The 138,890-nt window shown below is 37.2% G+C and overlaps 17 protein-coding genes, 1 long non-coding RNA gene and 3 pseudogenes across 22 annotated transcripts; 12 read left to right on the forward strand and 9 right to left on the reverse strand.

Moving 5' to 3' along the window:
• Window positions 1-4,329: 4,329 nt before the first annotated feature.
• On the forward strand, window positions 4,330-5,755 carry LOC149391888 (histone acetyltransferase HAC4-like). Its single transcript, XM_089620069.1, has 4 exons — window positions 4,330-4,416; window positions 4,755-5,189; window positions 5,281-5,411; window positions 5,521-5,755. The coding sequence occupies exons 1-4, from the start codon at window positions 4,330-4,332 to the stop codon at window positions 5,753-5,755; spliced, it is 888 nt and encodes a 295-aa protein (XP_089476195.1).
• A 1,714-nt stretch (window positions 5,756-7,469) lies between these two features.
• Window positions 7,470-8,261, forward strand: LOC149391889 (SKP1-like protein 3 pseudogene; annotated as a pseudogene).
• A 4,138-nt stretch (window positions 8,262-12,399) lies between these two features.
• Window positions 12,400-15,519, reverse strand: LOC149391890 (uncharacterized). The gene is made up of 5 exons (XR_016300253.1): window positions 14,098-15,519; window positions 13,937-14,001; window positions 13,767-13,846; window positions 13,224-13,267; window positions 12,400-12,795 (listed from the first exon to the last, which is right to left on the reverse strand). It is a non-coding gene; the product is annotated as an uncharacterized LOC149391890 (long non-coding RNA).
• Window positions 15,520-18,199: 2,680 nt separating this feature from the next.
• LOC149391891 (putative protein phosphatase 2C 72) lies at window positions 18,200-19,851 on the forward strand. The gene is made up of 5 exons (XM_089618588.1): window positions 18,200-18,561; window positions 18,637-18,900; window positions 19,010-19,124; window positions 19,191-19,414; window positions 19,503-19,851. Exons 1-5 carry the CDS (start codon window positions 18,403-18,405, stop codon window positions 19,728-19,730), a joined length of 990 nt encoding a protein of 329 aa, XP_089474714.1. The 5' UTR covers window positions 18,200-18,402; the 3' UTR covers window positions 19,731-19,851.
• A 1,506-nt stretch (window positions 19,852-21,357) lies between these two features.
• Window positions 21,358-26,236, forward strand: LOC149391892 (vacuolar-processing enzyme-like). The gene is made up of 9 exons (XM_089619530.1): window positions 21,358-21,722; window positions 23,322-23,486; window positions 23,802-23,958; window positions 24,125-24,210; window positions 24,316-24,515; window positions 24,879-24,927; window positions 25,144-25,350; window positions 25,487-25,693; window positions 25,769-26,236. The coding sequence occupies exons 1-9, from the start codon at window positions 21,498-21,500 to the stop codon at window positions 25,949-25,951; spliced, it is 1,479 nt and encodes a 492-aa protein (XP_089475656.1). The 5' UTR covers window positions 21,358-21,497; the 3' UTR covers window positions 25,952-26,236.
• Window positions 21,763-23,322, reverse strand: LOC149391893 (gamma-glutamyl peptidase 5 pseudogene; annotated as a pseudogene).
• Window positions 26,237-29,651: 3,415 nt separating the features above from the next.
• On the forward strand, window positions 29,652-33,173 carry LOC149391894 (vacuolar-processing enzyme-like). Its single transcript, XM_089620714.1, has 9 exons — window positions 29,652-29,960; window positions 30,528-30,692; window positions 30,939-31,095; window positions 31,220-31,305; window positions 31,408-31,607; window positions 31,992-32,040; window positions 32,174-32,383; window positions 32,471-32,677; window positions 32,765-33,173. Exons 1-9 carry the CDS (start codon window positions 29,736-29,738, stop codon window positions 32,945-32,947), a joined length of 1,482 nt encoding a protein of 493 aa, XP_089476840.1. The 5' UTR covers window positions 29,652-29,735; the 3' UTR covers window positions 32,948-33,173.
• Window positions 33,174-39,241: 6,068 nt separating this feature from the next.
• Window positions 39,242-45,843, forward strand: LOC149391895 (uncharacterized). 2 transcript variants are annotated; one of them, XM_089619300.1, is made up of 8 exons: window positions 39,243-39,512; window positions 39,821-40,053; window positions 40,262-40,343; window positions 40,628-40,738; window positions 41,217-41,601; window positions 43,708-44,014; window positions 45,339-45,416; window positions 45,528-45,843. In XM_089619300.1, exons 4-8 carry the CDS (start codon window positions 40,720-40,722, stop codon window positions 45,576-45,578), a joined length of 840 nt encoding a protein of 279 aa, XP_089475426.1. In that variant the 5' UTR covers window positions 39,243-39,512; window positions 39,821-40,053; window positions 40,262-40,343; window positions 40,628-40,719; the 3' UTR covers window positions 45,579-45,843. The 2 variants fall into 2 exon arrangements, with proteins under 2 accessions (XP_089475427.1, XP_089475426.1); XM_089619301.1 differs by lacking the exon at window positions 40,628-40,738 and having other exon boundaries at window positions 39,242-39,512.
• Window positions 45,844-50,860: 5,017 nt separating this feature from the next.
• LOC149391896 (glycosyltransferase BC10-like) lies at window positions 50,861-53,285 on the reverse strand. The gene is made up of 3 exons (XM_089621355.1): window positions 53,022-53,285; window positions 52,363-52,929; window positions 50,861-51,729 (listed from the first exon to the last, which is right to left on the reverse strand). The coding sequence occupies exons 2-3, from the start codon at window positions 52,888-52,890 to the stop codon at window positions 51,085-51,087; spliced, it is 1,173 nt and encodes a 390-aa protein (XP_089477481.1). The 5' UTR covers window positions 52,891-52,929; window positions 53,022-53,285; the 3' UTR covers window positions 50,861-51,084.
• A 2,325-nt stretch (window positions 53,286-55,610) lies between these two features.
• On the reverse strand, window positions 55,611-57,639 carry LOC149391897 (uncharacterized). The gene is made up of 4 exons (XM_089618649.1): window positions 57,439-57,639; window positions 57,246-57,353; window positions 56,508-56,669; window positions 55,611-55,936 (listed from the first exon to the last, which is right to left on the reverse strand). The coding sequence occupies exons 1-4, from the start codon at window positions 57,538-57,540 to the stop codon at window positions 55,811-55,813; spliced, it is 498 nt and encodes a 165-aa protein (XP_089474775.1). The 5' UTR covers window positions 57,541-57,639; the 3' UTR covers window positions 55,611-55,810.
• A 2,137-nt stretch (window positions 57,640-59,776) lies between these two features.
• Window positions 59,777-65,437, forward strand: LOC149391898 (110 kDa U5 small nuclear ribonucleoprotein component CLO). Its single transcript, XM_089619147.1, has 11 exons — window positions 59,777-59,890; window positions 60,792-61,558; window positions 61,744-61,812; window positions 61,942-63,132; window positions 63,251-63,349; window positions 63,432-63,590; window positions 63,876-63,961; window positions 64,035-64,233; window positions 64,340-64,450; window positions 64,553-64,759; window positions 65,044-65,437. Exons 2-11 carry the CDS (start codon window positions 60,809-60,811, stop codon window positions 65,140-65,142), a joined length of 2,970 nt encoding a protein of 989 aa, XP_089475273.1. The 5' UTR covers window positions 59,777-59,890; window positions 60,792-60,808; the 3' UTR covers window positions 65,143-65,437.
• Window positions 65,438-68,856: 3,419 nt separating this feature from the next.
• Window positions 68,857-72,908, forward strand: LOC149391899 (uncharacterized). The gene is made up of 6 exons (XM_089620141.1): window positions 68,857-69,080; window positions 69,182-69,264; window positions 70,252-70,338; window positions 70,472-70,620; window positions 71,988-72,119; window positions 72,234-72,908. Exons 1-6 carry the CDS (start codon window positions 68,927-68,929, stop codon window positions 72,421-72,423), a joined length of 795 nt encoding a protein of 264 aa, XP_089476267.1. The 5' UTR covers window positions 68,857-68,926; the 3' UTR covers window positions 72,424-72,908.
• Window positions 72,816-76,267, forward strand: LOC149391900 (protein neprosin-like; annotated as a pseudogene).
• Window positions 76,268-79,875: 3,608 nt separating this feature from the next.
• On the forward strand, window positions 79,876-84,029 carry LOC149391901 (protein neprosin-like). The gene is made up of 8 exons (XM_089620070.1): window positions 79,876-79,995; window positions 80,936-81,121; window positions 81,543-81,629; window positions 82,059-82,310; window positions 82,977-83,135; window positions 83,219-83,272; window positions 83,392-83,538; window positions 83,646-84,029. Exons 1-8 carry the CDS (start codon window positions 79,876-79,878, stop codon window positions 84,027-84,029), a joined length of 1,389 nt encoding a protein of 462 aa, XP_089476196.1.
• Window positions 84,030-85,293: 1,264 nt separating this feature from the next.
• Window positions 85,294-87,857, forward strand: LOC149391902 (protein neprosin-like). Its single transcript, XM_089620072.1, has 7 exons — window positions 85,294-85,443; window positions 85,719-85,805; window positions 86,174-86,473; window positions 86,829-86,987; window positions 87,072-87,125; window positions 87,242-87,388; window positions 87,477-87,857. The coding sequence occupies exons 1-7, from the start codon at window positions 85,294-85,296 to the stop codon at window positions 87,855-87,857; spliced, it is 1,278 nt and encodes a 425-aa protein (XP_089476198.1).
• On the reverse strand, window positions 86,850-91,973 carry LOC149391903 (protein EARLY FLOWERING 3-like). 2 transcript variants are annotated; one of them, XM_089619074.1, is made up of 5 exons: window positions 91,509-91,973; window positions 90,571-91,274; window positions 89,252-89,303; window positions 88,121-89,125; window positions 86,850-87,845 (listed from the first exon to the last, which is right to left on the reverse strand). In XM_089619074.1, the coding sequence occupies exons 1-4, from the start codon at window positions 91,728-91,730 to the stop codon at window positions 88,145-88,147; spliced, it is 1,959 nt and encodes a 652-aa protein (XP_089475200.1). In that variant the 5' UTR covers window positions 91,731-91,973; the 3' UTR covers window positions 86,850-87,845; window positions 88,121-88,144. The 2 variants fall into 2 exon arrangements, with proteins under 2 accessions (XP_089475200.1, XP_089475199.1); XM_089619073.1 differs by lacking the exon at window positions 86,850-87,845 and having other exon boundaries at window positions 87,956-89,125; window positions 91,509-91,972.
• A 773-nt stretch (window positions 91,974-92,746) lies between these two features.
• LOC149391904 (protein EARLY FLOWERING 3-like) lies at window positions 92,747-95,806 on the reverse strand. The gene is made up of 4 exons (XM_089621466.1): window positions 95,325-95,806; window positions 94,561-95,165; window positions 94,034-94,085; window positions 92,747-93,926 (listed from the first exon to the last, which is right to left on the reverse strand). Exons 1-4 carry the CDS (start codon window positions 95,574-95,576, stop codon window positions 93,075-93,077), a joined length of 1,761 nt encoding a protein of 586 aa, XP_089477592.1. The 5' UTR covers window positions 95,577-95,806; the 3' UTR covers window positions 92,747-93,074.
• Window positions 95,807-102,434: 6,628 nt separating this feature from the next.
• Window positions 102,435-106,288, forward strand: LOC149391905 (3'-5' exonuclease domain-containing protein / K homology domain-containing protein / KH domain-containing protein). The gene is made up of 10 exons (XM_089621422.1): window positions 102,435-102,656; window positions 103,395-103,570; window positions 103,704-103,835; window positions 103,921-103,971; window positions 104,212-104,308; window positions 104,618-104,664; window positions 104,911-105,127; window positions 105,472-105,601; window positions 105,696-105,738; window positions 105,984-106,288. The coding sequence occupies exons 1-10, from the start codon at window positions 102,524-102,526 to the stop codon at window positions 106,059-106,061; spliced, it is 1,104 nt and encodes a 367-aa protein (XP_089477548.1). The 5' UTR covers window positions 102,435-102,523; the 3' UTR covers window positions 106,062-106,288.
• A 2,166-nt stretch (window positions 106,289-108,454) lies between these two features.
• LOC149391906 (ENTH/VHS family protein) lies at window positions 108,455-112,176 on the reverse strand. Of its 3 annotated transcripts, none has more exons than XM_089620467.1 (13): window positions 112,045-112,176; window positions 111,869-111,925; window positions 111,715-111,766; window positions 111,354-111,433; window positions 111,097-111,175; window positions 110,939-111,022; window positions 110,678-110,823; window positions 110,370-110,585; window positions 110,158-110,288; window positions 109,858-110,048; window positions 109,690-109,746; window positions 109,001-109,367; window positions 108,455-108,853 (listed from the first exon to the last, which is right to left on the reverse strand). In XM_089620467.1, the coding sequence occupies exons 2-13, from the start codon at window positions 111,907-111,909 to the stop codon at window positions 108,642-108,644; spliced, it is 1,656 nt and encodes a 551-aa protein (XP_089476593.1). In that variant the 5' UTR covers window positions 111,910-111,925; window positions 112,045-112,176; the 3' UTR covers window positions 108,455-108,641. The 3 variants fall into 3 exon arrangements, with proteins under 3 accessions (XP_089476593.1, XP_089476595.1, XP_089476594.1); XM_089620469.1 differs by having other exon boundaries at window positions 111,869-111,916; window positions 112,045-112,161; XM_089620468.1 differs by having other exon boundaries at window positions 111,869-111,958; window positions 112,045-112,161.
• A 1,088-nt stretch (window positions 112,177-113,264) lies between these two features.
• LOC149391907 (uncharacterized) lies at window positions 113,265-114,509 on the reverse strand. Its single transcript, XM_089620073.1, has 2 exons — window positions 114,482-114,509; window positions 113,265-113,845 (listed from the first exon to the last, which is right to left on the reverse strand). The coding sequence occupies exons 1-2, from the start codon at window positions 114,507-114,509 to the stop codon at window positions 113,265-113,267; spliced, it is 609 nt and encodes a 202-aa protein (XP_089476199.1).
• A 14,768-nt stretch (window positions 114,510-129,277) lies between these two features.
• On the reverse strand, window positions 129,278-131,308 carry LOC149391908 (uncharacterized). The gene is made up of 3 exons (XM_089620655.1): window positions 131,067-131,308; window positions 130,407-130,536; window positions 129,278-130,211 (listed from the first exon to the last, which is right to left on the reverse strand). Exons 1-3 carry the CDS (start codon window positions 131,200-131,202, stop codon window positions 129,650-129,652), a joined length of 828 nt encoding a protein of 275 aa, XP_089476781.1. The 5' UTR covers window positions 131,203-131,308; the 3' UTR covers window positions 129,278-129,649.
• Window positions 131,309-138,890: the final 7,582 nt, after the last annotated feature.

A 138,890-nucleotide genomic window follows, 5' to 3' on the forward strand; every position in this document is an offset into this window, starting at 1 on the left:
TGGTCTACGACAAGGCGAAAATTTGGCTCAAAGGAAGGACCCGGAACCGTGACTAATTTTGGGTCCGGTAAACTGGAATCGGTTGGTTTGGATGTCCTTTTTCATATTTTTTGTTTACATTTTTTCGCTAGTCCAGATTTCTTTAATTCGTTAATTAACATATTTGGAATTGTATGATTTTCAAGTTAATTTTATGCTATTGTTCATTTCAGGGTTCATTAATGTTAATTAAGTATGAATATTTTACTGGTTCATCTGAATATTATGTTTTCGCGGTGGTAATAATTTTCAGTTGTTCATCTTCTTCTTCAATATATTTTTTCTGGTCTATGCATAGTTAATTACAGTAAATTATTGGTAATACGTGACTTGTTCTTTTTTTGATGAAAAATAATTTGGCTGATTTATTGCTTTGTTTAATAGGTAGTTATTATTAACATTTTTTTTTTCAACTAATATATATATATTTTTTTTTGTAAATGGGCGGGATTATTGTTAAGGATAATATTGTCTTTTTTTGTTGGGTAATAATGGTTGGTGGCTAATTAACAAAAATTATCTAAATAATAGTTATTTTAAACTTTTAAGTTTCAGAATGGCCAATTATGTCTATATAAATATCGTCAATAATGAGAAATTTTCAACTAATAAAAAAATGCTCTATCTCCATGACGTTACGTTTGCATCACTTGATATTGACAACTAATCAATGATGCACGTCTCACAAATGCTATACGTATGTTTTTATTTTTTCCACAAATGCTAAATATATATGTTTGATTTTCTCTCTTTGCTACTATGATCTCACATATATATTTTGTTTCTCAATAGGCAAACATCAATATCTAGGTCATAAACTCATGAGTCCTTGATATAAAATACAAATAAAGTACCACACCTTTGAATAAATATTAATACTTCATCATTATTTATAAATTATGTATTTTAATTTTTATGTTCCAAACATACCCTTAAAAAATAAACTCATATTATAATCAACAAGACTTAAAAAGATTAATTTATAAATTGATTTTTTTTTAAAACGTAATTAATTAAGTTGCTGAATGGTTCAGGGATTATAATTACGGATTTATAAAATATTTATGAAAGATCTTAAAAAGGTTTAGTAAAAAAAAAATTCGCATTTTTTTTGTCAAAATCAACAAAAGTCGAATACAAGATGCACACCCAATAAACTTTAAGGAAAAAAAAGAGCAACAAGGAGAAACATATATGAACACAAAGTCGAAGAAAAATATCAAAATCTCATCATTAATTAGTAGCTCGCATCAATGACTCTGTGATGTTGACATTGCTGCTGAGAATTAGGGGATGATGGTACGTATTTTGTTTTGCTTGGGCAGATTGATTATGGATTATGGTTTGAATCTCTGTCGTAAGTCGAGTTGCTGAATCGGTTCGAATCTGAGTTTTCTTATTTATTTAAGCTTTGGATTGATGTCTACATAAGGATTATCGTTGATTGATGATACTGCTAATAGTCAGACTTCGGTTTGGGTCGTGTCTGTTTTGTTTGTGGTGTTTAAGTTTAACTTGTAACGAGGTTTGGTGCCACGGAACAGCAACGACAATTTGGAGATGGCACATCGACGGTGACGAACTTTTGCGTATTAGAGAGTAGTGGCTCTCTCTCCGACCATTCTGCCTTTGGAGATTGTCGTCATGGGCTTCGGCCCGGAGACTCGGCGAGTCTCCGACTAGTCTTGAGCGAGCGAGATTGTCCTGAGTCCCGACTCGAGCTCGCAATGCCTCAACTCTTATTAGCAATTACTCGAGTCGAAGGACCGACGACTTGGCTTGGAAGAATCGACTATGCTCACCTGCAACGGGACTTCACCAAATTCTAACTTTTATGGTCTATAGTATATTATGCTAGCTTGTTTGTGTTTTGGTCTAAAACCGAATGTGAGATATAAGGTCAATTATTTGAATATTAAACAGAAGCTATTTATATTTTCTTATAAATATCTATGCTGGAGGTTTGGTCTCCTTTTTAGGTTTTATAAATGTGATTATTATTATTATTATTTTTGTAAAAAAAAAAAAAAAGGATCTTGATACAAAGCATTATTCGTGGTCTATAGTATCTTTATATTTTCTTATAAATATCTATTTGTTTATAATTTATACGTGTGTGTAAAGAAGGATGGTTTGATTCGTGTGCTTATATTTATATGGAAATATGAGCTCGACTTGTTTTTATAGTATGCAAATGAGCTATTTTGCATATTTGAGTTTAAGTTTTTATTCGAATCAAACCTGATGATTAAGGTGATATTCTATTTTTACTCGTTTGCAATAAATAAATTAAAAAATTTGTTTGCAATGATATGTTCTAACTAACGATTCCTTCATAGAATGAGTTACTTTCTCGCGCATCGACCGTCGGGACTCTATTATAAACGAATAGAAGGTCGAGTTTTTTCCATTTATTTCTCTCGTTCCTTAGCCTTGATTCAAAAAAGATATCTCGGAGCTCTCGATTCCTAGAATTAGTTCTTTGTGCCCTTTATTCCTCGAGTTTAGCTTTTCTACGCTGCTATATGGTTCTTGGGATCGTGAATTTTAGCCGAGTTCGCTAGTGCAGGGGGTCTTGAATATGCTTTAGGTGGTGTTCACTTTATCGAGACTGTGCGTAATTTATTGAGCAAGGTACTAAGTACGCTCGACAATTCACTTCACCTTTTTAGATAGAGCTCAAAGACCGTTGTGCGAGTTGACATCAAGGGAAAGAGCTTACATGTATTAGAGTTCAAGTGAAGTCGAAGGAACACGTCGGCAAGAGTTGAGGTAAGTATGATATAGGCACCTACTTACCAAGGGATTCACATGTTTTACGTGCATTATTACGTGTTAGTAATAAAGAGTAGGTGAAAGCCCATGAACATGACAAGCTAAATCAGAGTAAGGTTCGGCCACTAACGAAAATGAGAATCGGGTGTTCCCATTAGGATTAAACGTAGATGAGGCTAGAACACAGGTATTATATTACTAATGGATCCATAATTCAATGGTATTATATAGGGGAAAAAGAACTTTAATGGTTAAAGGATTAACAAGAACTTTCAAGTCAAATACTAGTAATAGTGTTATAGATTTCATAATGTGTATAAAAATAAAATAAAAATGATAATTAATTCTTTATATTTTATTTACATAAAGGAAACAGAATTTGAAGAATATACATAGAAAAATTGATGAAGCATATATATAAAATTTTAGTAAACTCCTCTTCCAAATTCTTCTATTTTTCCTGGTTATCCATTGTGAACTCTAAAAATATATTCTTCTTTTAATTTAATAACTCTTTAGTGATTAAAAAAAAAAAAAAAAAACTAGTGTGTAAAAAGAAACGGGAGAAAAAACTGTAATGTAAATGTTAAATGTAAATGTAATAATGACTGAGACCATTTTTAATGACTCGTCAAATTGAAAAGGACAAAATGGGCCGAACTCCGAAGACGCAGACCTAAATCCATAAAATAAAGGAAAACTTGAAATGACATAAGTGCACTGCTATTTCTATTGCCCATCATAACATAGTACAGGGTAAATTAGTAATTTAAGTCTGTGAACTCTCTTCTTACATAAACTAATAGTCGTTATATAAGTTATTCCCAGGCGCGTATACGAGTATTCGCGATTTTGATTTCGAATTTAGGTTTTCTGTTTGCACCGATAGAGAGATGAAGAAGCGATCGCGCGGCGACGATTTCCCGCTAGAATTGTTGGAGCAAAGCTGCCGGCAAATTCTCTGCTGCGATTCAGAACAGTTAGCAAGCTATGGAACTCTCCAATCAGCGATCGCAAGACCTCCGATCACATCACGGAGCGGCTCTGCAAGCAAATTTCGGGGCTCCGGCGAGAGGCGGAAGACCGCGACGGAGGCGAGAAGTGCTCGCTGTGTGGGATGGGAAGGCTTTTGTTTGCTCCGATTCCACTCTACTGCTCATGCTGCACCAGAATCATCAAGCCCGGCGTCAATTTCTATAAAACCCACACTTCGGAGACGCAACACAGCTTCTGCAACTCATGCTACAAGCAGCCATCTCCGGCCGGGATCCCCGTCCTCGGCGGAGGACACCGGTTTCAAAAAAAGTCGCTCATCGTCGCAAAAAACATCAAGGAAATCCAAGAATCGGTAAACCATTCAATGATTATAAATTATGTGACCTACAATCGATACTAAATCAATTTTTTTTTTTTATGAAGTGGGTCGAGTGCGTAACGTGCGGCGCAAGAAACCACAAGGTATATATGCGGTTTCCACAACGAGAATCAAGAGAAGAAGCCTTACAAATGCCCTAAATGCCAGCTCGACGATCCCGGCCTCAGACCTGCCCGAGACCGTCCTCGGAAACTTCATTCAGAAGCGTTGCTTATCATGAGATTCTGGTTAGTTTTTTATATAAGGGTTATTAAGTTATATAGCCACACGGATATAGTGGATTGAGATATAGCCCACTTTTGGTTAATTTCTTGTAAATAGTCAAGTAAACTTATTAACAGATTAATAAAAGCCTTATTTAACACAACCAAACATATATTTTAGGTAGTTAATAGGCTGCCACGTATGCAAGTTGACTATTTACAAATTATTTACCAAAGGTTGGTTAATTTACAATTCCTATAGTTTAGGTGGCTTACGTAGCCAATTTTTTGTTTATATAATGGCCTCTTGTGTTTTTTTTTTTAAATGATTTATATGTGGGCGTTTTGGTTTTGCTTGGCAGATAAGCTACATGGACTACGTGAAGCGGAGAGGGTTCGCAAGGCGTTACCTCTGGTCTTGCCCGCCTGTGAAAGGAGACCAGTACATTCTGAATTGCCGTCCGCGGACTCAGAAAACGCCCAATCCCGAGAGACTCAGGCAATGGTATTTGAGGCTGCTGAAGAAGGCAACACAAGAAGTGATCGTAGTGAACCAGACGACACTGTACGACCGATTCTTCGTACCGAGACAAGCGCCGATCACAGCGCGATTTCCGTACTTCGACGGAGACTACTGGCCGGCAATGACAGACAGAATCCTGAAGGAGATCGACGAGCAGGCCAACGAGCGCGTCAGAAAGGGGATTCACAAAATGGTGACCCACAATTCTATGAAGGTGTTGGGAATCGCCAACGCTTCTCGTGCAGCCAACAACAACGTCCTCTTCATGGAAAAGGTCAGCCAAATCATGTTCATATGTTCATCTTCTCTTACGTGCACATAAATTACATGTAAAATACTGATTTATTATCTGTTTTAAATGCCAGCTCGGACAAGCCATGCTTACAATCAGAGAAAATTTCATGGTCATTGACTTACACCACTCTTGCGCCCGATGCCAAGACCCCATTCTCTCTGGGATTCGTTATACCGTCAGAAACTCCTACATGTGCGAAACGTATGTATACAATCATGTTCATTCTCTCTTAATTGATTTTGTAGATGCCATGGTCTAATGAATGACAACGAGGATTCGCTATCTCGGTACGAGATCATCGACAATTCAGCATCAGATACCAAGGACGAAGACGGAACGCTAGAGAACAGAATATGCGACAACAGACAGATATTCTTGAGGTTCTGCGAGGAGAGGCACTACCAGTTCGACACTCTCCGCCAAACAAAATACTCCTCCGTCATGATTATACAACATTTGCTCTCCGAGCTCTCAATCCCCAGCAAAGTCGCATTATGTCAAAACGAGGTATATACTTAATTTCCGCAAATACTCACTTCTACTGATCATTAAATTTGAACTTGTAAACTTATTGAAAAAAAACCATAAGCAATTTTTTTTTTTTTTTTTTTTTTTTTTTGCGACTAAGAAACATTTTGGCCCATATTTGTGTTATAACTGACTAGGATTGTGAACCGGTGATGCAGATCGGAACTGGTGGAGATTCTGCATCATGTGAGCAAGTGTAAAGCCACGTGCAAGATATTTGGCTGCAGAACAATTCATGCCATGCTCACCCTCTTTTTGAGCAGCAAGATTCAAGCCTGCATTGTGTGCCAGAAGGTCTGGTACATTTTCCATTGCCACTCTCAGAGCTGCACCGAACCCAGTTGCCAGATTCCATATTACAAGTACGCCCAAACCAAAAACAAAGTTAAATTGGTTGTTCTTTTTTTTATGTGAGCTCAATTTCTTATATATATAATGTTTTTTTGCAGCCCATCGAAAAAAAGGCGGAAGTGACACAGACATGGACGTGCAATAAGTTGTTGTATGTTGCTTATGCCTCTCCATCGATGTAGATTTATTGAAGTCATGAAAGAGAGAATTTTTTTTGTCACGGGTGAAGTTTTTGTATATAATTTAGGTAGTCAACCTAGTTGGGATGCGATTATATTTATGCGATACTTTAGTGCTAATCGAACTTCCGATGTATCTCATTAACTTTTATTAGCAGCAAAGATCTCTGTTTCTTTTTCAGATTTAATTCGTTACCACTTAAAATTGTTTTTTTCCTGTAAACGTACTGTTTCCATTAACCCGAAAAACAGAACAATGTGCCTACGGGATTGGATATGAATACAACAAATAGATTGCAATTACAACTGCAAGATGATTGTTTTTTGGTGTCATTTTTAATAACTGCAGTAGATGATTCTATGACAATACCAAAAGCAAATCTGACATGATGATATTCAATTGAATTATTCAAGTATACAATTTGATAACATGATGATATGACAAAAGCTTTCACCAAACTCTATTCTGTTATAAAACTTAGTATCTAAACAATGCCAACAAGTTCAACAACTGAACAAAACATTTGCATTATGGCTCATCTCATCACTTTCACCCATTCACCTCCGAAAACCACATGTCACCGTGTAAGTACTTTTCTTAAGCCGGAAGATCGAAATGCCCGGGCCCACACATGGCTGTTAAGATCATCTTCACTTCACCAGTCTCCTTGCATTGAAAATGAGTACTCTAGAGCGGAGTCATCCAGGAGGAGAACTGTATATGCATTGAAAAGATGAATTAAAAAAAAAAAGAAAAAAAGATTAGGCCTAGAACAGTTAATTTACACAATAGCATTGTAACTTTCACAGATTAAGAAAATTCTCTATATTTGAGGACATAGTATCAATTGAAAAAAATATTAACTTACCAAGGTTATGGGTCATTACTCTCTGAGTCAATTGGTTTATACAAATCTACGCCTCTCCTAGCTCTAAACAAGCCAATTGAAACTCATTAGACACTGAAACTTTGATCACAGACAAAGAAAATTAAAAAAATGTGAACTCTGCAGAAGTAAAAATGTTCTAAACAGCAAATTATAAAAAGACACGTGTCTAATGAGTAGTAAGCAAAACAAAAGACTTAAAACAGGAAAAACGACTGCGTTTAGCTCTTCTTATTCGTTTCTACAGCCGAGTCCGACTAGAATTTAAAAAATTCCCTATATATACAATAATACAACCCACCATCAGTAACACAAAACATTCATTGTTCCTTATTCCCAATTCAAGAGAGAGAGAGAGAGAGAGAGAGAATGGATTCGAAAGCAGTTGTGACAGTGAGAACTAATGACGGCGAGAAGTTCGAGGTTGAGATGGAGACGGCGGCGATGTTCGGAACGGTGAAGAGGGTGGTGGAGGACGGCTGCGTCGGCGAGATTCCCCTCCCATCAATATTCGTGACCGGCGACAGCTTCCGGAAAGCCCTAAAGTGGGCGGCAAAGCACGCCGACGCGGCGGCGACGACGGAGGAGGAGCTCCGAAAGTGGGACGCGAAGTTCGCCGGAGAGACGGAGGACATGGACGAGCTTTACAGGGATCTGATGGCGGCGGATTATCTGGACGCGGCGGCGCTGGTCGATCTCTGGGCGGAAAGGGCGGCCAGTGAGATTAGAGGCAAGAATTACAAACAGATCAGGGAACGGTTTAATATCATCAGCGATTTTCCTCCCGGAGTTGAGGAAGATATTATCGGCAAAAATCCTTGGGCTTTTGAGTAGCCTATCTCAAAATATTATTATTTATTATTTTCTTTTTTCAATTTAACTTTTTTCCACAGTCTATGCAATTGTGGGTGCGCGACAGAAAACTTACTATAGTCGAGATTTATGTTTTTGTATTTGATTTTGTTCGGTGAAATCAGTGGGAATTGGTTATACTCAAGATACATGATGATAATCTAATTTACTAAGTTCGTGTTTGACACTTGGAACTTTTCATGATGATTTATTTGTCGCACGTTCTTTGTTTCTGTTTATTTCTTCCTTATTATTTTGTTACAAATCAACTTTACTCATAAGAATACGACGAATTCTTAAAATTCACTTGCATATAAATTGATACACTAAATATATATTATATAATTTTGTGATTGTTGAGACTTGAGAGGACGAATCCAATCCGAATCGATCAACATGATTATGGATAAGTTGATTCTAGAGTATACACATTAACTGTATCAGCTTGATATCAGAATTAAAGCAAACGAGAAAGTGTATTTGTATATCAACAAACAATCAATTCGAAAGACCTAAACCAAGCCGAATCGATCAATATGATTATGGATATTCTAGAAACTGTATTAGATTATATAGGAATTAAAATAAAAAAAATAAAAAAAAATAAAAAATAAAAAAAAAGGCTCGAAAGCAAACGATGGAGCGTATTTGAATATCAACAAACAAACTTCAGATTAATTGTGCCATTGCATAATAAAAATCAAACATAAATCAAAAGCAAAACAAGACAAGTTCAGAACCGTAAAACACAATTAGATATTCAATCGATTAATCTGATCATGAACATACTAGGGATTCCGAAAACTGAATTCATTGCTTGACTTGGAGGAAAGGATGAACAAACAGCTATTGATTTCGGTGATTTTTGCAGAGCGACGAACGATCGATTTCGGTGTTCCAAAGTTTGGATTTTGAACGATTTTTTAAACTGCTGACATCGGACCCTAAACCCGAATCCAAGCCTAGCCAAACTCAAATTTCTCTCTAGTATTTGCGATCGTCCGGTTCATTCACTTGATGGAAAATTTGGCCTTCAATTTAAGAAAAATTACACTGATTGACTAACTTCAAACGTTGAAATTGCATTATAGCCGACGTTTCAATATTCTTTACTAACTAGCCAAATTGATGACGTGACAACTAATCTAGTTTTTGGCTTACCGATTGTATCCTTGTTAATTGTTTATTTGATTTCATTAAAAAAAATAATAACTTTCCAGGTAATAAAAAAATTAAATAGTCTTAAATACACATAAATACACTGACAATCCATTTTGAATTCTCTTTCTCTAACACACATGATTCCTAATTTTCAGATTCATTTCAAGCAAAATAAGATTTTCTGTGGCCGTTCCTCGCTAGAACCAACCATCTTTGTGCTCCTTGTAGCAACGATAGTGCGGGCGTAAACATAATCGCGAAACTCATGCACAAGGACCAGTCGCCGACCGCGCAACGGCCTCCGGCTCGCCGAGCTCGACAAACATGGCGGCGTGGTGATGATGCCGCAGCAGCAGATGATGTACCCTCTGCAGCACTACATGGCGGCGTACGAACACCACAACCCTTATCAGAGCCCGTACGGCAACGGGGGATACTAGAGCCACATGAAGCAACACAAGCGAGACGAGATCCGCATTCTCTAGGCCGGCGACCTATTCCCATGGATGGATGACGCCTACCTCTACTCCTGCTTCGCTCCCACCAGATAGGTTTCTGTTTCTTCTGTGATTCCTCTTTTTTTAGGTTTGTGGATGTTTCGATTTGGATCGTTTTGCAGTGTTTGATTTTTTGCGTTCTTATGTTTGGATGTTGTTTAGTTTCTCTTCCGTATCGGAATCTCTCTGCAGCTCTCGTGATTTCGAGTCTCTGTGTTTTATTTGAGCTCTGATTTATTCAGACCGCATTTCGGTTACCAGCTATGTTTTGTCTATGAATTCTGATTTTGGTGCATCGAAATTGTTTCATTATTAGAGACTCTGAGCTTAGAAAGTTTCACATATGTTCGTTGCGCGTATATGAAAATTGAAATCTTTGGAGGTTTTGTTACTAGAGTCTCTGTGTTTACAAGTTTCACATGAATTCAAAGTTTCGTCGATCGATATGAAATTTACTAGAGGAGATGCGTTTGGAATCTTGTTAATTCTTGTTAATGCAGTGTTAATTCTTGTTAATGCAATGTTATATCAATGTTAATGAATTCAGAGTTTTGTAGATCGAAATGAATTCGATGTTAATTTTCATTAACTCTTGTTAATGCAGTGTTCAATCAATGTTAATTCTTGTTAATTACGTGTTAATTCTTGTTAATTCAGTGTTAACTTATTATTAAAATCACAGACTAGGAACAAACATTACTACTCAAATCAGCCACTAACAGTAGTGTATTTTATTCTTCCAGGTTCGATTTTGTTCATACATGTTCGACGGAGTTCAGACAAGGAAAACATCTTCAAGCTATATGTACTTTGATATGGTCTTTCGTGAAACACAAGTACAGAGATCCGACATTATCACCTTATAGGCCGAGGGACATCATGGCTTACATGCAGAAGAATTATGGAGTGGACTTGACGTATAAAAAAATCTTGGAGAACTAAAGAAAATGCACTAGAGTTGTTATATGGCACCGAGAAAAAGTCTTTCACTAATTTGCCTTCTCTAAAGTACATGATGGAGACGTCGAATCCAAGTTCTTCACTCGACATTGTCACTATCGTTCGGACCCGTTATTTCAAATACTTTTTATGTCTCTGAGCGTCTGGAAACGAGGATAGAAGTATTTTCGTCACATAATTATCATCGAAGGGACGTTTTTGAAGAATTATTTCTAAAGTACTCTGTTCTCGGCGTGTGCGATGAACGCAAACGAGCAGATTTTCGTCCTAGTATTTGGTGTGGGTGATTCAGAGACCACGTTCGGCTGGGTATACTTATTGATAAAATTTAAAAAAGCAATTAGAGATAGGGAACATCAAGTCATTGTGTCAGATAGAAACAAGGGAATCAAACGCGCTGTCGAAAAGGTATTCCCTAATTCTGAACATGAATATTGCATGTTCCATCTACTGAAAAATGTGAGGAATAAGTTCAAAGATTTGACGAAAGAAGTGAAGTGGAAATTCTCTGGTGCTGCAAAGGCGTACACGGTAGTTGAGTGGGAAAAGCTTATGCTTATGATTGATGATGAGAACCCAGCAGTCCGAGCCTATCTTCAGGATGTTGGCCCCGCAAAGTGGGCCTGCTCTCATTTCAGCGAGAAAATGTAGTCAATGTTGACTTCGAACAATGCCGAGTCTCTCATCTTTGTCCTTGTCAAAGCTAGGGAGTTCTCAATTTTGAAGATATTTGATTTCTTTAAGGAGAGAATGACAAAATGGCTTTTGAGAGGAGAGCGACAAGCCTCTAAAACCATGGCAGTCCTTTATGTAGAGGCGAACAACAAGCTTGTTGGTTACGTTGGCGAGGCTTCAGGAATGGAGGTTAGTGACATGTTAGTAATAAATTTAGTGACTAGTTAGTAACTAATTAGAGTAAATAGTGACATGTTAGTGACAAGTAACTACTTTAGTGACAAGTAACTACATTAATGACAAGTAACTACATTAGTGACAAATTAGTAACTAATTATAGGATTTAGATGCATGAATTAGTGATGAATTTAGTTACAGTTTAGTGACATGGCGTGGCTTCGCGCCGAGCTTTTGTGCACGTGGCGTACCGTACGGCTCAATGCTGAGGCTTCGCTCACACAGTGTGCATAGGTTCACACATTACTGACTCAAAAAATACCCCAAGAGAAACTCCCCGCTCGCTGTCCATGGCGTGGCATGAAGCTCAACAAAAAAAAAGGAGAACAGAATAGAAAAATGACATTGAAAACTCACCTTCGCTAAATCAGGAAAGATTGAAGAAAGACTGAAACTCGAAAGAATTCCAAAAGTCAACACCGGAGGCGCACAAGAACAAATTTGAGTTCGTCATGGAATAGCCGAAGAATAAAGAAGTTTGAGAAACTGGGGTTAATGACTCGCCACCTATTTTTCATTGTGAAAAAACGACAACCAATGCAAAGTTGACCCCAGCGGGAATACTCTACAACAAACAATTCATGGAACAATAAAATCTAAACAAAATAGTCGAGGAACTTGTAGAACGTGATGCAATATGAGTTCATGAACCGGTAACCAAATCAATTGGCATTTACCAGTAACCAAAAGGCCAAATCAGCCCTTGCACTTGCATATAATTTGATATTGAACCTCTCACCATGAGACAAAATTAGCAATTAGCATCAGTTCCATACCGGGATACACAGTCAGCATAAGACAGTCTTTGCAGTGGAACTTTCGTTAAGCACAACATCTCCAATAATCTGCAAATGACTCAATGAACGAATCAAACAGCATAAAGAGTGCGGAACACTGAAATTCCATTCTGAGCATCCTATTTTCAGCTTCGGAATTCCATCAAATGCTAAGATTTCAGTTATTATTATGAAAAAAAAAGAAGATTATTACAACTATTTTCCCTTCAGATTGCCTCACTGTCACAGGAGAAGATTACCCTGTAACAGCCTGGCAGAGAACTATCTTTCGACTAAAGCCGTAACACCGATCAATATGAAAAAGAAACGCTTATCATTAGTCTAAGACAATGTCTGCTTATAGGATGGCTTCAGAGAGAACATAGTTAACTTACTTTCGGTTTTACATACCAACCACCATTAACTATTTCTTTTCACAGGAAGATAAAAATGCAAGAGCGGTTAAGATCAACAAGCGCGACCTTTGCAAAAACAGCAACAACAACAACAACAAAAAAATGTCAGCACAAGAAAGAAAAGAGTCTCTAACCTCTATTTTAAGTGCTGAGATAAGCAGATATCGATAAAACCGCCATGAAGCCAGAACAAATTTGTAATTCTAGAAAATATTACGGTGAGTACAAATGAGCATGTTAGTCCTTGTACTAGGTCAAGTCGATTTCATACAGAAACTCCCATCATGGGTACAGATTGGTATGTCCTGCTTGGCAAGTTCAATTTCATTTGGTATAAGTTGGCAGTTTATAGCCTCTGTACTCAAATTAAGTTATATTTCAAATGTATAAAATCTAGGAAGATACGATTTTTTTTCTCAGTGAATAATAAAAGTAGTTAGATATCAAGAAAACAGGTCCTTTGTATTTAGTTATCAACAGTAACAGAATCATACCTCTATAAGATAGCAGAGATCTTGAGTATCCTCTTGAAGCAAGTCTTTGCATTCCATAGCATTGTGCCACCACATGAAGTAGTTAAAATATAAGTTATATAACAACAGACAAAACGGAAATCCTTTCAAAGATAAAATAAGAAAACAAAACCTAGACTAATGATGCGAACTTAAGACCTGCTCAGCCTTTCGAATAAAGTAAACATGACCTAGAATAGCAGTCCACCTCCAATGATGAAAATCAAATGCAGATCAAAATATAATATGCTAATGAATGAATGAAAGACACACAAAAAAAAGTGTGATCTGGGAGAGACTTTTACGCTAAAATAACATGTACCAAGCATCCTCTATGCAACTCTGTGAACATAAAATTATGCTGGAAAGATTTAAGGTACTGATGAATGCACCAACCAAGCAATGAAATGGATGTAAGTCAGACCATTGCATCTGTAATGCCACTAACGATACTCCTTAGAATTTTAAGCACTTGAATGCTTGAACTATATGTGCATAGACAATTTGATACGTAATTATGTTTACCTTATCTCATCTCTCACCACGTTTGTTGCCATTTCCATCATCTTCTTCATTATATGTTCATGCATGTCTCACAAGCCAATCTGCCAAAAAAAAAATATAAACAAAAAAAGTAAGCTTGAAACTGACTCATAGTTCAGTAACCAAACAGCTTAGCAACAAGCCAATCTCACCCCTACTTGTGCACCACGTAGATCACCAAAAAAAAGGTTGCTTTCTTCATGTTTCACCACCGCATCTGACTCGAATCATCAACAAAACAAACACAGAATAAAAGCATTTGTATATAAGAAAAAAAAAATCAGATCAAAATTGACACCACCAAAATCATTACCAAGCGGCACAGGAAAACGCAGAGTCTGCACAGAAATCCCACTATTCAGATAAGAGGTCAAGGCTTCCGTGAAGTCAATGTTGTCGCGGTGGCAGACTTTCATGTGGATCTCCTCCAAAGGTGAATCCCTTCATCTGCATAGATTACCAAGTCCCTCTTGGCCACTTTTAGGACTTTCGTGGCAGAATAGGACTCTTGGCCACCACTGTGAAAGGATGAAAAATCCGTAGGAGTCCCTCTTGTGCGGACTCTTCTTCCTTCCGCTGATTTTCGGGATTTGGTTTGACTCGGCGAGGATGGCATTGTGATGATGACCTGATCGAAGTAGTTGTGAGGCTCCTTTATAAGTGTGTCTGGATTTGTTGAAGGATGCGATTCTTTTGACTTGGCAACCTGGGACCAAATCGTGCATTGTCAGAAACTACGTCAGAGATACGAACTGCAAAAAGAAGATAGGCGAATTTCATAACATCACAAACACAACAGGAGGGATAGATAGAGTTTCCATTAGAGAAACAGAATGAGGAAGGCCGAAGAGACTCCAAGCACGACGCCATATCCACAAACGAGTGAGTTCAGCTGAGGCAGGTTTATTTTAGGTGGGACACACCACAGGGCAGGACTGTCTAGATGGACTCTGATGCCAGAAACGTCGTCGCCGTGGAAGAAGACGCCTCGTCGACGAAGAAGTGCATTTTATGCCTTTCTGCACAATCGCTCGGAGACCGAGGAGGTAAAAAAGAAGATGGCGGTCTGGAAGGACATCAGAGAAGCCGGCAGAGAGATCATGAACGCCGGTGAAGAGGAAGCGGTGACCAGATGTCGAGAGGTTCAGGATTGAGCCGGTGGTGCAGTCGGCGATCGCAGAGGAATAGGGCTTTGTCGGGTATAAAGGGTCTTATCTGAGGCTTCCCCGAAAAATATCAGATTTCTTGAGGACGGAAGCAAGCAAGCGATTTCCCTGAGACGATGGCCAAAAAATGAAATAAAGAATCTCGGACAAACAAAAAACCAATTAAGAAAAATAGAGAGAAAAATACTAGGCAAGCGAAAGAGCACACAAGAGATAGCCACAAACTACGAGCATATCAAATTCACGGAAGCCACTGTACTAACAGAGTCTCCCACGCCAGTTTTCCGCTCTCCACACCCGATCGCCGCCGCGCCGTTCTCATGCATCTCCGTCACCGGAGCCCCGGCCCCGGCAGAATCTCTGGTGCACCAGCCTGACGCCGGATGCGTAACAACCACGCGCTTGACCTGGCCTCTTTGGACATCGCAACAGGTCGCAACGAGGAAGCTCGCTACTCGTACGTGGCGGCGCGTCGAGATTCTGACAGGGTCTACGGTGATGATCAGTGGTACGATTATGGCGATGGCGTCGAGGCTGAGTGGGAAGCCTGTTGGGCGACGGTGGCGTCGGAACCCTAGATCCCAACTTTCACCATAAGAAAAAAGTGCAATGATGACGAACATAACACCCAAACTTGCACATTATAAAAGAAACTTGTTCATCATTGAGTCAAATGTATCTTAGGCTCCGCGGAAAGATCAGATTTGTATATGCAAGTGGTCATCAGAATGTAAAATCACAAGAGGAAACAAAAAATAGAGAAATACTGAATCTGTGGCAAACAAAAACCAAAGAAATGCATGCCATAAAAGCACAAGGGCAAGAGAAAGAGCACCCTAACCTTCGTATACGGGTGGGCTTTGACATTATTCTCGTTGAGCAAGATAACCTATTATTTACCATGTCTTTCGCATAATAGCCGTTCTACACAAGCCCATCAAATACGCCAAAGAAAGATCGGCCTTTCCCTCCAACACTAGATAAAGAAAACCAAAATTAGGTTTTTTTTTTTAAGATCTTAGGCCGAGTTGATTGATAATGAAAACGGTGGAACGAAGCTGGTGGAGGATAGCAGAGTCAAATCAACAAGGGCATCGAAGTCAAGGAAACCACTGCGATAGAGCCACAAAGCTCCACAGCCTCGCTATTTCCCGATCGCCGTCGCGTCTTTCTCAGGCGTCTCCGTCACCATATCTCTGGCAGAAGCTCTGCTCCACCAGCCTGACGCCGGACGCGGGAAAACCGCGCGCTTGATCTGTAGGTAGTACTGGTCGCTGACCTGGCCTCTTGGACATCGCAACAGGTCGACGACCAACTCTACACAGACTTAGCAACGAGGAAATCCGCAACCCGTACGTGGCGGCGCGTCGAGCTTCTGACAGGGTCGGCGCTGACGATCGGCCGTCCAATTCTGGCGACGGCGACGAGGTTGAGCGGCGCGGCGGGGATCAGATCGGCGACAGCGGCGTCGAAACCCTAGATCGCCGTGTTCTTCGAAACCCTAAATCTCACCAATTGGGCACATAATCAGAGAGACTCGAGAAACGAGGAGTTGTGATCTCTCTCTCTATATTGGTTTTAGGAATAGAGTCGTTGTAATTATAATATCGTGAGGTTTAGTTGATTTGGATTTGGCATGCCAGCTGTTGGATTTAATTGGAATGTTTTGATCGAACGGCGTATGATTAAAGTTTTTCACGCGATCTTTTTTCTTTCTTGCCAAGTTATGACACCACGCGCTGATTTGAGCGGGAATTCGGGTTTCCTTTTTTTTTTTAGTAAATTTCAGAATTTTATTTTAAAATAAATAATAACACCATATAAAAAAAAAATTAAAAAAATAATAAAAAAAACTTGAAGAAATTAGGTGGGATACAAAATTTTCAAATTTTATTCCACAAATATCAAAATTTTCAAAATATGGCGGGTATTATCATAAATATTTATGTTTACATATTCATTTAAATTGTTTTTAATTAGTTTATAGTTTCCTATATTACAAGGGTGATTTGTAATTCCAACTTAATAAATAATATATAATACTCAATTTGTGAGTCACCTACTCACACTAACTTGAGATCGTCGGCTCGAGTAGCACCTTAGACAAAATTCCCCTTAAAATAAATTAGTATATAATTACCTTATTTCATTACATTCTAATTAAATGTTAAAATCAATCAACATTTAAAAAATAAATTAAATCAAAGTTGTGTAATCTTATTAAAGGTTAAAATTGAAAATAAAAAGGTCAGACAAGATTAATACGTAGAAAAAAAAATAGCTATTTATTTTATATAAAAAAACGTTGGCTTAAACACAAATGAAGTTATATGCAACTTAATTAGTCATAAATTCTATTGAAAATTGCTACAAAATCAAGAAAGAGAGAAAAAAAAAAAAAAGTATAAAGAGAGGATGGAGGTATCATGTGTATAATATATATCTAGGGTCTAGGTTGTGAGATTTTAGATTTGGGTTTTGATTTATAGAATTAGAATCCAGAAAATTATATGAGAAAATCCACTCTCACAGAAACAATCAAATTAACTAAATTGCTATGAAAACAAAAAAAATTAAAAAAAAACTCAAATTAACTAAAAGTATTAACTGATTCAAAACTTCAAAATTTGAATGTTAATGTAAGCTAATGGGCGTGTTAATTTGGCACATCTTTTTTAAGCCTGTTTTTACTGTTAGCAAAAACCAAACTGCAATCTTACTGTTTGGTAAAACAGTTTTTAGAAAAAATTTCAAAAACGATTTTAAAAATTGTACATGAGTCACAAAAACTACGAATCTTAGCTTTTAGAAAAAGCGTTTTTGTATTTGATATAAAATTACTTTAATATCCTCACGTGATTATCCATAGCACTGTTAAATATTTATTTTATGTCTATTTTAGTCTTTTTACTATAATATATTTATTTTACCAAACGCAAAATCAGCTTTTGTTACCAGCAACAACGGTTTTATAAACAGCTTACCAAACACCTGTCAGTTTTTCCCAAAAACTGAATCTAAAAGCGTTTTTTTTTTTAAACAAAGCTATACCAAACGATGTCAATAAGATAATAGAATCAAAATGCAATTTTGAATTGATTATTCCATCATTAAAATTGGCTGTTTTTGTTTAAAATTAAAATCTTGAGTAGCTTAAGGTTTTTAGTCCATGTAATTTGCTTAAGAAAATAAAACAAAATCAGTGATTAAGATATTTAACACATGAGCTCACAGTCTAAATTTCCTTGATTTATTTTTGAAATATTCATAGGAAAACTCTCATTGAAAAGAATTCAAAACGTCTTTACAAGATCGTATAAAGCTGAATCACCCAGATATCCAACAGCAGTATATTAACCTTCATGCAAAGAACAAAGCGACAACTTGAGGCGTTAATCTGATTAAACCGAAGAAAAAAGCTAAAGCTACATTTTGAAAGAAAGGTCAAGAAAATGAGCACCGACCACAACGCTGAATCCAGCCACGGCCATGGAAATGCCATCATCTTCTTCGACCAGCAATACGATCACAATGACGATCACAGTCTGGGTTCTGTTTACTCCAAAGAAGGAAGCAAAGGAAACAACCAAGACTCAGCTATTCTCTACCAGGTTCGATCAACTCAACCTAAGTATTTCATTTTTTCTTTCGAAATGAAACCTGATTCTTTCTTGACCTGACGACAGGGATTTGGAGCGAAAGGCCGAGTTTTCTGTGGAGTTTTCGACGGCCATGGAAAGGACGGTCGTTTGGCCAGTGAGATGGCGAGGAATCGGTTACCGGCTCTGTTGCTCAGCCAGCTAGGCAAATCGGAGAAGATTACAGAGAGTTGTGAGGAATGGAACGAAGCGATTACGAGTGCGTTTGAAGCTATGGACAGAGAGATAAAGATTCAAGAAAATTTGGACTTCGTTCGTAGCGGAACCACTGCTGTTGTTGCCATCAGAAAGGTAAAACAAAGAAAAATAGCAAGAAAGCTCGATCAGTTTTTCTTTAATAAATAAATCAATAAAATCTGATCGCGCGCGTTTCTTTTTCTGGTGTTTATATCTGAACCAGGAAGACGATCTGATCCTGGCGAATTTAGGAGACTCGAGAGCTGTTTTGGGGACGATCGTGGATAACAGAATCGAATCCGTACAATTGACCACTGATCTGAAGCCTGGCGTGCCTCGTAAGAACAAACCTCTCTCTCTATCTCTCTCTTTCTCTTTCTCATCAACGAATCAAACGGAATCAGGCGAGGCAGAGAGAATCAGAGCTTGCAATGGAAGAGTGTTGGCGGTGAGCGACGAACCGCACAGAAAGCGCGTGTGGCTCCCACACGAGGACAGCCCAGGGCTAGGCATGTCACGCGCTCTCGGAGACTTTCTTCTCAAAGACCACGGCGTAATCGCAGCCCCGGAAATCTCCACTCACCGGATCTCCTCCGGCGACCAGTTCGTCATCCTCGCCACCGACGGGGTGAGAATCCGACAACCACTCAAACCCTAACCAAAACAAAATCTAATTTTTTTTATATTTAATTTAGGATTTGGCTGTTTCGGTGCAGGTTTGGGACGTGATGGCGAACGGGCAAGTGGCGGCGGTGGTGTGGAAAGCGGCGGCGGAGGGGAAGGAGAAGGAGGCGGCGATGGCGGTGGTGGAGGCCGCCGGAAACGCGTGGAAGAGGAAGTTCCCGAGGTCCAAGGTCGATGACTGCACAGTCGCTTGCCTCTTCTTTCACAGCAAGATGAACGGAAACGATGTCGTTTCTGCGGCCATGAGTTTGCCTTCGTAGGCTCTAGCCTCTGTGCCTTCATAGTTCATAGTCATTTTTTTGTTTTTTTTAGCTCATAAGGATATTCCCGATTGTAACAAGTTCCATTGTGAAAGAAATTTAATGAATTAGATTTTAATAGTTGGAGTCAAATGATTGGTTAGTTAAAAATGAAGGATAATAATTCATATAGTGGGTTATTATTCATTTCTTTGAAAAAGCAATGGAGCTAAATTGGAGTATTTTATTGCATCTATTGGTCCTATGACTCCTATCCTATGAAGTGCTCGATAAGAAAAGAGTGATATGATAAAATAATGAATCAATTTTCGAAAAGAAAACTGAGTGATGATTTGACAAGGATAGTTTCGTGAACCGATCGATTGGCGTTACTTAACCAACTTAAATGTTGGTGGGCCCACGTAATGATTCTCATGAATTTACGCAGCATCTTTTCTGGGCCCACAGAATGATTCTCATGAATTTACGCAGCATCTTTTCTGGGCCCGTAGCCACGTACACATTGATTCCATATATTCCTGGCGGAAATTATTAAAAGAAACAAAAATGACGAATTAAGCACATTCCATTCACCTTCCTCCCTGTTATGTGGTTAGTTCTTTTAACTAAAATTAATTAAAATCCGGCTTATGTGACGAAAAGCTGAAGAATAAAAATCAGTTTCATCATAGATGAATTCTTTAATCACTTAACAAGTACACACGCATGGATAATTTTCATTTTAGGCAAGTTTGTTGTGTACATCTCCATAAATTAATCCAACAAGTGACGTCGAGTTAAAATTAACAGACAACCTATTTTCTTTTAAAAAAATATATATTTTAAAAATGATTTTGCTAAGCAACGTTAAATTTTTTGAAGTTAAGACAGTCTTTTCTTTGAAATATGAATTAATATGTAATTGATAAGCCTAATTAAATTACGATTAACTGCAATTTTAAAAATAGATTGATTTACTTTCGATGAATTATGTTGAGATTACATTAAATTTTGACAAGATAAATTCTAACATTTTTTGTTACAATTTGAGTTGATGCTCAATCCACCAAACTTTTAACACAGCTGTTGTGATCTTCTCATATAACTTGGTTTGCATTTTAAACGTTGCACGTTCCCAATTATTTACACATGAACTATGATTTTGGTGAATTGCTAGTGTTCATGAATATATATATATATATATATATATATATGAATTTTAGAAAATCAAGGTCAGTGTGTTTACAAATGGTTCAAGATGACGATTATGCTCGAAATGCTTTGTAATTATGTATAATCTTATCTTGAACGCTTGTACTCTACATGTTGGTCCAACTAATGACATCAACAAATACACTTTCCAACATAATTTCGTTATCTTCGATTAAAGTAAGTTTTAACGTTCCCCTAACGTCAAGAAAAGTCCATAAATAACGAATATCATCTTCTTCTTTTTTCTTTTTTTTTTTTGGGGGCTAGAAACAGAAGTTTCCTACTGGAATTTTCACTACCCGGAATTTCGGTCACACGCAATCACGATAAGGTCACAGTAATCATCGATACACGTGTACGTCTCAGATTCGATAAGGGCGTCCACATCTCTTGGGCCCCCACCAACTAGAAAACAGCAATATAAAATAAATATCCTTCCCGATCATTTTACTTCCGTTCATGTCATCTTAGATTTTTTTTTAATATTTCCTACACAGAGCTCTTTCAACGACAAACCTAAGAAAAGGAAGAAGCGAGAGAGATAAAATTCTTTTCTCAAATCTACCGGAAACCGCCATGTCCAGGTTCGCGACCGGATTGGTCCTCCTCTCCCTGATCGCCCTTTCCGGTGTCTCATCCGGTAGCCGGGATTTAATCGGAGATGTTCTCCGATTACCGTCGGAAGCTTCTAGATTCTTCCGGAAAACCGGTGGTGTCGCCGAAGAAGGCAATGATTCCGTCGGCACGAGATGGGCGGTTCTGATCGCCGGTTCCAACGGATTCTGGAATTACAGACACCAGGTTCATACCTTACCTAATTAAATTTTTCTTTTGCGTTTATTCTTAGATTTTTCAGGGTATTTTTTTTATAGATTTTTGCTAATTTATGTTTTTGACTTCATCTACAACTAGCGAAGCTTTAGCTTGCTTTGAAACCAAGCCTGAATTGTGCTATTAGGTGGTTAATTTTTTTTGACAAAAAGCTCTAGAGTTTTATTAGCATAAATTACGTAGTACACTAGTTCATGAGCGTCAACAAATCTAAATTTTTGTTTTGTTCATAGCCTCCCCTGAGGCTAATACTCCTTGAAAGTTCAAACTTCTTTATAAATACTTTATTTTAGGGGAATATTTACATTTTTCTCACCCCTTTTTCCCATCTGAAAATTAAATCTTCACCATCACAAACTACCCTTAAGAAACCTATTGCAAATCTTCTTCCACGCCTCCCTATCCGGTTCTCTAGCCTCCATCTTGACCTTCAATTCATCCCCTTCCACGTCATCGATGTAATCGAGCTTGACTAAGCGATCGACAAGGTTGAGAAGTGTGTCCTTGGTGTACTCAGGGTGGCCTTGAATTCCCATCATGTGGTCGCCGTACTCGTCTTTCGGACGAAGCTCCCAAATCTCATCGCGATGGATTTCATAGATGGATAGAAGGGACGGCATTTTGAGCGTCGAAAAGAGCTTTGACGATGATGAGAAATGGACGGTTCTGACCCCGATGTCCCATCCTGTGATCGACCGCCCTGTTTTCCCGCCTAGCGCTCGGCTTAGGATCTGGTGACTGAAGCAAATGCCAAGAACTTTCTTCTCGATGGAATCGAGGGTGTTGAGGAAGGCGATGATCACGAACCCGTCGTACGAAGAAACCTTCTCTTTCTCCAGCATTCTCGTGAAAACCCCGAAATACCCCCTCGTACACCTTCTTCGCATACTCTGTGTCGTCTGCGCACAACAGCACCGCGAACTTCTTCCCCAATGAGGCCATTTTCCGTCATTTTTACCTCTTTCGGTCGGGTCAGGCGTCGGAGTCTCTCACTCATGGGAGGATAGATAGAGAGATTAAGATTGAAAGGAACGGAATATAAAGAATATGAAACAGAAACGGCCTTGGTTTATTAGGTTATTACATCTGTGAAGGATCACACTCTTGCCTAGGCTTTTGAGAGTTACGATTTGTTTAATTTGGATCCTCATAGATTGCTTCATGGTGTATGTTTTGATACCAATTGTTGAATTCGAGTTGTATTTCCATCAACCGTCAATTTATAGTTGACATTTATTATATTCTGATTGTAAAAAAAAATGCGCTGCGTTGCTTCTTCTTCTTCTTCTTCTTTTTTTTTTTTTTTTTTTTTGTAATACCTAGATCAGTTATTATAATTTTATAAATGTGTTGTATTGGGCGTGGGATACTAACTTGTATATGTATAACATGAAGGAAAATCATAATAACAATTCATCAATACATTATGTATGTCATGCTTATAAAGAGAGTTTTAGTCGGAGATGTTTATCAACATACAGAACAACTAAGCCTTGTTATGTCACTTCTTTGTATAAAAATTTTATCAGGGGACAAGCTAATGATTTTGATTCCGTTTGTGCTCATCAGTCTGATGTTTGCCATGCCTACCAAGTCCTGAAGAAGGGTGGCCTAAAGGACGAAAACATAATTGTCTTCATGTACGATGATATCGCTACTGATGAAGAGAACCCCAGGCCTGGAGTCATTATTAACAGCCCGAAAGGCCAAGATGTTTATAAAGGAGTTCCAAAGGTACACTTTTCTTCTTCGTTTTAGCACTATAATAAAATGCCTTATTCTGACGTTGTTCTTCTGCTCAGCATGTGATTATATTAGGATCTCAGATGTTAGAGAAATTGAACATTAGATAAATAGTTCAAGGGTACTAGTATATAAATAAGGGAGACTATAAGAAGAAATTCATTGAACATATAGATTGGCATTATAATAGATACCCAGCTTCAACCAAGAGTTCCCGAAATATCCAAATTCTTCTTAATATATCATTCCTTCCGCTGTTTTACGATGTTGATTATCAAAAGTGTTAACATGTTTTTATTTGGACAGGATTACACTGGTGAAGACGTTAACGTCAATAATTTTTTAGCAGTTATTCTTGGAAATAAGACTGCCATCAAAGGGGGTAGTGGGAAGGTTGTAGATAGTGGCCCCGATGACCATATCTTCATTTTCTATAGTGATCATGGTGGAGCCGGTGTTCTTGGTTAGTAGCTATGCAAAAATCTAAATTCACCGCCTGCTTAAGTAGCTTAGCGTTGGTTCTAATAGACCAAGAGATTTGTTTAATATCATGTGGTTCTGGGATATTTTATTCTCAACTCATTTTATAAAGATCCACCTGTAACTTTTCTTTTTGTTTACTCGCACAGGTATGCCTACACTTCCCTATCTTTACAGCTCTGATTTGGTCGATGTCCTAAAAAAGAAACATGCCTTAGGAACCTATAAAAGCATGGTAAGTTACTCCTATAATGTTCATTGCCAATGCAATATGAACTTTTCTTCCAGTCCTGCCTCAAGGTTGATGTTTGGTCATTGAACTAATTTCGGAGCTTTGTAGGTAATCTATATTGAAGCTTGTGAATCTGGAAGTATTTTCGAAGGTCTTCTTCCTCAAGGTTTGAATATCTATGCAACCACAGCGTCAAATGCAGTTGAAAGCAGCTGGGGATATTATTGCCCTGGAGACGATCCTAGTGCACCCGAAGAATTCGAAACATGTTTGGGAGACTTGTACAGTGTTTCGTGGATGGAAGACAGGTATTCAATTTTAAAGTATACTTACTGGGAGATTATCAGTGGAAGGACTTTAGAAGCGTAGTATGTGTTGAGAGTTCGTTGTCTTGTTTTCTTGGATCGATAAGTACAATTCGTTAGAGGTATGCTTAACCAGAACTTGTTGGGTTTTGTACCCTGTATTTAAGCACATGAAAAACACTAGAATAGTTGAGAGTTAGTGAATAAATGCAGGCATGTTTTTGAGATTTTTCTCGTGGAGAATAGTAAGTTCTGCGCAAACCTAACAACGTTTTTGGGGGGATCTGATATAAACATTTTCTAGTTGCCATGTGTGCATGACCAGCAATTTTATTATATTTTTTCACTTTCCATTGTCTTGGACAGTGAATCGCACAATCTACAGACTGAGAGTTTGCATCACCAGTACGAATTGGTAAGAGCTCTTTCCCAAATGTTGTCATAAGTATCGAGTCTTATATAATATATTGAAGCGAGCATTGGTCGAAACTTTAATTTTTTTTTTACAAAGTTTATTATACTCGATTTATAGTTCGCTTTTCGGCTTCATAAAACTGTTGCAATTCTGGTCCCTATCTTTATATTTTGAGAAGATAGCAGGTATATAACTTAATTTTCATGTCGATTACAGGTTAAAGAAAGGACTGCCAATGGTTTTGTTTTTGGCTCCCATGTCTTGCAATTTGGGGATTTAGAGGTTAGCAAGAACAACCTCTTCCTGTATATCGGTACTGATCCCACGAACGAAAACAACACCATTGCACGCGATAACTCTTTGAGGTTGCCCTCTAAAGCCGTTAATCAGCGTGATGCCGATCTTGTCCATTTCTGGGAAAAGGTAATTTCTCCCTTTCTTTTTTCATTTCATCATGATCGACTCAGTCTAATGCTTGGATCGAGGGAAGTATAACTTATAACGTCGGGTTTTATTTTTATCCCCGATCTCCTCATTTTTTTTATCATACCTTTTACAGTACCTCCGAGCTCCGGAGGGGTCGTCTAGGAAGATCAAAGCACAGAAGGAGCTACTGGAAGCAATGTCGCACAGAACTCATTTGGATGAGAGTGTGAAACTCGTCGGTAAGCTCTTATTCGGAATCAAGAAAAGCTCAGAGATCTTGAACTCTGTTCGATCCGCCGGGCTTCCACTCGTCGATGACTGGGATTGCCTGAAGACCATGGTAAACGCTCAAAAAAAACCCAAAACTCATTTCAACACCCTTCAAAACTTGACATATCTGAATATCTGGATGTAGGTGAGGACGTTTGAGACTTACTGTGGATCTCTATCCCAATACGGAATGAAACACATGAGATCGTTTGCAAACATGTGCAACGCCGGAATCGGGAAGGATCACATGGCCGAGGCATCGGCACAAGCTTGTCCAGCCATTCCTTCAAGCCGTTGGAGCTCTCTGCAAAAGGGTTTCACTGCTTGAGTCATTGATGAAGTACTGCATCATCAGAAGGGTGTTTCATTCAACATCTTTAAGATTTCTGTTCATAGTAAATACACTTGTGCAAATCAGTATGGAAATGCTATGCCATGGCAGTGAAACTCAAGAATCTGTATAAACACTTACTGTTGGTGTAAGAAACATAAGATTGCAGCATATTCTTCTCTGCTAAATCTTTGTGCAGATATATATATTAATATATAAGTACTGAGTATTTGGAAAAAGACGATTGAATCAAGGAATATGATTGTAAGCTCAATAATTGAAGCTCAAGTCTTTTAACTGCGTTTTGCACTACCCTTGAGCTCTTGATTACTTTTGGGCCTCAAGGAAACCCAAAAGCATTTAAGTAAGGGGATAATCAATAAGACAGAACTTTATGAAAATGGCAAATATTGCGTGATTTGTTTGCACCGTCTTGAAAGGCACTGCATATGGTCCCTCGTAAATATTTAAAAAAAAAAAAACATTGAATATATTGAAATGGTTGCTCTCCATTGGGTCCGTCTATTGATCTATTAAATCAATACGCATCCAATTATTGGGAAGAGATGTTAAAGAACAATAAAAATAAATATTGCATTAAATAAGTTGGGTGGGTATTGAAGTTGAGAAAGCGTTGACAATTATTGAGCATGCAAATATCTTTTATATGAATTAGAGAGAATGGAGAGAACAGAAGATTGGGAAACTTAGAAAGAAAATTGAACGAGAATGATGTATTATAGTGGGAAAGAACGGAGAGAAAGAGTTTGATGTTGATCGGAAAAAAAAATCTGTAAAGATTACCGTTGATTTTCAAAGTTAATGAGCGTTTATTTTTATCTTATGACCGTCGGAATTTTATTTATTTATTTAGATTTTGGTTAGTTTCAATTAATTGAGTTATATCCGTTAATTCACTGCAGTGTATGTATTATGTATCTCTAATTAATAATTTTTTTACGAGAAACTGCCAACTTCAATCGCTTGGTTGATTAAATTTCAGCACACAACCTCAAATCCTCGTTAGTACAGAGGAAGAAGATGTAAGATGAAATTATATAATGGCTAACATTATTTCATTTTCATATACAAAACATCAATAAGCGCTGAACAGGCAGTTTCATCTATTATTTCTAATTATGTAAATCAATCATTTAAATCGCCCTCAGAGATAAGGCATTTATGATTATCATAACAATTTTTTATGGGTCCAATGGCTATCTAGCCATATGAAACGTTATAAATTTCTAAATAACCAACGTTTCGTTAATTTTTGGTAAATAGCCACATAAATCTATTTACGCTATCAAAATGACCAAAAACGCAGAGTAAATTTGTAGTAAATATGTGTAAATAACGTTGGTTACGTCATATTTTTGGCTATTTACGAAAAATTTACAAAACGTTGGCTAAAATGCAAATGCTTATGTTTTTGTGGCTTATATCGCTAAGTTTCTGATTTTTTATTGAATTTACAACTAATGATATATTAAAAATCTTCTAGGTTGCAGAATATATATATATATATATATATATATATATGAATAATGGTTTGCTCATTAGGATTATACAAAATTTGTAAATAATTATTTACTTCACTATTATTTCCTCTCTATTATTGGTGGTGGACCAATTATTTTAGACTCGGTTGCCCCAAATTTCCCTATGACAAAGTGTAAGAAGTGACACCCATTCCCACTTCTAAAATTTTCATCTCCCACTATCCCTTCCCACTTCATAAAATTCTCTCTCTCTCTCTCTCTCTCTCTCTCTCTCTCTCTCTCTCTCTCCATTTCTTATCTTGAATTATCAGTGCTAAAATTGTTCTTGATTCTCGGTTTTTATAACACGTTATCAGCATGATCACTCTAATTTATCACAATTATCAATAAGATCAACACGGATGTATAATACTCTAAATACTAAAACTTTTACAATAATTATGTGTTGTTGTATAATACCGTATTACAATACACAGGATGCTCTACCACCTTATATTAATATGATGTGATTTACAATATTTAAACTTCATTGTATATAACATCATATTACTATATACACGAAGGTTTTGCCATTTTTATAGTAAAGTGATGTGAACTACATCTAATATTATATATAATGAATGTCAATTTTCTATATACAAGACGCTCTGCCACCTTATAAAAAAAATGTTATTAATTGAAAAATTATTTTAACTACTTTATTGTTAATATTTTACTCTAATTAACTATATCACTTTGATACTCGTAGATTTGCATCTTGTTTATACACATTGTTATAGTTTACTATAATTAATTTTACAGCGAAACTAATAGATATTCAAAAGTAATATAATGTCTATAAATTGGTTATATTTTATCTTATACATACAATCTTTTCAAACTCAATTTTAACGATACAAAAAGTCCCAAATTTTCTTTACCTCGTATATTTTTCCCACTCTATATACTATTTTTTTGTGGTTAGACACAAAATTTCTATTTTGGTACTAGTCTATATTGTTATTCAATGCTTGCATTTTTATCGGTGAAGTTTCGCCATATGATTTTTACTTCGTTATAGTAATGTTTGGATTCATGTATTGTTTACAATCTTTGTAAACTTATAGATCTTTAATCATTAATTAATAATACATCTTCTTTCATAATAATTACCATCATGTCAAACCATATGAAACTTGAATTAAGCCCACTAGATATCACGGGACACAACTACTTGCCTGGACTGATGGATGTAGAAATGCATTTAGAATTCACGAACCTCCTTGATACACTTTTAGAGGATAATACATCATCAAGAATGGACAAGGCAAAATCGTTAATGTACATTCGTCGACATCTTGATGAAGGACTCAAAAGTGAATATCTCAATATTAGATATCTAAGTATATTGTGAAAATAGCTGAGGAAAAGATATGATCACCATAGAGATATAATACTTCCCGTATATCGCGAACAGTGAGATACTTTACGGTTCTAAGATTATAAAAAGGTTAGCGACTATAACTCTATAATATTTAAAATTGTATCTCATCTGAAACTTTGTTAAGACCAAGAGACAAATGATAACATGCTAGAAAAGAAGTTCACAGCTTTTCACACATCAAATGTAACCTCGAAACAACATTATTGCTTATAAGGATTCTCGAAATATCATGAGCCGATCTCTTGTCTACTAATTGCATAGAAGAATAATGAGTTGTCGATGAAGAATAATTTGAACCTGTTAGATGAGATTGCACAAAAAATGGATTTTGAGTTTTAATTGGGTTTTATTCCCCTTCTATTTAATTTTTGAATTCAAACTATAATAATTGTTTTATTATATTTTAAAGCAATAATAAAGCTTATTATGTTTTAAAAACTTCATTCTCTAAAATCTAAATATCAAATTGTGCCACGTATCATTCTGTCCAAACTTAACGATGTAGTTAGTAACGATGCTACTAAAAATAAATAATAAATATTTGACTCGCCAAAAAACATAAAATAAGTAGTGACTGTATCCGGTCGAAAACCTTATCCCTCGTGTTAAACAAGAAAAAAGGCCAAGTTACCTTACCAACCAATCCCGCGCAATCACGATAAGATCATAATAATCAAGGTATACGTGTACGTCTCAGATTCCACAACTCTTGGGACCCACCAAGAAACATAACAGTAATATAAAGTAAACATTTTTCCCGATCATTCCAGTTCTGCTCAGCTTTGACCAAAATCATTCCAATAGAAAGGAGGAAGAGTGAAGTGAAATTCTTTCCTCAAAGCTACCGGAAACCGCCATGTCCTGGTTCGCGACCGGATTACTCGTTCTCTCTCTGATCACCCTGTCCGGTGTCTCATCCGGTAGCCGGGACTTCGTCGGAGACGTTCTCCGATTACCGTCGGAAGCTTCTAGATTCTTCCGAAGAAATGGCGGTGTCGCCGATGAAAACAATGCTTCCGTCGGTACGAGATGGGCGGTTCTGATCGCCGGTTCCAAAGGATACTCGAATTACAGGCATCAGGTTCGTAGCTCACCTAATTGGATTTCGTTTATTTTTTTTGTCAATTTTTTCCTTAAAATCTCCAGTCAAAAATCTAGTGTTGATTTTTTGCATCATATTTGGGATAGATTCTAGCTCAGTTATGATTCTGACTTCATCCGGAACTAGTGAAGCTTGAAGTTGCTTTGAAACCAAGCCTGAACTGAACTTTTTGAGTGCTGTGCTTTAGTTACTTTTTTTCTGTGAAGGATTCAATCTATAATTAGCATTCTTCCAATTCTGCTTGTAAATTACATGCGCAGTGTTGCTTTTTTTTTTTTTTTTGGTAATTTCTGGATCAGTGATTACAAAACGGTTTTAGTAAGAGGTCTTGTATTGTTGGGCGTGTGATTTTTATCCGTTATGCATTTACTTATAATATAGAGGAGAGTCACAATAACAGTTCATCAATATGGCATTTCATGCTAATAAATAGAGTTTTTAGTCTGAGATACAGAACTAAGCCTTTTCTCATCACTCCACCGTTGTGTAATTTTCGTCAGTGACAAAATTAATGATTTTTTTTTAACACGTTTTTTGCTTATCCAGTCTGATGTTTGTCATGCCTACCAAGTCCTGAAGAGGGGCGGGCTAAAGGACGAAAACATCGTTGTCTTCATGTACGATGATATCGCTAACAATGAAGAGAACCCTAGGCCTGGAGTCATTATTAACAGCCCGAACGGTGAAGATGTTTATAAAGGAGTTCCGAAGGTACGATTTTTTTTCCTTACCATTTTAACATTATGAAATGCTTGATCCGATATAGTTCTTCTACTCAGTGTGTGAATCTGTTTGGATCTATATATAATAGAAATTAGACAATAAAGAAATAGTTAAAAGGGTTATTGTAGAATTATTGGTCGTCTCTTGAATTACCTGGGATTATCCTTGGTTGTCCCTCCCATTGTTTTGTAAATTTTATAAGCAAAAAGTCTAAACAGAATCTTTTGTGGACAGGATTACACTGGTGACAATGTTAACGTCAATAATTTCTTCGCAGCTATTCTTGGAAACAAGAACGCCATTAAAGGGGGTAGTGGGAAAGTTGTAAATAGTGGTCCCGATGACCACATATTCATTTTCTACAGTGATCACGGTGGTGCCGGTGCTCTTGGTTAGTATCTCTGCAATCCCGTTGATTCTAAAAGACGAAGATATTGGTTTCTGGATATTTTAAACTAAATTCATTCGACAAAGTTTCAACTCTAACTCGTCTTTTTTCATTTACTCTTACACAGGTATGCCTACCTTTCCCTTTATATTCGGCTCCGATTTGGTTGGTGTTTTAAAAAAGAAACATGCCTTAGGAACCTACAAAAGCATGGTATGTTACTCCTATAATGGTCATATCCAGCGTAACATCATGCTTCTTCCAAATGATTCAATTTTATGGTTGGTCATTTGAACTGATTTTGGAGCTTTGTAGGTTATTTATCTTGAAGCTTGTGAATCTGGAAGCGTCTTCGAAGGTATTCTCCCCGAAGGTTTGAATATCTATGCAACAACAGCATCAAATGCAATAGAAAGCAGCTGGGGATATTATTGCCCCGGAGACGATCCTGGTGCTCCCGAAGAATTCGAAACGTGTTTGGGAGACTTGTACAGTATTTCTTGGATGGAAGACAGGTATTCAATTTTTTTTAGCTATACTTAGTTGGAGATTATCAGTGGAAGGAGTTAAGAAGCCTGGTTTGTGTTTTGAGCTCTTTGTTGTCTTTTTTTGTATTGATGGTTACAATTGATTACTGGTTTATGTTTTACCAGAGTTATTTGGTTTCTTACCCTATATCTAAACCCATGAAAACAACTAGAATAAATGGAGTTAATGAATAAGCGTAGGCATGTTCTCAAGATCATTATTGTGGAGAATATTAACGTTGGCGAGCTTAAACCTGATATTTTTTTTTATTTTTTTTTTGGGGGGGGGGGATCTGATTTAAATATTTTCTAGTTGCCATGTATGCATAAAAAAACAATATGATGATACGAGCGTTCCAATGTGTTGGACAGTGATTCGCACAATCTACAGACTGAGAGTTTGCATCAGCAGTACGAATTGGTTAGAGCTGCTTCCCAATCTTGTCTTGCCTTCCATTAATTTGTAGTTCACTTTTCAGCTTCGTAAAATTCTGGCAATTCTGATTTCTCTATCGATGTTGGATATATCATTTCATTTTTTATATCGGTAACAGGTTAAAAAAAGGACAGCCAATGGCAATTTTGTTTACGGATCCCATGTCTTGCAATTCGGGGATATAGAGGTTAGCAAGAACAACCTCTTCCTGTATATCGGTACCAATCCTGCAAACGAAAACAACACTATTGCTGGCGAAAACTCTTTGAGGCCGCCCACTAAAGCCGTTAATCAGCGCGATGCCGATCTTGTCCATTTCTGGGAAAAGGTAATTTCTTCCTCTCTTTTTACCTACCGAACATACTCTGTTTCCCCCGATCGACTTGTGAATTGTTTGTTCCCGTGCCTTTCACAGTACCGCCGGGCTCCAGAGGGGTCGTCTAGGAAGATCAAAGCACAGAAGGAGCTATTGGAAGTAATGTCGCACAGAACGCATTTGGACGAGAGTGTGAAACTCGTCGGTAAGCTCTTATTCGGAATCGAGAAAGGTCCAGAGATCCTGAGCTCAGTTCGCTCCGCTGGGCTTCCACTCGTCGATGACTGGGATTGCCTCAAGACTATGGTAAAATCACGGAAAAAATATTTCACGATCATTTCAAGAATAGTGTGATTCTTCTGCTAAATCACGTAATTAAATATCTGGATGTAGGTGAGGACGTTTGAGACTTACTGTGGATCTCTATCCCAATATGGAATGAAACACATGAGATCGTTCGCAAACATATGCAACGCTGGAGTCAAGAAAGATCACATGGCCGAGGTATCGGCTCAAGCTTGTCCAGTCATTCCTTCGAGCCCTTGGAGCTCTCTGCAAAAGGGTTTCGCTGCTTGAAGTACCAACCAGGACCGACTTTAAGGTCGTCGTTGTTATTGATGAAAAATAAGTTTCACTTCTGTGTTTTTTTTTTTTTTTTTAAATTGCTGTCCATAGTAAATACTAGCTAAAACTCAAGCAATCTAGTGTGGAATGCTCTGCCATGGCAATGGAAGTCCGAAATTCTGTTTGTTGTAGTACTTAGAAATTTGATGTTAAATTCAAACGTTTGCGTGGTTGAAAATGTTACAACTTTAAAAAGACAATTGGATCAATTGGATATGGTACGGTCAAGAATTGATCGTCGCCAATTTATGATCAATCAAGAACTGACACGTGTAAGATCTCCCATGGAAGTGATGATAAGTGAGGGCATTGTGTCCTGGCGTGACCAACGAAAGACGAACGAGGAATAATTGAAAAGCATGACTATAACGGCGTTTTTGTTCTATTGTAGCCGTGAAACACTACCCGTGACGTGAGCTGTTGGGTAGTCTTGGTCCTCAAGAAAACTTTCAAGGCATTTAATAAAGGGAATTATATAAGCCAAATAATGTGTGCGCTAAAAAAATATATATATATTTTTGACGCGGCGTATAAAGTTTTCTGATGTGAATTGAAATGCGTGATTTGCACCGCCTCTACAGAAATATATATCAAACTGAATGTTTTAAAATTGTTGCTCTCCGATTGGTTCATCTTTTATTCTTTAACATGGATAGTTTCATTGCAAAAATTATTCAAGAGCATCTCCAACTCACTCTATTATGAAATGTAAAGCGACAAAATAGAGTTAAATTTGTTCCCAACTCAACTTTATTTTTCACTTCATTATAGAGTGAGTAACTAAAAAAAATTCAAATATAAAATTTCTTTATTCATTTCATTCCATTCTAAAGTGGAATTTTAATCATATTAAAATAATTTAAATAATTACAAAATGACCATAAAATTTAATGTATCTTAATATTATGCATGTAGTTTTATTAATTTATTACAAAATCATGTTATACTATTCTAATTTGGTATGAACATCGATCAAAAATCATTAAAGCACATAGCATATATATAAATTAAAACTTTCAAAATAAATTTCTAAAATATAATACATTGCAAAGTCAAGTGCAAATTACAAATGATAGACATAAACATCATCTAGTATTTAAGAATGTAGGATTCTTCATCATTGAAAATATTGCTAAATGGATTTTGTGTAGATGAAGTCCCTTGTTGTTGACATGTTGTTGTTGTTGTGGTATACGACGTCATTCCGTCCTTTCTATCAATATTTCAATTTGTTCTATTTCATAACTCTTTTAAGTTTGAGTCACTTATCGAATTCAAATCTTTCATAAAAAAATAGTTTTCTTCTTTTAGATATTCACTACTACAAATATGGGCATCAGGTGCGACAAAAGTCGCACCTGATGCACACAAAGTCGCACCCGATAGTACTATCGGGTGCGACATTAGGTGCGACTAAGTCGCACCTAAAAATCCGCAGCTAATACTATTAGGTGCGACACTATTGGGTGCGACTTATCGCACCTGAAGTCGGACCTATTTTTCCGTGGGAACTTAAGAATAAGGCGGGAATTTGACTTTTGGGTGCGACATGTCGCACCCAATGCTCTTCCCGTCAACTTATTGGGTGCGACTAGTCGCACCCAATATTCTTCCCGCCATAGTATTGGGTGCGGCTAGTCGCACCTAATGGCCAATTTATTTTGAAAAATAAAATAAAATTTACAAATAAATAGAATTATAATTAGAATTAAAAATTAATATTTCATATTAAAATATTTTTAATATACAAACAACTAATACGAGTTTGTTCGCTAATATAAAAATATACAACTCCAACTATTTTCGTTGTTGCCTATAAAACTTATCGATGGAGGAATTTCCTCTTCCAAATAAGTTGCCTCCGCGGCCACTGCTGCTTCCTCCTCGGCCACTGCCGCTATCGCTAGGACGATCTCGAAGAAACTCCGCAGAACCTGGCGTCACATTATCAGCCATTGCCGCTGATGTCGGCGTAGGCTGAGGATGTGGGCTTGTGGGGGAAGCCTGAGTATGCATATGTGTAAACGAGAGCAGCTGTCGCTCGGAGTCGGAACCGCAAAGTCGTCGAAATCCTCGTGGTCCATGATATCATGCAGAACGTCGTGCAATCCTCCTACTCCTCTCTGATCAGTTCCAATGGGGTCTTCACCATGAGTAAGGACAAGGCGCTCGCCGTGATGATACCATTCTGTGTAGCCTAGGGTAAACCCATTGTCCAGGATGTGATGCCTTACGACCCCGATGACGTGCCATTTCACGTTGTTGCAAGACTTGCAAGGACAACGATATTTGCCATTTTCGTTCGGTTGTCTGCTTGCAAGGCGGATAAACTCGTTAACCCCTGTTTTATATTGCAAGCTCAACCTCTCGTTCTCGGTAACCCAATCTCTACTTGGATTAGACATTGATTTCGTTGAACGAGAAAGACAACGAGAATTATTAATTAGCATTGAAAGGTGTCTTACTAAATGACCGAGAGCGAATTTAGAAGGAATGAGAGAGAGACTGTGAAAGGTATCTTATTTTTTTTAAAATGGATTGTAGAAATTGTGGGAAAGATGCGCCTCAAAATCCTGGAAACAATCCTGGAAAATAGATTGTTTTTTAAAATGGACTTTTTCTAGTGGATTTCGATTCTAATTGGTTCAAAACTCTACCGAAATTTTGGCAGAGTTTCCCCTATAATATTGTTAAATCAAAAACCTGCAAACTACTTTAAAAACATTTAAAATCCATCCATAAACTATCATATTAATTAACTAAGCCTTAAACCGAGCCTCCGTGGCTCGGTCACAACATTTTATCAATGAAAACTATATAAAACAATCACTCAGTAATTAATTAATTACAATATCATAAACAACTAATCTAATAAAATAGTTTAAACAATTAACCAATTTCAATCTTAATTAAACTATTTCTTAAAAAAAAAAAATCTTAATTAAACTAACATTTAAAATTTAAAATTAGTTACATAACCAATTTCATTATTAAGTACAAAGTGTTAACAATTAAACTATAAATTAATTAGTTAACTAAACTAACAACTTATTAACCAATTTGATTTCCATTACAATTTCAATTTCAAAATAATATTTAATCTAAACTTTTACAATTACAATTAATTTCAACTAAACATTAACCTAAGCATATTACTAAACTAATTATAAACATTATATATATATTAACAATTATAATTACATTAATTAATACATGTTACTAAACTAATTATAAATACTATATATATTAACAACTATAATTACATTAATTAATACATGTTAACAATCAAAATCAAACTAAACATACTAACAATTTATTTTATTTGAAACGTAAATACTAAACTACTAAACATACTAAACACATATATAGAATTTGAAACTAAACATACTAAATTACTAATTAAAACTAATTAATAATTATTAACACTAATTATATATGCTAATTAAAACATACTAAATTACTAATTAAAACATACTAAACCATTTAATTTTTTTTTCTTCATATATATATATATATATATACACAAAAAAATATTATACCTTAGGCGGAGGAGATCGGACCGACGCGGAGGAGCGAAGGTTGAGGAGAGGACCGACGCGGAGGAGTGGACTAGCGCGGAGGAGCGGCTGCCGAGGAAAGGACCGACGGAGGAGGAGAAGACCGGTCTGAGAAGAGCGGTCGCGCGGACTTGGACGTCGGAGAAGGCTCGGAGAAGAGAGAGGGAGAGAGGGAGGGAGAGTCGCAGAGGGAGGGAGAGAGGGAAGGAGAGTCGCAGAGGGAGGGAGAATCAGAGTTTGAGAGAGAGAGGCTGTGAAGAAGTGAAGAATATGAAGAAGACGAACCTGAGTTTATTAACTAACCCTAGTAATCAGGTGCGACAAGTCGCACCTGATACTCAAATAGGTGCGACTAGTCGCACCTAAAAAAGTTAGTCGCACCTGAAAGTAAAAAAAAAAAAAAATCTAAAAATTAATTCCACGTCAGACAAATGGAAAAAATGAAGGGGAGAAGTTGAGCGTCGAATTTTATTTTGACTTTCATGTGCGACTAGTCGTACCTGAATGTTTTCAAAACTATTGGGTGCAACTAGTCGCATCCAATACCACTTAAAATCAGCGAAATTTTTTTCATTTTTGTAGCCCTTTGGGTGCGACTAGTCGCACCTGATGCCCAATTAGGTGCGACTTTTAGATGCGACAAGTCGCACCTAATGCCATTCCGCACCAGAAAGGCTTATTTGTAGTAGTGATTTATATAAAAAAAAGTATTACTTTTTATTTATTGGAGTCACATAATCATTTTAAATTTATATAATATATATAAAATACAAAATATACAAGTTAAATATATATGAATTATAGTGTAATAATTAATAAGTAAAAGTTGATAAAATATAGATTATGAATTTTTGGTGTAAAAATAGAGATTGGTTGGAGATTCTTGGATTCTGAAAATATACTTGGTGTCCTCCTCTGTGTGTAAGTGTTCTTTTCATTTGATGGATACCAAGGTGGTGTTTTTATTTCAGTTATAAATATTTATTGCAGTTGTAAATACGAGATGTGTATACAAAGCTGCGAACCCTCAATGATCGCCTTGCCTCGATGACCTGCGAGTCAACGACGCCTCTATAAATACCCTCTCAACGATGCGCCTCTAAGGTAAATCCTTGCCCAAATCACATCTCGAGTTGTCTCTATCTCTCTTTTAATTCTAGCGACGAGACTTGTACCATGTCACATTTTTTTTTTATCTGAACTAAAATTGAGCGTCAGAGTGTGCGTCGGGATAAATCTTTCTGCGCCCTCTTAGCTCATTTTTCTTGTCTTGTTAATGTGATAGTAACCGAAAATCGACTTTCCAGCTAAGAGAAGACAAAGAAATGTAACTTGTATACCGAGAAGTTATTACATAAAAAATTTATAATTCATATTTTCTCTTATATTTTAATAATTTTAACTTCCTAGTTATTACATTATAGTCCACATACATATGTAACTTGTATCTTGTGTATCCAATCATACTATACAGTTTTATACATATTATATAAATTTAAAACAATTATGTGACTTTCCAATAAATACAAAGTAATATATTTTTTATATAAATAAATACACATTAAATATAACATTTAAATGCTCGACAAAAAATTATAAAGTGAAGTGCGTACTAAAATTTAATATATATGCCATGTACTTTAATGAATTTGGATAAATGTTTATAACAAATTAGAATAATATAAAATGATTTCGTGATAAATTAACATAATTACATGTAAAATATTAGAATTCATTAATTTTTGGGATTGTTTTGTAATTAGTTAAATTATTTTAGTATGATTAAAATCTCACTCTAAAATGGAGTGGAATAAAAAGAGAAATTCATATTTGAAATTTTCATATTCAATGGAGTAGAAAATAAGATTGGGTTGGAGCAAATCTAACCTTAATTGGAGATGCTCTAAAAATGAATGAAATTTGTTTGACTGAACAAATACTTTTTTTATCTGATGAAAATTTTATGCATGGGATGGGATCATAGGACTAAACGGTTAATTTTTTTCTTTTGTTTACTTTTTTTATTTCCCGGAATCAGTTTATACTTTTTTTTTTTTTTTTTACGTTTTTGTATCGCATAGTGAGACATCTCTGGACTAAGACTTCAAGTTTTACTTTCTGTGACATATCCACATCTTATACATTTGAATCAAGGCGCATAAAACAAATATGCACAAAGCAAACGACAAAAATTATAAAAGAAAAAAAAATGGATATTTTGGAAATGACAATTCGGACGGTCAAGATTCAACAAGGTCGGCTCAGAGAGGAATCGATCTCTGACGTACGGTAGATGATTTACCGAAGCACCAAGACAGAAAGCGCAATCGTCTCACGTGGGTAATCCTACACCAAAGCCCGGTTAATACTTAACCTTAGTTAAATGCTGATCCACTGTTACACCGGTTCGCGAGGGAAAAAAAAAAAGAAATAAATAATAATAACAACATAATATTAAATCCGCTTAATAAACCAAATAAACAAGACATATGTGACGACGTCGGAAACTCCGTTAGAAAGAGTGACGGCGTAATCGCAGGTTTGGATACATAACGGGTTTACGAGATGACGGAGATGACGGAACGAGGGAGAGGGGATTATCAACCGTTGGATTGGTAATCGACGGTGGAGAATGGCTGGTGACGGACGGTTAAAGTGTGACGGAGTGTTGGGTATAAAAATATTGGTTTGAAAGGGTGAGAGGGCATTTCGTTCGTTCTATTTCAGCAGAAGAAGAGAAGAAGCAGAGAGAGAGAGCGAAAGAAAGAAGAAGACGAAAAAGCTTCACAGAGAGCGCTTTTGATTTTGAAAAAAAAAAAACTCTCTCTGTCGAAGAGTTATTCTCTTTTCCTCTTCTGGTTATTCTGAGGGAGTCCAACAGGGCGGTTTCGGAGAGAATTTGAGCCATAGTCGTTCTGTGACTGTGAAATGTTGAGGATCTAAAGAAGAGAAATCAATAGGTCTGTAAACTAGATTACAGAGCTTGTCTCTCTTGCGCTTTCCTGGAGAAAAAAATGTTTCTGAAAATCGATTTCTCGTCGTTTTGATGAATAAACGTTCGAAAGAATTGAACTTCTCTTGATTCTGATGATTTGAGATGTGTCCTTTCGCTTAAGTTCAATTTAACGATATTTTCGAGAAATTTTGAATCTTCAGAAGAACACAAGCAAGTTTGTTTTTGTTTTGTTTGTTTGTTTGTTTGTTTTTTTTTTTTCCGGTCTTGATTCTACGTGCTAACATGTTGCTCTGTTTTGTTTTCTTTGAACAGGTACATTCTGACAGATTCGAGCCATATTTGGAAATAATTCGAACCGTCTTAAGAGATTAATTCGAAGAGGTAAGCGTACCTGAGACATCTGAAGGAATTTCGGCCTTCTGATTTGCAATCGCCTTGTTGAGATTCTTGGCGGAGATTGCATTGGTGTTTGTTCGGAGAACACGAGAAGAAGAGTTCTTCAGTGAATTGAAGATGACGAGAGTGACCGAATCTGGCTGAGATAGGTGAGATATTTTTTTTTGGCTGGTGGATCAGAGAGAAAGAGAGTCGTTATTCACGGATTTCGACCGACGCGAATGTTCGTCGTCTTCGAACAGAGCGTTTCTTTGCAGTTTTCGTTCTCTTTCTTTCTACTGGGTTTGGTTTGGTTTCTCGGATGAAAAGTTCTGATTTTTCTTCTCTTTCTCTTGTTTGGTTGTTTCTTATCTGCAGAAGGTGTCTCAATAATCTGTTTGGCTCGATTCGATTTCGATCTCTGGATATAGGTCCTTGAAGTGAAATTTTGAATTTGAAGGTAATGCTCTGTTTGGATTTCCTCTCACTTCAACGCTCTCTCTCTCTCACTTTCTCTCTCTCGTTTGTGGATTTCGATCCACTTTCATAACTTTCTTCGTCGGTGGTTGGTTCTATGAATTTTATGTTCTTTTCTTTTTCTTCTCCTAGCTTTCCTCAATTTCCTGATACCTTTTTGTCAAAAACAATCGAGGAAAATGAACGGAAGAACAAGCACAGACAAGAAAAAGAAAAAGAAAAAAAAACTGAATCTTCTCTTTGTTTCTGTTTTCTCATTCTCTCCAGAATCCATCGACTGTTCGAGCAAAAGGTCATACATCAATACACAAGCCTGAAATTCCATCGAACGCTTCCGATATCGTCTGCAACAGAAGTAGATGAGAATCGTTGTTCTCGGTACTCATATTTCCCCTATTATTTTCCTTCATTATCTCGTCAAGCAAACCCTAAAACACTCTCTCTCTTTCGTTTTTTTATTTTTTATTTATTTTTTATCTCCACTTTCCAATTCTTATCCAATTCGAGCCTTATCATCAATGGAGTTTCTGATAAACAAGAAAGCCTGAGATATCTGCAATTCCATTGATCAGAAAAAACCTTCGCCGCCAGATTTGCCAGGTCCTGAGAGAGAGAGAGAGAACGAAAGTATTCTCATCTCACGGCTGTAAATAATCCTGTAAATTCTCCGTAAAAATCTGGACCGTTCGTGGCCTTCGATAGTTCTAAGATATATTCAGCCTCACTCAGTCAAAACTCAAAACTCGAAACAATAAAAAGAAGAATAGAAGAATTTTAAAATAAAGCAATGAAAAACCTTGGTTAAATTTATTAAATAAAATAAAGAAATAATTTGTATTTATTTTCATTGGTACAGGTGTACAAAGGCAAATGGAGAAAGACCCAGCAAGGCTCAACAATAATAACAGCAATGTGTGTAGAGGAGAGAGAACAAGCGTGGGAGTTGGAGATGGGTCGCTTCTTGTGAGGTCTAGTAGCGATGGGTTAAGACAAACGACGTCGTCTGATTTCGGATTGCAGTGGGGGAACAGGAAAAGGCTACGCTGCATGAAGGTCCAGGCTAAGGACAAAGGGGACGACTCCTCTGGACCGGTGAACCGGACCACGGTCCGGGTTGACCGACGGGTCGTCAGGGCCGATAAAGACTCGGCTAATTTGCCCAATTCCGGTGGGTTTTTAAATCTCCGTCAAAGGCCTTCCACATCTCCTCAGCCTCCGCCGCCTTCTCACCGTATTCTAAGGTAATTTAATTACTCTTGTTATCATTAATTCATTATTATGCACGACATAAACAAGCCACGCTTTGCTTTGCTTCGTTACCTCTTTTATTTTTATCTTTTTAGTATAACGAGTAATTTTAGGGTGTATTTTTAAAAAAATATATTTATATAGGCTAATTTTGAAAAAAACAAATTGAAAAAAGACTAATACGCAATTTGTGAAATTTGTCCTTTTATCCTTGATTTTGGGAATTTCTTGACATTACGTGATGTCCCACCTACTTTTTTGTTTTTGAAATTATTTTATAAGTTTTTTATTTTATTTTTTTATTTGTTTATGGAAGCTAATGTTTGTGTTGAGTGGATAGATAGATATAGTTAGATTTCTTTTTTTTAAAGATGTGTTCAAGTTGATTGGTGGTGTAGTTTTCTGGCTAGTTGCTTGTGCCTGTGTGACTAGAATATTTTCAACATTGGGCTGAGGTATGAGATACATAAGTATGTGTTTGTTGGATTTTCTTCTTTTAGTTTCCTTTTTCTAATGTGTGTTAATGTGGGATAAATTTTCTTGTTTCCTTTTCTCATATAGAACGGAACCAAAAATAAACCATCTGAAATCTACTACGAATTATGACTGGTGTCACAATCGACGAAGTTAGGCTATAAATAACCACCCGTTGCAGATATTGACCAATTTAGGCTCTCTGATAATTTTACCAGCAATATTATTAACTCTAGTCAAGAAGGAGAATAGAAGTCGTGTAAATAAAAACGTTCACAGTATTTTTTGGCCTAATATCGAGATCTGATCTGAGTCAGGATTGGATAAAGGCTCTCTTCATTGTTGTGCTATATTGACTTTTAGTACCATAAGACTTTACTGGGTTAGTTGCGTATATTAATTAATTATTATCATAAATTCATAATACTGGGCAGTCTAGGACGTAACTATGGGTGAGATTGAGAATATTGGGAGTGTTTGGGCTGAAATTGACTAGTCTGAGGCTTATTTATATATCTCAGCTTGCTCAGGTGGTCGCAGATTTTGGGTCTAAAAAGAGAGAGCGCTTATGGGTATTAGGTGGTTGGGTAACTTGTGTTGTGTCATTGTGATAAGCATCTTTTGAATAAAACTAACTCTTAATAGTTTGATTGATCATTTGATCCTTCTTTGATTACTATGTTAAGTAGTAAATTAGCGTGGAGTCGAAAGCAGTAGATCACAGCCATCCATCACATGATATCCATAAATTGATTGATTAAACTGCCAGCGCAAAACACACACTCTTGACTCTTTTATGAGATTGGATTTTGGGGCAAGTTGAATAGCAAATGATCCATCCTGGTTTGGTTTGAGCCGTTGATTCTGTAAAATCCGGATTAGGAAGAAGAGAGTGTCAATAGTATTATATATTTATAGATGTAGATATATTTATCTTATTCTTTATGGTCCATCATCCACACCACCCACACACACACATGCCCATTCCAGTCCAAACCTCTACACGCAACCCTAACCCCTTTTTATTTCTTTTTCAGTTAAGCCCTTCTCTCTCTCCAAACAAAAAAGTGCTCTCCTTGATCTAGCGGCTCTAAGCAACCCTCCTATACACGCACTTGTCCACGTTGCATACAAAGAATCTCTCTTTCTCTCTCCTCATAGGTATAGTTTTTTTAGTTGGAATTAATACGGGGGGGAAATAGAAAAAATTATTAAACACTCTCCTTTGTTAAAAGCAAAAGGACCTTAAGAGGAAAAGCCAAAAACCACCCTCACTTTCCGCTGAAAAAAACCAGTCTGAGAGACTTCTTTAAGCCCCTCTCTCTTCTCATCGCTCTCCCAGACCCACACCGATTCATTAAGATTACACACCCAAAGGCCATTTCGGTAATTTCAATAGGCTTATCAGGAATCAAGATTCAACATTTTCTTTTTATTATATTATTATTTTTCGATTACTAGAGCCCAACCGCTTTTATTTTATATATTTTACTTGCACATATGTTTTTTTTTTTTTTTAATTTTAAATTGAAATTTCTGGGTTTCGTCCTTTTTTGGCTAATCATGTTGATGTGTGATATAGGGGATTTAATATAGTTGGTTTCATTTTCTTTTCGGTTATATAGAAACTCAGAGACATCGAGTGCTATGAGAGGAATGGGTTCACCGGATAGGGGTGCGCACGATAAGAAAGGCAGTTACGAGAACAACAATAAATCTGCGGCTTCGTCGGAGACGGCTCACGATAGCAAGAAGGGCGGTGGATCCTCCTCCGGCAGCGGCGAACCGGCGGTTCCGGCGGCGATTTGGCCGCCCAAGTTCGTGATTGCGTTGACCAACAAAGAGAAGGAAGAAGATTTCTTCGCCTTCAAAGGCTCTAAACTTCCCCAGAGACCCAAGAAGAGAGCCAAGTTCATTCAACGCACCCTCAATGTAAGACTTGAGACCAACCCTTTTTTTCTAAAATAAATTTCTAGCTACAGTGAATCATTACATAAAAGAAATAGAATGTATTTCTCACGTAATTGTTTTAGTTAAATGTGTCTCTAACCTAATAAAATTTAAATAGTGGTTAACAATAAAATGTGTTTTAATTCAATACTTTAAAAATGAACTGCTAGCGAAATATCATATTGTTCATAACGTGGTTTAGTACAATGAACTGATCAAATCCTCCAAATCGTGTTTTCATGTTTATTATTATTATTGTTATTATTATTATTCACAAGAAAATGATAAAACTGGGAGATACATGGTGAGAAGATATCGTAGCTGGCGTACTTCCCTTGTTTTTCGTTTTCACCAAAAAAAAAAAAGGGTTAAAATTATAATATTGTTTGGATGGAGTAAAGAAGCCAAAAAAGTGCGTAAATTGGACAACAAGTGTTAAAGAAAGCTACACGTGTCGGTTGTGGCGTATTATTCGTACCTAATCCTGACCTAATGTTTGTTACACATCGAATATTCTTTTTTATATAATATTCTAATAATGTAAAAAAAAAAAAAGTGGGTAAATACCCACTACTTTGCGTGAATTTTTTTTCCGTATCATTTGAATTTGACCTCTTCTATCTCTTTAGAATATGAGTAATCGTTAAGTTCAGGTAAAAAAAAAAAAAATTTGTCTTATTGTCACTAATTTCATAACATTTTTCACTTTCCACGAAAGATTAATTTTGTCTAAAATATCACCATCTATGTCAATAATATTGATATCTATTTTTGCCTTTCATGTTAACATAAATGATGTCATTTTGGTTAAATTAATCTTTTTTTTGTCAAAATGTTACGAAATTAAGTGGAAAATGAGGCAATTTCTCGGAAAAAAAAAAAAAACGGGGATAGGGAAAAAAGAAATGTTCCAATGACTTTAAATTTAAATAAAGAGCAAAAAAGAGAAGCTGTATTTGGAATTCGAAGTGATGGAAGTCACATGGATGAATAAGGACTTTTCCTCTTTCTTTTAAAAAAAAAAAAAAAAGCAGATGACCCTTCCTAACTGACAAAAGTGTCAGGAATTGACGTGTCCATTACATTATTTTAACAATTTAATAAGTAAAAAAATATAAAATAAAAATTGAGTGGATCATGGCGGTTGTTGCGCTGCTGCTGCATTATTATTGTAAATGCCTTACAGCTTCGTAGTGGACCACACACTTTTATTTAATTTTTTTTTTTAATTATTATCTCATTTGCTTAAGTCTTAAGCAACTTTGAAATTGAATATTTCTCCGCGTTCTTTTTTGTTTTTTTTCAGCTTGTAAGTCCAGGATCGTGGCTGTGTGATCTGACTTTGGAGAGATACGAGGTCCGTGAGAAGAAAGTCACCAAGAAGGTAAAACTCCTCGAATTTAATTTTCTCGAGCACATAATCATGTTTATTTTTTTCTCGGTTCTTTTTATAACATTTCGGTTGGCGTGTGTTTGCGTAAAATATATGATGCAGAGACCAAGAGGCCTGAAGGCAATGGGAACCATGGAATCGGACTCTGAATAGAAGCGTGTTTCTTGGTGTGTAGTAAAATGAGAGGAACATAATAGGTTAGGACTGGCTTGGCTAGTCTGAGTCTGAGACGTGAGGACCATATAACTCTGTGGTTCACGGACACGACTGTTTGTTAGCGGTTGGGATTTTCATCAACATATCTGCTACTTTATACAAACCGTGTAGTGTACCTTTCAACGTTTTTAACCGCAATAATTTCTACTTGTATAAAATATATCTACATATATCTCAAATATAATTATCATTTTTTTTCTCATATATATATTTATGTATATGTTAATTTCTCTTTTTTTTTCTTTTTTTTTTGAAAATTATGTATTTGTTGTTAATCTCATTGCTCAGTCTCGCTCGTCATAATCGTTTTACCAAAATTCATCAACAAAAGGACATTCTTTGAGCTTTATCATAAACTAAAATATGTGAATTAATCTGCAATAATGAGCAAAATTCAGCTTCAAGCATGTGAATCGTGTGACCGAAAAAGACAGTCATGTAAATTCCAAGGCAAGCAATCGATCCAGCTGTCAGCCAATTGAAATTATTAGGTCAACCAACTTAGTGACTAGTCGCTAGAAATTATGCTTTAATCACATATTTGATTACGGCCAGTTTGACATAGGTTTATGTTTTTAGATTCGTTTTTTGAAAAAAAAACTGTTTTTTTTTTTTTAAAACTGACAGGTGTTTGGTAAACTATTTATAAAATAGTTGTTGATAACAAAAGTTGATTTTAGCGTTTGATAAAATAAATATATTATAGTAAAAAGATTAAAATAGACATGTTCTTCAAAATTAAATAAAAATTATTAATATGTTTATTTATATGCATATATATATGAATAATATTTTTTAAAAAAAAAAATCAAAAAGAAAAAAAGATGACGTAACAAGGCAAAATTCTACTGGACTCCAACGGCATTCCAATAAAATGCACAAATAATTTTTGAACAAGTTTTACTCTTAGATAGAAAAAAAAAGAGGTAGAAAGAAAATAGTTATGTATTATGGTACAAAAATTCTCACGATTTATGAATTGAGATATAATTTAAAATATCATATAGATAACTTAGAAATAATTTGTACGAGGATATTACGGTAATTTGTATAGCAAACACAAAACTACTTTTTCTAAAAACTAAGAATCCTAACTATTCAATCTCATGTACAAAATGTAAAAGAAAAATTAGTCGAATTAAGCCACCTGAAACGTTGAAATTGTAATCTAACCAACGTTTCGTCCAAATTTTCACTCTAGCAAAAAATGATGAAGCGTCTTTATTATGTACGATGTTAATTACTACAGTATCCTCTACTAGAATTTGCTTACAAAACTTGTAGTCCACATTTGATCAACCAAAATTTTCGAAGTTAATACACGTTTATATATTTAGAATTTTTTTAAAAATTATATATTTGGCAAATTTTGTTATTGAGCGTTTTCTTATTTCTTTCTAATTTTTTGTTAATCTCCGCTGCTTTGTTAATTTTTGTTATTCATGGTAAATTTACATATGTGCAGGTAGCGATGGTGTTATCAATTGATATTTATTTCCTTTCATTTAATACGCATTTAATACGGTGTTATTCTCAAGCCGATCAAATTTTCCATACGAATTTTCGAAGTTAATACACGTGTATATATTTAGAATTTTTAAAAAAATCTATATTTGGCAAAGTTGGTTATTGAGCGTTTATTTCTTTCTAATTTTTTGTTAATCTCCGATGCTTTGTTAATTTCAGTTGATTTCCGTTTATTTTACGCACAATAAACTTCGGCTGGCTGAAACGTTGGTTAGTATTTGATTTCTATGATTTATGTTACATAAGGGTATTTTCGATATTTTCTAACCGTTTATTTCTGTAAATGGTTAGATTACAAAATTTACCAAATGTTGGCTATATCCTTAAAACCATGTTTGAAATTGGTTACGTTGCTAGATTACCCAAATCTAAAATCGCTTTTGAAGTTTTTTGTAAAAACAGTTTTGCCAAACACCAGATAAGCAGTTTAGTTTTTTCTAAAAACAAAAAGTTACATTTTAATCCCAACCAAACGCATCCTACACGAGGAAGTTAAATTCGTTTGCTAATTGGTATTTGATGCTATCGGATGAACTGTTATTTATTTACTGAAGAACAAAAATAGTTGAATTGACATTTATGACGCGAGACGAGCCATATTTCGAACCAAATAATGTCAACTGCAATATATATATATATATATATATATATATATATATATATATATATATATATTTATTTTTACAAGTACAAGGGTACAGCTAAGCATGTATATTTATAAAATATTATAAATTAAGCTAAAACTAGCTTAGTATTTCTGGTGGAGAAGAAAGGTCCATGACAAAGAAAGACAACTATACACTAGTAGCATATAATATATTTTTACAAAATATTATATTGGTGGCAAAGATTTTATTCAAGCTTGAATGACAACGGTGGTGTAGGTGTTAGATGAGCCCACGCAATTCCATTTATTTTATTTGGAAACCAATCTTGAGATTCATGAACGTTAGATTTTTGTGTTTAGTTGTATTTTTTTTTTTTTTTCCCGGGAAAATAAAGGTGTGGTGTGATACTCTTTCACATGGGAAAAAACAGAAAAGGAAAATGCAATTCCTTATTTCACAACGAACCCATGTGATGTGGTGGCGATATGGGCATAATATTGTTCCATTTCTATAATTTGTGGGTTACTTACTCGGATTTCCATTGTTCAAATGAAATTTCTATGCAACTGCAAAATTGTTTTAAATTTTTAATGATAAAAAAATGGTTATATATTTAAAAAAAAAAACACCAACACAAGTTTTATAGTTACAGAATTTCGAAAAAACAAAATTGCATCTCAGAAATTCAGAAATCATCTCTTAAGAATCTTTTATAAGCATTTTGAGTCACCTTCTAGATTTTCATTTATGTTGTCCATACACACCAATAAATTTAGAGAGGAATGAATGCTGGTAGTATTATTATGGGATATAATCTCTTATCAGAGACAAAAAAGTTGTTATAACTGTTAGAAAGACGAGAAACTAAATTCCTTTTTCAAGCCCCATAAAGACTTCCATAAAATTTAGCAATTTATATTAGCCAAGAGGTTGTTTACTAGGAAATACAAATACGAGTACAGCATATACTATTATAGTTATATATAATATAATTCTTAATAAGGGATTAATGCTTAGATGACGAATTAACAATAATAGCGAGACAGACACATCTTGGCTACGAATACGTGGTTTATATTTCAATACTGTAATACCCACTTTTTTTCATTTTTAATATACATATTACGGACCCGTTTAGTGAAAACGCCAAACTTTAATATTCGTCAAAGAACGGATAGCGAATGTGATTTGATTTTATTCGATTAATTGATTACTTTTTGCACGATGTTACGTTCAACAACACACAAAAAAAAAAAAACAGAAATACGCTTTTAAGGTTCCCGTATAAACGTCCGAAAATTATAATTACGCTTCTAGATTATTCGATTAAGGCGTTAGTAAATAAAACGATAAACCATGAGCAGAACAATAAAGTACCTCCGAAGGCAGAGCAAACATACGAAATATAAAACGCAGAGCAAATATAATAAATCGAATATTTACTATAATGTAAAAATTATTCTCAGAATATAGAAAGATCCACACCAATTACATATATAAAAAAATAATATCCAAATCACATAACGCAAAGGAACTGAAAAAAAAAAAGAACCCTAAAGATCCACCGCAAACAACTAATATGGAATAGAAGGAAATATAAAAAAATCCCTAAAAAAAACTCTATGAAATCAAAACGAATATCACCGACCCCAAAACCGCTCTACACCACCATCACAATCCAAGAGTCACAATCGGATGAGAGCCACTCAAAACCTGAGCGCAGATCCGAAGGCCAGAGCCACGGCGCCGGCGACAAAGGCGGGGACGAACGACGGCGAGATCGCGGCGGCGGGGGAAGCCGGGCTGGGAGCCGGAGCATCGGCGGCGTAAGCCGATCCGACGACGGAGAGGACAGTGACGATCACAGCCACGAATGCCAAGAGAGAAGCGCTTGAACGAGCCATTGTATGAGTGTGAAACTTGTTTTCGCTTCGTCTAGGGTTTTGAGATTTCTGAGAGAGAGAGATAGACGAAGCAGAGTAATGAGGGTTTGGGTGTTAGTGTGTCCGTATATATATAGAGAGGAAACGAAATGGGAAAGGCCGAGAATTAGAGAGGGTTTGGGCAGTTCGGGCAGAACGGGCAGCTGACCGCATAACAGGCTGGCGAAACAGCTGGTATATTTTTCGTTGTGGGACGCACTGATTTTTTTTTTCTCTGTTAAACTAATATTATAATAATAATAATTTACAAGCGCTGTTTTGAATACAACAGTCACGCTATATGTTTTCTTCTCTCATCATCATATCTCAGGTTGACACGTGGTGGTTTCGCCCCGAGTCGGAAGTTTGGCTTTGACACGACGCTGTTTTTATTCTTTTCTAGTTGAGAATTTTACTCGCAAACCCACCGATAGTTAATTGATGTCGATCATTAATTAAAATCGTATCCGATTCGAAGCGCGTGTAGAACACGCGGTTGCGTAGAAGATGGGCTTTAGGGGTAAGGTAGGAATGAGATTTTTTTTCGTAAAATAAAAACATATTAATAATCCGATGTGAGGGTCACATATCTCAAATGGGAACAACAGCAAGACCAGTTTAGTCGCGCCAGTCATGGCGTTTAGAATTTAGAAACAGCGAGGAAGGCGTGATTTTTTAATTTCGGCTGGTCCCACATTGAGGTCTGTACTCAGCCAACCGAGAGATGACACGTCGCAATTCGGGAATGACTGGCTGTTAGAGTAGGGAAGCGGGAAAAGGGACAGGTGTATGGTAGAAAAGTTGAGGGTTTTCTTTGGTTGCATGTGGTTTTGTTTATTTCCAGAACATTCTCTTGTCATCTTCTTTCTTGTGCTTTGCTTTCCTTTCCCTTATTTTCTATACCATGTGACCCACTTAGATATTTTTGACTGGAAAGTTATTGAGCTAAGGCTGTTACTGAGTTATTTAAAAATTTACTTGATGACCAGTTTAAATCCCATTGATGCTAGTAGTGTAGTACATACATTTTTCTCATAAGGTTGCAATTTGCAAAGACAGTATTTAATTGAAATTAACCAAAAATGTCAATAATTTTTTTTTACAAGTGATATGTCAAAAAAACCGGTTAGTAAATCAAATAATTTGCGTAGAAAATGTTCAAGAGCTGGTGCAAAATTAGAGACCATAAATAAAACAGGAACTTGAATAATACTATCTCAATACAAAAATGATTGATGATACCGTATAGTATTTGTATCTAAAAATAGCTTTTAGATTAGATCATCTGGCTCTCTGTACAACAGTACATCTCTACTATACCACTTATACATAGTCAAAAAGTGTATAAAAAAAAAAAAAAAAAAAAAAAAACTAATCTCCCATGGTTCAGTACCCGAAAACCCGTTTGGAGATCCGCAAAAGAGGCTCGAGGGCGCTCGGGGCGAACTTCCTCGCAAAGAGAAAGCACAGCGTCTCGTCTTTTTTACCGTTGTAACTGCAGTTCCGTCCGGCGAAGACCCTCCGCTGGAAAAAGGCCTCGGAGACATCGTTGCGGCCGAAGGTCCCCGGGTGGGGCCCGCCGCGGGACCAGTCGACCCACGTTAGGCTGCGGTTGGCGAGGGCGGGGCCCGCCTCGATGGTGAGCATGGTGGGGAAGTAGTGCTCGTCGACGTAGCACGCGGGGCGGCAGAAGCGCTCGAACTTGGGCCGGTACGTGGCGTCGGAGACGATGAGTCCCGCGAGGCGGCGGTCCACCTGGAACCACTGCGCGCCCTTGCGCCAGCTCGTGAGGTTGACCTCGGGGGACATCTCGGGCCTGTACCGGCCCCGCCCGAACGGGCCCGGGTCGTCGAACGCCCCCACGAAGCTGTGCTTCGACTCGGAGATGTACCGGTACACCTCTTGGAAGCTCCGGATCGGGACGCACGACTCGGAGACGAGCACGAACCACTCGTTGCCCATGTCCAGCATCGCGTTCGCCACGAGCCGTCTCTCCGCGTCGCACATGCTCATCCGACCCCATTCCGACACCTGTCACCGTGTAATCGACCACGCACATTTGGGATCAATCGGATTGCATTTCATTTATCCAATCCCTGCTAGTTTGTTCATTTAGGAATCGAAGAGAGGACTGTGTGCCTATCAACACATCCCGACACTTATTATAATTTCATACGCGAAAGATCCTATCATTTATTTATTTATTATAACCGTGGTTATACGGGCCCCGCTAAACTAAGTTCACGAGGCCCTAGGAGTTAGACCGGAAAATGAACAGGGTGCCGTGTGCCTATCAAACACATCCCAACAGTTGATATAATTTCATACACGAAAGATGATATCGGAAAGTTAGGAGCGAATAAAGGTTCGTAATATCTCCTAATCATTATTGCCAACTGCGAAAAGCGTTGATATTTTGTCTTACGAGGTGTTTTAACTAAGATTCAGAGACATGTCCAGGTAAAAGGCAACAGAGAGTCATTCAATTTCAACATCCTATCTACCATTCTGGGAGGGGTCATAAAATGGTACATTTATCCTGACAGACAAGATGTTAAATGCATTGCTCGTTACAATCTCTCCTATTCAATAATAGACCTGATTCAGATCCCCAAACGTTGCTACTTCATTAACAAAAAGCTCAAGACAAGGCAAATGGAGTACCTGGCTGGGAATGTGTCTCCCGGCGAAAACCGAGGAAGATCGGAAACTCGGCTTGAAGCTCGGCAGCGAATGAACGTATATTGAATAAAGCCCTTCGTGGCCTTTCAAAAACCTCTCCCAGAGCGGAGCCAGAGGCACGGGTCCTTTGGTCAAGAACATGAACGCGATCTTCGGGACCCGCTCGAACGGATATCTCTTGATCCCCGGAGCGAAAGAAGACCTCCACAGAAGCTCTTCGTCGCTCATCGAGTGCATCAGATTCGCCGGAGCCGCGATCCAGCGCCGCAGACTGTACGCCGGCTCTTCCAGACACGGCTGAAATCCCGACCTGACGGTCGTCATAACGCCGTCGATCCCGAACCGCCGGACGGTGTAGACGCTGAGCACGGCGAACGCCACGCAGAGCGTTAGAAAGACGGCGAGGAGCTGAACGAGCCGTAACGGCAGTGCCTTGTACTGGAATCTTCTGTTTGTTAGGGTTCCTGGGTCTTTGCCTTCCTCTAGAGGCAAAACCCTCTGCTGAGCCATCTTTGTGATCGTATTCAATACAAAGCTTTGGCTTTAGATCTGAACCACCGATTTACAACATCGAACGAAGATAAGATTGCGAAAATTCAAACGGAGCCGAACTTTTACGAGATAGAGTAAAGAGAACGAACCTCGAGTGCTTGAATCGTTGACCGAGCGAGAAGTGAGAGCCGTAAATGATTCGCGCCCTGTCCAGAATTAGAGGCAAAGTAACAGAATTTGATGGAAGATTCGAAGGTAAAGTTGATGAATTGATTCCTGATCAGAGAGGAGACACTTGGGGAAAAAGTGCACTGAATGAGTCCAAAGAGTGTTTTTTTCTATTAAAAAAAAATTAACAAACTAATCATGTGTTATTTCACTTATCTGTGAAAGAGAGAATACTATTTAGGTTATACTCTGAAAACTAAATGAGAACAAAAGGAATATTATAGTGTGTTAATTTGAGTTTGAGAGTTAGGCGTCAAACAAATTATGGGAAAGTGGGAAGAAAGAGCGGTTAGGCATTTGTCGGTTGTGATATTTTTCCTCAACTCCAATGCAATGCGGATCATATACGGCATAGTAGAGATTCTAAATATTTTTTTGTTTGTTTATCGAGTTTTTAAATATCCTCTTTGATTTTTCAATAGGGGCTATTGTGATTTCTCTTCTTCTTGATATCGAAAGTATGCGTACAATTGTGATTTCATTGAATTCTAGTAACGAATTCTTCAAGATTGGAGGGCTTTTTTTCTTTGTTCAAATGTATTCGGAAATTCTAATAAGAATGTGTGATACTTTTTTTTTCAACTATGGAATGTGTTATACTCTTTGTTACAATAGAAAAAGAAAAGTCTTCTCTATGAATTCGATTGCGATGCATTTGCATTTAATGAACCCTTTAATGAAATAGGACTAACGGTTGTTTAATACTATTTAATAAGCCTTGAAAATTTGTTCCCGAGTGATCTAATTTTCTATTAAAAGTTAGGGATATATTGACGTTAATAATAAGCTATAAAAGATAGTCTCTAAACTACTATATTTATTGTAACCAAGTCTGCATTGCTAATGCAAATTGTATTAAAAGAACGCAATACGAATATTATTTCAAAAAATAAAAAAGATGTTTCATTGTTATGTCTGAGAAACAGTTTTTTTTTTTTTTCAACAAAAGACAAAGCTATTAACAAATTATGATGAATTATTGTAAGGATGCATATTTTATAGAATTTATAATCTCCCAAATTAATAAAACAATGTTGCGCAGTGGTTTGCAATATATAATATGGTACTAATTAATAGAATTGGAATCCGGTTCACATGTGCGCAAATAAACTAAACAACCACACCACGTGAAGAAATATATTTCGAATTCTACAAAAATATTCATAACAAAACAGTATCAAACCATCTCTCCCTGAAAACAAGTCGTCCCTAATTTTTTACTCAAATGAGCTGCGAATATATTTATTTTGGCGGAAACAAATTAACACATTACCAAACCAACCAACCACATAAACAACGTAACTTAGAAGGCGAACATAAAATATATTAATTTATAAAAAAGAAAACGGGTGAAATTTTATTTTGGTAACCAGTGATATTCTTCAACTAAATTTGGTAAAAAATAAAGTGTTTACTCTGATTAAAAAAAAAAAGTGTTTACATTACATCATGATCATACATGACATGCGCTGGTGTAAATGATTGATGAAATAAAGCAATAAAGATCTACAAGCACTAGTTTTATAGGGAAACATCTCTCGCGCCGGCGGTGAATGATAAACCATAATGCTATTTAATTTATTTAATGGCCCACCAAATAAAGATTCCCACCAAATAATGTTGTCGATTTTCTTTTCTTCCTCTGTCTTCTTCAACCGAACCAAAACCCCTCATTTTTTCAAACCGTAATGTTAAAAGGCGTGATTCTTTTTCTCTATAAAATGTACTTGGAAAAACTTATATTTATTTTGGTATATACTATATAATAATCTAAAAGAAAAAACTCACAGAAATATCATTATTTTAGTAGTGAAATTACCTAAATAAAAACACTGAACATGTGTGATTATTTTTTTAGTTTCTTACAGTGCACACGTGTTATTCAGATTAACTTCTACGTCACTACGTGCCTGTAATGCGCTCATCCATACATTAAAAACTCCGTTCTCTCTGTTGACATCAAATAGAAAGCAAGCACACCCTTCACACTTAAAAAAAAATTGATACATATGATACAGATCCCATATGACTTGGGATTTAAATAATAATTTATAAGGAAAAAAGCAATATATATTAGTAAGAATAAAAGTTAGAAAATACAGCTCCCATATATATAATTGCACCCGAAAAAAAGGACCATAAGTTCGCATGTGTCCAGTCTTTTATGTCGTAATCATAGGCATAACAAACACTTTTATTTGAATTTCACGAACAAAAAACATTAGAAAAAGAGGTTCAATCATAAATTCAGAGGCGTAAGGGGTTCATTCATCGAAGAAAAAAAAGATCATTTGTAGAAGTCGCTGACCCAAAATACATGCTAGAATTTAATCAATCTAAAATTCAAAACTAGAACATCATAAATTTTAACACGATCATGTCGTTATTTCCATGATTTCTTTTTTTCCCCTTCTTTATTCATTATTCTAACGTGACTTTAGCAGATCACAACAGCACAGAGTCCAAACGTGAGGGTGTTTTGTTGTTAAAATTACCAGACTTAGAACCGATTAAAAAGGGCACATTTTTTCAAGACCTTGAAAACGCGATCATCAATTAACATTTGTTGAAAGCGAGAAGTTTCAGATAGCCAAAAGAATCAACTTGACGAGACTTTTTGGAGAAGAAGTTAGTTTCAAGTTTCAACGACATAAAAACAGACCCACGAGAACTGTTTTATACCAAGTAGTGGTATAATACCAGATATCTACTAAGCCTTGACCACATCAAACCTGGCACGAAGCTCGGAGATCATAACCGGACACTCACCTTTCTCGTCGTACTCGGAAAAATCCCCCGCCGACAGATCGATTCCGTCGAACTTTGTTCCTTCCAGCTACACAACCAAATGCTATATATCAGTTACTGACTTTATTTTTCACACCCATACCTATTATAGTCTTTGATATAATATTATCGATTAAATTTCTATAGTTTAAAAATATTTTTTAAAACAGTCTTGACCGAGCCCAGACTGGCCTTATATAAATATTTTTCTCCTTCTTCTTTTTCTATAACTCCTCGAACCACCGCCATGCTACAAAGAGAGCCATGGATCGGTTTATTTTCTTATTTTGGTCCTTCTCATTCTGGTTCGATATAGAAACCACATGAGACCGAACCTAAGCATTCTAAATCGGTTTGAGACCGAACCTAAGCATTCTAAATCGGTTTGAGACCGCACCGAACCGAACCATGCACAACCCTCAAACCGTTTAAACATTCTGGTTTGGTTCTGTATAGAAACCGGTTTGAGACTGAACCGAACCATTCTAAACTGGTTTGAGACCAAACTGAATCATTCTAAACTAGTTTGAGTCCGGACCAAACCAAACCATGTACAACCCTAACTACAGGGAGGACTAATTAGCAATAATATGTTCAAGACTGTGGAAATGGAGACTTACAGAAATGGCCTTCCATCCATCAGCGAAGACAAAGTCTATAGGCTCGTAGCCCCTGCAATCGAACATCATCAACGGGGAAAATTTTCCGCCAGCTTCATGGCTCAAAGGCTTTCCGCGACCCGGGATCATTGTAATTGTCCCATCTCTCCCACAGAACTTGCACTTCAGAGCAAAACATTATATCATATGTCACACTATGTCAAGGATTCCAGGTCAGAAAGTACGATCTTACTGTCTATATGTTTTGAGATGAAACAATTATACTTAGTACAGTATTAGAGTCCACAAAATTCAAACGAACGAACACTGGTTTAAAATAATCGGATCCGGCTAAAGAAAATTGAGCTCAAATAGCCATCATTCTGGGAGGACATGTTTCGGATATATCGTAAAAGATAAACGGACTGGACAAAGTTTGTAAGGTCTATTCATTTCAATGCTCATTAGTTAGATGATCATGACTTGTCAGCTTAAAATTCAAAGCTAATGCCAAATACAAACTGATTAATAAATAGGAGGAATTTCTCTGAATCTCACTCAATCCTCGTACGAATCAAACACTATTTGGAGGGACGTATCAGAGAGATCACTGAGTATTTCACAGTACCGTAACCATGTCACCGACACTACGGAAAAATTGAACCTAATTACACAAAATTGAAGTTTAAACCTACTAAAATTCAAGCAGAAATCAATCGAGAACGAGAGCAGAGCTTGAAATGTCAGGTTAGGCAAAACCTTTTGGATGAGATGAGTGGTTCCTTTGCCGACTGGGAGAGGAACGGTGTCGTTTAGCAAGACGCAGGTTTCTTTCTGACTCACCTCTCCACATCTCCCACATTTCACCTACACAGAAGCCATGCCAAAACCAAAGGCGATTCACGACCCAAAGAACAAAGTAAAAATTTGAGGACATAGTTAAGAGTAAAACCTTGAAGAGGTAGGGGAAGGAAGGATCGTCGCAGCCTTCTTGAGGAAGAAGCTCCGCTATGTTCTCCAGCTCTGCGCTGATGAGAAGCATGAAATTCACCATTTTTTTTTCGCCTTCGAATTCGATTCTTTGCGTCGTATTGAAGCTTTCCTCCGATATTCTCCTCTGAAACTGCGTCGGAGAGAATCGTACTGGACTCCACCCATTGGGCCTCTTAATTACGTTCTTGGGCTTTTAGCAAGCGGTCACACTGTACTGAGCTCACAAGTTCTTCGTCCATGTTCGAATATTTTTGGGAGTTAGACATGAGACCCAAATTTGGGAAATGACTTAGTAGCAATTTTGATAATTGGACCAAAATAATAACAATTATATATTTTTTTTTACATTTTTACTAGTAACTATAGACATCAAAGTATACAGTTGTCATAAACTGTAGATTTTACAAGTCTACAATTAATAACAATCGTAGATATATAAGTCTACTGTTACTAGTAAAAGTGTTTAAAAACATAGTTGCTACTATTTTTGTCCAAAGTATCAAAATTGTTACTAGTTAAGTCTATTTCCCCCAAGTTTTGAAATATTGTATACCGTTAGTGTGCCTGGACTTGAATTTTAGGCAGTGTACACTGTACATATTCAAATATTTTTGGGAGTTAGACATGAGACCCAAGTTTTGAAATAGCGTTTACCGTTACTGTGTCGGGACTCGAATTTCAAAAGTATGCACCGCAAAGATTTATGGTGAATTTTCCGGAAAAAAACCAGTAGATTTTTCATAATATATAAGATAATTTTCATAATTTTTATTTTTGATTTATTTATATTTTTATATAGATTTGCAGTAAACCTCGGTTTTCTCGCGGTAAATCTCGATTGTAAATTTTTAACTAGGTTAGATCGATTTTTTTGTATCACGAGATTTTCTATCGGTATCGGAATGGTAAGTCCTGATTTTACGAGTATTTCACGATTTTGTACGTTTCGCTACTGAAATCTGGCGGTAAGCGGTCGGTAACCTATAAAATATTTGGATTGGACATTTTTATAATAATAATTAGTCTATTGATAATTGGTCTTTTATTCTTACATACAATTGCTGCCATTTTAATCTTTGCATTTGAATTTTTATAATTTAACTAATGACAATTTTTGCCATTGTGGTTCACGATTTTTTTATTTTTGGTGGACAATTTATACAGTTTAAATCACGGTAAAAGTTTGATTAAGGATTTATTTAGTTGGTCGAAAGTTTAATTTACGAAGTTAAAAAAATGGGTAAAGATATTAACATAATAATAACGAATATATTATTAAAAGGGTTATTAAGTTATATAACCACACGGTTATAGTGAATTGAGATATAGCTCACCTTTCGTTAATTTCTTGTAAATAGCTAAGTTAACTTATTAACAGATTAATAAAATACTTATTTAATCCAGCTAAACATGTAAAACAGGTAGTTAATAGGCTGTCACGTATGCAAGTTTGCTATTTACAAAGTATTTACCAAAGATTGGCTAATTTACAATTACTATAATTTAGGTGGCTTACGTAAACTATATGAATTAGGTTAATTAGCAATACCACTACAGTACAGTGTACATATATATATATATATATATATATATATATATATATTTCATCCATGGCTTATTTTATAAGGTCATATATTTGCCTCTTATACAAATACAATGAACATCTTCTTTGTGGTGAATGTTTGTTTTATTAAATAAACTCGATTGATTTTGCTTTACAATTCATCATAGATATATAATATAACTTAACAACACATAGACGATCACATAAAAATAAAAAACAATATGAAGAAAGCCATGAATATATTGACATGGCTGGGTTTAGTCCCGTCCTGTTCGGAAGAGGCTATTAGGGCCGATGATCGCGAGTTGAGGTCCCGTACGGCCTCCTAGGGCCTGGTTGTTTTGAATTTATTTGTTTTTTTTTCGTTGGTTTCTGTTTCTTTCCTATCTTTGTAACCACGGTTTTCATCCGCCATACGTGGGGGTTTTTATGAAATTTCGTGACACCGACTACGCTTCCTCAAAAAAAAAAAAAAGCCATGAATATATTCACCAGAGAGTATATATATTTCATTTGCTTTATGAAATAAATTCAAATGATTTGATATAATTATATATATAATATTTTTTTATGTTTAAATATACATATTTGTGCATGGCCAAAAAAACCAGTAATGAATAAAAATAAGTAAATATATTGCAAAGATTTACTTGAAGATGTAAAAAATTTGATATAGTAAAACGAATTTTAATTTAGTTTTCTTTAATTTTTCAGTGACGAAACCTAGTATTGATGTATTAATTTACTCAATTTCTCTCTCTTTTCCTCTGAAAACCTAAAAAGTTCAGACCATTCGACGAACCCTTCTTTTCCCTCACACTCTGCAGCTACTCTCGCTTCGAACAAGGTACGAACTTCGAACTACTTGTTATTCTTTTTGCTCTGATTCTCTGTAACAATCAGTACCCACTGGTCTCTCTTCCCATTTCGAATCGCGAAGCATTATTGTGTTTTATCTTTAGTAGCATTAAGAAGAATACAAAAAAATAGAATTCTTAAATATAAAAACTTAGTAAGTGATACCTGTACGGTTAGAAAACCCTCTAGCCGTCGCTCCCAACTGCTCGCCTTCTCCCAGGTGATGTTCAAACTCTAAGTTTCGGTTTTTTTTTTTTTTTTTTTTGTGTGTGTGTGTGTTGTTGTTGTTGTTGACGTGTTGATTAGTATTGCTTGAATTCCCTATTTCATTGCGAAAATATATAATTGATGTGTTTTTAGCTTACGTAATTTGAAATCGTCTAAAATTCAAATTCCGTTTTTGGCAAAGTCTAATCAAGATGTACCAGGTAGAGCATTCCAGGGTCCCTGATTTTAGGGCTTAGATGGTGGTTTATGTTCGTGTATTTGGATTTTTGGGGGATTTTGTCCTGGGTTTTGAGGTGTTTAAGCAAGGTCATTTTCCAGACCTAAAACGTACGTTACTGAGGCGTTTTCCGGGCGTTTAACCATTTCCACGCCTCAGTATGTACGTTTTTTAAAACCTTGACACTAGTTTGTGGGTTTTTTTTTTTTTTTTTTTTTTTTTTTTTTTTTTTTTTTTTTTTTTTCCGGAGCGATCTTGCGTCAGAAATACTGAGTTTAAATGTTCTGGCCTTCTGGGTTCTTGTGTTTCATTTCTTCGAGTAAATTTCGTTGTTTAATTTTCAATTACACAGTAAAAAAAAAAATGAAGATGAGATAAAGCTTTGTCTCGTCTTGATAAATAGTTTGGCTTCTGACTGTGAATGGCTTCTCTGATGGGTGATTAGGAGATTAAGCAACGAAAATGGACGACAACTTGTACGACGAGTTCGGAAACTACATCGGACCCGAAATCGAGTCCGACGAAGAGAGCGACAGGGAAGAAGAAGACGACGACGAGAATCTCCCGAACCGACCCGGGGCCGCAGAGTCGGACAACGACGAGGAAGCGGGCCCCACAAACGGTTGGCTGACCCGCGGAGACGACGACGACGTGGACATGGAGAACCAGATCGTCCTCGCGGAGGACAAGAAGTACTACCCGACGGCGGAGGAGGTCTACGGCGAGGACGTGGAGACTCTGGTGATGGACGAGGACGAGCAGGCTTTGGAACAGCCGATCGTGAAGCCAGTCAGGAACGTGAAGTTCGAGGTCGGAGTCAAAGACTCTTCGACGTACGTCTCGCACCAGTTCTTGGTGGGCCTGATGTCGAATCCGGCTCTGGTTCGAAACGTGGCCCTCGTGGGCCATCTTCAGCACGGGAAGACGGTGTTCATGGACATGCTCGTCGAGCAGACCCACCACATGTCCACGTTCGACCCCGTCAGCGAGAAGCACACGAGGTACACCGACACGAGGGTCGACGAGCAGGAGCGGAGGATCTCCATCAAGGCCGTCCCGATGACTCTCGTCCTCGAGGACGGAAAGTCCAAGTCCTATCTCTGCAACGTCATGGACACCCCGGGCCACGTCAACTTTTCCGACGAGATGACCGCCGCGCTCAGGCTCGCCGACGGGGCTGTGCTCGTCGTCGATGCCGCCGAAGGAGTTATGGTAAGCTTTGAAGATTTTCAATTACGACTAGGAGTTTTAGTAGTATGACTTCTGGAGCTTTATTGGAGAAGTTGGTAATAACCCATTGAGATAAGACAAGTAAGAATTTGTTTGTTTTAATTTTGCAATGTGTTAAACATTTCGTACTTTTCTTATGCTTATGTGTTCCGTGTACGCCAATGCAGGTCAATACAGAAAGAGCTATACGCCATGCGATCCAAGACCGCCTTCCGATTGTTGTTGTGATCAACAAGGTAATCCTTATATCTATATATTGAGCAGCTTAGGGCTTCTGACTATATATTGAGCACCATGAATAGATATTTCTGAACATACATCCCTGTTACGGAAGCTTATTATTTGTGTAAATTCTTTCTTGAAAGGTTGACAAGTTGATCACCGAACTCAAACTCCCACCAAGAGATGCTTATTTCAAGCTGAGACACACTCTGGATGTAATCAACAGCCAAATTTCTGCGGCCTCGTCCACGGCGGGCGATGTCCAGATTATTGATCCCGCTGCCGGGAACGTATGTTTTGCAAGCGCCACGGCGGGATGGTCATTCACTTTACAATCGTTTGCTAAACTGTACGTGAAACTGCATGGAATACCTTTTGAATCAGACAAGTTTGCCTCTCGTCTGTGGGGAGATATGTATTATCAACAAGAAACAAGGGCTTTCAGTAGAAAACCACCCCCGGGCGGCGGAGAGAGAACGTTTGTCCAGTTTGTGCTCGAACCCCTTTACAAGATATATAGTCAGGTGATTGGAGAGCACAAGAAGAGTGTCGAAGCAACCCTTGCAGAACTCGGTGTCACCCTCAGCAACTCGGCATACAAATTGAATGTGAGGCCTTTGCTGAGACTGGCGTGTAGCTCTGTTTTTGGTTCCGCATCGGGTTTTACCGATATGCTGGTCCGTCACATCCCTTCCCCCAAGGAAGCCGCGACGAGGAAGGTTGATCATACATATACCGGGCCTAAAGATATAATATACAAGGCCATGAAAAGCTGCGATCCTAATGGTCCTCTGATGGTCAATGTGACAAAACTGTACCCCAAACCCGACTGTAGCGTGTTTGACGCTTTTGGTAGAGTTTACAGTGGGACAATCCGAACTGGGCAGACCGTGCGCGTGTTGGGAGAAGGGTATTCGCCGGAGGACGAGGAAGATATGACGGTTAAAGAGGTCTCGAAATTGTGGGTTTATCAAGCTCGGGATAGAATACCAATAGCCGAAGCTCCTCCCGGTACTTGGGTTCTCATTGAAGGAGTGGATGCCTCGATAATGAAAACCGCCACTCTGTGTAATGAGTACTTTGATGAAGATGTGTACATATTCCGGCCTCTTCAGTTCAATACACTTCCGGTCGTGAAAACAGCTACCGAGCCTTTAAATCCTAGCGAGCTTCCGAAAATGGTCGAGGGTCTTAGGAAAATCAGTAAGAGCTACCCTCTGGCCATTACTAAAGTTGAGGAGTCCGGCGAGCACACTATCTTGGGTACAGGAGAGCTGTACCTAGATTCTATTATGAAGGATCTAAGAGAGCTCTATTCTGAAGTTGAAGTCAAGGTACAAACTTTCTTATGTTGCTCTAACTTGTGCTCTATTACTGGAATGTCTTCCCTGTTTATAGTTCTATTTCGAGATGTTTGTATACTTTAAGTATATGTTTTCTCTGATTGATTAGGTTGCAGATCCTGTGGTTTCATTCTGTGAAACGGTGGTGGAGTCTTCGTCTATGAAATGTTTTGCTGAAACACCCAACAAAAAGAATAAGATAACCATGGTAGAGAGACCTTTTCGTATTGTTTCTTTGGAACCACTAGTTCCTTTTTGTGCATTTACTGAAATACTCTATAACATTTTAGATTGCAGAACCACTAGAGAGAGGACTTGCGGAGGATATAGAGAAGAGTGTCGTAAGCCTTGATTTGCCTCGAAAGGAAATCGGTAACTTTTTCCAGACACGATATGAGTGGGATGTGCTTGCCGCAAGGTCCATATGGGCATTTGGTCCAGATAAGCAGGTAAAGTTATCGTTCCTTATTTTAATAAACTAAAGAGAAGAGCAGAAAAAAAGAAGGCATGAATCTAGTTCAACCTATTCTGAACAAAGTTGGATAACTTATTTTTTTTTTGAAACGAGAACACCTTTATATTAAGATCTTGCAAATGCCGATTACAAGAGTGGTTGTTCGGGAAAAACCCGATAAAACCCGATAACTTATTCTGGTAATATATATCTCATACAAAGCCCTTTAGCTATACATCTTATCTTTTTGTCACGCTTCTTGTTAATTGCAAATATCCAGGGCCCGAACATTCTATTAGATGATACACTATCAACCGAAGTCGACAAGAGCTTGCTGAATGCTGTCAAGGACTCCATTGTGCAGGGGTAAAATTTTGTTTCACTCACTTTCTCAATTAGCAAGGTTCTAATTGGTTTTTTTTTTTTTTTTTTTCGACAGATTCCAGTGGGGTGCCCGAGAAGGACCTCTCTGTGACGAGCCCATAAGAAACGTAAAGTTCAAGATCGTCGACGCAAAGATTGCACCCGAGCCATTGCACCGGGGATCTGGCCAGCTCATTCCCACTGCCAGACGTGTGGCCTATTCGTCTTTTCTTATGGCGACCCCGAGGCTTATGGAGCCCGTGTATTACGTGGAGGTATGTATATATATATATATATATACACACACATGTATATCATGCTGAAATCAGGACGAGTTAGTTGTAAGTAAGGGTTTAATAAACGACGAATTCGCTGTTTCAGATTCAAACACCAATCGACTGTGTCTCTGCAATTTACACGGTCTTATCTCGACGGCGTGGACACGTCACATCCGATGTTCCTCAACCAGGGACACCGGCTTATATTGTCAAGGTTAGTTTCAGTGGCTTGTTTCATCGCTCCCACAACATCTGGTAGTTGAATATCTATTTCCCGTGCCAATGTACGCTTCTCTTTTTTTTTTTTTTTTCTCAGGCGTTTTTGCCGGTGATAGAATCATTTGGTTTCGAAACGGATTTAAGATACCACACTCAAGGACAGGCATTTTGCCTCTCGGTGTTCGATCATTGGGCTATAGTTCCCGGAGATCCCTGTGACAAGAGTATTGTTCTCCGGCCATTGGAGCCAGCACCTATTCAACATCTAGCCCGTGAGTTTATGGTCAAAACAAGGCGTAGAAAGGTACGATTTTCTGAGCTCTTCTTTAAGAAAAACAAAATCCATATAGCCTTTGCTCATCGTGGTACCTAGGATAGCCTAGTGGTAATTCCACACCACTTCCTGTGTGGAGGTCGTGGGTTCAATCCCCACTGCAGCAAAGCTGCCTTAAAAAAAAAAAATATAGCCTTTGCTCATCTCTACATGAGGAGTTTCTTCATACTATCTGACATCATTCAAGTCCCACGTTTACTACCAAAAAACCTGAGTAACAATCTTTTTTTTTTTTGTTGGTAAAAAACTGCCAGGGTATGAGTGAAGATGTGAGCATCAACAAATTTTTCGATGAGGCCATGGTGGTCGAACTCGCTCAGCAAGCAGCCGATCTCCACCTACAAATAATGTGATGAAGTTCCTTTCAATTGGATGTGAGATTTTAGTTTAGAACTTCTTGCCGAGGCTTTAACTTTTTTTGGCTTATTCTATATTTTAGTCTCTTGTTCTGAAAGCAAAACAGTTTTGTGATCTTGCTTTGGAAGGTGTCAAGTTGTAAGCTGTAACGAAAAAGAAACAAACCATGTATTCCACAGCTTTTACTTATATCATCGCACTGAAGTGTACAATCTTGGATAATATAGCTCATGTATCAAATCCTATCAGCGTTTACAACGTCAATGAATCATGACTCTATTTTCATTATAATCGCCGATTGGATTGTTCAGTTTTCTTACCCAGTTCAAAATTCTCAAATAATATCCTCAAATAAATTAGTATTATAAATTAAGAGGTCCATCCAATCAAAACTAAGCTACTAATGAATTATTATAACAAGAATTTCGAATTGGAAAATTAGGAGAGGTGATTTTTTTGCAAAGAAATAGCTAGTCAAGTAAATATTTATTAGTTGCAAGACTAATAACAATTTAATAAAGAAAGGAGATTTTTAGCGAGAAAAGTTAAGGCAACAATTTCTTCGAGATTAATATGGTTGGGAATTTAAAGCTGAATTTTCGGTTAACTTCAATTAACCATTAACTGAAATATACGGTTAAAATTAATTGTTAACCGAAATTGTAAATAGTGCAATTAATTGCAATTAATCGTTTTAACCGAAATTGTAAATAGTGCGCTCAATTGCAATTCACGAAATGGTTGAGCAATGGAATATTTAGTAACCAGTGCAACTTAATTGGTTCCCAAAACTTAATTGGTTGAGCAACGCAATTCACGGATTGGATAGCAGTTAATGGACTTTAATTCGTTTTTTTTAGTACGTTAATGGACTTTAATTCACACAACACATTTATTGTATATACTTTAACAATTCACACAGACTTTTACTAAAAAAAAAAAAAACAATTCACATAGACTTAGCAACTATATATATTTAGCAATTAGTATAATACAGTTTTAAACATAAATTCACATAGACTTAAATATAAATTTTTTCTTTAACCAAAAATTATATTTCACATACAGTTTTATCACTTTTTCCACACACAATGAATGCATGTGTTTGGGATGTTCATTTCCGCCACGGCTTCTCGAATACGTGAAATGTGCGGCTTTAGAAGTGTGAGACCGGCTTGTACCATCAAGTTGATAATGTGGGTCGCACATTTTTGGTGGAGAATTACTCCTCCAGCATGGTTCCCAAGATGCTCTCTCAACTCCGTTATTGCCGTGGTGTTGGCCGAGGCATTGTCCATCGTAATAGCAACAATGCGGTTCACAAGACCCCACTCTTCTAATACCTCGTGGATGCGATCACTAATATTTTTTCCGGTATGGCGCATGTTCATGTGCTCAAACCCTATAATTTTTTTATGCAAATACCAATCTCTATCCACGTAATGAATGACAACACTCAAATAATCATTTTTGTTAGACGAGTTCCATATATCGCTAGTGCATGCAATGTTGTTTTCGGGCATACTACCTAATGTTGCCATATAAATTCATCAAATCCAAAGTAGCCGTAGGACGAGACACGGGTTTGTAATTAGCATTAAAACCTTCTCTAACCATTTGCACAAAGTGAGGGTTGAAACCTATCCCTAATGGTTGATCGGTAGATGCAATAAATTTAGCTATAGCTCGTCTACCTTTAACTTCATCATATGAAATTGTACTTACTTGATCGATTGACTCTCCACGCTTCTCATGTGAGCTTATATGATAGCGTAGTGACGACGTGCCTCCGCCGGAGTATGTAAGGATATGAGTACAAATTTTGCACTTCACTTGATGAACATATGTTGAACCGTCGGGGTACGTCGTGACGATCTTGTCAAAGACTTCCCAAACATCCGATCGTTGACTCCCACTAGTTTTGCTCTTTTTACGCCGAGAGCTCGTTGGAGCGGTGATGTCGAGTGATGAGAACCCGTTGAAGATGGTGGTGTGGGTTGTTCGTAATTTTGTTGTTGAGGCGGTTGTTGTCGACGAGAATGATGTGATTCCGGCGTCGGGTTTGGTTGTGATACGAGAGTAGAGATTGGTGGAAACAATTGTGTTCTTGCCCTTCGAGAATGACTACGTTGAAATACTCTTTGTGCCATTTCTTGAACTTGTTGGGTATTGACTTCTTGAGGTAAATTATGCATGGTTGCATTGATTTCTTCAATTGTATCCATGAAAGCTAATGGGTTTTGGAATATAGGGGCATTGATATCAATATCATCGGGTGGTTGAGTTTCGGAATCGGAATGGTAAGACATTTTTTATATTTTGTGTGAAGTGGTGAAGTGGGTAATAATTGAGTGAATGTAAGTATTTATAGATGAATGAGTGTGTGGTTTAGTGCGTGTGTGTGTGTGTGGTACATTGTATAACCGTGTGTGTATAACGGCTACATTGTAGTATTAGACTTTATTTTTTTTTAAACAACACTACATTGTATAATTTAAAGTTTAAACGGTACAAAATTAAAGTGTGTAACTTTATTCAGAAAAAAACTGCTGAGCAGCCTCCAAAGTACAACCTAGAAGTCATAGGTTCACAGTAAAGAAAGTGTTGTAGTGGGGAATTGTTTGTATTTATAGATGTTTGTAGTAGAGAATTGTTTTTATATATAGATGTTTGTGTGCAAATATGACCGTTTGTTACAATATGACTGAGACAAAAAAATGTACAACAGAAGAAAAATCAATGACCAAATTAGACTTTGTTAGCTGAGCAAAAAAAAATGAGCATTGCTATTTGGCATGGGTCACGACCACCTCACGATCCACTCACATTTTGACACGTGGCACTGTGCTGCCACGTGTCAAAATGTGAGTGGATCGTGAGTGATCGTGACCCGTGCCAAAGAGGATTTCCGAAAAAAAATAGATGACCGTTTGCAAATAAAGACAAAAACAAGTACAAAGAAAAGCAAATGTTTGTCATGCAAAAATATAAAAGTACAGCAGCCTACTAACTATGTCAGACTAATTCATTAGACTTTCAACGTAGTGGGTAATTGTTTTTTTATTTTTTATTTTTATTGTTTTTTAACAGTATCAATTAACCTAGGTTAATTGTTTTTTATTCGGTTAATATTAACCGTACGGTTAATTTTAACCGAAAATTCAATTAAAATTAACCGTACGGTTAATTTTAACCGATTATTTTCAATTAAAATTTAAATATAAATTTTTTTTAACCGAAAATTCAGCTTTAGTTGGGATCTTCAAAACCAAAATTTTCATAATCATCGTGCTAGCCCAACTTACTTAGTTATATTCACTAATCTTTTTTTTATTTTATTTTTATTTTTACTCGTTAACAAATTGATGTAAATTTTTAAAATTTTCACCTCTCGTTTTCAAATCTTTTTAGAACAATCACAACCAATGCTCAACTCTTTTTTTTGGTTTTTCTTAAACATTTAAATAATTAAATAAGAAAAACTAAATAAAATAATAAAGTGGGATTATAATAGGTAAAATATTAAGTTGTACATCATTAATTTGTTATTGGTAAAAAATTGCTAATAGTGATATGGAAGGATATTTAATAAATATACATTTTTAAGTGATGTGTAAAAAATATACCTATTTAAAAAGAAATGGAGAAGAGAAAGAAAGAGACCGATTCTTCTAAAAATGCCCAAAAAAATATATAATTAAAAGCTTCTAAACAAGCCAGCTCAGTTTTTTTTTTGTTCTATTGACAAACCTTTCGAAAAAAAAGCCGAAGAAGAAGAGAATGTCGAACATTGGGGCCTTTGACATCGGAGAATTGAAGACTCTCTGCGAACGATGGTCGCGTCAAGCTCTGAACTACGTTCAACAGATTCGCCCAATTCACCTCTACGTTTCTATCGGAGTCATTATCTTCATTGACCTTTTCATCTTATTCGGTACTCTCTTTGTCAATCCGTGAGGTTTATCGAGTCCAAGGCGGGATCAAATTTGATTATAATTTTTTTTTTTATTCTTTTATTTCTTGTATATTGATCAGTTCGTCTGTTCAAACGCACCAAGTCAAACACCATTGTGATTAGCGGGCTTGGCGGTAGTGGAAAGACCACTCTTTTCTATCAAGTAAGTTGAAGATTGCTCGTTTGTGTTATACATGCCTTCATTTATCCTAAATTTATATTAAACAGTGTATGTTTGATTCTTATGGGTTCCATGTCTGTTTCAAACCTATCACCATTTGTTTTAGGGGACTATAAGGATATAACAATGCAACGCTACTCTCATTTCCGATTGAATTTGGATAATCGCACTTTAGACGGTAAACAATTGGGATTGCAAATGCATCTAGTAAAAGTAATTTCCGAAGTCAGTTAAGAGTTGTGCAAATGTGCTTTTATCAGAAAGTAGTTGGAGTTGGTGGTGGTCAGAAACCACAGTGGTTGTTTTCTTTCATGCCTTTTTCAGCGTTGCAAACACCCAGAGCGATCCAGTTTTGAAGTACGTTAATAATGTTGATCGTGAGGTTTACGAAGATGTTGAACGGAATCTGAACTTTTTCGAGAAATCTCGTGGCAAGATTATTAGAGGAAGTCAAAGGTGTACTGGTTTTTTTTTATAGTGAAATTAGATTTAAGGTATGTTTCGTTGATAGAAGAGTTTTAATGGGCAACTGGGAATTGTTCCCAGTCAAGTTAGTGTCTCAGTCTTTAACTATGTGCGGTGAGTCTGATCGCTCTCCTCTTTCTAGATATATTTGGTTGGTCTGTCTTCGGGGTAGTATTTCCTCATTTGGTATGATTTTTTATCTGCTATCAACAAAATTTTGAGTTTTCTTTTCTGAAAAAATAGATCAATTTTTTATATGCTTTTTTTCCTTTCTGGATTTTTGATTCGGGGATATGTTCTCACTCAGCTCAATTTGTTTGTAGAACATCAATTCAGACTTGATTTTCTTCTGAAGCTTATTTTGGTTTATGGGTTATGCCATTTGCAATTTTTATGAGCTTGCTTGATTCCCTTATTTTAAAGTTATTATGAACAATATCTGGAGTTGTGCTTTGTGATGTGTTGTTGATACAATTCTTCACACGAAATGTTGCATGTTAGTAGCTCCGAGATGGCTCTCCACATGAAGGTGCTGTTACATCTATGGAGCCCAACGAAGGCACTTTCGTTCTGCATTCTGAAAAGGCTAAGGTATCACCATATCTTTCGTGTGCTAACCAAGTAGATGTAGCTTTTTCTGAACACATTCTTTTCAAAAACACGACTTCTGTTTGTGGGGCCGTATTCTTCTTAAGGTATATATATCTTCTGTGTGTTCAAACAGAATGGAAAAACAAAGCCTGTCCATATTGTAGATGTTCCTGGGCATTCTCGTGTCCGATCCGAAGTCGATAAGTATTTACCTCAAGCCGCTGGCATAGTTTTTGTGGTGGATGCATTGGAATTTTTACCAAACTGTCGTGCTGCTTCAGAGTAAGATCTTATTCTTTCTGGTTCTCTCTGGGTTTTTCTTCTTGGTCCTAGGAAAATTTGCAATTTGAATAAATAGGGTTTTTAGTGGGACTATGACCCCCACTTACATCGTACACACAGCAACTTCACATTTGCGCTACTTGAATGAGGTTCGCTAAAAGGAAAACTCGTAAATCTTTAATATACATAGATAGTCGAAAGACCATATTATAATAAATAAATAAATCCATAGTCCTCCTATTTGAATATCTTCTTGTCTGGCCTCTTATAAAGTGAGCACGATACCTTTCTCCGCCACTCTCATTGTTCTGCATTGAACACCAGTTCGGAAATAGAGAGATTTGAGCGTTCGGTTGGTTGTATGAAGTCAGTCATCTTGATTCTTCGCAAGAGAATAAAAACTTAAAGACTTCCGTTGGCACTTTGGCTTTCCAAATTGCTTACAGTAGGGTATACTTGTTCCGCTTGCATGAGCTGAGAGGGAATGATTTTACTAAAGAAGTCTTTTTGAGTCATTTAACCACACCCTTCATCTTGTAAACCTTCCCAAAGATGACAGGCTTCTACAATTTTAACAACCCCGAAGTAGGAAAGCAATGAGTATCAATCTTTTTGTGAAGTTCTTGGGAATTTAAGAGTCTGATTTTCCTTTCCCATGGCACCATTTCCAATACATTGCCGATCCTTGCGAGGACAGTGAATCTCCAATTTACCCTAGAGTTCTCTGCCATGCTATCTTTCCAAAATGTCACCAACGCAGCGTTCTCTGATTGTATGACTGAAAAACTAGTCCTTAGCGGTGAATATCAGCCTCATGAGCTTCTAAAAGATTGGCTTCCGTAACTTCACTGATTCCAGCTGTTATCTTTCAGCCCATATAATTGAGAACTTTATTTCAGTTGAAAATTCCATAGACATTTAGGTATCTTTTGTAAGTTCCATAGCTATTTAGGCATCTTTTGAAAGTTCCATAGCCATTTAGGTATCAAGGTCCTGCTTTTATCTGTCAACATCCAAATGCCAAGCCCCAGGTTTCTAAACTACAGAAAAGGGTTTTCTTACAAGTTATTATATTTATTACCCTCAAATTAGAATCTTTTGAATAGAGTTCATTGAGGTTATGAATGAATCTGCTACTAGAAAGCTAACTTGTAAAGGGTAAGATGACGTGACCGAAAAATATTATATTGGGACATAGGTTTGTAATAAAAAAAGGCTAAATGTCAATGTTGATCACTTGAAATAGCAGTTGGTCTCGCTATTTAATCTGTAACTACTATCTCGGTAAAGAAAAACTGTAAATTCTTGCTTGTTGGTCACATGTCTCTATTATCAAACATCTTAAACAATTTTTTAATGTGCAAAAGGTACCTTTATGATATCCTCACCAATGGAAGTGTTGTGAAGAAGAAAATCCCAGTGCTTATTGTCTGCAACAAGACAGACAAAGTGACAGCACACACCAAGGAGTTCATTAGGAAGCAATTGGAGAAGGAAATGTAAGTCTCTGTTTATACCTTACATGAAAGAATGCTTTGTAGTTTCCTTTATAATTTTGTTTAAATGGTAATTTCTAGTGTGAGGTCCGATATAATACTGGTTTATTTTTGCAGCGAGAAATTACGGGCATCGAGAAGCGCTGTATCCGAAGCCGAGATTTCGAACGAGTTTATGCTTGGGGTGCCCGGGGAAACGTTTTCCTTCTCACGCTGCTGCAACAAAGTCAGTGTTGGCGAGTCTTCGGGCTTAACCGGTGAAACTTTGCAGGTGGAGAACTTCATTCGGGAATATGTAAGGCCCTAGAAAAAAAAAAAAGAATTTATGGCAGTTGGTGAGGTTGAAATATTTACTTCTAAAACCACGCCGACAGATTAGGAAACATCACAGCTACCAAAGAAAGCGGATCGAGACAGACCTATTGACACTGGTAGATTTAGGAATTTGAAGGGTCAAGGATACGAGATTACAATACGAAACGCAGTTAATAGTTTGGTGAACGAGAGTCCAATATGAAAAGGGGCTATCTTAATGGTCAAAATTGAGTGGGATTTGCCCCTCTTTGATGCAAGGTCTTGGTGTTCATATAAGATCTTGATTATGGTGGTGATTATATATAAAAATGCGTAATTGCACTTGTTAAGAATCTGTAGTTGGGAATTTGGGGTTTTCTCCCTTGCGTGCACACAAAGCTGAAAATGCGCAAGACTGTTTGAATTATTGTACTGATAATACGAGTAGAGTTTATACGCTCGTCTATTTTATTAAGCAAATAATTTTCACTGTTGTGATATAGAGCTTCTTTTATTATCACATATAATCAGTAACATCAATATTACTATTTTTTTCTTAAAATAAAATAAAATTGTATCGGATACATATATTATCAAATTTGTTATAAAATACTGAATTTCGTGACGAATTCATGAGATTTTGTGATAAGTTCAATAATAGTTATAGAAAAAATAATCCTGGTAAAAGTAATATTCATGCAATAATACCATACACGCAACGCAAGATGAATCCCAATGCAGTTGAAACCAAGCTTCCACATAACATCAGAAGAAGCGATGCAAACCGAGAAAAAACGACACTTCTTCTTTTCCGAAATTGGGATTATCGCAAACATGGCAAAAAAGAGGTACTTGTCCAAAAGGAACCATTCCCATACGCAGAGTCAAACGACAAGACCTTTCCAGAGCCAACTCACTCCACGGTTTCGAAAGAAAGAGCCCACAAACGTCTTCTCTTTTCCAAACACGACACCAACAAAAACGACGAAATCGACTTCGTCAATATAGCACGAGGATCAATCTGTCAAGGGAAGACGATCGGGTCGTGAGTCAGAAAAAATCAGAAACGATCAATTTAATTTTTTTTTTCTAAACATTTAATTTTGTTTAAAAAACGACATGTCGTTGGAACTATAGGGCATTTTTTTATGGCGGCTGGGTATAATTACATCTAGAAAATGACACTTATTGCTCTTAAAGATTGGTAGACTTTTATGCCCCTTTAATTTTTTCCTCTTAAAAATATCCCACTTTTACATAAAATTTTACACTAAAAATGATATAGATTTTGAAACGAAAAGAAAAATGAGCTTAGATGCCTACCTCTCAAAAAAATGGGGTAATCAAGTCCATTTTTCAATTACATCGGAGCACAAGGAGACATAAACATATGGAATCCAGAGTGTGAAGCAGAAGACTACACCACGGCTCAGATATGGCTAAAACACGTCCCGGCGATGCCTTCGAGAGTGTCGAAGCTGGCTGGATTGTTCATTTCTTTCTTTCAAACTGATCCTTCAACTTTTTCTCTCTTTACGTACTTAGTCCCCCATCTATATATACTTTACAGGTAAACCCAAAGGTCTATGGTGACAAACGAACTAGACTTTTCGTTCATTGGACCGTAAGTACTTCAATTTTAACAATGTTTAAAGAAAATGAAGCTATTTATTTACTCCTAAATGTGATTGAATTATTTTCTCTCCCTTTTGGGTATTTTTTTATTAGTTAGATGCGTAGTGCTTTGACCGTCATAGCTCTCGGCGCGGCACTTGAGCCCTGGTCGAGCCAATCCGGACCTCAATATCAACTAACCTTCGTGATCAACTTGGTAAGAAAAAAAACGTCCTCTTCAATGAAATCTGTTACTCGTTGATGAAAATCATTTATATTATTTTAGTCGTTCGAAAACAAAATACTACTATTTAGTTCTATCAGGATCCATCGGGGAATCGGTGGGTGAAATTGTCGAACAACGCAGTGCTGGGTTACTTTCCGGGGACTCTATTCGAGTACTTCAAAGCGTGATAATAGTACAATGGGGCGGCAAAGTTTATAGTCTGTTGCGATTTTTACGCGCGCAAGTGCACGTGTCGCTCAAGTAATATAGTGAATTAAGTACGAGTGTCGATCCCACGAGGAAGAAGCTTAATTACCAAACAAATCAACTAGCACGAATTGAATTTGAAGAGGAGATGGAAAGATGTCACAAATTTTTGACAAGTTCTAAAACAATGAATAAACAAAACACTAAAATAACGGGTGTAAGCAGAAAGAGAGGCTAATGACCAAGGCTTCACGGGTTTATTCAACAGGCTGGATACACGAATTTCACGCATAATCAATAATCAACTCACTATTCTTTGCTAATCATGCTCACAAAATAATATTGCTAAATCTCTCTCGAGCATCTAACAACCTATGTCAAAATTAGGAAAATATTCTCTCGATCTCAATCTCTAACAAAAACATGCATTAATATTAAGAGCATTCATACGATTCTATGACAACCTAGCTATCTCTAGCCTAAGAATGCATCATAGTAATTCAAACCAAAACACTAACAACCTAATCTTTCTCAAGCATCCAGTTGAAGTATAAAATCATGAATAAGGTAGCTAATCTCGATCAAACATTAAAACATATTTGAATTAAATAAAGTAGTAGAGAATGAAAATTGAACTTCAATATATTAAATCATATCCATAACCGAATCCTAAACCCGCCACGCCATAGTCCTTAATGGAATTAGTTCATGGCATAGCGAGAAAACAAAAAGAGAATAAGAAGAAAAAAAAACATAATTAAAAACTCAATTGTAAATTAAATACGGGAGTTCAAGAGCAAATGAAAAGAAGAAAACTATAATTGATGCGAATTGATGAAGAACGGCTCTCCCAAGCACTAAGTAAAAGCAATAAAAGAGAACTAAGACCTTAAACAAGAGGTTGAGAGGTGTAATAGGCCTAGGTCGAAATCCTTGGGTTTCTCTTAATTTTCGGAGCAGACTGGGTAATTAAAAGTGATCCAATGGCTCAGATCGACTCCAAATACACGTTTTCTCTTTTTGTCTCGGCGCACCTCGCGGCGCGTGGTGTAAGGGTCGCGGCACGAGGTTGACATCTTCGGGACTTTGCGTTCCGCGCCTCTCGCTTGGAGATTTTCGGCGCTCAAATTCATTGACCTCGCGGCACGCAGTATGAAGGTCACGGCGCAAGGTAGACATTTCCACAGCATCGCGGAACGCGCGAGACGCTCGGAGAATGACTTAGGATGGATCTCCAAATCTCGCGGCGCGCAGTAGGCATGTCGCGGCGCGAGGTTGCCATGTTTCTTGACTCCTCCTTCGTCTTTGACCCGTTTTCGATCCCGAATGTCTCGTTTTGTACAGATTTGCCCAGAGTATTATAAAAATCCCATCTTGACCTGAAAGCCCTAAAAACACACGAAAAACCTCAAAACTACTCAAGAACAAGCTCAGATTTAGTCGGGATGATAGCAGTTTTCTACGTACGACATGCACCTATCATAGTCCCAATGTGAGGAAGACACCTCACACCACGACAGAGATGGGGAGCGGAGAAGCGACTGAGACGCTTGAAGGCTCGGCTTCTTACATCAAAGGCATCAGGATAGGTGACTATTCGACCTCCTTAAAGTACCCTCAGAAAGTTGACTATTTGAACAATTCTCTTTCGACGCCTCAGGACTGTCTTCATCTACGCTACCAAACACCTCGTGGGCCCCTCTTCTTATTGTCGCATCAAGACTCTTCTGCTTTTGCTTCTTCAGTGTCGACTTTAGAAGTAATTGTTACATCGAGAAGAATTTTTTGGCATAGCCTAACGTTTTTATGAGGATCGTTAACATTTTTTATTCGGGCTATGTCACCACCTTTCGTGGCCCATAGACAAGAGTGTCACGTAAACACGTTAGAAGTTTTAAATATTGGAGTACAAACATTTCCTTGATCCTTAACGGCTCATTTCTTCTTTTCAAATCAATAGCACAAATTTAATTCACAATTCAAAAATCAAATTAATAACTAATCTAATTTCACGAAGCTAATTCACAATTCAAGCTCATAATTCACAAATCAATCTAATAATTCACAAATAAAATTAATAATTCACAAATCTAATTTTCACTTATCTAAGTTCACTAAGCTAATCCACTAATCTATTTCACAATTCAAAAATCACAAATCTAAGACACAAGTCAATCTCGTAATTCACAAATCAAATTACTAATTCAAAATTCTACACTAATCTAATTTCACAAAGCTAATTCTTTTCATAAGTGTTTATAATATCATATTTAAAGCATAAACATAATTTTACTATACTCAATATTCTAGAAAATTTAAGTCGAGCCTGAAAACATGGACACTTTAACATAAAGTCGGAGATCTAAACATATATCTACAATAATATTTCATAAATACACATTCAATCATCATAAAAATGAAAAAAAAGCATAAATATCTAAAATTACATGGTATGAAAACTTATTGTCCGTACCATCAACGATTATCCAGCGAGCAAGCATAAAAATAAGCCTGAGACTGCCGAGATGTGCCTTCGACATCAAGCTAAAACCGGAGAGACTATGAACTCTCCACTGTGCCCGTCGGTATGGAATGGACGATAAAGGTCCGATTTTTTTACGTTTTATAACGTCTCAAATTCTCGGCCGATCGACATCATTTATCATTGATATTATCGCAATTTTTAGCGATATTTTATACCGAGATTTAAAAAAAGGGAAATAACGTATTGCGAGATATCGACAGAATTTTAAACCTTGCTCTTACTACGCTGCCCTCGTACAGTGTTAAGTATTTTATGAGTGATTTATAGAATTCCTTCTTAGCCATTATTCAGGATATACAATGTACTGTTATTGCAGTTCATGTGTACCATTATTTCCAGCAAAAATAGAACGTTCTATTGTATTATGCAACGTATACATATATGAAATTCCTTACTAGTCGATCATAAATGTGTAAGAACTATATTTCATAAAGCCCAAAATCATCATGTAAATCATTAAGAACGATAATCAAAATACTTGGATCCATCGGAATTGATCGCCGACTGTTGCGGAAGTACTGCGGCAATCCAACGTGGGTTCGTAAACACGGACGAGTGTGGTTTGTGGCCTTCCTCAACCAAATCGCCTTAGCTCCTCTATGGGACCGTCGTCACTCTTCCAGATGGGGAGAAGAGAAACTGTGTTATGATTTGGTGTATTGGGGACCATAACCAATAGGCCTTTTATAGTGCTTAATAGGGTTCCCATAATCCCCTTATTAGGCAATATTAGTATCTACTAAATTAATTCCATATTTAATCAGAAATCAATGGGCATCCAAAATTAGACCACCGAATGTCAACCCATTAATTCAAATAGCAAAATATAATTGAATTAATATATGTTGCCCAATATAGAAATTTGACAAAATTTCCTTACAATCTCCCACTTGGGCTACATATGATTCGTGAATCAATTATATCACAATTTCTTTAGGCGCGCTTCCGTATGCTATTTATACTTTGATTTCTCTTTAATCAATCTGGTCCATTTCATATATCAATAATGGAATTATTGCAATTTTTATCACATTCAGTTGTGACTAAACCACGATAATCACCATATTAGTATACTGCATGACATAGATCAAATATGGATGAGTAGCATGGAAATTTAAGCAATGTGGTCTCAAATCAGCGTCAATTTCCAATTGATCCTTCTTTAGTCTTTAGTGAGATCATTTCCCTATGCAATATAATATTGCAAGTTTTAGAATTCAGGATAATGATGAAAAAAACAACTTTATTCTGCAGAAATCATCAATCAAAACATGAATACAGAACACATAGTACACAAAACAAAACTCCCACTAAACCAAGGTATTATCTATAATAACGCCCATATGAGCAGTGTGCTCATGAAATACCTTAGGCGTTAAACCTTTAGTCAATGGGTCTGCTAGCATAAAATCGGTTCCTATGTGTTCTATAGAAATTTGTCCATCCTGAACTCTCTCTTTCACAACTAGAAACTTGATGTCGATGAACTTTGACTTCGTCGAGCTACTGTTGTTGTTGGAGTAAAGAATCGCAGATTTGTTGTCACAATAAATCTTCAATGGCCTGTCAATGCCATCTACAACTCGCAATCTAGTGACAAAATTCCGCAGCCAAATTCTGTGGTTGAATGCCTCGAAGCAAGCTATGAACTCCGCTGCCATGGTTGAAGAAGCTACAAGTCTCTGTCTAGCAGACTTCCACGAAATAGCTCCTCCTGCCAACATAAAAACATAGCCTGATGTGGAGCGCTTGCTGTCTTGACATCCAGCAAAATCGGAATCAGAGAAACCTATGACCTCCAAACTCTCTGATTTCCGATAAGTGAGCATATAGTCTTTTGTTCGTCTTAGATAATGCATCACACGTTTTGCTGCCTTCTAATGTTGCAAACCTGGATCACTCAAATATCTACCAAGGACACCCACGATGAATGCAATGTCGGGACGAGTGCAAACTTGAGCGTACATAAGACTCCCAACAATTGAGGCATAAGGAATCTTTTGCATCTCATTTCTTTCAAGATCATTACTGGGACATTGTTTGAGACTGAATTTGTCTCCTTTAGATATGGGCGTATCTCCTGGCTTACAATCTTTCATGCCGAATCTGCTAAGCACTTTGTCAATATAGCTCTTTTGTGATAATCCAAGAACACCTTGAGAACGATCTCTTAGTATCTTGATTCCTAATACAAAAGAAGCTTCACCAAGATCTTTCATTTCGAAATTCTTCGTCATAAATTTCTTGGTTTCATGTAGCAAACCAATGTCACTACTAGCGAGCAGAATGTCATCGACATATAAAACCAGGAAGATGTATTTACTCCCACTGAACTTTTGGTATACACAATCATCAACAATATTTGCCTCGAAACCGTATGAAGTAATAACCTGATGAAACTTGAGATGCCATTGTCGGGATGCCTGTTTGAGTCCGTAGATGGATTTTTTTAACTTGCAAACCATAGACTTTGGATTTCCTGACACAAAGTTTTCTGGCTGAGTCATATAAATTGTCTCTTCAATGTCTCCATTGAGAAACGCAGTCTTTACATCCATCTGATGTAGCTCTAAATCAAAACGAGCTACTAGTGCCATAATAGTCCTAAAAGAGTCTTTCGATGAAACCGGAAAGAAAGTCTCTTTATAGTCTATGCCTTCCTTTTGAATAAAGCCTTTGGTGACTAGACGAGCCTTATACCTTTCAACATTACCCTTTGAATCCAACTTGGTTTTAAATATCCATTTACAACCAATTGGCTTCACACCTTCAGGTAAGTCAATAAGATCCCAAACGTCATTGTCTTCCATTGATTTCATCTCATCTTTCATGGCATCGAACCACTGTTGAGATTTAGAAGAACGCATGGCTTGATGGAAGTTGATTGGATCATCTTCTGTCAGACCAATGTCATCCTCATGTTCTTGAAGAAAAACGATATAATCATCAGAAATCGCACTTCTTCTCTCATCTCCTTAATGACACTTCTTGAGGTTGTTGAGTTTGTTCTATGGGCGGGTCTTGAGGAAGAATCTCAATGTTGTCCTGGTTAGGGACAACGTTAGGAGTGATATCTTCAACTATGTCTTGAACGGTAAGAGGTATAATATCTTGAATACCGATAGTTGAAGAATCTTGTAAGAACTATATTTCATAAAGCCCAAAATCATCATGTAAATCATTAAGAACGATAATCAAAATACATGGATCCATCGGAATTGATCGTCGACTGTTGCGGAAGTACTGCAGCAATCCAACGTGGGTTCGTAAACACGGACGAGTGTGGTTCGTGGCCTTCCTCAACCAAATCGCCTTAGCTCCTCTATGGGACCGTCGTCACTCTTCCAGATGGGGAGAAGAGAAACTGTGTTATGATTTGGTGTATTGGGGACCATAACCAATATGCCTTTTATAGTGCTTAATAGGGTTCCCATAATCCCCTTATTAGGCAATATTAGTATCTACTAAATTAATTCCATATTTAATTAGAAATCAATGGGCATCCAAAATTAGACCACCGAATGTCAACCCATTAATTCAAATAGCAAAATATAATTGAATTAATATATGTTGCCCAATATAGAAATTTGACAAAATTTCCTTACAAAATGCTCTCTCTATGCGGATAAGAACAAGACAATAGATCACTGATTGTTATCTGACGAATAAAAGTTCCATAGCGGTCGATATATTGTACATGTACTAGATTTTATTACAGCGATACGACAACATTTTTTACTTTAATTTGATGAAAATGAATTTAATCTCTGGAAAAAATATATATACTATTATTTGTCTTGCCAGTTTTCTGCTTGTTCTAGAAGTTTTACCATGAGAAAGTGACTAGTTTGGCTATTTATATGCATCCATTCTAATCAATATTCTCGTCAGCAATATATCGCTCCTATTACTCTCTGTATCATGTGTTTGTAGTTTTCACAAAGAAAGGAAAATAATTTAAAAATGGAAAAAGTCATAGTCGTCATACTCTTGTCAGTGACTTGTATTTCTCTGAATGATAAAGTTCTTGCGAGGAATAAAATCAGTAAAGAAAGTAATATGGACGAAGTTGATTTGAAGTTAAAGCTTCTCAACAAGCCTGCGGTCAAGAGCATCAAGGTATATAAACATATATATATATATATATATGTATATTGTATTAGTATGTTGATTTATATATTGATTCTTACTAGTATAACAGCCAGCAGGAAGGTAAGGATGCCCCCTTGATTTTTTGAAAATTATATTTTTTTCCCCTAATTTTATTAATGTTTCCATTTTTTTAGCCTAAATTGTATGATTTTGTCATATATGCACTCTGAATAATTATTTTTGTTACTCACCCCCTACAAAATTTAGAAGTCTTTTTTTTTTTTTTTTAAATATATATATAAATTCGTGCCCAATCTTGGCTCCGCCATGGTTTGGGTCTACAAAATTTCATGCTCAAAACCTTCAAGACAGACTTTGATATCACCATCTTCGTATAAAATCATATATCCTAAAAGTGACAAGTCCTAATTCGATATGTTTGTTGCAGAGTTTGGACGGAGATATAATCGACTGTGTTGACATCTATAAACAGCCTGCGTTTGATCATCCTAAGCTACGTAATCACACTATTCAGGTCCGGTTTTTTTTTTTTTTTTTTTTGCTCAGAAAAAGGTCCGTCGTTATGTACTTATGTGGGTCTACATTTTCACTTTTCATTTTGTAAAAACAAGCCGGTCGTTGCTTATTGATTTCAAAGGGTTGAGGTTGACGCGGAAATTCATTTACTCAACAAATCCAAAAATATTTATTACTCTCAAGTCCTATAGGTCTAGTCAACTTAAAAAAAAAAAATACATATGCTAATTTTATTTTTCAAGTAGTCGCATACGTTTTGATCAATAGTATCACAAGAGTCAACACAAATATCATACTTGGCTTTGTGAACCTAAAATATGGTGTGCGATTGAACACTCGTTGCATGGAATACACGTAAGTAAGCTAAATTCCAATGCAGCTGAAACCAAGCTTCCACATAGCATCAGAAGAAACGACACCGGCCAAGAAAAACGACACTTCTTTTTCTGCCGAATTGGGATTATCACAAACATGGCAAAAAAGCGGAACTTGTCCGGAAGGAACCATTCCAATACGCAGAGTCAAACGACAAGACGTTTCTAGAGCCAACTCACTCCACAGTTTCGGAAGAAAGAGCCCACAACGCCTTCTCTTTTCCAAAAGCGACACCAACAAAAAAGATGAAATCGACTTCGTCAACAACACAAGAATCAATCTCGCATCCCAAGATAATCGCGCTGTGAGTCAAAATTCATTTTATTATTATTATTATTATTATTATTTTCCGGATGATGTAGCCAAATAGTCGATTTAATTTAAAGTTATGAATTTGTAAAATAGTTAAGGTTTATCTTAAATTAAATGAGTGAAATAGTCAAAATGTGCGGAAATTTGTTTTCAAAAAATTTTGACCTCAAAATTAATTTTTTTAAAAGTGATAAATTACTTATAATAATCGTCAATAATTTCAATTCTGGCTGTCATTTTTGAAAACATAAATTTGGCTACTTTGCTGAAAATTTAAACTTTGACTATTTTGCTAATCAATAAGTTTCAAATGGCTATTTTGTACAATTTTTCCTTATTTTTTTATGAAAGAAATAATAAAAGTAATATAAAGAAAATGACATTATTTATTTTATTTTATAGTATTATGTTCTTATACTCCTAGTATGCTTTGCTCTCATACATTTCTCACATTGTTTTTTATTTTATAATTCAATATTAAACTTGAGTATTAATTCAGTAAGAAACTCATAATAGGACATAAAAAAAGTACACAGTTTTTTTTTTTTAGAAAGAGGGCAAAAACTATTGAAAAATGGTCATTTTTTTTTTCACCACTTTATCAAATGACAGAGTTCTATGCCTTTGTTAAAAAAACGACATGTCGTTGGGAATATAGATGGCGTTTCTGATGGCGGCTGGGTATAATTACATCGGAGCACAAGGAGACATAAACATATGGAATCCACGTTGTGAGGAAGAAGACTACACCACGGCTCAGATATGGCTAAAACACGGTCCCGGAGATGCCTTCGAGAGCGTCGAAGCCGGCTGGATTGTTCGTTTTTTTCTTTATCAAACTGATCCTTCAACTTTTTCTCTCTTTACGTACTTAGTCCCTCACCTATATATACTTCACAGGTAAACCCAAAGGTCTATGGTGACAAACGAACTAGACTTTTCGTTCATTGGACTGTAAGTACTTCAATTTCAACAATGTTTAAGAAAATGAAGCTATTTATTTACTCCTAAATGTGATTGATTTTTTTTTTCTTCTCTCTCTCTCTCTCTCTTTGGGTAATTTATTTGATCAGTTAGATGCGTACCGGTCAACGGGGTGCTTTGACCTTATATGCCAAGGATTTGTGCAAACCAACCCGGCCATAGCTCTCGGGGCGGCACTTGAGCCGTGGTCGAGCCAGTCCGGACCACAATATCAATTAACCGTCTCTATCAACTTGGTAAAAAAAAAAAGAAACAGAACAAGAAATATTTTATTCAGCACGCTGATGAATATCATTTCGCTTGAAAATAAAATAATATTATTAATTTGTTCAATAATTATCAGGATCCAAACTCGGGAAATTGGTGGGTGAAACTCACAAACAACGTCGTGCTCGGTTACTTTCCGGGCACTCTGTTTGATTACTTGCAACGAAGTGCGATAATAGTACAATGGGGCGGCGAAGTTTACAGCCCGAACGTGAGAAATAGGCCTCACACGACGACCGCGATGGGAAGCGGAGAAGCGGCTTCGACGCTTGAAGGCTCGGCTTGTTACATCAAAGGCGTTAGGATCGTTGACTATTCGACCTCCTTAAAGTACCCTCAGAAAGTTGGCTCTTTTGCTCACCAGCCTTATTGCTACTCTTCCTTCAACTACGTTAAGGGATACATGTTTGAGCCGGTTTTCTTCTTCGGGGGCCGGGGTAGAGGTCCATTGTGCCCATGATTATTACAACATGATGTGTTTTTTTCTTTCAGTGAAGATTTTTATTAATGCTGATGTACCGGGTTAATGAAGTAGTAAAATTTTATTATGAGTAATTATTGCATCCTTCAAAAAAATAAAAAAAAATAAAGACCACCTCCATTAATTTAGATTTATGTGGTTATTTTGATGTTTTGATTTATCATTAAAAAAAAAATTCTGACTTGATTTTCATGTTAATTATGGCTTGTTTTTTAACGTGATTATAATAATAAATGTCAACATTTTGTTAATTATTGGGTTGGATCTGAAGTTTAGCCTAATTTGTATTCGACTTTTTTATGATGATCTTTGAATCTTGTTAAGTTTTAGTGTTTTTTTTTTTTTTTTGGATAAAAGTTTTAGTGTTAAATATGAAATTGTGAGCTTAATTATGTAATTGTGAGATTGAAATTGCTAAGATTCATCATGTTCGTATCTCGGTTTGTTAGAAGTACAGACGAAACGATACCAAAAATTTTATGAAATTAATGTCGCCCCAGAAAACATGGACACTCGCAATAAAATGTGGTGGTAATTACACAATCAATACACAATCAATCATTCAAAAACACATGGTCAGAAAACTTAACGTACTCCCACGATGAAAAGAAAAAAAATACGTTGCCCAAAGCATATGAATATTAGATACCATTAATAAAGGCCTTTATATCGCATATGATCAGTGATTTATAGAATTCCTTATTAGCCCATCATAAATTCCGATACACAAAGTACTATTATTGCTCTTTCATATTTACCATTATTTCCGGCCAAAATATAAAAAAAATAAAAAAGGTGCTATTGTATTATGCATTGTATATATTATATAGTATATGAAATTCCTTAAGAGTCGATCATAAATGCTCTCTTAATAAGATAAGAACAAGACAATACATCACTATTCGATATCTGAGGAATAAAAGAATTCCATATCGATCGATATAGTGTTTAACGTACATGTATTATAATTTATTACAGATAAGACGAGATATTCTTGAATTTTGAAAAAAAAAATGATGGGTTAATAATCGCTGTGGAATCTTTGTTTAAGAAGATGGGTTATCATATGATATAGTCTTACCATTTTTTCATCTTTGTTTAAGAAGTTTTACAAAGGTAGTGACTGGTTGGCTATTTATGCATCCATTCTAATCAATTTTATCATCAGCAATATATCGCTTCTATTACTCTCCGTATCATGTGTTTGTAGTTGTTCACAAACAAAGGAAAATATTTTTAAAATATGGAAAAATTCATAGTCCTCATACTCTTGTTAGTGACTATTACTTTTCTTAGTGATGAAGTTCATGCAAGGAATAAAATCAGTAATAATATAGACGAAGTTGATTTAAAGTTGAAACTTCTCAACAAGCCTGCGGTCAAGAGCATCAAGGTATATATAAACATACATATATATATATATATATATATATATATATATATATATATATATTAGATTAGTTTGTCGATTTATATATTGATTCTTATTAGTATAAAATTGAACCCTAAAATTATAATGTTCGCCCTCTGACTGCAGATCTTGGCTCCGCCATGGTTTGGGTCTACAAACTTTGATGCTAAAAACCTTCAAGACTTTGATAACATCATGTTCGTATGAATCATATCTTAATAAAAGAGATAAGTCCATATCCCATATGTTTGTTGCAGAGTTTGGACGGAGATATAATCGACTGTGTTGACATCTATAAACAGCCTGCTTTTGATCATCCTAAGCTACGTAATCACATTATCCAGGTCCGTCATTAATGCCTCATTATGTGTGTATACATTTTCACTTTTCATTTAATAAAAACAAGCCGCGGTCGCTGCTTATTGATTTCAATTTTATAAGTAATATTCTTTTTTTATTTTAATTTAAAAGGGTTGGCAAGAAAATACATTTAGACAAAAAAATTTAAAGGTCTTTCACCTTAAAAAATATTACATTTATAATTTCAAAACTAATTTAAATTTTCAAGTAGTCACGTACGTTTAGTTCAACACTATTATAATAGTCAACAAAACATATCATACTAGGCTTGGTGAGCCTATAATATTGTATGATTAAACACTCGTTGCATGCAACAATAACATACACGTAAGTAAGCTAAATTCCAATGCAGTTGAAACCAAGCTTCAACATAGCATCAGAAGAAACGACACCAAACGAGAAAAACGACACTTCTTCTTCTCCGAAATTGGGAATATCACAAGCATGGCAAAAAAGCGGAACTTGTCCGGAAGGAACCATTCCCATTCGTAGGGTCAAACGACAAGACCTCTTGAGAGCCAACTCACTCCGCAGTTTCGGAAGAAAGAGCCCACAACGCCTTCTCTTTTCCAAAAACGACACCAACAAAAACGACTACATCGACTTCCTCAACATCTCGAGGATCAATCTCGAACCCCAAGAAGATCGCTCTGTGAGTTAGAAAATCAATTTCAATATTATTATTACTATGAAAAAAATAATCTAAGTAACACTCCAATAATGACATTAGCTATTTTATATTATAGTAATAGGTTTTTCTACTTTATGATTCGGTCTCGTTCATATCTCACACTGTTTTTTAGATTATAATTCTTGATAATTGAATCTTGATTTAGTAAGCTCAAAATGGGAAACAAAGTATGCTATAGTTCCAATTCCAAATTTGTTTCTAAATCAATGTCTATCTTTACTGTAAAATTATATAAAAATATAAGGCATTACAATGATATTTTACATTTTTAAAAGGTCAAAATATATTAGTTAAAAAAACGACATGTCAGTTTCAGATGGCGTATCTGATGACGGCTGGGTATGATTACATCGGAGCACAAGGAGACATAAATATATGGAATCCACGCTGTGAGGAAGAAGACTACACCACGGCACAGATATGGCTCAAACACGGTCCCGAAGATGCCTTCGAGAGCGTCGAAGCCGGCTGGATTGTTTGTTATTTTCTATCAAACTCCTTAACCATTTTTTCTTCTCTTTCTATGCGTTCTTAGTCCTCATCTATACTTACTTTACAGGTAAACCCAAAGGTCTATGGTGACACTCAAACTAGACTTTTTGTTCATTGGACTGTAAGTACTTATATATTTCAACTATGAAAAAATAAAATGAAGCTATTTATTTTCTCGTAAATGCGATTGATTCTTCTCTCTCTCTCTCTCTCTCTCGGGGTAATTTATTTGATCAGTTCGATGGATACGAGTCAACGGGTTGCTTTGACCTTCTATGCCAAGGATTTGTACAAACCAACCGCTTCATAACCGTCGGGGCGGCACTTGAGCCCTTGTCGAGCCAAGCTGGACCTCAGTATCAAATTCCCGTCTCCATCAACTTGGTAAAAAAAAGAAACAGAAACGCGGATGAAACACATTTCGATTATTTTCATCGCTCGAAAATGAAATATTATTAGTCTGCTCAATCAGGATCCAAACTCGGGAAACTGGTGGGTGATACTGAACAACTTCGTGATGGGTTACTTTCCGGGCTATCTGTTTGATTACCTGAAACGAAGTGCGATAATAGTACAGTGGGGCGGCGAAGTTTACAGCCCGAATGTGAGAAAGAGACCTCACACGACGACGGAGATGGGGAGCGGACAAGTGGCTGAGACGCTTGAAGGCTACGCTTGTTACATCAAAGGCGTCAGGATCATCGACAATTCAACGTCCTTAAAGTACCCTCACAGGGTTGACTGTTTTTCTCACCAGCCTTATTGCTACTCTTCCTACAATTTCATTCAGATACACACGGACGAGCCTGTTTTCTTCTTCGGGGGCGGGGGTAGATGTTACCTGTGCCCATGATCACAACATGGTCACAAAGTGTTTTTATTTCATTCAAGATTTTTTATTATTTATGCTGATGTAGTGGTAAAATGGGTTTTTATGAGTATTAAATGGTCTAATATAAAATTAGGAAACAAATCTTCATTTCAACAGGGAAAACTATTTAAAGAGTTGGTGTGATCTTCCAGCGCTTATCTACACATACGCATATGACATGAATATGGTACAAATTAGTTATATATAAAATAAATAAAAAAAACCATTGTGAAATTACTCTGTACCCAACAAGTAAGTGAGCTGCCGAGCTAAACACCGTCGTTCTGTAGTCTCTCTGCCTGTATGATCCTGAAAATCCGCGCGGCCGACTCTGTGGCGGATCGAGGATTGTGAGGCACAACCTTGATAACTCGGCTCGGCTGGCTTGAGGCACCAAACCCGGGAATCAGAAACGGGTCTCTCGCTTGGGAATTCTGATCACTCCCGTCTCCTTTTTGAATCTCGCAGCGACTGCTAACACTACTTCCTTTGGGCTGCAAGGAGGGAGCGGTACAAGAGCTCTGCTGCTCCGCCACCAGGCCAGGCTGAGCTTGAGCAGTGGGCCCCGCGAAGTGGGTCGCTTGCTCAACGGCCGAGCCCGACATGGTTGGAGTGGGGCCCGGCATTCCGTATGTGGGGAAGTACATGGGACCGCCCGGGGAAGCGCCCGGGAAACCCACGATAGGTTGAGGTGGAAGGCCGCCATAGGCCGGGTTCGGGTAATTACCCGGCATAGGAATCGGACCATAGGGCCCGTATCCTCCGTAAACCGGTCCGGAAACTCCCGGGCCGGTGTATGGTTTATATACGAGACCCTCGGACGGGGACATAACGGGGACCAACCACTGAGGCCCACCTGGCGGCTGAGGGAAGTACCACGGGTTCATTTTGCTATCGCTTGTCATACCCATTGGTTGTTGATGTTGTTGTAATTGTTGTTGAGGATGTTGTGTTTGGGGTTGTAGTTGTGGTTGTGGTTGAGGTTGTGCACTATAATGCCCATAATTTACAGACTGGCTACCGGATTTTGCGGAAGAGAGAGCTTTTTTCTCGACCGTGATTTCCGTGTAGCGCTCCCTTTTATGGCTTGGCTTTTCGGAATCGTCTTTGCAATTGGCAGAACTTTGGGGCGGCTTAGTGATGAGCTCCGTCGCGAGTTTTTCTATTTGAGAGCCCTTTGTTGAAGGTTTCCCCAGAAAGAGACCCTCCTCTATTAAGATATGTGGTGATCCTGCAATCAGTCGTTGGACCTATAATAAAAACAAAAGGTTTGGAGTCATACAAGCGTTCTAGCGTAAGTACGTGTAAATCCCATTAAGAACAGCTATGCGACTTTGGTAAAAAAAAAAAATTATATATATTATAGGTAACGGTACCTTGATCAATCTGTGTAACTCAAATACTTGAACTGCAAAGACCCTTTGCTGGCTGTAGATAGTAGAATGAGTAAAATCAATGAAAAGTTCCCACAATTTCAGCAAGATTGATCTTTAAAATGTGCATAGCCAGCTCAAAGAAACACACGAATAAAGACAAAGAACTAAGATGTTGGCACTTGACATAGTAAGCTAACAGTGGTTCTCAAAGAAAGCAAGAAATTCACACACAAAACACAACGTAGAACCATATTAAGATCATGTATTTCACATACCATCACCTTCCTATTTAGTCACTCAACAGGAAAAAGGATCATAATTAAATTTTAAAAAGTTGTGATGTCTGAAAGAATTGCCAAGCTAGCTAACCCATTGAGGCGTATAATAAAAATTTAACAAAATAAATTAAGCACGGGCGTGTTAATATCCAAAAGCAATATGAAATCTGATTTCATTGAGTCGTATTTTTGTTTTGCAAATCAATGAGGTCAATACTGTTTATGCTATTATTACTCGATTAAAAAGAAAGGAAAATGTGTATCTGAATATAAAATGAACAAGACAATAGAATGCAGCGGTTACAGAATACCTGGGCAGAAAAACAGTATAAGCAGCAATTAGTAACATCCAAGTTTCAACTCCGACCAAGAACAATAAGGTACATTATTGAAACTAATCTCCCATCACAAAACCACAACCAATATAATGGTCAATTTCTCCACATTCCTTCATCACTGGTTTTCAATTGGGCTCCTGGACCGAAATGTAATATTTCACTAGTGTTCAAGAGGGAAAGACCAAGCACCACCAAATCGAGACAGGAATATAACCCAAAAAACACAGATGCCAAGGGGGCTCATGAATTATGAGCGGATCCTCTGTCTCGTGGTTCGCCTTGACAATTCCCTGCCGTAACATGATCCATTTACCCACAGTTAAAATTGTTATCAAAACACATAAAGTTTCCACTTTAGAAGGGCTCCCAAGACTTCACCGAAACTTTTCGCTCCCTCCGAACCAATTATAATACAAGTGGTTTGAGATCTTACCTTTGATGAGTCCTCTGATCTTAAGTGTGAATTAACTTACAATGTGTGTGGGGACAGGAAGGGGATAAACCCAAGTCATAATGACTACTCATCTATGTAAATCAAAAGCGTTCCCATGATAAAGATTCAATGTTATGTTTGCTTCTGAATTAGCCAATGATAATTTAAGTGAAACAGAAGACAGAGAAGATTCAAAATGCAAGTAATCAATCAAACGAAATAATGGGAAAGTGAATCAACAATTACTTAAAAAGGGACAAGAATACCTACTTGACAATTTCTTTTCTTGCTTTCCAGAAACGCTTTTGACCTATTACTCCCACAACATCATCGGGGGTGATGTCCAATGCCGATGCGGAATCCACCATTGAAGTCTCGGAGATATCATCGCCTTTTTCAACATTTTCGAATTGTACGAAACTACCATCGTGTTTGTTATCATTCCCAAGTTCCTTTGGCTGCCCACTCTCCTCGCCGTGACACGAGACGCTAAAATTTGGAAAACCCTGCACTCTATATTCTTGATCAGAATCCGCTTGGGCTTCCCTCAAGCTTGTGTCAGTTGTCATGGCCATACAGTTCCCATTTCGGCCACCAGATTTCGTTGACTCAGTGGTCCGATTTCCAAATTGTCTTACATCGGCGTTCATTAAACTAGTATGCTTAAGAACCTCCTCGGATGTATTTATGTGCTCTTCTTCAGGCTGTCTAGAGAGAGCAGAGCTAATGGAAGAAACGTTGCCTCTATCCTCGGAGTTATGAATATTACTCAAACTCTTACCAATCCTGGATTGAAAAAAAATAGGGACCGTGAAATCATCTTCATCTCCAACCTTCTTTTTCCGCTCGAATTGAGCCACCGGCGTGTTCGTTCCATTGGAGTGAAGAGCAGGGAACTTCTCGGACCACTGAAGAGTTGTCGTTGATAACGATAAGTTATTCGAAAAAACTGTATCTCTCTCAATTCCACTCGCCTACAAAGCAAAAACAAACCTAATTGTCAGAAATTATATACATATTACCCAAATTTAACAAGTAAAGACAGCAATTGGGTTCTTCATTTCAAACCAGTCATACAAAAAAAATATTCCACTTGACATCTGATCTGTATACAAAAAGACCTTAATTCGATAGAAATTTCAATGATTAAATAAATAAAAACTGAAGCGACAGAAGATCAAACAAACACTGAGACGGTGAAACCCTACCTGGCTCGAAGAAGCCGAGGAGATGAAACTGGACTTGTTGTTCTGTGGATTGTGAGGAACGGAACCAGAACCGAATCTCTGAGAAGGAATACTGAGCTGTTCGTAAAGAGCCATCTTGTTCCTCGGAGGAGCTCTCGGACCTCCTTTATCTGCCGTGTCGTTCACGTGAAGCCTCGGAAACATCGGTCCCATGGTCTTTTCGTCGTCTTTGCCTCTCTTCATCCTCTTCCAAACCCTAACTCGGACTTGGAGATCAGTGCGTTGACGCGTTTCAAACGGACCTTGATTGAGAAAACCAATCGATCGAAGACGAGAAAGAGAGAGCGAGTGGATTGGATAGTAGTGAGATTTGGGTGTGTGTCTATGGATTCCTCAGAAGAGAGAGGTTAATCTTCTTCTGCGTTGAAAAGGGGACAGAGAAATGTGCAGTCCTGAGGTCTGTGGGGGACTCGTTTGGATAAATAGAGTCCAATGTCTCTTTCTCGCAAATTTAATTTTTATTTAATTATTTATTTTCCTGGTCCCCCAGAAAATATTTGTACGAATATTATTGGTTTCAACTTTTCAAGATATTTTACTACGATATTTTCGTAGCACCGGGAAAAGGGAAAAAGCGCAAGATATTTATTCGTGCCGTTAAAGTTATCAGTACTTTTTACCCACCAAGAGAGAGAGAGAGAGAGAGAGAGAGAGCTTGCACTTTTCGGTGTAGAAAATTATCACAAACTGTTTATAAGTTTTGATCAAGTTAATTAGAAATTTTTTGCTAATATTCAAGTTATGACACGGACTATGGACCATTGATCTCTAACTGTCCATAAGACCAACGGTTGAGATGTTCGGAATTCTTAGATGTTGAACGTATTTGTTAATAAAAGTTAATGGAAAGTGGATACGCTAAATCTGAAATCGAGAAAGTAACTTTCGATTCTGCTTCTGAAAGGCCATGTTTAGTTGGGTTTTAGTTGGGTTGGGATTAAACCTGGCTGGCTAGCTTCACCTTATCTTCTAGAGCCTTGATAACATAAGGCGCCCAATTTACAATCAGTCTCCATCACAAATTGACTCATCATTAATATATTTGCCTCCGCTGAATTTTTAAGTAAACCAATCCATTTTATTTTCTTTCCCAAGATCAGATTTAAGTACCAGTTGCTCAAATGGGTTAACTAAGGATGAAAAGCCATACTTGAGACGGAAAAAAAATAGTATGAAAAGCCACAATTCCAATTTCAACCACAAAATTGTCTCTTATTCCCAAAATAAATATATAAAAAGGCAAATGACTTGATGTACAAGAAACTCATATGCTATCCAATGCTAATGCTACACTTACATCTCATACATGGGACACAGCATAATTATTTGGAAGAGACATCGAAATGATGATTACACTTTCTTCTTCTTTTTATAAATGCGTTATATATAGCCTATATACATGCACAGATGCACTACAAAATGATAACAATACTAAAAAAAAAAAAGGGAAATCGAATTGGGGCACAAAATTACCAAGCGGTAAGACTTTAGTACCATGAGCGTCCAACAGTACAGTTTTACCTCTGCTTAGACATAGTTAAGCTGTTTTCTCTCTTCCTGTATGAACCTGAAAATCCGAGCGGCAGATTCGGTGGCAGATCTACGGCTGTGAGGGACGACTTTGATCACTCGGCTAGGTTGATCCGCAACTTGCGACCGCGAATCTCTCTCCGACATGACCGGAGCCACGGGGAAGAGAGGAAGAGGGTCTCTTCTCTCCCCGGGGCTACTAGCCGTACTTCCCATCTGTAAATCACTCCCTTTCGACCCCTCAAACTTACCGGGCCTCGAAACCGACGCAGTTTTCCAAGCGTTCGGTGCATTGCAAGAAGAGCTCTGTCGTTCCGCTTTCAAGCCGCCGGTGACTATTTGCGGGACCGGACCGGCGAAGTGGTTCGCCGATTCACCGGCCGACCCTGTGAAAGGCATAGAGTACGGAGGGAAAAGCGGAGAAGAAGTGCTCGGAAACACCATCCGGGTAATTTCCTGGTGATGTGGAGGCTGAACTGGGCCGAAAACCGGGCCTGGAATTCCGGGCCCGGGATAGGGCTTGTAGACGAGGCCCTCGGACGGGGACATCACCGGGACCAGCCACTGAGGACCTCCCGGCGGGGGTTGATGGAAGCGCCACGGGTCCGTTTTGCTTTCGATCGCTATCGGCTGAGCATTGGTCGCGCCGCGATTCGAGGACTGGCTCGGGGTTTTGGTGGAAGAGAGAGGCGGTTTGGCGGCCGTGTTTACCGTAGAACATCCCGTCTTGTGACTCAGTGGCTTCTCCGTGAATTTCGGAGGGAGTTTGGTCGACGGGGAGCGTGATTTTTGCATGAAAGTGCCATTTTCGATCAAGACTTCGGGTGATCCAGCGATCAGTTTTTGAACCTGTTGAAACGGAGACAGTAAAAAGATTAATTTTTTTTTTTTTTTGTTGAATACGTGTTCTAGAGAAAGCGATGTGAGGTTGAGAAGAACTTGAATGGTTATCATACCTTAACCAATCTGTGCAACTCAAAAACTTGTATCGCAAACACTCTTTGCTGGCTGTAGAGGAAATAAAGAACAAACAACATTAGCTAAATCCAGGAATTTTTCGGTCTTACGTATTTCACTATGATCAGATAGATATCATAACCTTGGACTAATATGAAGTACAATTTAATACATTTTTTTTTCTTTTATTCTTTTTGGAATGCTCATCCCAAAGCCACTGTTACATTTCACCATTTATCACCTATTGAAACTCTCAAAGCCATGACCAGTTACAAAAAAATCATAATCTCATTAGGTCAAATAGAAATCAAGCTTTCAAAATCGAGACTATGATCCCATAAATGACAAGTCTTCATTACATTAGGCAGCGATTTCCAGTCCTAGTAGTTATATTCCGTGGGAAAATACACCGATCAAACTTGGACGTTTACTTCAAATCCGGAAGAAGAATTACAAAGGTAAATCCAGAGAAATTAAAATCCGTAACTGACACAAAAAGAATACTCAGTCGAGCAAAGACACTTACTTCACGATAGTCGTCCGTGCTTTCCAGAAATGTTTCTGACCTATAATTTCAATTACATCATCGGGGGCAATATCGGACCCATATATGGATTCCAACATCGATTTCTCAGATAAATCGTCATCACATTTATCGACCTTCTCGAGCCGCAATGAAATGAAAGCGCCTCCGCCGCTATTTCTGCTGCGCTTTCCATCGGTACGATGAGACTCGCTTCTCGGCTCGTCCCCCGTGGACTCGACGAGATCATTCCCTCGTTTCCGATCCCGATCCGCAGATGCCTCGGCTTCCCTCGTATGCCCATCGACGACTTCGCTAGGGATCGGCGGTAGATCAGCGGCCAATATCACATTCTCTTCTCTTTCTTTCCTCACCGTAGTGTTTTCAGGTAGTCCCGAACGAGATGAGCTTATTGAAGAAACCGAGTCTCTGTCAGTACAGTGATGAATTTTGCCGTGGCTCACCGTTGATTTCACGAACACAGGAACCGTGAGCTCGTTCGTGTCCCCGGTCTTCTTTCTCTCCTCAGGTTGTGCATCGAAGAACGGCGTGGCTGTCAATGGATTCAAGCGAAGAGGATTCGATGTGTTTTTCTCAGCACCGCTCACCTAAGAATCATTTCAATTGAAGTGAGTTTTATGCAGAGATACACATAACATACTAACATAGTACAGCTATCAGTGCTGAGTCTGAAACCCTAACAACAATCAAGTTATTGTGATTCAGACCGAAATTGAACGAGAAAACAACCAAACGGAGACGATTACCTGACTCGAAGAAGCCGGCGAAGCCAAACCGGTTTGGATTCGGGGATTGAGAGAAGAACCGAATCTCTGAGAAGGAATACTGAGCTGTTCGTAAAGAGCCATCTTGTTCCTCGGAGGAGCTCTCGGACCTCCTTTATCTGCCGTGTCGTTCACGTGAAGCCTCGGAAACATCGGTTCCGTACTCATCTCATCGTCTTTGCTTCTCTTCATCTGCGTGAGATTTCTTCTTTCTCGCAGGAAAATCTCATCCATCGAAATCCCCCAAATTTCGCTGAATTATATCAGAATTTCACTCACTCGAAGCTCTTTGTTGCTGAAAATAAGTACGGTCTTTGACGAGATTATATGAAAGTACAACACACACGGAGATAGATGAGAAATTCGTGAAGTGGAATGAAAAAATCAACTTAGAAAAATTAAATTAAAAAAAAAGGTGTTGTGTGGTTGGTTAAGCTGATTTTACTGATTCCCGAATAGAGATTTTCATTGAAAAGAGAAAGAGAAAAGTGAAAACTTTTTTTTTTTTTTTTTGGCTTTTTTCAGATAGACTGGTTGGAATTTTCCTTTTGAGCTTTAAATTTTGTTTATATATTTTATTCGCTGAATATGTTTTATTATTCTGATTAATAAAATAATTAATTTGTTGACAAATTGTTGACATTTCATCTGGCTTTGTCTGAGCTTAAAAAGAACAACTCAAATAAAAAAGGGTTATTAGTGAATAGTGCGTCTTATGAGCCATCGATATCGAACATTAGAATTGGACCATTTCCATCGCAAGCGATTAAATCTAATGTTATATTTAGCTTATTACAGTGCGACAGTGTCATATTGCTTTATATAGATCGGTATAAGTTTATGTATTTATTTTAATGCGTTGAGATATTTATTTGTACGCCTTTGAAAAAAAATGATTCAGAAGTGCTAAGAAAATATCTTCTTGTCGACAGCAAAAGACGAGACTGTTTTTGCGATATTCTGTAGTTATTTATTTTGCATAAACCATGAAAGATATGGATTTATTGTTTAGAATTGATCGAATAATAATACAGTGCTAATATGCTTTAGGCTTGAAAGATGCAATGAGTTTGAGCTGTCAAGTCCGTTGGAGTTTGGCCACTTCAATAATGCTTCTGGGGTCGTTTCAATTAAAAAATAAAATAAATAAATAAATAAAATTATTGTTGTACTTGCGTGGCTGTTTATGGGCATGTGAGAATTAGATTTGAAAATCGAAAACATTTATCTAATGTTTCTGATGAATTGCCAAATATATATGACACCTTAGCTTCAGATATCTTCTTTTGTGACGTGGCACTGCCTATAATCTGGTGAGTCAGCGATATGAAAATGATCCACGTCAACTAATCTTTGCCGTTGGATTTTCTTTTATGAACGTACGATGATTGCCCCGTTGAACTCCACTTTCTTTAGAGACGCGTCAGTGGACTCAGTCATATAGCATCGCATGGCAAACCGTTTTAAATTATTTAATCATACAACGTTTTCAAATAAATTAAAAACATTATCGCATCGCATTGGACATGCTTAGCAAAAGTTAGCACATTGCAAGTTTTGCACGAGAGACTCAGTCCGGCAAAAAAGAAACAATTCATCGACAAAAATATCTCTACCTCCATTTGAAATTTGGGATTAGGAATCCGTTGAGGAGGACAAAGAACTTTGTAGTAGAAATACATTTTCGAATAAGATCGAGGAAGTGTTGTCCAAGAAGCTATTTTTTTTTTAAATGAACCCTTATTCAAATTGATCATACAATTGTCCATGTCTATCTCTGTCTGAATAAGCTTTCTCTTACCCTTCTGTTAGCTCAAGGTACGTGAAATCTCTTTATTCAATAGTCTATTATCCACCGTCCAGAGATTGTGACGAATGCAAATTAAAAATGACCACTCTCTCTACAGGTTCATACTGTTATTCTAACAATACAGGTTCTTCTAAACACTCCTATAAATCATGGATACTAGATTCAGGAGCCTCTAGACATATCTGTACATATAAATCCTTTTTTTCATACTTTTAAGTCTCTACACAATTCCACAGTGACTCTACCCAACCATACTGTGATCCCTGTACATAGTTATGGTGATGTGTACATTAAGAATTTAGTGCTCAAGGATGTACTGTTTTTACCTGGTTTCAAGTTTAATTTGATATCAGTCAGTGCTTTGACACGAAATTCTTTGGTCACCATAACATTTTCTGACACTGGTTTCATGATTCAGGATATCAAGTCGACGAAGACGATTGGCAAGGGTGAGACCGTTGATGATCTGTATGTGCTAAACAGTGAGAAACAACATTGCATCAACCATGTTTCATTTCACACCTGGCGCAACAGATTAGGGCATCTCTCATTCAAAAGACTTGATATCTTGCGTGACAAGTTACATTTTACTGCTGCAAATAAAAATGTACCCTGCTACATATGTCCCCTAGCTAAGCAGAGACGTCTTCCTTGTATTTCTCATAACAATCTTGCTAATAAAACTTTTGACCTCATACACTGTGATGTATGGGGCCCATACTCTATAACTTCTCATACAGGTTACAAGTTTTTCTTGACCTTAGTGGATGATTGCAGTCGGTTCACTTGGATTTACCTAATGAGAAGTAAATCAGATGTACATGATATTATTCCTCGTTTCTGTGCTGTGATTTCAAACCAGTTTTCCACTACTATTAAACAGTTTCGATCTGATAATGCTAAAGAGTTAATCTTCTTTGATTTTTTCTCCAAGGCAGGTATTATTCACCAATTTTCTTGTGTAGAGACGCCCCAACAAAATTCAGTGGTTGAACGCAAACATCAACACCTTTTGAACGTGGCTAGATCACTCTACTTCCAATCTCAGGTTCCCATTCATTATTGGTCTGAGACCATTCTTACCTCAGTGTATTTGATCAATAGGACTCCAAGTCCGCTCTTATCTCAGAAATGTCCTTATGAAATTTTGTATACTAAGGATGTTGATTATGATTTCCTGAGAGTCTTTGGTTGTCTTGTGTTTGCTTCTACGTTGAAGGCTCATAGAACTAAGTTTCAACCGCATGATCGAAAATGTGTGTTTATTGGTTATCCTCCTAATGTTAAAGGCTATAAGTTGCTAGATTTGGTCACTAGGGAAGTTTTTATTTCCAGAGATGTTGTGTTCCATGAACACGTTTTTCCTTTCCATGATCAAAAGACTAACAATGTTCAAGTTGATCCTTTCCCGGATCTAGTTTTGCTTGTTTCTGTGAGTTTCACAGACCCTATAGATCATCCTGCATACTCAAGTCAGTCTAAGGACATTGAAGATAATCATTCCTCAGATCCCGAGCCAGCTCTTCAACCTGACATCCTACCTGAACCAGTCACTGCTATCCGACGATCTACAAGACCACGAGCACCACCAACTCATCTGAAAGACTTCCATTGTAACCAATCAGGTGTACATCATCCATCTCCACATCACCTATCTAATGTTCTTTCCTATGACAAACTTTCAAGTAATTATAGATCATATGTGTTTTCTGTTTCTGATCACTTTGAGCCCCAATTCTATCATCAAGCATGTAAGTTTCCACATTGGAAACAAGCTATGAATGAGGAGCTCAAAGCTATGGAAGAAAATAAGACTTGGTCTATTGTTAATCTGCCTCCAGGTAAGAAAGCCATTGGCTGCAGATGGATTTATACCAATAAGTTCAATGCCGATGGTACTCTTTCTAGGCACAAAGCCAGGCTTATTGCTAAAGGGTATAATCAACGAGAGGGCATTGATTTTTTTGACACCTTTTCTCCAGTTGCTAAATTAGTTACTGTTAAGGTTGTTCTAGCTTTAGCTTCTTCTGAGAATTGGTGTTTAGCTCAGCTAGACATCAATAATGCTTTTCTCAATGGTGACCTTTTTGAAGAAGTATATATGGATGTGCCTTTAGGTTGTTCTATTCAAGGGGAGCAGAGAGATATTGGTTCTAAACCTGTTTGTAAATTGCATAAGTCTATCTATGGTTTAAAGCAGGCTTCAAGATAGTGGAATATCACTTTCACCAAATCCATCCTTGACCATGGGTTTGTTCAATCAAAGTCTGATTATTCACTCTTTACTAAGGGTGTGTCAGATAACTTTGTTGCTATTTTGTTATATGTTGATGATATTATCGTTGCAGGTCTGAATCCCTTGGTCATTGCCGACGTGAAAGCTTACTTGCATTCCAAGTTTAAGCTGAAGGATCTTGGTCCTCTGAAGTTCTTTCTTGGCATCGAGATTGCTAGGTCACAAAGTGGCATCGTGATGAATCAGAGACATTATGCCTTACAAATCCTTGAGGATTATGGTTTCTTGGACTCAAAGCCAGTCAATACTCCTATGAATCCGAGACACTCCTTGAACTAAGAAACTGGCATTTTGTTAGATGATGCTAAGCATTATAGGAGTTTAATAGGACGTTTGTTATATTTGACTATTTCTCGTCCTGATATCACTTATACTGTTCACGCTTTGAGCCATTTTCTACAAGAGCCTCGTGATATTCACTTACAAGCTGTCCATCATTTGCTCAGGTATATTAAAGGGTCTCCAGGACTTGGTTTATTTTACCCGGCTCATTCATCAACTCAGCTCCAAGGTTTTTCTGATGCGGATTGGGCGACCTGTTCAGACACTCAGCGATCGGTCACTAGGTTTTGCATCTTCTTAGCAGGAGCATTGGTGTCTTGGAAGTCGAAGAAACAGAACACAGTTTCGCGCTCCTCAACAGAGTTTGAGTATCGAGCAATGGCTGCTACAACTTCTGAGATGGTTTGGTTGCAGCAACTTCTCCGAGATCTCAAGGTCTCATGTCCTAGTTCTCCAGTCTTATACTGTGACAATCAGGCAACAATGCACATTGCGTCAAATCCTTCGTTTCATGAGCGTACAAAGCACATCGAGGTCGATTTGTACTTTGTCTGTGATCATTTGGTTCGAGGAGATTTGAAACTCTTGCCTGTGAGAACTCACCACCAGCTAGCTGATGCTTTTACCAAACCTCTGCCATCATCGGCTCTGACATCTATCATTTCCAAGTTGTCTGTCAAAAATCTCTACCTTCCTACTTGAGGGGGAGTATTGGAATAGAGAGTTTGGTTTAGGTCATTTTAGCTAGTTAGTGGTCGTTTATTTCCTGTCGTTTATTTTCTTTCTTTGTCGTTTGTTTTGTATCACAATATTATAAATACCTCTGTAATCATTATTTTTCAATTCAATGAAGAATATTCCTTTTTCAAATTTCTTCCCCGAAAATCTCTCTGCAAATGTTCGATGAAGCTCAGTCGTGAAAATATGCTGCACAAGTTAATCATGCAGGACATGTTCCGACACAACCACATATCCCACAGAAAGGTCGCTAGAAATCAAACTCCAAATGGGAAATACGACACGCGTTATCAACAAAAATATCCATAAAATCTTTGTTATGCTTTTTATCCAACATATCCTCAAATGGTGAATCAAACCATGCTTATTCAACAACCGGGTATAAAATAAGGGCGAGGGAAGTAGTGTCCAAGTTGGTGTCACAAAAAAGAGCGTCGGGGCAAGGCAAGAACGTGGTGACGAGAGAGATTTGTGCCAGGCGGGATAATAATTTTGCAACCCCGCCACGAAAAAATGCAGACATTTAGCCATATTTTAAGATTTTAAATCAAGGTCCACATTTTACGGGACACACAAGAAGAATAGCTTGATTCCAATGAGCTACACCGTTGCATAGTAGTCGCTTTAGACCATATAAATTCGAGGTGCCACACAATTTTGTCCTCATGCTGGCATAGTGGATGAGACTCGCTAAGGATCAGATCTGCTTCAAACAAGAGAAAAGAATCGCGAATCAACCGAGCATCCTAAATTTATCGCCGTATTGAGGTATTTCACCCTGGTATTCAGTGGTTGACGTTGCGGGAAATGCACCTTGAAGCTTGAAGGAAAGGGGATCCAATGATCTTCACGGACGGATATATCACGCTCCATCCTCATCCTCCATCGGTAGCATGCATATAATAATCCCCCCCCCCCCAATAAGGCTCTACCACGTATACGAGTCTCCGTGTTTAGGACGATTGCAGACTTTACTACCATGTGGATAATATTTTCTGCCTAAGACACGTGAAGTCAAGGAGGACGGGGTCGTAGCGAGGCGTCAAACTTGCTTCACGAGAAGAGTCTGGTTGAATTCATTTACGAAAGCCAAGCCCCCTTTCTTTTTAGACTGACATAACATGTAGCGATTAGGGATGCAATTATTACCCGATACCCGTTAACCCGTCCATTACCCGGTCTTAACGGGTCGGATAATACCCGTTAACATTTTAACGGGTACGAGTACAAGTATAGCTTTAACCGATCCCTAACCCGGCCCGTTATAAATTTTAATTTGCTTTAGTGTTCCGACTTTGAATTATATTATGCTTTTAAATTGTAGTTTATAATTTATATTTAGATTTATTGAGTGGTTATTTTTTATTTTTGAATCGGGTTAACGAGTATTGAAATTTCACACTTGCTACCCGACAGATATTACCCCTTACCCAACCGGTTTGAAAAAACGTATACGAGTTAACGGGTATTTTTTTCTAACGGATCGAATACAAATTTAGATGGACTCGTTAATAGCCGTACCCGTTGTCATTCTTAGTAGCGATATAAGGATATACATTGTTTTTATATCGTGGGTCCAAATATCATTCTCTATATTTATTAAGTCGATTTCTAGTTTAGAATAAAAATTGTATACAATAAATGTCTTATATATAGTAATATATCCGTCCGAGATACAGATAAATATCGTGAGATTTTATAAATACATACGATAAATTGCATGTGACATCAGTAACATTGTATGTGGAATGAAGAATGCACGCAAGAAAACTTAACTAAGTTTTTTTTTTTTTTTTGAAAAGTAAAACTTAACTAAGTTTTTAAACACATTTTTGTTACCTTTTAAACAAGGAAAACGAGGAGTAAAAATTAAAATTAATATACAAAATGCACGCTAATGTAGCCATTGGTGATTTTTTTTTTCTTTTCCCAAAAGAACACTAATAAAGAGAAAAAGGAAGTGACAGCTTCTTTTCTTTCCCTTTTTTCTATAATAAAACAAGAAAGAAATAGAAATATATATATATATATATATATATATATATATATTTATATATGAAGTTATTGAGTCAAGAAGGTTTTTCAATTCGAGTTTCGAGTGATTTTGGCTCTAATGCGCTGATCATGGCTTCTCTTCCTTCTTCTCCGTATCAGGCTAGCATTCCTCTTCACTCTCACTCTTCTTCTGGTAATCGCTACTTCCATTTTTGTTTATTTCGATTGAATTTTCCAGTTTCGTTTGTATTGAATAGACTTGTACTTGTTTCCTCGTTTCGGTCTGTGTTCAACCATTGCGAATATAGTCGAAAACAGCTTATTGTACGTGCTGTTTGGCTTCCGAGAAAATCCGCGCTTTCTAATCGATGACAATTATTATTATTATTTTTTATTTGTGTAACTTGACTTGAGGGATCGGATCGCTAAACAATGGTTGAGCTCAGAGGATTGCTCGTATCTCGCTATAAACACAGGAAGCGTAATTCGAGTTCTCGTTTTATTTATTTTTTCGATTTGATTTCATCAGTAAACAGTCGAAGCGATTGTCGACGATTGGATTGCTAGTTCTTGTCCATTTCCATTTGAAAATCGAAATAACGAGTAGATTCTGTAAATTGCTGATCCTCGCTTGAGGATGTTCTTTTGTCTCAATAATTTGATTTATACTTCGCTTGCTGATCCTCGTTTGCCTTTACTGAATTGGTATTTGACTCGATGTTTGTAGTCCTGAAATGAAGTAGGCAACTATAGATCATACTCTAGCAAAAAAATAAAAAAAACGATTGGTCGCTTTACTGGCAGTGAGAACAGGAGATAGTAGATTAGGACTTTTCTAATTAATTGATAATTATGTGTCATTTGTTTGTATGACCTGGTCAAATTAAAGAAATGGATGTAAAAGATTATTTTTCTGGTGTGATAAATACAGATGAGAAGTCCCTGAAACATGAAGCCCAGTTTACTGTGGTTCCGGTTTACATAGTCACTGAAGCGTCTCAACTTCCAGCTGATTTTCTTGATCCGTCGCCTGAAAGGAAGTTAGTCATTGGGTTTGATTGCGAGGGTGTTGATCTATGTCGCAATGGAACCCTATGTATCATGCAGGTAAAAGTAATAATGCCGAAGTTTTTTGTTTTATTATAATCTAGACTTTCACTAAGAAGTTTGTTTGAAGTTTCGTGGCGGCTTCAATTGAGATAATTATCTGATTTCGTGTAATAAAAATTATTTTTGGCAGCTTGCATTTCCAGATGCTATATATTTGGTGGATGCTATTCAGGGAGGAGAGAAGCTTGTGAGAGCCTGTAAGCCTGCACTTGAGTCTAGCTACATCACAAAAGTCATTCACGATTGCAAACGAGACAGTGAGGTCTCTTATTTGGTTTTAGCTACTCGGATATCTTAGCATGAGTTATTCGGATGTTTGGATTCTCATTGCGTATCTCCTTTTGCAGGCTCTGTATTTTCAGTTTGGCATCAAGTTGAACAATGTTATAGATACACAGGTATGTATTCTTTGGTTTCCAAAGACTGACTATTCTGTTGAACTTTGTCGATGAGGTTTTGTTGTGTGCTCAGATCAATTGCTGTCAGGGTCAGAATTTTTATTTTTGTTTTTTTGTCAGTTAGATCACTTTAAGAATAGCTCACAGGATTCTGAGCCGAAGAATTAAACATGACATTCCATAGTATATCTATCTCTCATGTGTGTGCATTATAAATAATGTATGTTCTTTGGTATTCAGATTGCTTATACACTAATAGAGGAGCAGGAAGGGCGAGCTCGTGCGCCAAATGACTATATATCCTTTGTTGGGCTTCTTGCAGATCCACAATATTGCGGTAATTTCTGGTCTCCGCTTCAATGTATTAGATTGGTTTTTCAAGATAATAGAACCTTCTCTTTTTTTTTTTTTAATTTCCAACCAAAAGCCAGAGTTAGGAATTCTGAATTGGCATATATTATTCTTTTCCGGCAAACCGTGTCACATTTTTTTTGGATGCTGCAACGTATAAATCAACAATCAATAGTTTAATGTCTCTGATTTTTCACATAAAATATTTATTATAACTAACCTTTGGCTCGGTGTTTAGCTATCATATTTTACCTTTCCGAATGACATATTCCAACTTCAATCTAAATGGTTGTAGGCATATCATATCTTGAGAAGGAAGAAGTTCGTGTTCTCTTGAGGCAGGTATGATCAAAACTTACCTTCGTGTGTAATTAATTATAAATCAGTCTGCTCTCCTTTGGCAGCGATTATGTGTTGCTATTACTTATTCGACTATCACAGTGTCAGTTACAGTATGAGCAGCTACAGCCTACAACCTAGGATATCAAACTTAGTTACAGAATTTAAGACTCAAGATAATTTATATATAGGTTAAGAAAACATGTGGGGTCTTGTTGATCTCACTTTGACGTTACTAATGTGAAACAGGATCCGAAGTTCTGGGCATACAGGCCATTATCGGAGCTGATGGTTCGCACTGCCACTGATGACGTGCGCTTTCTTCTATACATCTATCACAAGATGATGGGGAAATTGAATGAAGGCACATTATGGTATCTGACGGTTCGTGGTGCTCTTTATTGCCGATGCTTTTGCGTTAACGACAATGACTACGCCGACTGGCCATCTCTCCCTCCTCCTCCAGGTGCAACACCGTATAATTCATATTTGCTTCTAAAAAATTATATGTGTATATATATGTATATATATATTATATGTGTTTAAAAATAGAGTTTAGTTCCTAGGTTCCCATGCCTATCCCCACAACATTTGGGAAAATGTACACACTAACAATGGGTATCTTAATTCTTAAGAGAGGCTAGAACTCTTAGGTTGCAAAATCACATATTGCGTTGCGTTTTCGTTTAATATCCACCACTTTCTTGGCTTTCTATGAACGTCGTTGTGTAGTATAAACCCCAACCCATAGATATATCAATAAGGCTTTTGCATTGTATACACCATTTTGATTGTGATATCATTATTTAGATAGCCTGACTGTTGAGGGAAAAGCTCCAGCGGAAGAGATTCTATCAGTTCTTCCTGTTCCCCCTGGGAAAATGGGGTGTGTCATCGGCCGAAAAGGCGCTACCATTCTATACATCAAAGAATCTTGCAAGTACGCTTCTTTTCCTGTATCAAATATGATCCGTTTTCTTTTCTTTTTCTTCTTTCTTTTAGCTCTATTTTCAAATTGCATGACTTGATGGCAGTGCTGAAATACTCATCGGAGGTTCTAAGGGTCCACCTGATAAGGTCAGTCCATTCAGTCTTCAGCCCAATCTGACAGTAGTTTAAACACGTATTCTTGAAAGCAAATAGAACTTCGAATTTTACTTGGTATCAACCAATAAGGGTAGAAATGGATACTTTTATCATTAATTTTATAACGATATCGTTACAAAATGGTGATAAAAATGTCCAAAACAAAACTTGTGGATCTTCATGCCCGTAATTTTTGCCAAAAAGTGTCTCATGGTCTGATATTGTGTGGAATACAGGTATTCATAATAGGAGCTGTCAAACAGGTGAGGAAAGCAGAAGCCATTCTGAGAGGAAGAATGGTAGACTTTGGCTGAATAAACGTATAATACATCCTTTGCTGTTTGTGCAACCGAGACTCTATACACAGAAGAGTTCCCAAATATCCAAAAAGTCGGGTTTATGTTTCCTTTTGGTCCTTTGTTATTTTGGTGTTAGGGAGGCATTGGTGGATTGAATTTTAAGGGTTTGGAATGTTTTAGTCGTACACATTAATAAACGTTGATGATATTGCAATGGAATATGATAACTGTTCACCTGCTGATCGGTCGATCGTTTCATAATTTAATCAAAATCAAACTGCTTTAATAATAAATACCCGTAGAATCCGCTGGGCCAAAGTTTAAAAAGCCGGTCGTTCATAAGATGTGTGGCTTTAAAAAAATTAAAGTTGACAATATTCAAAATTCAACACACATTAAAAAGCCCTAGCTAATAAAAAAACGACTCGGGGGTAATCTCGTGCGAAAATGTTTTGGCCTGGGATTTATATCTCGTGTCAGGAGCACAATTTGACCCGTTTTGCTATTTCGATTTTCTAAGATGTTCATTGGTTGGAGATTGTCATGACATGCGCTATACTTATGCGAGAGGTTATTATCAATCAAAAGGCCTTATTGTAACTAGGGATAGCAATTTTACCCACATACTCACGTACTCGTTAGACCCTATCCACCACTGGTCTTACCTGAATAAATGGATATAGATAGGGTACGGGTATTACCCATTAAAAATTTGGGTAAGGTATGGTTTTTAAGTACTCTACCCAAGAATCTACACATACTCTACGCGCTTGAAATTATCACTATATTTATGAACTCTAAGTAAATTTTGGTGTACGTATTTATTAATTTAGATATTTTTTTAGATTTATTTATTTTTTATTTTAAGTATTTTTTTAAAAATTTGTTTATTTTTTCTCAATAAATGTAATAATAAATGAGTAAAAAAATACTCACGATTTACAATGTACCCTCTAAGATTTTACTCAGACCCAAACCCATAAAAAATAAATGGATATGGATAAGGTATGATTTATATAAAAAAAAATTAAAAAAAATTAAAAAAAAAAAACCGTGGGTAGGGTTTGGTTTTGCAAGACTCTACACGTTACCAACGGTATTTCTCCTCCATTTAAGTGAGGGTGTAGAACAAGTGCAAGCTTTGATCGCGGATGAAAGAATTCACGGTTTTTAAAGAAAAGAGAGTAAAAAAAAATTAAAATTCAAGAACACACAAATGTGAACATCGAATAGACGCAAATTGTGAATGACAATTTTGAACTAGTCCTAAATGAAAGTAATTGTTGTTATTTGGCCTTTATAATGATTTTTTTGCTTCTTTAAAATGACATGTCGTCTTGCGACAAACTGCTTCTTTGGGATACGCTTGGTTCAAGAACTAACAAAATGTGTCAAAAAAAAATTTATATGGTATATTACACAAATATGCTTTTACGGTAATTTTCTGAAACGATTCTCTCTTTTTTTTTCAAATGATTTTCCTCTTATTTTAAATTAAATTATAAATGATGAAAAAAAAACGTATGAGAAAAAAACTCAAATAAAATATTAAACAGCAAGGAAAGTATTTTCAGAGTCAATAAAAAACAATAAAATTAAAAAAAAATCTAAACATGCACTTTAGAAAAACAAGGAGAAAACACAAAATAAAGAGATGACAATGAAAATAGTTAAACTTGGGTTAAATAATAATAAAAATCAACTGGGTCTAATGATATACGAACTAGAAATGAATACCCCAACAGTCATAAAATTCCCCTATTCCTTATAAAGTTTGTGCGTCGCATTTCAATTCTGTCGTTAACCCTAAATCCTAATCGGCTCTCTCCAAGAAACTCTCAAAGAAATTCTCAATTCCTTCACTTCTAGAACTCAAAAACTCAATTCCCTCATGGCGGACCGGATCCCACGTCGGGAGGATATTCCGGCCTTGGCCGATTTGCAATACAAACGACATCAACATGTGGGACCAAAGGCATGAAGATTTATGGATTCTTGAAAAAGAGTCTGAATAATGAATATTCGTCTGGGTATATAACCCTAATATAACCAAGAAAATAAAAGACCGAAATAACTCTTTATAAATCTAATAATGGCATATATACTATGTTATTATGCCCCCTCAAACTCGCGATGCTACAGCTATAAGCGTTAAGAATTTGTCAGCTAAAAAGCAGAAGCACGAATTGGAGTGAACCTTCGTTAACAAATTAACAATATGAAGCGACGATGGAACATATGGCAATGCGATCGTACCAAACTATAAATGATGACGAGTGACATAATAATCAATTTCAATATGCTTGGTTCCCTCATAAAAATTATTTTGCTTTTTCAGAATTATTACTTTTAGCTAGTTTTAATAAATTGACAATTGTTTTTCCTACGATATAAAAGCAAGCCCTAGCTAGCAATCAATCTCACCGAAAATTATTATTCGCATAGTAACAGACACTCACAATTGTACAATCAATCGCGATGAAAATATTACACCAAAAAAACACCCATATGATAACACATTTTGTTAACATACTAAAAAAAAACACAAACGCCAAAGAACGGGACTGAGGCAAGAGAACTGAAGATCATATACATTTACTTTTGGAATCCCCCGTATTGGTACGACTGGCTACCGAGGCTCGAGAAGAAATCCTCGTCGGCTATCTTCGGTGCAGATTGAAAAGTCGACTTTCCAAGACCAGAGCCCGAGCCCATCGCCTGCCCCATGAAATATGAAGTCTGTGGACCTTTCTCCCTTTCGTCCGACCCGCCCACAACACCAACATCCACCAGAGACGCTTTCTTGGCTGATTGATCAAACACACATTTCAATATTAGAAACAGTCCCGCAGTATATAATAAAAAAAATAGCATTATTGAGATCAGATACATGTTTTTGTGAGGCTAGAAGAATGATATAAGGAATGAAAAATGGAATGTGTGACACTACTTACGAGCAGATATATTGAGATCAATCAATCCGCGGGTAAGAGAATCCGCCCAGATTCCTGATTTCACCTGGAAGCCATCCTTCTTTGCTGAAGGCTTTGAGTCTGATGAAAGACCACTCAAATGATCGCTGCCATTATTGGCAAAGCTCTGGGATGGCTCTGAAGGAACTGGGTTTGAGTGAGAGGTGAATGAGCCGAAAGGGTCTGAACCATCAAAACTGTTAAGTGGCACGGAAGCAAAGGGATCGACAATGTTATTGTTTGTGGGCTTAGGTTCTGGTTGCACAACTGATTCAGAACTAGCAAAAAGATCAACTGTAGAAGAAACCGAAGAAGAAACAGCTGGTCCTGATGCAAACAGATCAATGTTCTGGAAAAAAAAAACACGCACACGTTAATACAATTGTCAAACTCAATTCTATTTTTGGCACGAGAACAAAGTAATACACGAGTGAGTACAACCTAAAATCAGCGATGCAGATATAGATACAGGGTAGGACATAATGATAACAGCTAAATAAATCAGGTAAAGCCTTGATCAAGGGAAGGTATATAGAGTAAGTTTTGTAATTAGAAATTTCAAATAGATGTGCCAGCATTATAATGCAGTTCAAATGACTTGAAATATTATTTTTTGCATACTGAAAAAAGACCAGAGAGAGCCATCTTCCAATGACTTGTCTAAATCTTACCTTAGTTTCAACCGGTGCTGGCGCTGACACAAAATCTGCATCTGCAAACAAATCAACCTAGCCAAAACGATATGACACGAAACACCCAGTTAAAATCCTAACAGAACCTTCATAAATTTTATGTTATACAACACATAAAGATGCCACGCATTTGAAAAGTATTCTTACCTCGGCCTGAGAATTCCTGCTAGTTTCAACAGGTGGCGGCGCAGACACAAAAGTTGCATCAGCAAAAAGATCAACCTCTGATGGATTGTTATTCGCAGTGGTGTAGTCTGACAAGACCGGTGCTGGAGCATCCATGAGGTCACCGATCAAGCTCCCCCCAAACAGATCCTGATTAGAACTTCCGGAAGTTTCTGTAGCAACAAAATCCACAGCACATAATTCCTTATCCACAGTGAACCTCTCTTTCTTGACTCGTGATGATGTATAAATATTGACCTCATTTTAGTTCACACTACTTACTCTTAGTGGCAGTACCACGTGGATCAAAATCGTCAAAATCATCCTCGGCAATTTCAGAAGGCAGGCTCGTGCTTTGAGGAGGAGCTGTACCCTTTGACTTGCTTGTCGTTCGAGATGATTGATCCTTCCCTCTGGAACATTAAACAATTAACTAAGTCCCTACGAAACAGTCGATCTTACTAGGGATCCATGATACTAGATGTAAACTCTACCTCCGATACTTTGACGAACTCTCCTTCAATGCGCTTTCTTGATTGTCAAGGGTACGGCGGGACTTAACATACTTGTCTTTCTCAAGATTTTCGCCTTCATTCTGATCTCGGTCTTTATAACTATCTCCGTAGCGATCACTACTTTGGTAGTTCCCACTACTGTGCGACCTTGAACTTGACTTGTAACTTATTCCACTAGATGACAGTCCTACATACCTGATTACAGCAGATCAAACAATTTTCAGGATGGTCATATAAATAATCAAGAATAAACAGAATAAAAAGCTTTCAAGTAAATTCTTGCATACTTGTCCCGATTAGCAGCCGCTTTGTTTCTGGCCTCTTGTATTTTATCCTTGTTATTCAAAAGGGCAGTAATTGTTTCTGCCTTCTTTCTCACATTTATCCCCAAATCCTTCCCGCTCGGCTCAACATATTCAAAACTTGATAACGACTTACCAACAAAACGCAGAACGACAAAAAATGAATACAGTTCGACGATAAACTTGACCACAAAGATAAGAAAACAAGATGATAATATTATCTTTCAGAGCATCATAGACACTTACAGAGATTTGGAAAGTATGCTCTATAATGTCGTCAACAGCACGTTCTGAACCATGTCCCACCAGATATTCTATCACAGTCAACGCCTGTCACGAAATTGATTTTAGAACCCTAGTGTATTAATAATTAAAAGCAAGCAACACAGGAAGATACAACACACCTTATACACATATCGCCAATCCTTTCCAGTTTCAGTCAATCTCGTCCATAACACACTCATAACCATCTGACACTCGGAACTGAAAGATATAAATAAGATTCAATTTCACAAATCCAAAATACAAACTCAGTACAAACCGTACAAAAATCACATTTCTTAAGAAACAAACACAGTACAAAAATCTAAAACAAATCAGAGATAAAAAAAAAAAAAAAAAAAAAAAAAAAAAAAAAAAGAATCGGTTATTCAAACCGTACAACTTCTTAGTGGCTTGTGCTATCTCAGCCAGTGCCGAACCATGAGGACCCCATGGCTCATCGTCAGTTGCATCGAGAACCTGTATCGAACATCAAAGAGTCACCTAAAACAAACATCCTATAAATAACAAAATAAAAAATCTTCAAAGCGTACTAAATAAGCTATAAATATATCAAGGAATAACTGGATCAATGTTATGGTTGTGCATAAATGCGTAATCGATGCCAGAAGCTTCAGGCACATACTCTTATACAATCATGCGTTGACACAAGTCAGACACCAGTTCAATGCTATTACCGATATGAAAATCAATCCAGAAAAAAAAAAAAAAAAAAAAAAAAAAAAAAAAAGATACAGTACCTTCTGCTCGATCTCCGGAACCTTTAACACCTTCAAATTGACCTCCCTCTTTCTGTCAACCATAAGATATATAAGCTCGTAAATACTTTAAAAAGCCCAAGCAATTTAGATTCATATTCAATGGAAGGAGAGCGACGAGGAAAAGGAAACCAACATTTCGCGGACAGTTTGATCGAAGACCTTCATGAAATCCATGGCGGATCTGCGCAATCTAGGAAGAATAAGCGAGAGTGCGTGATGAAATCTGAGGGAATTACGATGGATCTAAATGATTGTGTTTAGCGAAGCGAAACGAAAATTAAAAAAACTAAAATGCATATATATATAAACCTTAGATCTTGGGGACAAAGCGCCGGTCGCAAAATAAGCAGGTGCGTTTCTGTTTGTTATGGATTTTCAGTAGAAAGATTGACAGAAAGACTACCAATAAAAATGAGAGAGAGAGAGAGAGAGAGAGAGAGAGAGAGAGAGAGAGAGAGAGAGAAACAATTTGTTGTTTTTACAGTTAATGTCGTTTTTCAATAGACAAAATTGTCGTTTCGATTTGAATTTGTAAAAATAGTATTAATTGCCTCTTATCTTTTGAGAAAATGGGCTCGGGGCCTTCTATTAGATTATGGATAAAATACCCAGAGATACAGCTTTAGATTTTCTTGATCCAAAGTACAAAAGGAACCTCGATCGGAGCCGATCAACCGCTAACGCTAACGTCAACGCCAAATACAAATAAATGTCCAGTTTGTGCACAGAAAGCACAATGCGAATAGAGCAAATATCAAGCTCTTTCAAATATCCCTGAATGGATGGTGGAAAGATCCGACCAACCGTGGTCCATCGACCATGAAGAAGACAAATCTTCTGCCTGCATAGACAAAAGTCTAACAGAGTTTCCCGAGCGAAAAGTTGGACGATGGCTAACCCAACTCCAAACCAAAATATAATATTACCTACTAAAACAAAGTTCCAACAAAAACTAAATAAAACCAAATCTGAAACAAACAGCAAACCAAAACCAACACCCAGATCGGCGGAGCGCATCTCCGAAAGACAAGCCCCAATACCGCGACGAGACACCTCCAACCGGAAACCCGAGACAAGCGGCGGAGCGAAGCTTTCGTCGCCGGAGAACGACGAACGGCCACCCAAAACCCACATCCCGATAAGAGCGGCGGAGAGGGGCTGCGAAGCTGCGAGGAGCAAACCCAGACGATGACGAACAGCGGAGCTGCGCACCTCGAAGAGGCTGCCGGAACAATCCGATGGCTGGATCTGGAGGATTGAAACAGATCTGAAAAAGTTCAAAGAGAATGAGAAAAATAAACAAAAGCTTGGAAGAAAAGAGAGCTCGAGGGGCTCCCCCCCAGGTCGGAGCTTGCCGCAGCAGCGGCGTCCGGACCCCGAAGGGGATGGCGGCGGCTCAAACACTGAGACTATTCTGCTTCTGGAGAGGGGGTTTTTTTTTTAGCAGGAGAGAGAAAGTCATGTTGTTGTTGACTAATTGCCTCTTTTTTTTTTTTTTTGAAAAACCTGGTACACCAGGGAAGATGGCATTAAGGCATATCAGCCAAAACAGTTTTGGAGAGTTCAGGGGGAACAGCCTCCTCCCAAACCTCATTGGACAAAAGATGGATAGCTTTTTTCGCAAGCCCGTGGGCAACAGAATTACAAAGTCTTGGAATGAAGATAAACCGACAATCTGAAAAAGCCGAGGCAGCGGACTTTATAGCCGAAGCCACTGTACCCGCCTCCGTACTCTGCATGTTGTCTTGGTTGATGAGAGAGATGGCCTTCGAGCAGTCGGACTGGACCACGACGCGAATAAAACCTCGATCCCGAGCTAGTTCCACGCCCCGAAGAATTGCCCATAGCTCAGCGACGAGTGGCGAAAAGCCGCGCTCAACAAGATAAGCGAAGGCAGACAGCACCGCCCCCGACGCGGTGCGAACCACTCCACCCACACCGCATCTTTGGGACGCCACCGAAACAGCGGCATCAACCGAGATCGCTACAAAACCGTCGGGAGAGGGGGGCCAACGGGGCCGGGCAGGGGTCTGCGGAGGGCTCGGCTTGTTGTTGCTTGATGCGTTCCGGAACTCGTCGAGATAACCGGTAGACCAATTGGCGAGGTCCACTAGTGTAATGTATAAACTTTTGTAAACGCTCGACTTGTGAATTTGAATAAAATGGACGAGTTTTAATTCAAATTCTTGTTGCATATGAGACGTCCTTAGATTATAAATATCTTGGGAAATGATAATATTTAAGGTCGATGAAATTTCGGAATGAGAATATTCGAGTAATTCAATATTATTATTCGAAACATACTCGGAGATTTAAAAATCTCGAGAGTAAAAGTAAATTTCGAGATCCCTTAAATATATTCAAGATAACGGGAAATAATAACAATTTTCTCGGTTATTTTTCAAGATTATTTTTTTTAATTAATTAAGGACAGGATTGTGAGATTTTATTTTAAAAGGACTTATGTGCAACATTTTGAAGGATGAGATTGAAAGAAAAAGAGAAAAATGGGTCGTTTTAAGAGAATCGTGGCAATATTAGAGTGGGCCACGTGTGCACGTGTGGCGCGAGGAGAGGTTGCCACGTGGGTTTCTTATTCCACTCACCCCTCCCTTGCACGGCCACCTCACCATTCTATCTCTTTTCTTCTTCTTATCTTTTCTTCTTCTCTTCTTCTTCCTGGGTCTCTCGCGCAAGAACCAGACAAGGAAAAAAAAAGAAGAAGAACCTCGAGCTCAATCTTCACTCGTCACCGAGCCCATCATCACCGCCATCCTTTCTCTCACTCTTCTTCTTCCTTCCTCTTCTTCGCGCACCACCCTGCACCGAGCCACGTCGCCGCGCGTCCACGCCGAGGAAGAACAACGTCGTCAAGGACCGCCGTGACGCCGGAGCAAGGAAAAGACGCGGGGAAGGAAATAAGGACCCTCCGAGAAAGCTAGAACCCGTGGGTTGAGGTGAGATTTCGTTTCCCTGAATTGGATTTGAAATCTAGGGTTCACAGCTAGTAATTTGGGGGTTTTTTATTTCGGGTTAAATTCAGTGAAATTTCTTGGTTTTAATCGCTGTTTGGACTCGATTGGTGATGATTATAACTTGAATTTGAGGATTGTTTTCGATTTTCCTTGGTTTGGCTTGGTTTTGGCCGAAAATGGGGTTCTAGGGTTCATGGATCTTGTTGTTGGGTTTTTGTGATTTCTGGAGGTTGTTTAGTGATATTAAGACGTTTATGAACCTGTTAATCGCTTGGGTTTTGATCGACATGGCTGTTGGAATTTTGTTTGAATTTTGGACGAATTTTCAGTGTTTTTGGGTCTCTTGGCCGTGTGATTTTTCTTGAGGTTTGTTTTGAACTCGGTTTGGTATCGTTAATATGAGGCTGTGGTGATGATTAAGAATTTTGGATATTGGTTTTGAGAGTCGTCTTGATTAAATCCTGTTTCGCCGAGTGTTTTGTTGGCCGTGTGCTTGTTGTGATAATATCTGAGCCTCGGAAGTTTTGTGATCATTTTTGTTGAGTCGTTATGGTTAGTATGGTTTCGGTTGGATTGGGTTCGGGTTTTGAATTGTGATATCGGGATTCGGATTTTGAAACTGATAAGGATTTGGAATTTAAGATGTTAACTCGTCGTTGGATTCCAGGTTTGATTTACATATCTTGACGGACGAACGGGAACCAGACGAGTCAAGAGCGACGAGATCAGTTTCTGAAGATGTCAAGTGAAAGAGTTATCGAAATAAAGCTCGATTAACTCGTGAGTTTTAAATCGCTTATAGCGTTTAAATACTCTTAGATATGTACTTTCAGTATTTAAATAAATAATTTATAATTATTTATTTAATGATGTTTTTGAATTTAATTTAATTATTCGTTTGGAATTCTCGATTATTTTGTTTTCGGATTATTGAATTTATTTGAGACTCGTGATTAATTGTTGAATTTTATTTCGTATCCATCTCGGTACGAGAATACGCGAGACTTGAATAAATTTAACTTCCGAAGAACCGGGGAATAATAAATTAAATTCTCGAATTTCGAACCAACTCTTATCCCGACAACGAACCCTATCCTCTTTAAGTAAACTTGAATCCAATAACTAACGGATTTTCAACTCCGGATGCTAGTTCTTTCGACATTTCGATAAGAGCCAAGTGCCTCGAAGAACGTGCGAAGCAAGACATCTACGAGAATCGTCGAGCTTTCTGTCGAACAATTCCAAGTAAGTGTGGAGACATAAGTCAACTACATACCAAGGGAATAACCCTGTTTGTTTGTGCATTTATTTGCTAGTAAACAAGAGTAGGTGAAAGCCCTAAAATGAATAAACATGAAAGTTAAGGCTTCGGCCACTCTTGCTTGAAAATTTAGTTCGGGTACGCCCGTTAGGTTCAAACGCTAACTTGAACCAGCCACGTTTTCTACGTGTATAGTCAGACCTCTCTTCTAACTCTAGGAAGTAGGTTAGAATCGAGAGGACGGAAGAGCGATAAGACTCTCGAATTCGATCGGGAGTAGAGAGTTCGAAAGTCACATTTCGAGCTTTCAGTTTAAAACACTTAACGAGCTTCAAAGGGAAATAATAATTTCTTTCGGGGTTTATCCCGTTACGCTCTTCCGTATATAAGTTTAACGTGTACGCTGCTAGTTGCAGGGTACCCAAACTTTAATTAACTCGTGTCGGTGGTACCCACAAGTCAACGACATGTGTTTGTGGCAGACCTAGGTGGTCTGTATGGCGCTGAGTACTCAAAACTGGGGAGAAACCCAACGGTAACGGGCAGTCGCCACGAGCGAACCCGATGGTAAAGGGCAGTCGCCTCGAGCGAACCTAACGGTAACGGGCAGTCGCCACGAGCGAACCCGATGGTAAAGGGCAGTCGCCTCGAGCGAACCCAACGGTAACGGGCAGTCGCCACGAGCGAACCCGATGGTAATGGGCAGTCGCCTAGAGTGAACCCATTCAGCAATGAGCAGTCGCCTCGAGTAAACTCATTGTCGTGCCAAGTGGGCACACATGCGCCGACGTCAGATGAAGATGGTACCACTAGTGGATCCCAGACAATCTTAAAACACCTAAGCCGCCGTAAGACTGCTGCTCGAGGTCTGAGGCTGGCTTATTGTCGTTGTGGAGATCGTAGCAGAAGAGGATGTACGATCTTGCAGAACGACAAGTGAATAGATAGAGTGTGATATCACGCGTCAGTCATGCTCTAATGTTATGTTCTAGCTATATCTAGCAATCATTCTGCATTCTTGTGTGTTTGTTTGCACGTCACATGGCATTAGTCGTTTTACTTTTTAGATAGACTCCCACTTACTGAGTCAATCGACTCATAGTTTTATGACCCTTGGTAATGTAGATAAGGGAAAAGCTGGTAAGCGGGAAACGAGATTGAAGACCGAGACCGAGCGCGTATTACCTTGACCTATGGGCTATGGGGTTTCTTAATCGGGGGTTAGTGTCTTCTGTTAAAACGTTCCGGAACATATTTGTATAGGAGTCGCTATAAGACTCTAAGTTATAAAAGCGAAAAATTTCCCCGAATTTTCGCAAACTATTTTATTATGTTTAATTTATGTGTTTATATTATGAGTTATGTACAGATTTGAGTTGATCAGTCGCGGTTCGTGGGCGAGCTATCGCTTGCGGGTCGTGACAACTAGATTCATCACCCGCCCGTTGTGCAAACCGTCATTCCGGTAGTTCCATGCGCTCCAAGAATGAAACACAAAAGCTTCAAAGTTAGCCACTGAGAGACTCGTTTTCATGCGGGAAAGGAAATCGATGATGTCGCCGGAGAAGTTGGTTTTTATGTCCGCCCACCAGCCCGTGGATTTCCACAGAGGAGAGATTTTCCGGCAGCCCCACAGTGCATGGAAAGTATCTTCATACGGCGCCCCACATCTCCGGCAGCCCGGGTCTATGGGCATGCCCTGTCGCACCAGGTTCCCGCCGGAGGGGATCCAACCCCGAGCCGCCCGCCACAGTAAGAAACGAATTTTGGGAGGAATCTTCAGCTTCCAAAGGCTTTCCCACCATTTCCTCGAAGCGCTGGAGTTGGACGCCTCGCCAACGGGAAGGAGATCGCTCAGGGCTCGGTAGCCGCTCTTCACCGAGTACTCACCGTCTTCCGAGAAGTGCCAACATAGTGTATCCTCGTTAGCGCCCACTCCATCGGGGAGCCTAAGGATTTCACGCACATCATCTTCCTCGCACCAGCCCCGAAGAAGCTCCACATTCCATGCCCCCCAAGGGAACCTAAAGCTCGCCACCGAGATCCCCGGTGGTATCCTATTACCAACGCGTAGGCTGAAATTTCCGGGGCGAGGGATCCACTTGCCGGATCGCGCCTCGACCGAGTCGCCTCTCCCGATCTGCCACCGTGTTCCCAAATCAATAACTTTGCGTCCCCAAAGCAGCCCTTTCCATAAACTAGAGGCGTGAGGGGAGCTCGAGACCTCTAGGATGCTCGAGTTCGGAAAGTAGGAAGCTTTGAGGACTCTAGCTCCCAACGAGTCGGGTAATCGCAGCACCCTCCAAACCGTCTTGGCCAAGAGGGCTTGGTTAAACCGTTCAAGGTTTCTAAAGCCGAGTCCTCCTCTCTTCTTGCGTTCGCACAACTTCTCCCACGTCCCCCAATGCATTTTGCGTTTTTCCTCATCACTCCCCCACCAAAAAGCCGCCGCCATGCGGTGAAGATCCGTAATAAGAGTCTTTGGGAGTTTGAAACAATGCATCACGTAGTTAGGGATCGCTTGAATGATAGCCTTGATGATAATCTCTTTACCGGCCAACGAGAAAAACGAGCCCTTCCAACCCTTCACCTTTTTCTACACCCGCTCCTTGAGGAAGCGGAAGATAGCCGCTTTGCTTCTCCCCGTCGTCATGGGGAGGCCGAGGTAACGTTCATGGGCTTCCGTTTCAGCAACTCCAAGAGCCCGAACAACATCCGTTCTCGGCCCCGGCCTCACCTTTTTCCCGAAGCTCACCTCCGACTTCTCGAAATTAATAACTTGGCCCGAAGCTCGCGCATACGTCTCGAGGCATCTCTTAACCTCCCTCCCTTGACTCCCCGTGGCCTTGAAAAAAATAATACAGTCGTCGGCGAAGAAAAGGTGGGAGACTCTAAACCCCGGAATGCCAAAGCGGATACCGTTGATCAAACTCAGGTCCTCCGCTCTACGAAGGAGGGCCGAGAGACCTTCGGAGCAAAATAGGAAGAGGAAATGGGAGAGCGGATCCCCTTGGCGAAGCCCTCTTTGCGGAACAATGTCATCTTTATATTCCCCGTTCACCACGAAGGAGAAGCGGACAGTTCGCACACACCTCATCACAAGCCGAACCCACCGTCTATCATACCCGAGAGCTAGCATAATAGACTCGATGAAGTCCCACTCAACCCGGTCATAGGCCTTAGACATGTCGAATTTAAGGGCTCCGTAGAACCCATTTCCGAATCTACCTCTCCGCATCGTATGTAGCCCTTCAAACCCGACCATCACGTTGTCAAAAATCTGCCTTTCTCCCACAAAAGCACCTTGGTTGTCGGAGATAGCCGCTTTCATCGTGGGCTTGAGGCGGGCCACGATGCATTTCGCCACCGCTTTGTAGATGACATTACACAAGCTAATCGGGCGAAAATCCTGCATCCGGGAAGGCTTCTCGCATTTCGGGATTAAGACGATGGCGGTCTCGTTCAACTCCCCGAGCTCATGATCCTCGTTCAATATGCGGAGACACAAGCTAGTAACATCGTCGCCCACGACATCCCAAAATTTGCGATAAAACAGTCCCGGAAAACCGTCTTTCCCGGGGGCTTTGGTCGCATCAATCTCGAAGAAAGCACTCTTGACCTCTTCCTCCGTGAACTGGGCCAGAAGAAGATCGTTCATGTCGGCTGTGATGATCGGGGCAATTCCACTCGAGATCTCTGCCAACTCAACACCACTCGGCTGCGAGGAAGAGAACATATTAGTGAAATAACGAGAAATGATAGCTTGTACCTCCTCTGCGGACTCGGTCCATACACCGTGCTCGTCAAAAAGACCCGTAATATGATTTTTCTTCTTGCGTGTCGTGGCTTTCCGGTGAAAGAACTTGGTATTGCGGTCTCCATCTTTCAGCCAGGCAATGCGACTCCTCTGTTTCCAGTAGGTAGCTTCCTTATCCAAGAGCACATTAAGCCGTCTCTCTTCTAAGCGCACCGCAGCCTCCTGGATGGGCCTACTCGAAGAGTTTAGTTCCTCAAGCGTAGCCCGTTGCTTCTCGATGAGCGCCCGCATTTGCCGATATTTCCCGCGGCCCCAAAAGGCAAGGGCCTTAGAGCACTCCGCCAAGGACCGATGGACATTGCTCGACCAAGTCCTTTCGATGATATCGCCGCATTCCTTTTCCTCGCACCACGCAGCCTCGAAAAAGAACCGTCGAGAGTGTCTTTGCTTTTTACCATCGGCCCCCGAAACATTCCCCTCGAGCCGGAGAAGGAGGGGTCTGTGGTCCGACGCCCATAAGTCAAGATGCTCGACGCTACCCAAGGGGAAGGCCAAGACCCAGTCGGAGTTGGCCACGCACCGATCCAATCGCTCCCAGATAAAGTCATCACCGAACTTCATTCTCCACATAAAAGGATCACCCGTGTACCCAAGGTCCACGAGGTCATTGTCATCAACAGCTTTCATGAACGCTTCAATCTGCCCCGGAGCCCTCGTATTCCCTCCACGCTTCTCGTGTGCAGACAACAGCTCGTTGAAGTCGCCACCACAAAGGAGCGGGCCCGGTGAGAGCTCGCAAACCCGCCGTAGGAGTTCCCAAGAGAATTTCCTTAACGTCACGTCCGGGTTTCCATAAAATCCAACAAATCTCCAGAAAACACCTTTATTAGTACACATTCTAGCCTCGATGTGGAACCGAGAATACGAGCCTACACTCACACTCGCTTCTAGGTTCCATAACAAGATCAGCCCTCCGCTCCGCCCTACTGATTCCACCGCAAAGCACCATCCAAACCCCAAAAACACTCTCAAACGCTCGGCCGCCGTCTTCGATAGGCGTGATTATGAGATAAAGACAAACTCGGGATTGTGCTTTGACACGTGGAACCGAAGGGCCTCCCTCGTCCAGGGGTTGCCAATACCCTGGACGTTCCAGATAAGGCCTATCATGGCTCCCGGCGGCCTTGCTCCGCAAGGGTCGCCGATGAAGAGTCAGGAGAACCGAAAGCCATATCTCCTGTGGGAGAAAGCACTTTGGGTGGTAGCGTGACAGAGTCCCCCACATCCGGAGCGACCCCTGTGTTACTTGGGGAAGGGAGGGTCGCCGGTCGGCCAGCTGGCAGCTTGCGTTTCCTGGTGGTCGTAAACGCCGGGTCTCGACGTTCCCGGGAATGAGCACTTCCACGTGACGAAGTAGACTTGAGCAGCTTTGGGCCGTGTGGTTTTTGTGTAAACGCCGAGCGAAATGAGTCCCCTAGGCGAGCGACTTCCAAAGGATCTGGCTGAAGATTGGAGGGTGGGCCGGTATTATTTGGCCCGGAGCCAGTGGAGCCCAGGCTGGTATGAGGGCCCATATCCTTCCCTTTTGAAAAAGGGGCTGTAGATCTGCAGACCTCTTTAACTGGGCCCAAACTCTCATTTCGGCCCAACCCATGAGGAGGGTTCACTGCTTTAAAATTATCCAAACCTAGCTGTACATCAACTTGAGAGTTGTGCATAAAATTCAAAGGAGTGGTCACAGTGGGCAGAGAACCGTCAGAGGTCTTCCTTAAAACAAGGTTCTGCTTTTCTTCTTTCCTCTTCTTCAGGGGCCTTTCAGCTAGATCTAAACACAGATGAGGTAAGGTTGTTTCCCCATGATCCGGGAAAGACGTGCAGGTTGTCACATTTCCGTTCTTCGCCCAAGAAACCCTCTCGGGATCTGCTCCCTCAACCTGACGCGCTTCCCGGTGCGTGGGCGCCACGCTACCAGAAGAAGGGTTCCCGCTTAACCCCGCCTGAGGTACGGCCATCTCCGCCGAGTAAGAACCCTCTTTCCTCGCCGTGAAACAGTTCTTGGCTTTTGACTTTGCATCCAACCAAGGCCCATATACAGGTACCTCTCCGCCGCCTACCTCTGTGACCATCGTATCAGCGCTCCGGTGGCAATCAGCGACTTCATGTCCCAGGCATCCACATCTAAAGCAGAGAAGGCCGATGTTCTCGTACTTCGCCTGGATCCAAGTCGGGGGAAGGCCCTCTCTGTCGAGGAAGAAGCCTGGAAAAAGAGGCGAGGTAATTGCAATTTTGGCTTGGAATCGGATGTGGTTGTCGTAACGACTCCTTGAGTTCAAGTTGCATTTCAGGAACTCGCCGAAGTGACTTGAGATCCTCCTGACGCCCTTATCGTTGGCCATCGCCGGAGGAAGATTATCCAGTCGGATCCAGAACGGGCTTGAGGAGAAATCTATCTCGTCGAGGCTCAGATGGTCCGGCCATTCCTCCACTAAGAGTTGGGCTCCTTTTACCGTCCAGGGTCTCCGATTAAGGAATGCTCTCCTATCCTCTGCGAGTGCAAACCAGAGCGTGAACAAACCTGGTTTGGGTTCCTTAAGCGTCCACTTCCCCACCCCACGCCAAGCGTTCGTCAGGACGGCTGACAGTGTGGTTTTGCTCAGAGGTTTCGTAGACAGGACTTTCGCCGCTAGGATGTGTTCACCGGATGAATGGGCCCGAGAATCAGAGGGGCCATCGTGTCCAGTAAGTTCTGAGGCGGAGATGGATATAGCCGGAATCGGCGGGTCCGCCATAGAGAAGCTCCAGACGACACGGAAGGGACGGGGGACCCCTCCAAGGACTAATCTGCGATTATCCCACAAAAATACAGTCGAAAAGCTGGTTACCGATGAAGGACTAAACGTCGGTGTTTAAGAGCTCTGGTGTACGGAGAGAAAAAGCCCATATCTGTTTAAGGATTAAGCGTGACATGCATGTCACATGCCTATTTTGACTAATTGCCTCTTATCTTATTAAGCTTTTATGCATCTTTTTTTTTTTTCCCTCCTGATAACATCCCACATTTACTTATAATTTAATATAAAAATAGGACATTTAGATATAAGCTTCAATTTGGTAATTACACACCACTTCCAAAGTAAAAATTTGTGGTTTAATCCTCATTATCCAAAAAAATAAATAAAATAAGCTTCAAATAAGACATATATTTACCGTTCAAAAAATAGGACATAAATAACAATATACGTATATAACGTTAGGAGAGGTTTACAAAGGGATGAGAGTAAACGGGGAATCAGCTTCTTTCAACAACGTTATAAAGCCCATAATGGAATGGATGAAACAAAAGAAGCCCAGCCCAATTTATGGAATGTCTATAGCTGAAAGCGACGTTTATCCTTCTACGAGACAAACGTTGGTGTACATGAAATGTGAAAGATAATTAAATTGATGCGTATCATCATCACACTCACACCATGTTATTATGAAAATTGATAGCGCTGACACTCTATCATTTTCCATGGATTATGATTTTGACTAAATTTGAACTATTGGACGGTATATAACTTGCTGATCCTTGACGGAACAGAAGTTTCTGATCGTTAGGATCGAAAGTTCTAGCCATCTGAAACTAGAATTTTTGTTCTAACGCCAAAAATTTATGATCGCGGAAATTAAAAATAAAATAGAACTTAGGACACTATAAAATGCTTAAAAAAATAGAATTAAAAGTAATATCATTTTCCCGCGAGCGCGAAAAACTTGCAATTTGGGTCGTTGTAGATTAATTTAACGGTGATTTTGATGCTCATATTCATTTTTGGCACAAACTTGTATCAAAGATTTCAGGTACCGTATATACTGCCGTGTCACAACCTAAAATTAAAATTTATGCATATGGTAGATATTTAACACACGTATACTTAGGACAAAAAATGGTAGCCAATATCCGTGGATTTACCGCATGATAAACGACAAAATGAAGGGTAGTTTGAGGAAGGGATATTTCAAGACTAAGAAATTCAAAATAAGCTTTATTCATATACAAAATTCGAAATTAATATTATCTCATATAGTACTGAACATTTCCATAAAAAATAGTTACAATATTTTTTTTCAGAATGATACAAAATAAGCTACTTTCACTAAACTAATATCTTCATTCATAAGTCTTAAAAAGTGTTATATTTGGAGTAATTTAGATATTAATTAATTTTTAAGTTAAATTAAGTCTAAAAAATAAAGTTAAACTCTTTTTTCAAACAAATTTAGTTTTACTTCCATTTTATTTTTAATTTAAAAAATCCCAAATTTTTCTGCGATTTTCATAAAATAAAATAAAATAAAAAAATAAAAAATAACTGCTACGGATTTTTGGACCACGGAACCCATTTTTTTCCGATATTCCATAGTTTTGTACAAATCGGTGCAAATTAATTGGGGTTAGCGGGAACTCATGCACATACTCACTGGTTACTCTAGTACCTCACAAACATTAACCTTGACGTAAACTTAGGAGTGAAAGAAAGAACCCAACGGTACGAAATATAAAAATAAGATAAGCAATAGATGCGAAATATTGGGAATCTCAGGGATTTACATCATACACATTACACTAATCGATTGGTAAATTAAGTTTACCGTGTCAGCCAGAATTTGAGATATTTGTCAGCTTATTTTCATTTTAAATATAAAATTGTGGGCTTATTACGTGTAGCTCTTTTTTTCCATTTTAACATTAATATTTTTCTAGTCTTAATAGTCCATACAAAAGTTAGAGATTTAGCACCCTTGACTTTTTTTTTGTCAAATTTTTTATACCTGTTTTTTTTTATTATATCTTAAGGGTGTGATGTGTAACCTAGTTATTATGATAAAATGATCAAATTCATGTGCCAAAACCTCACTTAATTAGTTTTTCATACAAAATCTTAGGTGTGCGATTCAGAAATTCTGTTGTTAGGACCTGAATATGGTTTACTCGATTATTTTTCAAATGAACTAATCATTTGATCATATATAAGAAAATGTATGCACATTTGAGATTTCATCGAACATTAATGTTTTTTTTTCTGAGAAAAAAAATATTTTCAAAGTTTAAGAACAGTTGATACGAAAAACGTGGACCAATTTGATAAAACGCGTATAATTCAAGATTCACAATGGTTTGTTGAAAATGGTCGTGTAATTGAAATGTAAAATATTTGATTAATCTTTAGAAACTAAAACCAGTGTACGTTTTCGAATTTCATGTATATAAATTAAATCATCGTATGCTATCTAACCGAAAAATTGGGGTTAAAAATATATAATGTAGTTACGTATATTTTTATAAGCTGATGATTGAGCATTATGTTTGCATAAATGTAATTTAGTTTTTTCGCTTTACTAATAAAATATCACGATCGAGGGACTATGGCATGTAGCCATTCAAAGTTTAATTTATATATATATATATATATATATATATATATATATATATATATATATATATTTAACGTCGAAAATTAAAGAGCATCATTCACTTGCGCATACAAAACTAGTGCCAAATAAGAACGACTGGAATTCGTGAATTGTTTTATCGGCGTACTGTTGAATATTTTTCAATATATTGATATAATATCACATGAAACAATATTAGAAAACGAGATATATATATGTATATGTATTATGTATATATATATATATATATATATATATATATGTATGTATATATATTATGAAAATGTCGTAGTCGTCTAGAAACCGTAAGAAATATTAAAATAAAGCTAGCTGTTAGAAACACCAGCAACAAATTGCTTAAATTATTTAAATTGGTTTAACTATAAAATATCACGAGGGACTATGGCCTGTAGCCATTCAAAGTTCAATATATGTATATATATATATATATATATATATATATATATATATATATATATTTAACGTCAAAAATTAAAGAGCATCGATCATTCACTTGCGCATACAAAACTAGTGCCAAATAAGAACGAATATCGGCGTACTTTTGAATATTTTTCAATATATTGATATAATATCACAGGAAACAATATTCGAAAATGAGATATATATGTATATGTGTATATATATATATATATATATATATATATATATATATATATATATATATATATTTTTTATGAAAATGTCGTAGTCGTCTAGAAACCGTAAGAAATTAATATAAAGCTAGCTGTTAGCAACACCAGCAACAAATTGCTTAAATTGTTTAAATTGTATGCTACAAAACAGTGAAAGAGATTATCACAATCGCCATAAATATTTTATTAGTATACATGTAGCTTCCTAGCAAACCTTTAACCCCTTGCAACCGATCGAAAACCAAATATAAAATTAGCTATTATTCGGAAAAAACATGATATGCGTCATGACGTACGCGTAGGCATATAAATAAGATTGTATATTACATTTGAAATTTTTATCTCTCTCGCAGCATACATCTATGAACTAGAAGAATATCACTTCTTAATCTAACCAATATTTTATTTTCCAGATAAAAACATGTACCAATGCTATTTGTTTTTCAATTACTAACACCCAGGCCCAGCAACAAGAATAGTTAAATGGCATGCATTATTATATGATTTAATCATGAATATATATTACATATTATAAACAAAATTAATTATGAAAACTCTACAATGTGTTTTACGCTGTATTTCGTCACTCATGTCGTAACGACCTGATCTTGGTGTTTGACTTGTCAATATATTATATATCATATGCATGCATATAAATGTTATAAACCATTTACGTTAGTGGTGCAGTAGCCAATTTGGAAATAGTCTCTATTAATTTGTCAACTTCAAGTAGTCAAAACCAATAAAAGCTCATCTGTGCAAGTACCCTAAAAAAATCAATAACAATTATAGAATAAAATAACACATAAATTTATAGTAATAACTCTTAGTGCGATAATTATAAACTCAATTCGAAAAGCTATTTACAATTTCTCTCTTGCATCTACAAGCGAAATATTATATATAGGGAAAGAACAAGGGCTAATTTATAAATACTCTCGACTAAACACCCTTACTTTTTACTTAATAAAATTTATCAGGTAGAAAATTCTCGGGAGGAAGATTTACTATCCTTTTCCAACTTATCCGCTCATGTTAATCCATTATATAATTGTCATAAGATCTCTACTCTTACTAATGAATTAGGCTCCACACAACTCAAGTAGAAGTAAAATTTTGAAGCGATCCGAATAAAAATGTATATGATTTGTTTATTATTATATAGGATTTTTGGCTCAAATAGTCCCTAACTTTTTATGATAGTGGCACTTAAACTTTTTTGAAGCATTTTGATCCCTAACCTATTGATTTTGTAGCATTTTGGTCCTTTTTCAAAAAGAGTATATTTTAGTTTATGAAACTATATACTTTATACACTTAAAACATGTTTATATACTAAATTAAATTGTTAATTTTACAAAATAAATTTATTACATCATGTTTTGATCCTAAAAGCACTAAAAAAATTATACAATATTAGATTTTTATAGCATTATATATATGTTATTTTTTAAACTTTTTAAAATTATAAACATGTTATTTAGTTTGTAAATATGTTTTAAGTTGATTTGGTGTTGAATTTTATAAAAGGGTTATTACTTTTTCTTAAAAAAGGATTAAAATGCTACAAAATCAATAGGTTAAGGATCAAAATGCTTCAAAAAAAAAGTTTGGGACCAAAACGCCACTATCATAAAAAGTTGGGGACTATTTGCGCCAAAATTTCTATTATATATTATATATTGTTGCATCCAAAGTAGCTGATTTGGAATTATCCATATTTTATATAATATATGTATATATCTATGTATATGTTCGCGCGCACCTACATAGCACACGTTAAGAATTTGGGGCGTATACCCGCCTTTTTTAAATAGAAACTTTTATTTTAAATTTTTTCAATTTTTACATTTTTTTAGCTTAAAATTATATGGTGTTTTTTTTCATATATACTCATTTGAATAACTATTTTACAGATTCGCCCCCATTAATTGCAATTCATGGCTTCATTCATCGTGGTGTGTAAGAAAATATATATTAATTTCATATTATTGTCTATTTGGTCTCTTCATCATAATCTTACAAACTCTTTTTGAAGGGACATAGTCTTATAAACTTATGTTACCATATAGTATGTAAACCTTGTAATACTTTCGATTATATTTACTTGCATAATACTCATATTTATTCGCGCAAGGAATACAATATACGTAATATTCAAAAGAAATGATAAAATTCCGATCGAGTAATAAGAAAATGTGGTACTAATACAGACCAAAGTTCCTTTTTGACTTGGTTGTGTTGTTAGATCAAATTGAGAAGGAATATATTCACTCACATGTAGTGCCACCAAGAAGAAGATGAAGAACGCGTAATTAATACAACGCATATGTAAAGTTCTTGCGAAAACATTTGAGGCAATAAATGGCTCCAGCTTTTTACTTAATTACAGCCACTTCATAGTCTCTCTATTTACAAATTGGCTATTGGTTTTATTCCCTCGACTGATTTCTATATTAAGGAACTCGACGAGATAAATGTCTTTGAAGATTTTACCTGACAGTGACATGCATAATAAGTATGGGATTTTTTTTCTTTCAAAATTCTCATTAAATTTAGTGTCACTTTTATTTTTAAGGTGTATAAAATACAGTACTATATCATTAGGGACAACTTTGACAAAGTTGTTGTAAGCTATATATATACATACACATATATATATTATTTTACTAATATATTTATCGGTGGGACAAATTGGGAAGCTTGGCCTTGGAGTACTTCCTGGAAATAAAGCCGCAGCAATATATTAAACAATCATAGTATTAGTATATATATATATAAATATAGAATACTTTTGTTTTAGTATTATATAGATATAGCATTTTATGATATTCATCGTATTTAAGTTGTGATTTTTAACTAAAATTGGAACGACAGATTAATATTAGACATATGTTTATGCAACTTACATTTCAGTAGTTTATAGAAACGAGCTGCTTTCTCTTTTTTTTATTCTTTTCTGAACACAAAACCGATTAACGAGAAACAAATTAACATTTTTTTTTATTAAATCTTAACGACTGTTACTTTTGAGGCGAAATCTCCGAGGCAGTAGATAAGATCCTTTGCGCTTTCTATAAGAAGGAAATTTACTGAGCAGAGATATTCATTTTCTTTTACCACTTAGTTACACAACCAAATATACGACCTTAATAATTACTAGAGCTCGTATATATAAGAGGTAAATAAATAAATAAATAAAAGGAGACAAAGAAAGTTAGGGAATCTTTTACGGTTACAGTTTGAGAGCGACATATTCTTTGTTTGATAGTTCGTGATATACATTTATTTTGCTAAAATTACAAGCTATGTATAATATATACACAATGATATTGAATTGGTCAAGAGCTTCATGCAACTTTCATGACCATTTCTTTTCGGTTGAAGATTTTGAACAAAGAAACAAGCAAAAACATGGTGATCAGATAACATCAGTACATATTCATGTCTATCATATGCCACGATAGTACTCAAAATCGTATCTTTTAAGACCCTACAAAATTACTGCACCGCCACACAAATCCCCATAATCACCTCACCCAGTCAAAGAAGCGAAAATTTGCACATGCATGGGGGTTTTACCTGGAATTTTCTACTTACAATTTTGATTGAGCCTGATTAATTAATTTACATAAATAAAACTACAATAACATGTGAACAATAAATCCCTAAATCCAGATCAGTTTCAAACTACAGAACCGGAAATAAAACAAAGGATTATGCGTAATAAAATAGTCGAAAATAAACTAATTAATCTCTAGCTAAACGTCTTCCATTTTGCTGCCAAGCTTGCTATATATATATATATATATATACACAATACTTAATCTGATCAACAAAAGTAAGTACTATTCATGCAGTTATAACTCGGAGCAACAACACCATGGGGATCACTGCTAAAATTATTATAGTCATAATTATTACTAGGCAAAGACTCAAAAGAAAAATCCGTAGACATTGTCGTGGTCCCGCCAAATTCGTCTTTGCCGGTCTGAATCCGATCAACGTGACTGCTTTCTCTGGAGACCAAACCCTCGAAATTCTGATCATCCAAAAACTCCATGAACGCTCTAGGGCTATATAACGAGCTTTGATTATTATCACATGATTGGAGAGTAGTACTCGACGTCGCCAACAACGAAGAATCATCCTCGAGTTTGAGTAGCTTTGGGACACAAGAATTATTACTAGGAGGTTGAAATAATGCTGGTGAGGGATAATAGTAATTAGTACTGTTATTATTATTATTAATATAAATATTATTGAGCGTTTGCGTAGAGGTGTTTGTGAGGGTAATTTTGCCTGCCAAGAGCTTTTTCTTCAACTTGGTGTTCCAATAGTTCTTCACATCGTTGTCCGTTCTTCCCGGTAGATGAGAAGCTATGATAGACCACCTAATTAATAATATTATATCATTCAAATTAATATAAAATATTAATGAATAAATCGTGAGACAAAAGACAAAAAAAATTAGATAGCAACGTTGTGTTGTAGTGTTAGCAACGTTATGTTGTATATAATTGTCCTTGCTAGGGAACTATATAATATGAAAACTTGTAAAATATTTTATTCTTGATATTTTAACTTGCCTGCTTCCCATTTGGTTGTAGAGATTACATATTTTGTGGTCTTCATCTTCGGTAAAACCGCCGTGTTTTATGTCTGGCCGGAGATAGTTCAGCCACCGTAATCGGCAGCTTTTCCCACACCGCATCAGCCCTATAATAATTTTTGCATACATATATAATTTTTCAGATTAATATATTCAGCTTGGTGGAGTTTTCAGCTCTATTGCTTATGAAATAAGCTTGATCTATATGAGTATATTTAGAACTTAGAAAATTTGGGCAAAGAAATTAAGGAAGTTTTTGTAGGTTTCCTGTGTTTGGACTAAGGAAAATATATTCGACAATAAATAATTGAGAGAGTTTCTAAAAGAATGTATGATAAAAAAATTGAGTTTTTACTTTATTAAATTTAAGTTAAAAAAAATGAAGATCCAAAACAAATTCGCATATAGAGGTTTTGATACTAAGGATTCAATTGTTTTCCACTCAAAAATTTCGTTCACTTTCAAAATACAACAGATATATTATATATAAATATATGCAATTATGCATGCATATATATATAGACTTGAAAGAAACAAAAACATCACCAGATATTGTTTTTACTAAAAGCATTTTCAAATCATGAGTTACAATGAATATGAGAGAGAGAGAGAGAGAGAGAGAGAGAGAGAGAGAGACCAGCTTTAGTGGGCAAAGCAATCCAGTTACCGGCAGAGCCATGAGTTTGAAGGTAGGCCTTGAGAGTAGCATCTTCTTCAGGAGACCAAGGCCCTCTCTTCACCTTCGTTTTGTCACAACACGGTGCTCTTCCCATCTCTCTCTCTCTCTCTCTCTCTCTCTCTCTCTCTCTCTCTCTTTTACGGATTCTACTTTGGTGCTGGGAATGAAAATGAATGGAATGCTATCTATTTGAGAGAGTGTGAGAGAGTGTGAGAGAGAGAACTTGACACAAATGAGACAAAGAAAAAGACTAATATCTATGTTACCCAATAGAAGCTCTCTTTCTAGGCACGCCCTTATTGCTCTCTTTTGGGTTTTATAAAATTGGCCGGTGGGAGAGGCATTTAAAAGAACCTTGACTTTTTGTATGACCCTAAAACAGTAGAGCTACTTCTTCTTCTTCTTCTTTCTCTTTTTCTTTTTTAAATCCATTTTTTTAAACACTATCTAATAATAGTAATAAAAAGCTAAGGCAAAAATAAAATGCTTAGCTAGTTGATTTAGTAATAAGCCTTTACTTAAATTAACCCAAAAACTAGACTTTCAAAACTAGACTCACGAGTTATAAAATATTCAAAACTAAACTTTGGATCCAAATTCCAACAAAAATACACCTCAATTATTTCCACTTTACTTCCTTTTCACATTTCCTTCACTCTTCATCTAATATAAAAAGTTCAAAGTCATGAAAAAATTGTATAAAAATAATATGCAACGACAAAACACCTTCCTATATTTACTTTTTATATCATATCCGCTGCTTGTTGATATAATATAGGCCGCACTATATATATATATTTATCAATATCAAACCATAAATTTTCCGTATAATCAATTTTTGATAAATTTTAAATAAATAATCACGAAATTTTATTCACAAAATTAAAACGACAATAATAATTGTAAATAATCATTAATAGCTATAAATAAATCATCAGACTCTGATGATATAAATAAAATGCTAAAAACATTAGAATAAAATCACATCATCATAATGACTATTTATTTAAAATTTTAAAAATATCGATTATTTAACGATCCCTGGATTTTGGTAGCTTAATTATTCATAAATTTGTATAATATATATATTGCCCAGACAATATGGAACACGAAAAGCGTTTACTTTTTTTTAACCATCAATCATTTGCCTTGATTTTATATATATCTTGATAAGTTTGCAATAATTTCATTCTCCATTAAAGATCGGCGTTATTTTCTTGTCTTATTCGGTTAATTAATCTTGGAGAATAATTAATTCAAGAAATTTATCAATCAATTAATATAAAGAGAATAATTAAATATACGAGAATTCCTTCCAGTACATGGGTAATGCAATTACTTTAGTGTTGGAAGTGATTTAATAATTATTGTGTTTTCTCATATTATAACATGAATAAGTAGTAAAGCTCATTTGGCCGGATATAAGTAGCGCAATTCCTTTCTGGTTGAACAACGATGCAAAAACTATCCAAACAGGCATCTTAATTAAGTCTTAACCTATCAACTCGTGTACTATTTGTTGCCAATATATGCGTCTTCTAATACATCCCATGATCCCTTCAGAAGGGGAAAATAAACATCTCATGATACTTTTATTATTAAAATCTTACTCTATCTAATATATCTTAAAATAATGATAAAACAGTATTCTTAAGAGATATATAACCCCTACTTTATTTTGGCAAATACTATACTAGAAGAAGTAAAAAAAAAATATTGGTAATTACCCAACTAAAAAATATTAAGTAAATATATATACTCAATGTGTCGTAAATCTTAAGTAAATAGTCATAAAAATGATGTGACATTATTGGTTTGCTCTTTCATTGAAATAAAAGAGTGTATATTTACATAAATTTACGCGTGTAAATACATGGACGTGGCTATTTACCTAAGATTTACGAAACGTTGACTATATAGCAATGTGAAACTGTATACATGGCTATATAACTAATGAACGCTAAAAATAACAGAATTAAAAACTAGCATATTTGATGATACTTATTTTTTGTCAACAATAATTTACTGAAAATCTCGAATTCAATGAAGACATGCAGTGAAAATTGGATCTTTGGTCTCCTTCACATATATGCAATACAATGGAGAAAGAACTATTAAGTATACATTACAAAGACGCATCGTCCCAGTACCACCAGGCGAAGGCCTATTTACATCGCTCAAAAAACAGCGGAAAACACTTTTTTTGTCGCTTTCATATGGAGAAATGGCATACAAAAAATGCAACATATATGGCTTTCATATGCTGTAAGGTACGTTGACATCGCCACAAAAGTAGCGACAGTTTTTTAATTTTTAATTAAATCGACTATTTATACAAAAGTAACACTTACATGTTGCTCTATCAAAAAACGACTTTTATTCCCTTTTGTATAGTAGCGGCAACCACTCCGAATGCAGTCTAATGTAAGCCCTGGAGTGGAAAGACAGAGTTGTTTAAAGTAAAAAGCGTTCATACTCCAAAGATTCATTACCTTGCTCGTAAGAAAGAGAAAAGTTTATGCATATGAAGTGTGTACAAACTTTGTCCATGTGAGACTTGCAGAAAGAGATGATGTCGTAGAGACCGGCCGGGACATGATCACAGAGACCGAGATATGAAAAAAAGGAGGCACATGGTAGGGTGAGCTCGAGTATTAATTCATTCGAGTGTTGATCAAGATTTTAAGTCATAACATCATTTTTACTCTATAGACTAAATCGCTCCTTAATTAACACTTCAAGCGCTCTCAATCTAATAAACAATCAGTTTCCTCTACCACTACAACGAAACAATAATTTTACAACTAGTCGCAACAAAATAGCCAACAAAATGATATACATCAGCGAACAGATGTTTCAAATTTTCAATTTAAAATCGATATTTGGTACAGTTCATTAATTGGGTTTAAGATGCGGCATTCTATATCGCGGCTGAAATGATCATTTCTTGTAGTGCACAGTTGAGCATTCCCAATCTTACGATGATTGACAATTAAACTCCTTCAAAATAATATTTTCTATCCACAACATTTTCCATACACTCGATTACGGGACATCATTCTCGATATGACGATGACAATTAAACTCCTTCGTCATGAGATTTTCTATCCTACATCGTTTTCCGTAAATTAGAGACCAGAGGTGGAGCCACGTAGGACCAGTGGGTGCACGGGTCTCCACTGGCTCGGAACAAAAAATAGTGGGTATAAACGCATAATTATTAAAATAAAAATAATTATACATTAATAATTGCTATGAATTTACTAATTAGGACGTAATGGTTATGAAGTTCAGTTGGTTGGCGCGCAACTTATTAACAAAAGGGAGGCGGTTTCGACTCCCTTCCGTGGCTACTTTAGCTTCTATATTCAAGTCAGCGACTTTATTAGAGTTTATTTTTTCTTGCATCCATCTCATTTTTTAACTCTTTTACCATAAAAAATCCTAAATATCTCTCTCTCTCTCTCTCTCTCTCTCTCTCTCTCTGTGTTTAAGCTTGTTTATTATCAATTTACATTGTTTTGAGTCCAAATTTTTATTTTATATATTGCGTTTAAAAAAAAAATCACGCCTTTAATCATCTTAGTGTAAATTTTTTTTCTTCTATATAATACATTTTTTTTTTCTTACATCTATATACAGAGGCAGTTTTTTTACGTAGCTGTTGAGTTTGTAATAGTTGATGTTAAACAAAAACAAAATCTCATTTTTTTAACTCTTTTACTATTAAAAAAAAGTCCTAAATCTCATTATTTTTTTTTTCTAAGCTTGTTTTTAATCGTTGTTTGAGATTTCGAATTCATCAATGCACTGTATGTTTTTTTTTTTTTTTTTTTTTGACAGTCCAAATTTTTTTTCTATAAATTGCATTTTTAAAAAAATAAATCCTTTAATTATGTTAGTGTATTTTTTTTTTTTTTTTGGAGGTCTTCATTATATATTTTGTATATTTAATTTTGTTCAAATTTTTTATTGTGTTTCCCTCAATTCAATTTCTGGCTCGATCAGTGCTAGAGACTACCTCACCATATATGAATCTTGCCATTTCCCGTGTATCATACACACCGCACTGATTATTTGAGTATCGAAGTGGCAATTCGGGAGACAAACATGAATCCTCCGTAATTTATTTATTATCGTCCGATATTATGTGGAAGAGCTCTCGACTCTAGCGATGATAAATTCAATGGAAAATACTATGATTATTCCCTTTGTTTCAATGAAATGATGCATATGTTTTTTGAATTTTTATAAATATCATGTAGTCATCCATTTGACTTTGTAATACACCAAGTATATCCTTTAATCTAAAATTTTGTTTACTTTTTGCTTTTAAAAATCTGAAATGCCAATGCTACCCCTTAAGTAAAGTAAAAATAAAAAAATCTTCTAACAAGCTATAGCTCCTCCGGCGGCTCTGATTTGACCAATCATCGCGGACCCCTCTTTGAGCACCGATAGGATTTGTTGTCATTTTCCCTGCATACAAAGTTACAAACTGAATTGATTTATTAACACTATTGATCAAAATAAGATATTTTGCTTATTAGGACTACTATTCGGGGAGAGGAGACGAGAAAGACCAAGCCTAGGTGGATCCCTCCGACGCAAGGAACAATCTCGGTGACTGTGGATGCTGCGCTAGATCGGGACCAGGGAGGGTTCGGTGTGGGGTGCATTGCTCGTGACCACACCGGAAGGGTGTTAGCCTCGCAAACGTTTTCCCAAGCTAGGGGGTTTCCCCCCCAGCTTGCGGAGGTGGTTGCGGTTCTCCAAGGCGTAGTTTTGGCTAGTAGCATCGGCGGGTCGAGATTGGAGCTTCATTCGGATTGCTCGGAGGTGGTCAAGGTGGTGGCCGGGGGCAAGATTCCCGCGACTGAGCTCGGGACGATTCTGCATCACATCAAGAGAGAGGTAAGTAAGTTGATTAAGTTTAAAATTTTGCATATTCCTCGTCTCTATAATATCGCGGCCCATAATTTAGCCCGTTTTGCCGTTACTCAAAGCTCTAACTCGAGATGGTTGGGGCTTGTCCCTCCTTGCTCGGAAGAGGCTATTAGAGCCGATGACAGAGAGATTCAATCCCACATGTCGGGATAGGTTTTTTTGTTGTTGTTTGGTTTCATGTGATTGGTTGTGTGGTTGTATGTTTACTATGACTTTTTGTAACCACGGTTTTCCTCCGCCATACGTGAGGGCTTTTATGAAATCTCCGTGGCACCGCCCACGTTCCTCAAAAAAAAAAAAAGTAATGTCATGGGCTACTAGAAGGCACTAGTACATAGAATAAACACACACCCCAAAAATATATATATATATATATATATATATATATATATATATATATATATTAAGGTCCTGATAGAATTCTATTTAGCTAATTAAGCTATATTGATAGTTATATTATTATATATACGGCTAGCTACAAAATAATGTGAAAATTATGTTTGAAATTGAATATTCAATAATCTATAAAGTATAAATGAATTACCAGAGTCAACAAGAGAAAAGACGCCCAACCTAGTAGTTAACCTATGCTTAACCCGGGATTCAAATAATTTTTCTTCTTCATTTCCTTATTTTATTTTAATGAGTGGGAATACGTAATTTAATGCCCTATATCATATGATATGAGTTCACATGCTTTTCTTGTGGAGAGATTGCGTCACCTGGTGGGTCCCATATTGACGTAGTAAAAGCAAAACGCACAAAAGTCCGCAAAGTAATTTTGGCCTCGATCGCCATTTACGTCACACACACTCACAAACATCACACGTAGTTTAATAAACCTAATTAGCTAGCTAAAGGTAAATTAAACCATGATCATTTTTTCTTCTCTTAAGCATTGCTTTTTTGCTTGTTTAGACTATAGAAAATATCTGTCTGTTTACTAAGAAGCGACTGATCGTATGATGAAAAACTTCGAGTTTTGCTGGTTTATCTACTTTAAAACAATGTATTTGAATAGTCATGGAAATATATCAATATTTGGATGCAATCATATATTTCTTCCCAAGTATGACCGTATGTGACTGAGCTCTTGCCTCTTGTGACTTTTATTTTGTTTTTAAGTAAAAATCATGGACAAATTTGTGTTAATTTGTTCTAAAGAAAAAAATCATTTTCTACGTTATTAAAATGGTTTTTTTTTTAATTATCTCGAGGAGTATATTTTTTTGTCCAGAGAATAAAATATATAGTTTTTTTTTTTTTTTTGGACAACAGCAAAGTTAAAATGGCAATTGAAGATCTCATTAACTATTGGTAGGTTAATGGTAGTAACTTTCAAAGCTAGTTATTAAAAAGAAAATAAACATAATTTTCTCTAGTTTGAATCTAATACTATTACGGTACTTCCGCAGAGAACAGGATACAAAAAGTATATATATTAGGTTCAGTAAATATTAAACGTTTAATGGTAGTACTTAAACGTTTGATATTGCTAAATAGCCAAGGTTCGGTAAATATTAGGTAAATAGTCATAAATGATGGCATGACTTAATATGACAGTGGCTATTTACTTAATATTTACGTTTTTAAATATATAAAATTGGCTATTTACTTAATATTTACCAAACATTGACTATTTAGCAATTCCCAACGTTTAAGTTGACTATTTTGCTAAATTACCCATACTATAAAGAGGAGTTGAACCTGGAGTTGAACCTGGATGTGGCAAAATTGACCTAGTACTATAGCTAGCAAGAAGAAAACAGTAGTGGTCACCCATTTATAGTTTTAATCCGGACCGGTTTAGGCTTTTTTATTTTATTTTTTTTTTTTTGCCTTTTTCCATTTTTTGTTATTGCAGATTTGCATTTTGGTTTCCAATAATTGAGAGCTTGTAGACGACGATGTCATCTGAAAATAAGAAGGGAATGTGTAAGGTACAATATTTTTCAACACAAAAAGTTGTATAATCAAGAGAAAATTACAATAATAGTTTTTTCAAGGTACAATATTTTAAAAATAGGGATGGTTTTAAATCTTTTCAAAAATAGTGTTTTTTCAAGTGATAAAATCGTTTGAAATTATTTTACTATACTTGAAACGGCTTACGATAAACTGAATTTCATAGAGCTCAAAGCATTTAACAATTTCAAAAAATAAATTTGCGAACATTTAGAAAAATGATTGAAATTGCGGAAATTTTACAGTATCTCAAACTTGATGTAGGCTATTAAGCTTCATTCCCCGATAAAAGAAATACCAGGGTAGTATTTGCAAAAACTAAAAGAAAATAAATGTTAAAATTTGTAGTATCCTTTAAGTTGAAAAAAAGTTGCTTAGACTCTAGATTAGGAGTTAGATTTCATTTTAAAATAAAGATTGATAGTTTTACAAAGAGAACCACAATTCTACATAAAATTAAGGCATTTAGATGTTTGAGTAAACACTAATATCAAATTTACCCGGTGTTCTCTCCACTGCGAATTTGAATGTCGGAATCTCAATCTCTATTTGCCTTTCTTTTAATTCTCGCTTATTTGTATTTTGATCACCAATAATTGCAAGCTCGACAATCATGGCATAAAAAATGAGAAGAAAATGTGCGTCGTTGTACGGCCTTCAACTCGCGATATGTGTATATTTGTATTGTCGATCTTTCGACTCTTGTTGATCTGAAAGAAGTGAAAACTAAGGTGCTAAAAAGGCCTCTATACAAATAACTAACATTGCATCACTCGCTATATGTTCAGTGTTAACCTCGAAGATGAGGAACCAAATCATTCTCTTATATTTTCTAAAAGTTAATCTCCCTAGCTGATACGATCCTTACCA

The sequence above is a fragment of the Urtica dioica genome, chromosome 7 (assembly GCF_054948205.1).
Source record: "Urtica dioica subsp. dioica isolate 48M chromosome 7, U.dioica_male_clone48M_v1_H2, whole genome shotgun sequence".
Lineage (NCBI taxonomy): Eukaryota > Viridiplantae > Streptophyta > Magnoliopsida > Rosales > Urticaceae > Urtica > Urtica dioica.

Excerpts from the sequence above, each read along its gene's own strand:
- LOC149391899 (XM_089620141.1), top strand. The coding sequence starts at position 68,927 with ATGTCGAACATTGGGGCCTTTGACATCGGAGAATTGAAGACTCTCTGC. Across the intron at positions 69,265-70,251 it reads AGACCACTCTTTTCTATCAA|CTCCGAGATGGCTCTCCACA; the intron begins GTAAGTTGAAGA and ends GCATGTTAGTAG. Across the intron at positions 70,621-71,987 it reads AACTGTCGTGCTGCTTCAGA|GTACCTTTATGATATCCTCA; the intron begins GTAAGATCTTAT and ends AATGTGCAAAAG.
- LOC149391905 (XM_089621422.1), top strand. The coding sequence starts at position 102,524 with ATGAAGTTATTGAGTCAAGAAGGTTTTTCAATTCGAGTTTCGAGTGAT. Across the intron at positions 104,309-104,617 it reads TGCAGATCCACAATATTGCG|GCATATCATATCTTGAGAAG; the intron begins GTAATTTCTGGT and ends AAATGGTTGTAG. Across the intron at positions 104,665-104,910 it reads TTCGTGTTCTCTTGAGGCAG|GATCCGAAGTTCTGGGCATA; the intron begins GTATGATCAAAA and ends AATGTGAAACAG.
- LOC149391902 (XM_089620072.1), top strand. The coding sequence starts at position 85,294 with ATGGAAAAATTCATAGTCCTCATACTCTTGTTAGTGACTATTACTTTT. Across the intron at positions 86,474-86,828 it reads AACCCCAAGAAGATCGCTCT|ATGGCGTATCTGATGACGGC; the intron begins GTGAGTTAGAAA and ends TGTCAGTTTCAG. Across the intron at positions 86,988-87,071 it reads GCGTCGAAGCCGGCTGGATT|GTAAACCCAAAGGTCTATGG; the intron begins GTTTGTTATTTT and ends CTTACTTTACAG.
- LOC149391898 (XM_089619147.1), top strand. The coding sequence starts at position 60,809 with ATGGACGACAACTTGTACGACGAGTTCGGAAACTACATCGGACCCGAA. Across the intron at positions 63,962-64,034 it reads AAGGACTCCATTGTGCAGGG|ATTCCAGTGGGGTGCCCGAG; the intron begins GTAAAATTTTGT and ends TTTTTTCGACAG. Across the intron at positions 64,234-64,339 it reads AGCCCGTGTATTACGTGGAG|ATTCAAACACCAATCGACTG; the intron begins GTATGTATATAT and ends TCGCTGTTTCAG.
- LOC149391897 (XM_089618649.1), bottom strand. The coding sequence starts at position 57,540 with ATGGTGAATTTCATGCTTCTCATCAGCGCAGAGCTGGAGAACATAGCG. Across the intron at positions 56,670-57,245 it reads CCACTCATCTCATCCAAAAG|TGCAAGTTCTGTGGGAGAGA; the intron begins GTTTTGCCTAAC and ends TTTGCTCTGAAG. Across the intron at positions 55,937-56,507 it reads ATGGATGGAAGGCCATTTCT|CTGGAAGGAACAAAGTTCGA; the intron begins GTAAGTCTCCAT and ends TTGGTTGTGTAG.
- LOC149391891 (XM_089618588.1), top strand. The coding sequence starts at position 18,403 with ATGAGCACCGACCACAACGCTGAATCCAGCCACGGCCATGGAAATGCC. Across the intron at positions 18,901-19,009 it reads CTGTTGTTGCCATCAGAAAG|GAAGACGATCTGATCCTGGC; the intron begins GTAAAACAAAGA and ends TATCTGAACCAG. Across the intron at positions 19,125-19,190 it reads TCTGAAGCCTGGCGTGCCTC|GCGAGGCAGAGAGAATCAGA; the intron begins GTAAGAACAAAC and ends AAACGGAATCAG.
- LOC149391895 (XM_089619300.1), top strand. Across the intron at positions 41,602-43,707 it reads CCTTCTCACCGTATTCTAAG|AAACTCAGAGACATCGAGTG; the intron begins GTAATTTAATTA and ends TCGGTTATATAG. Across the intron at positions 45,417-45,527 it reads AGAAGAAAGTCACCAAGAAG|AGACCAAGAGGCCTGAAGGC; the intron begins GTAAAACTCCTC and ends TATATGATGCAG.
- LOC149391896 (XM_089621355.1), bottom strand. The coding sequence starts at position 52,890 with ATGGCTCAGCAGAGGGTTTTGCCTCTAGAGGAAGGCAAAGACCCAGGA. Across the intron at positions 51,730-52,362 it reads GGAGACACATTCCCAGCCAG|GTGTCGGAATGGGGTCGGAT; the intron begins GTACTCCATTTG and ends ACACGGTGACAG.
- LOC149391903 (XM_089619074.1), bottom strand. The coding sequence starts at position 91,730 with ATGAAGAGAGGCAAAGACGACGAAAAGACCATGGGACCGATGTTTCCG. Across the intron at positions 89,304-90,570 it reads GCAAGAAAAGAAATTGTCAA|CCAGCAAAGGGTCTTTGCAG; the intron begins GTAGGTATTCTT and ends TACTATCTACAG. Across the intron at positions 89,126-89,251 it reads AGTTACACAGATTGATCAAG|GTCCAACGACTGATTGCAGG; the intron begins GTACCGTTACCT and ends TTTTTATTATAG.
- LOC149391904 (XM_089621466.1), bottom strand. The coding sequence starts at position 95,576 with ATGGATGAGATTTTCCTGCGAGAAAGAAGAAATCTCACGCAGATGAAG. Across the intron at positions 95,166-95,324 it reads CGCCGGCTTCTTCGAGTCAG|GTGAGCGGTGCTGAGAAAAA; the intron begins GTAATCGTCTCC and ends AATGATTCTTAG. Across the intron at positions 94,086-94,560 it reads GCACGGACGACTATCGTGAA|CCAGCAAAGAGTGTTTGCGA; the intron begins GTAAGTGTCTTT and ends TTTCCTCTACAG.
- LOC149391907 (XM_089620073.1), bottom strand. The coding sequence starts at position 114,509 with ATGGCGGTGATGATGGGCTCGGTGACGA. Across the intron at positions 113,846-114,481 it reads GATGATGGGCTCGGTGACGA|TGGACCTCGCCAATTGGTCT; the intron begins GTGAAGATTGAG and ends ACATTACACTAG.
- LOC149391901 (XM_089620070.1), top strand. The coding sequence starts at position 79,876 with ATGGAAGTTGATTGGATCATCTTCTGTCAGACCAATGTCATCCTCATG. Across the intron at positions 81,630-82,058 it reads TACGTAATCACACTATTCAG|AAAAACGACACTTCTTTTTC; the intron begins GTCCGGTTTTTT and ends ACACCGGCCAAG. Across the intron at positions 83,273-83,391 it reads GACTTTTCGTTCATTGGACT|TTAGATGCGTACCGGTCAAC; the intron begins GTAAGTACTTCA and ends TTATTTGATCAG.
- LOC149391888 (XM_089620069.1), top strand. The coding sequence starts at position 4,330 with ATGCCAGCTCGACGATCCCGGCCTCAGACCTGCCCGAGACCGTCCTCG. Across the intron at positions 4,417-4,754 it reads TTGCTTATCATGAGATTCTG|ATAAGCTACATGGACTACGT; the intron begins GTTAGTTTTTTA and ends TTTGCTTGGCAG. Across the intron at positions 5,190-5,280 it reads ACGTCCTCTTCATGGAAAAG|CTCGGACAAGCCATGCTTAC; the intron begins GTCAGCCAAATC and ends TTTAAATGCCAG.
- LOC149391892 (XM_089619530.1), top strand. The coding sequence starts at position 21,498 with ATGTCCAGGTTCGCGACCGGATTGGTCCTCCTCTCCCTGATCGCCCTT. Across the intron at positions 21,723-23,321 it reads TCTGGAATTACAGACACCAG|TCTGATGTTTGCCATGCCTA; the intron begins GTTCATACCTTA and ends TGTGCTCATCAG. Across the intron at positions 24,211-24,315 it reads TAGGAACCTATAAAAGCATG|GTAATCTATATTGAAGCTTG; the intron begins GTAAGTTACTCC and ends GGAGCTTTGTAG.
- LOC149391906 (XM_089620467.1), bottom strand. The coding sequence starts at position 111,909 with ATGGATTTCATGAAGGTCTTCGATCAAACTGTCCGCGAAAT. Across the intron at positions 111,767-111,868 it reads GATCAAACTGTCCGCGAAAT|AAAGAGGGAGGTCAATTTGA; the intron begins GTTGGTTTCCTT and ends TATGGTTGACAG. Across the intron at positions 110,824-110,938 it reads AGCATACTTTCCAAATCTCT|TCGTTATCAAGTTTTGAATA; the intron begins GTAAGTGTCTAT and ends TTTGTTGGTAAG.
- LOC149391894 (XM_089620714.1), top strand. The coding sequence starts at position 29,736 with ATGTCCTGGTTCGCGACCGGATTACTCGTTCTCTCTCTGATCACCCTG. Across the intron at positions 32,041-32,173 it reads TGCATCAGCAGTACGAATTG|GTTAAAAAAAGGACAGCCAA; the intron begins GTTAGAGCTGCT and ends TATCGGTAACAG. Across the intron at positions 32,384-32,470 it reads TTGTCCATTTCTGGGAAAAG|TACCGCCGGGCTCCAGAGGG; the intron begins GTAATTTCTTCC and ends TGCCTTTCACAG.
- LOC149391908 (XM_089620655.1), bottom strand. The coding sequence starts at position 131,202 with ATGGGAAGAGCACCGTGTTGTGACAAAACGAAGGTGAAGAGAGGGCCT. Across the intron at positions 130,537-131,066 it reads TGCTTTGCCCACTAAAGCTG|GGCTGATGCGGTGTGGGAAA; the intron begins GTCTCTCTCTCT and ends AAATTATTATAG. Across the intron at positions 130,212-130,406 it reads TACAACCAAATGGGAAGCAG|GTGGTCTATCATAGCTTCTC; the intron begins GCAAGTTAAAAT and ends ATTATTAATTAG.